The 136,520-nt window shown below is 50.4% G+C and overlaps 2 protein-coding genes across 5 annotated transcripts; one reads left to right on the top strand and one right to left on the bottom strand.

Annotated features, from left to right (window-relative positions):
• Positions 1-18,393: 18,393 nt before the first annotated feature.
• TFF3 (trefoil factor 3) lies at positions 18,394-23,249 on the top strand. Its single transcript, XM_003823887.7, has 3 exons — positions 18,394-19,627; positions 21,285-21,431; positions 22,647-23,249. Exons 1-3 carry the CDS (start codon positions 19,396-19,398, stop codon positions 22,658-22,660), a joined length of 393 nt encoding a protein of 130 aa, XP_003823935.1. The 5' UTR covers positions 18,394-19,395; the 3' UTR covers positions 22,661-23,249.
• Positions 23,250-37,594: 14,345 nt separating this feature from the next.
• ABCG1 (ATP binding cassette subfamily G member 1) lies at positions 37,595-115,751 on the bottom strand. Of its 4 annotated transcripts, XM_063601285.1 has the most exons (16): positions 115,587-115,679; positions 114,845-115,125; positions 108,979-109,222; positions 63,553-63,670; positions 61,312-61,444; positions 57,846-57,896; positions 52,371-52,516; positions 50,410-50,533; positions 49,051-49,165; positions 46,972-47,156; positions 46,733-46,834; positions 44,818-44,986; positions 43,843-43,943; positions 43,464-43,622; positions 40,165-40,283; positions 37,595-38,679 (listed from the first exon to the last, which is right to left on the bottom strand). In XM_063601285.1, exons 2-16 carry the CDS (start codon positions 114,917-114,919, stop codon positions 38,451-38,453), a joined length of 2,070 nt encoding a protein of 689 aa, XP_063457355.1. In that variant the 5' UTR covers positions 114,920-115,125; positions 115,587-115,679; the 3' UTR covers positions 37,595-38,450. The 4 variants fall into 4 exon arrangements, with proteins under 4 accessions (XP_063457355.1, XP_003823937.4, XP_003823936.4 ...); XM_003823889.7 differs by lacking the exon at positions 114,845-115,125 and having other exon boundaries at positions 115,587-115,751; XM_003823888.5 differs by lacking the exon at positions 114,845-115,125 and having other exon boundaries at positions 47,008-47,156; positions 115,587-115,751.
• Positions 115,752-136,520: the final 20,769 nt, after the last annotated feature.

Genomic DNA, 136,520 nt, shown 5'->3' with positions numbered 1-136,520 from the left:
GTGAGGCTTGGCGGGAGGGCCCAGTGGATGGCAGAGCCGGTGAGGCTTGGCGGGAGGGCCCAGTGGATGGCAGAGCCGGTGAGGCTTGGCGGGAGGGCCCAGTGGATGGCAGAGCCGGTGAGGCTTGGCGGGAGGGCCCAGTGGATGGCAGAGCCGGTGAGGCTTGGCGGGAGGGCCCAGTGGATGGCAGAGCCGGTGAGGCTTGGCGGGAGGGCCCAGTGGATGGCAGAGCCGGTGAGGCTTGGCGGGAGGGCCCAGTGGATGGCAGAGCCGGTGAGGCTTGGCGGGAGGGCCCAGTGGATGGCAGAGCCGGTGAGGCTTGGCGGGAGGGCCCAGTGGATGGCAGAGCCGGTGAGGCTTGGCGGGAGGGCCCAGTGGCCATCGACCTAACCAGGACAGCCGCTGCGGCCCTCGAGTCAACTGCCTGCCCTCCTGGCTCCCTGCGCCCCTCCAGGTCCCTGCCTGGCTGGTCCAGGTAACGGAGATGGCTTGAGAAGCAATTATAGGAGACGGGGTGGGTCAGCTCGCTGGGGGTGGGAACAGCAGGAGCCGTCACCATGTGTGCAGGTTGATGGCCCAGGTGGGTCACCGTGGGGAGGTTTTTAAAAATCTCTCAGATTCTCAGGCTTTCTGTTTGTAAAATATGAGTAATGATTACTTCCCTAGCAGGGTTCTGGTGAGAATTAAAAATAATGTTTGTGGCTGGGCATGGTGGCTCAGTCCTGTAATCCCAGCACTTTGGGAAGCCAAGAGAGGAGGATTGCTTGAGCCCAGGAGTTCAAGACCAGCCTAGGCAACATGCTGAGACCCCATCTCTACAAAAAATACAAAAAGTAGCTGGGCACACCTTTAGTCCCAGCTACTCAGGAGGCTGAGGTGGGAGGATTGCTTGAACCCGGGGAAGTGAAGGCTGCAGTGAGCCGTGATCACACCACTGCACTCCAGCCTGGGTGACAGAGTGAGATCCTGTCTCAAATAATAATAATAATAATAATAATAATAATAATAATAATAATAATGTTTGTGAGCTGCCTGGTGCACACAGCAGGCCCCCACTACATGGAGCTCCTGCCAGAGGCCGCTGGTGGCCTTGTGGTCTTGTCCTGTAGCCTCCTATAAAAAAGCCTCTTCCAAGGAGAATGGCTTGAACCTGGGAGGTGGAGGTTGCAGTGAGCTGAGATCACGCCACTGCGCTCCAGCCTGGTGACAGAGTGAGACTCTGTATCAAAAAAAAAAAAAAAAAACTTCTTCCAAGTACCATGTAGGACAGCCAGCTCTGCCTCCAGAATGTGGTAATCCTGGAGAACACGCACTTATTCTTTATATATTCACTATACCTAGCGCTCGCCGCATACACAGTCATGCACCACGCATGACAATGTTTTGGTCAACAGTGGGCCTCGTATATGACTGTGATCCCATAAGGTTATAATGAAGCTGAAAAATTTCCATCACCTGGTGACATCAGGGCCATTGTAATGTCACAGCATGACGCGTTACTAAGCTGTTTGTGGGAAGGCTGGAGTCAACACACCTACTGCACTGCCAGTTGTATGAAAGTACAGCACATAAAATCATGTACACCACCTAATACTGGCTATGATTATAAATGGCAGTGTGACTGGCTTATGTACATACTACACTTTTTATTGTTATTTTAGAGTGTACTCCTTCTACTTATATAAAAACAGTTAACTGTGAACAGCCTCAGGTGGGCCCTTCAGGAGGTCCCAGAGTCAGGCATCGTTATCATAGGAGATGACAGCTTCCTGCGTGTTACTGGCCCTGAAGACCTTCCAGTGGGACAAGATGTGGAGGTGGAAGACGGTGGCAGTGAGAATCCTAACCCTGCGAGGGCCTTGGCTAATGTGTGTGTGTTTTAGCTTTTAACAAAAAGTCTAAAAAAGTTAAAAAATATTAAAATTACTAAAAAGTTTATAGAATAAGGATATAAAGAAAGAAAATATTTTTGTACAGTTGCACAATGCATTTGTGTTTTAAGCAAGTATTATTAAAAAAAGTCAGAATTTTGGCCAGGTGTGGTGGCTCACGCCTGTAATCCCAGCACTTTGGGAGGCCGAGGCAGGCAGATCATGAGGTCAGGAGTTCAAGACCAGCCTGACCAACATGGTAAAACCCCATCTCTACTAAAAGTACAAAAATTAGCCAGGTGAGTTGGCAGGTGCCTGTAATTCCAGCTATTCAGGAGGCTGAGGCAGGAGAATTACTTGAACCCGGGAGAAAGAGGTTGCAGTGAGCTGAGATCACACCATTGCACTCCAGCCTGGGCCACAGAATGAAACTCCATCTCAAAAAAAAAAAGAAAAAGAAAAAAAAGAATTTTTAAAAATTAAAAAAAATATAAAGTAAAAATGTTACAGTAAGTTGAGGTTAATTTTATTATTGAAGAAAGAATAGTATTTTTTATAAATGTCATGTGTTTATGAAGTCTATGGTAGGACAGTCGTGTCCTGGGCCTTCGAATTCACTCCCCACTCCCTCCCTGTCTTGTCCGGTCCTGCAAGCTCCGTCCATGGTAAGTGCCTACATACCGTCCCATTCTTTATCTTTCACACCATGTTTTGACTATATCTTTTCTTTTTCTTTTTTTTTTGAAAAGGAGTCTCGCCCTGTTGCCCAGGCCAGAGTGCAATGGCACCAATCTCGGCTCACTGCAACCTCCGCCTCCTGGGTTCAAGTGATTCTCCTGCCTCAACTTCCCAAGTAGCTGGGATTACAGGCACTTGCCACAACACCCAGCTAATTTTTGTACTTTTAGTTGAGATGGGGTTTCACCGTGTTGGTCAGACTGGTCTCGAACTCCTGACCTCAGGATCTGCCCACCTCGGCCTCCCAAAGTGCTGGGGATACAGGCATAAGTCACCATGCCCGGCCTTGGCTGTACCTTTTCTGTGTTTAGATACACAAATGCTTACCACTGCGTTACGGTTGCTTCCAGTGTTCAGTCCAGTCACTCGCTGCACAGGTTTGCAGCCTGGGAGCCAACCGTGCAGCCTGGGTGTGCAGCAGGCGCTGCCCTCTGGCTGTGCATTAAGCACATTCTACGGTGTTCACACAACGACAAAACCCCTCATGACGCGTTTCTCGTAACATTTCCCTGTCGTTAAGTGCTGCACAGCTGTATGTGCACAGGCACTTTAGTGCTGATTTATAGTGGGTATCTATACACATATCTCTATGCACATAAAAATTAAAATATCAACATCAAGTTTGTTTTCTTTTTCTCCTGTTAATCTTCCTTTTTAACAAGTTTAATTTGCAGACAGCTGAAGAACCTAAAAGGGTAGAGGAAAGTGAAGAGCCCAGGTAATGGCCACTGCACCTTGGGTTCTTGAGCAGCTGCCATCTGGAAGTCAAGTACTCTTCTGCCCAAGGGCTGTCCAGGGCATCATCCACCATTTCTACTCTGAGTCTCAGGACTGTCTGGCCCTGCCCTGCTGCCCTGGAGAAAGGTATTTTCTTGTTGCATCTCCATTTACTATCCTCTTTCTCACCTCTCAAGTAACACATCTCCATTGACTCAGTCAGATCACCTCTGCCTGGCAGAGCCAATTCAGAGTCTTCTTTCCCTTTAAGACTTCCTCTGTTAGGAGTGTTGTGCTAACATTGAGGCTTAAAACCACATATTTTTCCTCCCTGTTGACTGTATGTGTATCTGTGAATTGATTTTTTAAATGACCATATTTACCTTCTCAACCCCTCTTAATATGTTGAGCTGCTAGAGGACACGACATATCGATATGAATGCTGCATGGATTTCATAATGCTGGGGGCTGAGTTGGAGTTTATGATGCCTCCATGACTGCAGCTTTCTTATCAACACTGACCATATCATCTTCTTCTTTTGTAACCTCCCACAGCACCTGGACTGAAGGCTGTGCACACAGTGGATGTTAAATAAATATTGACTGATATTCTTTGTTCAATATTTCTGTCCATAGGAACTCAACAAATCCTAACTCTGGTAAAACTCCTTAAGACATTGAAAAACAAGATATCATATGAGGGCCACGGAAGTATGAATAATGTATTAAGGAGAGTTGGTATTTAGCTTCTGGCCATTTGATATGTAAAACAGGGCTATTATAAGTCTTGAGAACATGGGCTGCCTCTATAATGAAGAGCCACCAGGAGGCATTGGCAATTAAGGTAGGCTCTTGCCTGAAGATGTTGCTGTATTTTGTGATCTCACACTTTGCTTTCAGTTCCTGGATGGAGTAAATAGTGAATAAGGTGCATACATTACAGCAGGGAAAAAGCATCCTTTGAAACATGGAGCTGATGGTGAGTAGGAAGATTCAAGTGAGAGGCATGCCTGCCTCAAACCTAAGAAATGTCCACAGGGCACCTTTAGCACAAATCACCCAGAGTCCTGTGGACACCAGCCCTGGAAAGGTAGCCGACTGTAAGGGGCTCCTCCTCCACACAGGGAAATCACCCTTTTCTCTGCACAAACAGGGAAGCCCCAGGGTGAGGCTCCAGAGGTCATGTGTGGTTTCCATCTGGGCCATCTCATACAGTCAATTTGCAGTTCTGATAGTCCCACCATGTTTTTGTTTTGGTAGACAACATATTTCTTAAGGGTGGGCCCTGCTTTCAATTTCTTTTGAATTCCCTAAAAACTACTCTCTAGTCATCTAGGCTAACAATTGCAGAGAATGTGGTGGGATTAGGCACCAGCTATGGTTGCATTTTATGAGATGTAAGGTACTTTCAATTCTGACCATTCTATTTCTAGATTCCCATGAAAAATCAAAGAGACCGTTTCTTCTCCTCTAGTGGTGAGCAGCCACCAATGACCCTTCTTCTCTTTGAACAAAGTAATGGTCATTTTCAAGAAGTCAGAAAAATAATCTTTAGTTTATGTTCTCTGACAGACTTCGAGGGGAGGGATGAGCTGGGGCACAGCATGGGTGACACACCCATGGTGCATTTGATCCAGAGATTACTTGTATTAAACATTGACTCTTTCTAGTGCTTCTCCACTGGGATGTTAATTCCCTCTCTAGTTCAAGCTCCTTGCTTGTCCAGAACACAGTCAGGCACTCATCTTCAGGTGGATCTGTCGACTCTGCTAATATAGAGAGAAAGTTGAGATTGCACTGCAGGGGCCCAAAGACCTGGGAATTAAAATTTTTAAATGTGAAAGGACTTAAGACTTTTATTTGCCATCAAGCTGGATGCTGCTGGGATTTAAAAGTGGTTGTAAGAGTTAAAGAAAGAGGAAAGAAATGCAAAAAGTGGCTCAACAGTCAAAGACAGGTTGATTTTGGAGAATAAACCTGAGAGGGGCTTCTGGTCACTTTGGTCAGGAGCACTCTCTCTTACAGACTAAGAGTATTTATTGGTTTTAGGGTGAGAGCTTATCACAAGCTTGGAATGTTTCCGTGTTGGGGAGAACTTTATGGTGGGGTTGGAATGTCTCTGGCTGGAGGGGAGGTTATCTTGGGCCTGGCATGCCTCTGGTCGGGGAGGAGTTTATTTCTTATGGTTGGAAAGTTTCTGGTCAGAGATGTCATTTGTGGTTTATGGTCCTGCTGACCTTAGCCATTAGGCTGATGCCCTTTGGATTTAGGCAGTTTTTGATCAAGGTGAACTTTAAAATGGCGGTGCTTGTCCAAGATGGCAATGCTCCTACTCTGTCAGTGGTCCCTTCCCCATCCCTCACCAGATAAACCCCTGGGGTATTGGCCAGGCAACTGGGATGAAGCATGAGAATGGCCCCCAAACCAGGACCCATGTGCCACTCCCAGCTTCAGGGCTGGCTTCTCCCAGCCTCTCTCACACCCAGCAGCTGGGACTTGCTGCCCACACCACCTGCGTTATTTGGATTTCTTTAAATAAAAATTTTAAATAGCCATATGTCAAATGCCTTTCCTTGAATGGTATCTAATGTAGTGTCATCTATATATGTGCTACCCAGATTCATCAACTTGTCAGTTACTTATGCCTTGATGCCTCTCACTTTAAAAATGCCTCTCATTTTAAAAAGAAATAAAATCATAAAAGTACTCCTTTAATCCATCCTTTTTCCTCCCTCCCCAGAATTAACCACTCTTCCTAAGTCAGTGGGCATTATTCCCATGATACCCGTAAACAATACATGGTATTATTTTGTTGTTTTTTAAAATAATCAGAAATGGTATCCTAGTATGCAGCCTTTTCAACTTATATCTTATTTTTAACTTTTGAAATGTATTTGCATTAATAAAAATATATTTGCTTCATTCATTTTAACACGTATATAATATTCCACAGGATTCAGTCCCCAATTGATAGGCAGCTAGGTATAATGTTTCCATTTTCTTTCTATCAGAACAATACGGACTTCTTCAATTTACTGGCTGTTGTCAAAATGCTTGCCAAAGAGGGTGTGTCAATTACCTTTTTGCCAGATTTGCATAAGAGTTTCTATTTCTCCACAACGTGTCGACATTTGGTAATCAGTGCAATCTGATGTTAAGTAAAGTGATATTTTAACATTGGTTTATTTGTAATTCCTTGACTTTTTGTGAGGTTGAGCTTCTTTCCATATCCTTATTGACTACCTAGCTTTTCTTTTCAGTGGCAATCCTATTTGTATATTTAAAAAATCATGTTATTTGTCTTTTTCTCACTGGTTTGAAGGAGTTCTTTACCTATCCTTTATAGCAATCCTTTGTCAGTTACATGGGTTTCAAATATCTTTTCCTAGTTCATGACTAGACTTTTTTTTTACTCCTCTATCATGTCTTGATGAATAGATATCCTTAATTGTAATTGAGTCAGATTTATCAACTGCACCTTCATGATTTGTGCTATTTTAGAGCATCCTTTAAAAAATCTATTTAAAAAATTCTTTAAAACAAGGTTACAGGAAACAAAGTTAATATACAAAAATCAATGGTGTTCATATATTAGCTACAGGCAATTGAAAATCAAATGATCTTCCTTGAATAAAGACAGTTTTCCTTCTTCCTTTGTGATCTTTATGCCTTTTATTCCTTGCTTTATACCATTGCTAGAAGCACCATTACAATGTTAAATAAAAGTAATGAGAGTGGGAATTCTTGCTTTGGCCTAGATTTTAGGAGGAGAATATTCAATATTTCACCATTTAGTATAATGTTGTATTTTTTGTAGATTTCCTTTATTAGCTTAAGAATGATCTCTTTATTCCGAGTTTTCTGAGAATTTTTATCATGTATCAGTGTTAATTTTGTTAAACGCTTTTTACACATTCATTGAAATGATTACATGTTTTAAATTTTTTTTCTGTTAAACTGCATTGATTATTTGATGTTAAACTCTACCTTGTTTTTCTTAGAAAAAAAAATCTACATCTTGACATATTGTTTTTATATCTTGCTGGATTGAATTTGCTAATATTTTTATAAGTATTTTTCAATCTGTGTTGATGTTGCTCTTTCATTATTCATAATATATTTGTCAAGTTTTCATATTAGACTTATGATGGCCTCATAAAGTGAGTTGGAAAATATGCCCAGCTCATCTTTTTCCTAGGTTTGTATAGATTAGAGGTCTTCATTTGTGTTTGGTAGAATGCAACAGTGAAACCACTCAAGCCTGCAATTTTCTTTGTAGGAAGGTTTTTGATAGCAACTTCAAAATTTTTAATAGACATAAGACTATTTAGGTTTCCTATTTTTTGTCTGTGTCCATTTTGGTAAATTGTGTTTTACAGAGAATTTGTTCATTTCATATTTAAGTTACCAAATTTGTTGGTATTAAGTTACTCTAAATATTATCTAGTTATCCTTTTAATGTCTGTACCATGATAGTAATAGCCTATCTTTCATTCCTGATGTTGGTAGCTTGTGTTTTCTTTATTTTTTCTCCTGACCAGTCTAGTTACAGGTTTATCTTTTAAAAAGAAATATCTTCTCAAAGATTCAGCATTCTTAATTTTTTCTCTGGCTTTTTTTTTTTCTTTCTTTTTTTGAAAGAGTTTCACTGTCACCCAGGCTGGAGTGCAGTGGCATAATCTCGGCTCACTGCAGTCTCCGCCTCCCAGGTTCAAGAGATTCTCGTGCCTCAGCCTCTTGACTAGCTGGGATTGTAGGTGTGCATCCCAATGTCCAGCTAATTTTTTTTTATTTTTAGTAGAGACAGGGTTTCGTTTTGTTGGCCAGGCTGGTCTCGAACTCCTGGCCTCAAGTGATCCTCCCACCTCAGCCTCCCAAAGTTCTGGGATTATAGTCATGAGCCACCATGTCTGGCCACTTTTTTTTTTTTTTTCTGATTTCACGCTGTCAGACTTTATGATATTGTCCCACAGGTAGTTGGGGCTTTGTTCATTTCTTCAACCTTTTTTTTCTTTCTATTCTTCAAACTGGATAATTTAAAGTGTGCTATCTTTTACGTTAATTGACTTTCCTCTGTCATCTTCATTTTACTCTAAGACTTCAATACGTTTTACTTTCATGTACATATTTACTATTCTTTCATTTACTTATTTATTTAGTTTATATTCACTGTAGATTTATTATTCACACATATACTTCTCAGTTCTTTTTGTTTTTTTCTTGAGACAGAGTCTTGCTCTGTTGCCCAGGCTGGAGTGCAGTGGTGTGATCTTGGCTTACTGCAACCTCCATCTCCTGGGTTCAAGTGATTCTCCTGCCTGAGCCTTCCAAGTAGCTCAGACTATAGGTGTGCACCACCACACCCAGCTAATTTTTTGTTTTTTGTATTTTTTAGTAGAGACGGGGTTTTGCCATGTTGGCCAGGCTGGTCTTGAACTCCTGACCTCCCGTAATCCACCCGCCTCAGCCTCCCAAAGTGCTGGGATTACAGGCATGAGCCACCACACCTGACTCCCCTCAGTTCTATACTTTCTACTTGGTTATTTTTACACAGTTTTTAAATTTTCTTTTTCTGGGATTTTCTATTTTTACATACATTATAAGCAATATTTCTTTATTTCCTCAAGCATACTTATACTAATTGTTTTAAAATCTTTATCTGGTCATTGCAATGTCTGGGTCATCTCAGGTTGATGGCTTTTTTTCTCTTCAGAACGCATGAGACATTCCTGTTGGTTGTGTGTTTAGTAATTTCCGACTGTGGCCAGGACATTGTGTTGTTACGTTGTGGGGAATGCAGATTCTGTTCTATTCCTCTGAAGATAGTTGTGTTTGCCTGTTTATTTATTTTGTATGTTTGTTTTGACAGGCAATCATCTCCATTGGATTCAAACGTCAAACTCTGCTTCTTGGGTGTCATTCAAACTTCAGTTTCTTCATCTTTAGCCAGAGTCTGTCCTGTATGTGGATGGTCCATGGGTCAGAGAGAGACTTGGGAAGGGTTTTCACACAGAATTTGGAGCTTCTCCTCTCTAGCTCTCTCCTTTCTGGGATTCCTCCTTCACTTTCCTGCAGCTGGGTTTGCCCTTTTCTCAGTACAGTGATTCTCCAGCCTGAAGGACCACAGGTTTCCACTAGTGTTTTAGCCGCAACTATACAACACCCACTGTGACCTACCCTCAGGCAAAATCCCATACAGAAGTAAATTCGCAGCATTCCCTCTCCTTCTTCCAGGGTCAGCTCCCCTCCAGGATCTCAGACAGCTGTGCTTGGTTTGTTTTTCTCACTTTCCAGTGCCATCCGGCCATTGCTTTGTGCTTTTTCCAGAATTTTCATTGTTATATCAAGAAGGGCAGGGTCTAGTATGAGCTAGTTGACTATTTCTACTTTTAGTGACTTAAAGTTTTACTTTTCACTTTGGGCCTGTAATTCACTTTGAACACTGTGGGACTTGGACAGAGGGAGGAACAGGCACTCCCCCAGTTTTGGGCACGGAGACACAGACAAGCAATCCCAACACAAATGTGGCATATTGTCATGCTCTGACATACATGGTCATGCACAGACGGGGAAGGTACATGGATGCATGTGTGTGCATCTGGCCCTGCAATGGGTCAGGAAGCTGAGGAGCCACACAGCATAAACGGGACCGACCGCAGTACTAAGTGTCCTGGCTCAGGGGCACTGAGCACCCAGGCAGAGCTCATCCAGCTCCCCAGGAAGCCAGCCAGGGCAGAGAGGAAAACTTGTTAGTGGGTTGTTAAATTGTGGTTCTAAATTTACCTTTTTCAATGTAGATAATTAAAAATAGCTTAGCGTCATTAGGTGGGGATCTGAATTTGCCTTTTTAAAATACAGATAACTGATTGTCATGGTACCATTTATTCAATTGTCCTGTTTCCCCATTGATATCAAATATATTATCCACATTTTCTTATGTGTATGGATCTATTTCTGACCTTTCTGTTCTGTTCCAGTTGTCTGATTTTATCCCCGCACCCATACTTCCCTGCTTTAAACACAGTAGTTTTGTAATCAGTCTTAATGTCTGATAGGATAGATATCTTCTGATTCTTCTTTTCCTCTTCCTAGGAACTGTTCTTTAAACTTTTACTAGGTATTTTTGGTGCCTTATCTTTTCATTTAAATCCTGAAGTCAGTTTGTGACATTTAATTAAAATCTTCCTTTGAGACTTTGATAGAAAATAAGTTGAATATATAGTTTATTTTGAGAAAATTACCACCTTTAGAATCCATGGTCTTCTTATCCTTGAATAGGCACGTCTCTGCTTCCTCAGTTTTTCTTTCAGGCCCTTCGGTAAAGTCCATAATTTGTCTGCACATCTAGTCTTCCCTTATACTCCAGAGTCTCTCATGGGAAGGAGCTACACATTTTTTGCCTTTGTTCTCTCTCACCAGAGTCTGTCACAGTTATCTGCCCAGTAGGAGCCCTCAAGAAACAAATTTAGACCTCTGTCTTTGGGTTTTATATCTAAATACAGAATCCAATTGTCAGAGGCATATGAACCAGAGCAACTCCATCTTAAATAGGAGCTGGGTAAATGAGGCTGAAACCTACAGAGCTGCATTCCCAGACGGTTAAGACATTCTAAGTCACAGGATAAGATAGGAGGTCAGCACAAAATACAGGTCATAAAGACCTTGCTGATAAAACAGGTTGCAGTGAAGGAGCCGGCCAAAACCCACTGAAACCAAAATGGCCACGAGAGTGACCTGTGGTCGTCCTCATTTTTACACTCCCACCCGCGCCATGACAGTTTACAAATCCCATGGCAACGTCAGAAAGTTACCTTAGATGATCTAAAAAGGGGAGGCATGAATAATCCACCCCTTGTTTGGCATATCGTCAAGAATAACCATAAAAATGGGCAACCAGCAGCCCTCAGGGCTGCTCTGTCTATGGAGTAGCCATTCTTTTATTCCTTTACTTTCTTAATAAACTTGCTTTCTCTTTGCACTGTGAACTTGCCCTGAATTCTTTCTTGCCCAAGATCCAAGAACCCTCTCTTGGGGTTTGGATCAGGACGCCTTTCCCGTAACACAATGAATAAATATAGTTAGAACTCTTGGTGTTGTGGGTGTTGGAGGGGAGATTTAGCTAAGACATCAAGAAACAGTAGATGTCATATTTCAAAGTGAGACAATAGACCATGAAACATCAAAAACAATTTGGCTGAGAATTGTTAGATAATTCTTCAGTATTTTGCCTCTACCGATGCTACAAAAGGTTTAAGGGAAGGGAATTTTGTAGAAAATGCTAAGTGTGAGAATTTTTAAGCAGTTGCTGATATGCTGTGAGTCTCTCTCACTGTCATCTTGTCCCAAGGGGTAAGGCTGGGGTGTGCCTGTCTCTAGTCTCAGGTCTTAGGAATGAGGTCTTAGTGGGTCCACCAAGAGAGCGTGGTGCATGTCCTCCATGGTTGGAGGCTACAGGACACCGGTTTCTGACTCTTGGGGACTCTAATATCTAGTGAGGAACAGGACGAACCGTTAGGATCTGCCTGCATCCCAGAGTGTGTTGGGGTGAAGGAGGCACAAATGTGTCCAGTGAACCACAGGTAAGCCATGGAGCTCAAGAGAGCTGTGTCCGTCATCCTAGACTTTGTACAAGAGAGACACCTGAGGTGGGAGCAGACATCATCTCAGAGAAACCAAAGACAACACCACATTCCTGGGGATGGGAGGAGAAATTGATGAGCTAGTGGAAAGTGCATCCCCAGCGTCCAAGGATCTGCAGATGAGGAACCCCTGAAGACCCCCCGGAAGCAGCACATGAGATAAGGCGTTTGTTTCAAGCACCTGATGGGCCCAGAGAGTGTGGAGCCAGCCTGGGAAACACCAGTCCAGTATAGGAAGAGCTTCCCTTCCCGGTTCCCTGTTCCTCTTACTCCCCACTACCCTGCCCTTGCCCCAACCACTGTTCCTACCCCTGGAGCAGCAGGCCAGGAGAGGGAGACGGTTCAATTTATTAATTATGGCAAATTGCAAACATATATTAAAGTAGAGATAATAGTATGATGAACCCCCATCAATGAGTTTCAACAAGTATCAACTTATGGCCAACCTTGTTTTATCTATACTTACTACCTCTAATTATCCTTCCTGAATTATTTTGAAGACAATTCCACAGATTATACGTAATATTTCAGTCTATACCTTGAAGAGATACTGATACATGTAAACGTTTACATCCATATGTGTGTCATATACGTAGAGCTACACACTCAAAGATCCACCCCATGCTAAAAATGTCCACTAATTCCTTTATGGCATCAAATGAAAACATCTAATTTTAAGTCAAGTTCAGAATTTTGATTGTCATATGGGACTGGACATGTCAACTCCTAAATGGCAACTATGCCTAAATGGCAACTATGTTTTGTGATTTTAGAGACCATAGGATTACCTGACTTTTCTTTCCAAAAGAGAAGGAACCAATCCCCACAGAATGGGAGACAAAGACAAAGACACCTAGTGCTGTCGTTGGCCCCGTGAGTGCTGTGTGGCTCCTCAGCTCCCCGACCCATTGCAGGGCCAGATGCACACACATGTATCCATGTACCTTCCCCATCTGTGCATGACCACATATGTCAGGGCATGACGCTATGCCACATGTGTGTTGGGATCACCTGACTGTGTCTCCATTTCCAAAGTTGGGGGGTTGCCTGTTCCTCCCTCTGTCCTAGTTCCACAGTGTTCAAGTCTCTGGAAATGACTGCAGCCCAGTGGGGGGCTTGTGGAATGTCCTCTTGGCAGGGGGTCCTGGTCCCAGTTTGCCAGGCACACTCCCTGGCCACACCTCTTGTCGTGGCATCATTATTCACAGCACCTCCACTCACCTGTCTGAAAAGTGTCCTGGCTTTGACAACCTCTCACAGGGCTGCCTCTCTGTCCCACTGTGCCCTGGGCATGAGCTGCCACGTGCCCTGCCCTCCATCGGGCAGAGCCCAGCCCAAGCCCCACCAGAACGCGAGAGTCCCGGAGCCCTCACCAGCCAGTGTTGTCTTAGCCTCCCCTGAGACAAGGAAATGGGAATGAAAGAGTCCACTGGGGATAATTCTGGTGACAGGGGAGTTTGGGAAGGGATCAAATACATATCTGGGGATTGATGATAGCCAGGGACTCGTGGAGACCAGCAATCGGATGGGTGCCGGGAAGGACAAAGGCCGAGGCCTGGCGATGTGTGGGGTCAAAGGCATCCAGGCGGCCGAGTGGACCCGTGGTCCTGGCTGGGGGGCACTGAGCACCCGGGCAGAGCTCATCCAGGGCCCCAGGGAGCCAGGCCAGGGCAGGAAGGGAGAGGTCACCATGAGACAAGCCATTGGGATCGTTCAATGTGTCCTTCGTTTCCCTCTTCCCTCACACCAGAAAGCACAGGCTGAACAGACCCTGCTGCCAGGTGCCCCTTGTGTGTGAGGGTCCTGGGCCATCATAACCAGCACCGCAAGCTGGGTGGTTTAAACAACAGATGTTTATTCTTGTTTATTCTCTCTCAGATCTGGAGGTCAGAAGTCCAAGGTCAAGGTGTCACAGGGCCTCCTCTCTCTGAGGGCTCCAGGGAAGGGTCCTGCCTGCCTCTTCCGGCTCCTGGGGGTGCTGAAGTCCCCGGCCTCCTTGGCTTGCAGGCATATCACTCGGTCTCTGCCCCGGTTGCCATCGCCATGTGGCCTCCCTGCCCCGTCTGTGCTCACATCTGCACTCCTGTGTGTGTCTCAGTGTTTCTTCTCTTCTTATAATGACACTAGTCATATTGGATTTAGGGCCCACCCTGCTCCATCTAGACCAGGCCAGATGGCGAGCGGATCCATCTAGACCGAGGGTGTCCAGTCTTCTGGCTTCCCTGGGTCACATCAGAAGAAGAAGAATTGTCTTGGGCCACACGTGAAATACACTAACACTAACGATAGTTGATGAGCCAAAAAAAAAATCGCAAAAAAAAATCTCATAACATTTTAAGAAAGTTTATGGATTTGTGTAGGGCCGTCTTCAAAGCCATCCTGGGTTGCATGCGGCAGACAGACCTCACATTGAACAAGCTTGATCTAGACCTTATCTTAGTTTAATTACAACCGCAAAAACTTTATTTCCAAATAAGGTTACATTCCGAGGTTTCAGGAGGGACGTGAATTTTGGGGAGGACACCCTTCAACTCAGTGTACTTGGGAATCACTTGGTGATAAAGGCTTGACTCACAGGTATGAGCCAAGTCCAAAGGCCGAGAGCGGCTGCGGATTCCCAGTCTGGTGGTGGGAGGACCTGGCTCCCCATGGGGTCCCCTGTGCTGTCTGGGGCTGTTGAACTTGGCTGCCTGCACCAATGCATTCAGGGACTGTCTGTGAGAACTGCATGCCATCAGCCCAGGTCTGGTACAAGAGGGGCTCCCAGCTGTCAGCCCAGGACTGGCTCACTGCAGGACTGCAGACTGGAGTGCGTCACACGGAAGGTGAGGTGACACCGTGCCTCCGGTGCCTGGGTGAGGGCCTTGCACCCTCCTCTCAGGCTCTGCTTCCTGGTAGAGCAGGTCTGGCTGCTGGGGAAGGGCCCATCTGGGTCCAGCAGGTGGGGCTGCGGGTGAGGTGCTCCTGTCCACGGCGGTCAGCTGCATTATTTCTGGCCGTCAGTCCATGCCTTTCTGGGAACCCTTCCTGTCCCTTGCACATGGGGCTGATGCAACGGTCCCAAACCCACAGACGCTCTGGGTTTAGAGGGCTCTGTGGCTGCTTCTCAAGACGAGTGGCTGAAACATCACCAAGTGCTCCTTGAGCTGCACAAGGGAACCCTGGAGCCCATGCCCCCTCCCGAGCCCACTGGGCCGCTCTGTGTTCTGACCTTCCTGTTCTACAGGTGGTGGTGGCATTTGCACTGCTCCTGCTCCCCCACCCCCATTTGTCCTCAGTGGACTATGTGTCAAGACAGAAGCATCCTTGAATGCGTCACTGCGTTTGCCTCCCCAAAGCACCTACATTCAGGTCGTGATGACTCAGGAAGGGTCTTCGAGCCTCTCTCAGGGAGGCAGGAGGAAGTTCTGTGCAGAGCGAGGGGCGGCACCCATGGCAGCTGCAGACCGAGAGACAGCTGGGCAGCAGGGTGCTCCTGGGAGGCGTGCGGCCCTGGGCCACCCACGGGTGCTGATTAGCACAACTTCCTACTTCCTTCCTCCATCGGACTGTCTGCTGCTTGAGTAATCGAGTGACAATACCAGAAAACTGAGCGGTGATGCAGACCCTATAACCTGCATGTGCCATATCAACTCTGAGTTTTCTGTGGGGCAGTGAGTTAGTGCAAAGTAGGCAGTGTTATGGCCTTACTTGCCCCTCTGCACTTTGGGAGGCTGAGGCAGGCAAATCACTTGAGGTTAGGAGTTTGAGACCAGCCTGGCCAACATGGTGAAACCCCAGCTCTACTAAAAATACAAAAATTAGCCGGGCGTGGTGGCGTGCACCTGTAATCCTAGCACTTTGGGAGGCCAAGAGAGATGGGTTGCCTGAAGTCAGGAGTTCGAGACCAGCTTGGCCAACATGGTGAAACCCTGTCTCTACTAAAAATACAAAAATTAGCCAAGTGTGGTGGCATGCACCTGTAATCCCAGCTACTCGGGAGGCTGAGGCAGGAGGATTGCTTAAGCCTGGGAGGTGTAGGCTGTAGTGAGCTGAGGTCGAACCACTGTACTCCAGCCTGGGTGATGGGAGAGAAGCCCTGTCTCAAAATAAAATAACATAACATAACATAAAATAAAATGAAATGTGCCCCTCTGACCTTCACCCCTCCCATCTGGTGAACTTGTACTCATCCCTCAAGACCTAGTCAGATTTCACCCCACTCTGCCAGCTCTAATCATACTGCACCACAATTCATGCTTGAAGGCTTGTTCCTCCTCACCAGCCTGTGAGGTCTGAGGGCTGGGGCTCTGCCTGATGTTTTGGGGCTCCCACATCTGCAGGCCGAGTGCCTGACCTGGGACCCATGCTCAGCTTGTGCTTGTTATATGCACATGACAATGACCATGCATCCGGGAGGTAAAAGGTTGCAGCCCCGGCATGGGGGACCAGACTGTCTTCTTCTTGGATCCGTCCAGGAGCCCCTGCACAAGGCCCAGGGTGGGAGGGATTTGCAGGGCTCCTGGGACGACCCACACCCCCACACCGCACACAGCTGAAGAGGCTGCTGCAGGGATGCGGGATGCGGCTCCCAAGGAGGAAGGGGAGAGGCTCCTTTAGAGCCAGTCCTGCTCACCCCCAGGTCTTGGGCTGCCCAGGGGAGCCACCTGTCTGGGTGGGGCCCGATGCCCACTACCGCATGGCCTACAGCTCTGACAACAGCTCTGCTTTTTCTCTGGAACTGGAACTCCCCCAAGGGAATAGGGTGGCTGGGGAAGGCTGTGGGAATGCAGGCTCTGGAAGGCAGGGTGGGCTCTCCCGTGCCATCCTCTGTTCCTGTACAGAGCCCAGGGCTCCTGGGGAGGGGGCTCCTAGAACAGAGAGGGGGGACACACACGGGCCTCCCCATCGTCCTCTCCAGAGGTGCAGCCCAAATCCCCCTTCTCTGAGAAGCCTGTGCGTCTCCACCTGGCGGGACCCAGCTCTGGCCCCCTTGCCACAGCCTTTGCTCCTACCAGAGCCGGGACCAGGAATCCTCTCCTCTGCCATCATGGTTGATCCAGCACACCCGGCAGGTGGTCAGTGTGTGTCCCAGGCGCCTGGCTGGGCTGTGCAGCACCACTTCATGCTGTCCTGTAGGGTGAGCACCCTGTGACAGGTAGGGAAACTGAGGTACAGATGGGACGTGACTTGCCCAAGGTCAGGCAGTACAGGACTTGGGACCCAGTCTTGGCTTCACCATCTTAACTCTGACATGATCCCGTCTCCCTTTGTGGGGGGACTCTTCAAGGACAAGAATGTGTCACCTTTGTTATTCCTTCCCCAGCCCTAAACCCTGGGTGTGGGCAGTAGGAGCTCAGTCAACATTCACTGAGTTAAACGGAAGCAAACCCCAGCAGGGTTCTCAGTGCTGGCTGCAGAGAAGAATCACAGACAGCAGAACCACCTGTCGGGGCGGGGCCCAGGCATTGATATTCTCCCCACTCCAGGCAATTTTGAGTGCAGCAGGTGGAGACCACAGCATCTGCAGAAGCCCCTTGCGGGGGTCCTTCCCCAGCAGGTCATGAGGGCCGGAGGGGCAGCAGTCTGTTCCTGGGGTGTTTGCACCCTCCTGGAACTCAGCCCTGCACCACGACCTGGCCTGGCCTCTGGGTACTAGGAGCAGTGGGAAGGCAGGGAGATCTCACCAGATCCCCCAGGGATTTCCCCTACAATGACCTTTTTAATAACATGAAAATCCTGCTGTCCATTGATGAACCTGGGTCCGCTGTCTCCCAGAAAAAGTGAGTGCCCCGAAAACAAGGCAGGCAACGCTCTTTCCTTCTTCTTCCTTCGCTGGCCTCAGCGGGAGTGGCACATCAGAGGCCAGGGGCCCTCAAATCCAACCACAAAGGGCGTGCTGAGCGCAAGGGCGGGGCCTGGGAGTCACAGGGCAGGACACATCCTGGTGCTCAGCACGTACACCATCGGGCTCCCATGGGTCACTCGGGGAAGGGCAGTTTGTGGATGCACCCTTGGAGGCTCAAGGCCGCCCTGCACACACCACCGGGGACCCCAGCTGCAGGCTAAATCCGAGCAGCCAGGCGCTCCCATTTCTCGGGGTGATAAACCACGTCCACCCTTCAGACAGAGGCTCCTGGAAGGGCCAGTGGGGGTCATCAAAATGCCTCCCTGGAAAAGAATCACGGAGAACACAAAATCTAGGGGCCCGTCTTCCTGGAATGAGATTAGTCTCTTGCCCACTACCAGCCAGTCCACTGCAGGAGGTTGGGGGGTTGGGGGATGCTGCGGATGCCGAGGGCGGAGGCTTAGGGTCCTGGGAGTGGGTTAAATACCAGCTATACCAGGGATACTGGAGTAACCTCTGATAGGCACCGGAAATGTTGAGTCTTAGTTTCTTCCTCTGGAAAATGGATAGAATCATTGCTGTCTCATCTGATATGTTGTTATAAAACAATTCCTGAGATGTAGTCTTTAGTTTTTAAAAGAGCAGGCTGGGCAAAGGTGGAGAGTCAGTTCCTGTTTGTGTTAAAAATGTGGCCGAGTGCAGTGGCTCATGCCTGTAATCCTGACACTTTGGGAGGTCAAGGAAGGCAGATCACTTGAGTCCAGGAGTCTGAGACCAGCCTGGCCAACATGGTGACACCTGGTCTCTAAAAAAATACAAAATATTAGCTGGACACATGCCTGTGGCCCAGCTACTTAGGAGGCTGAGGTGGGAGGATCACTTGAGCCCCGCGGGGGCGGGGGTCTCAGTGAGTTGAGATTGTGCCACTGCACTCCAGCCTGGGTAACACAGCAAAACCCTGTCTCCAAAAAAAAAAAACAAAAACAAAAAAAAAAACAAACAAAAAAACCGTGCTTAGATCCAGAGAGAAAGATTCTGAAAGGATACCTAAAAAAGTGTTCACAATAGATCAATAGATGCCTCTGGATAGGAAAGGCTCTTTTGTATTATTTGATTTTAAAAATCAATTATGTGTACTATGTTTTTACTAACATATTTTCAATCAATTCATTTCATCCACTTATTAAAATGTGGTTAATAATTTTTAGGGGAGAAAGCAGAAAGGAAAGACAAGGAATCTCTGTGTTTCAGGAGTTGTGAGAGAGCTGCAGGGTCCTGACTCACTCAGAGCTGCCTGTCTCCGAGGCTGATCTGCGATGAAGCAGCCTGGGGCTCTCTTGTCATGGGACCAGGGGTGTTCTGAGGGCTCCTGGCTGGGAGGCTGAGATGGAATGGACACCACACCCTGGTCCTGCCACCCCACATGGCTCCTGCACCCTACACCAGGCCAGGCTAGGAGGGCAATTGACACACGTCCGCTCCCCAGTAGAGGACCCGGAACCAGAACTGGAATCCGCCCTTACCGCTTGCTGCCAAAACAGTGGGGGCTGAACTGACCTCTCCCCCTTGGGAGAGAAAAACTGTCTGGGAGCTTGACAAAGGCATGCAGGAGAGAACAGGAGCAGCCACAGCCAGGAGGGAGAGCCTTCCCCAAGCAAACAATCCAGAGCAGCTGTGCAAACAACGGTGCATAAATGAGGCCTCCTGGACCATGAAGCGAGTCCTGAGCTGCGTCCCGGAGCCCACGGTGGTCATGGCTGCCAGAGCGCTCTGCATGCTGGGGCTGGTCCTGGCCTTGCTGTCCTCCAGCTCTGCTGAGGAGTACGTGGGCCTGTGTGAGTACTGCCCTGACTGCCCCGGTGGCAGGGTGGGCGTGAAGGGAAGGGATCCAGGATAAGGGGGGATTCTGCATTCATTTAATAATGGCCACCTGTCACATATACACTTTTTCCTGCACTAGCCCTTTGATGTGGGTCTTTATTGTCCCCATTTCACAGACAAGGAAACCGAGGCTCAGAGAAAGTTAACAACTTATCCAAGGCAGCCCTGCCCAGTCTGTGTTGAAATCAGGGTTTGAGCCTGAGCCCATCCCCTATGACCCCATAGCCATCTTTGCTGGAGATTTCTAAATTACAATATAGGTCTTTATGCATTGTTCCACATTTACAAAGAAAAAGGAAAGATGCAGGAGAAAAACCCTGACTTCAGAACACTGTCAATACCTGCAGGCACAAGGTTCATTTAGCCATTGCATAGCAACCCTGCCATGGGGTGTGGCTGCTCCATTAACCCGAGTTTGAAGGAATGAGGGTATGGCTTTTATCTGGGTGTCTTCTGAGCAGGGTCAAAGGCAGTGGTTCCCGAACTTGCAGCCCATTAGAATCACCTGGAGAGCTTTAAAAATCCTAATGCTTGGGGCACACCAGTTACATCAGGGCATCTCCAGGCAAGAGCCAGGCCTCAGCTGTTTTGTTTTGAGATAGCCTTGCTTTGTCACTCACTGCTGGAGTGCAGTGGCACAATCTCAGCTCACTGCAACCTCCGCCTCCTGGGTTCAAGCAATTCTTGTGCCTCGGCTTCAAGTAGCTGGGATTACAGGCATACACCACCATGCCCAGCTAATTTTTTGGATTTTTAGTAGAGATGGAGTTTCGCTATGTTGGCCAAGCTGGTCTCAAACTCCTGGCCTCAATTGATCCTCCTGCCTTGGCCTCCCAAAGTGCTGGAATTACAGGTGTAAGCCACCATGCCCAGCCAACATCAGTCATTTTTAAAGCTCTGCAGCTGATTCCAGTGTGAGCGAAGTTTGGATGCCAGGAGGATAAGCAATTACGGACTGGGAGCAAGAGAAGGGAATGTAAGACACTGCACGTGATTGCCATTTTCCTAAGGAAATAGTTCGTTAATGAAACGCAGTGAACTTCTGCTGCACATACAGACATAGAGGCTTGCCTGAAACATGAAAATATTGGGGACTGAAGGATGTCCCAGGAGGGTGGGACATGCTCAACAATTCAGGAAGGGGAGATGCAGAAAAAAGTGAAAAGCAAGCAGCATGGGTTGCAATGATCTCTATGGCGTGTGCGTCTCCCGTCACGGTTTTCATTTGAAACAAAGGGGCAAGGTTTTGTTGGTCCAACAATGAAGGGGAACTTTGTTTCTGGGTTCAAGGGACCCCAGATTCCCCAGGGGTTCCTGCCAGCTGGAAGGTACCCAGGTCCGTATGTGACTTCCCGAGAAGGTGATAAGAGCGTGCCAAGGCGAAAGACACTTAGGCAAATGGCCAGAGTCCCCGAGCTGAGCATTTAACAGACTGCCTCTCTTTAAATATTCACAGGGAAAGTGCATCTTCCTAAGGGCGAGGGTTTCAGCAGTGGTTGAACTCGGCGGGGTGGGGCGGAGCGGGAGGATGCAAACTTGCAAAGTGAAGCAAACACACTCACCGCAGCCCAGCAAGGGCTCTGGCAGCTGACGGGGCTTTGTCTGGGACAGCTGCAAACCAGTGTGCCGTGCCAGCCAAGGACAGGGTGGACTGCGGCTACCCCCAGGTCACCCCCAAGGAGTGCAACAACCGGGGCTGCTGCTTTGACTCCAGGATCCCTGGAGTGCCTTGGTGTTTCAAGCCCCTGCAGGAAGCAGGTAAGGCCCCAGTGGCATCGTGGTCTGGGCCTAGCCCCATAAGGCAGGGGGTCTCAGGGCCTCTCTGTCCTTTCTGGGCTGGAGATGGAGGCACAAGGACCCCAGGAAGCCACACACACACACCTGTTCCAAGGCCTCAGAGCAGAGGCTTCACACTTAGGGCAGCCATGGCCAGGGGCTGTCCTTTTCTGTCCCCTTTATGTAAAACATAAAAGCAATTGTTTCAAAAAGGTGTTCAAAATGATGGCATCGCATAGAGGGAACTAATTTAGTAACTATTCTTGAGAGAAGTGGAAACGCATAGGTGTGGGAATCCGGGCCGACTTTCGGGCTGTTTTTGCAAACCGGCCCCCCAGAGTCTTGTCATTTGTGGCATCCCCTCCACAGATGGCAGGAGGTGCCCGCCCTGGGCGTCAGGCCTCGGTGTCACACCCCACCTCCCCCACTCTGCCCCCCACAAGGGTCATCTCCTCTCCCTCTCTCTGCCGTGGTAGAGGGCAGGTGCAGGGCAACCACCCTGGGGGTTCCCTCCCCAGGGGCGGACAGCCTGTGTGCTGTGCGGGTAACAGATGGCCCTGCACACGGGTTTGCCACCCTGGCTCCACCAGGCTTAGCTGCCCCACATTGTGGGTGGGGCGATCGGCTATAAGCCATCTGCCATGTCCAAGTGCCAGCTCAGACCCCACGAAGGCCGCACCTGCGTGAGGTACCTTCCTGGAACCAGCATCCAGAGGAGCCTCTCTTGCCCTTTGTCCTAGGGTGAAATGCAGGAGGCTGAGTCCTGCTGGCCCTGGCTCCCTGATCAATGATGGGCCCCTGCCCAGGGCCTCCCTTCACCCTCCCCAGCAAGTCCAGCGTGGGGGTGGGGGTGGGGGTCCAGAGAAGGCCAGGAGAGAGAGGGGTCTGTCGACTGTCCACTGCCAGGTCTGTTCCTTCGGCTCCACTGGAACTACACTCTCCTCTGAGTGCCAGCCATGGCCCTGCCAAGGCCCATCTCGCTTGTTATCTGCCTGATCCCTGGGTCCCACTATCTTGCTTAGCAACCCGAGGTGGGAATCTTGGCTATTCCCCCATGTGGTGGGGACTCAACACTCCCCGGTGACTCTGGGGAGGAGGCAGCACTAGGTGCTGGCCTTGGAGCCTGCCCTGACCTTGGGAAGCTGGGCAGCGTGGGTGGAGAGAGACTGCTCACACAAGGCTTTGCTCTGTTTGCAGAATGCACCTTCTGAGGCACCTCCAGCTGCCCCCGGCTGGGGCATGCGAGGCTCAGAGCACCCTTGCCCGGCTGTGATTGCTGCCGGGCGCTGTTCATCTCAGCTTTTCTGTCCCTTTGCTCCCGGCAAGCGCTTCTGCTGAAAGTTCATGTCTGGAGCCTGATGTCTTAACGAATAAAGGTCCCATGCTCTGCCCGAGGACAGTTCTTCGTGCCTGAGACTTTCCGAGGTTGTGCTTTATTTCTGCTGCGTCGTGGGAGAGGGCGGGAGGGTGTCAGGGGAGGGTCTGCCCAGGCCTCAAGGGCAGGAAAAGACTCCATAAGGAGCTGCAGTGCATGCAAGGATATTTTGAATCCAGACTGGCACCCACGTCACAGGAAAGCCTAGGAACACTGTAAGTGCCGCTTCCTCGGGAAAGCAGAAAAAATACATTTCAGGTAGAAGTTTTCAAAAATCACAAGTCTTTCTTGGTGAAGACAGCAAGCCAATAAAACTATCTTCCAAAGTGTTCCTTTATTTCACAACCACTCTCGCTACTGTTCAATACTTGTACTATTCCTGGGTTTTGTTTCTTTGTACAGTAAACATTATGAACAAACTGGCACTTTTTTGTATTTGTTTGCTAATTAAGTTTAAACATCTGTGACACATTGGGTGGCCTTCTTTTCTCTTTTTTTTAAAAAATGGATGCAGCTATAGGAAATGAATGAGCTGGTGGCAGTGGGGATTCCATCTCACGTCCTCATGAAGCCTTATCCACTTCTGGACCTGAGTGTGGTTCTCTCCCCATCGCACTGTCTTGGGACACGGCAGCTCTCCGCTCCCACCAAGACGGTTTTAGATGTACGAAGGCCAGTGAGCGCTGCCTGCCTGGGCCTCCTGTGAGCGCTGCCAGCCTGGGCCTCCTCTGCTGCTCCCACTGCTGGGGCTCTCTTAGGGCCAGATCCACAATTCCACTGCAGTGCGGTCACAGCAGTGGGGTTCTTGCTCTGAGCTATCGCTTCCCTTTTGAAAAGAGACAACTGCTCCTTTAAAATAGCAGCTTTTGTTTTTGAGCTTGCACTCGGGGCCTGGTCCCTAGAGCTCACAACATCCCTAGAAGGGAGGTAGTATTGCCCTTGTCTTACAGATATGGAAAGAGGCTTTCTTGAAGTAGCTTGTCCAAAAGCCCCTACTGAGAGGGGACACTGTCAGGATGTCCTGGTCTCTGAATCTCAAGCCCTGGGTGTCCCGTCCAATGCCCCGAAGCATCAGCTGCCAGCCCTGGGAGTGAAACTTCCAGGGCTATCCCAGGCCTCAGAGCTCACGCCAAGTGTGGCCTCCCTGCTCCGGAGCTCTGCTACTGAGAGCTGCTCTGGCCTGGACATCCTCCTAGGTGGGGCTCTGCATCCCTCTCCCTCACAGACTATGTCCAGCCTTTGAGGGCTGGAGGGATGGAAAGCTTGGCCCCAGGCCCTGGCCTCAGCCTCAGGCCACCCTGCCGCCGGCTGGATGACCAGCTCCGTTTTCCTCCTACCCCACCTGGTGCCCTGTCCCCGGGGACAGGGCTCTGCTGCCTCCTTGCCTCATTCATGGGCACCGCCCACCTACATTTCCAAAGAATTTCTTGACTTGCTCCACCCCGCCGTTCCTGGCATTGCCTTCTGCAGTCACTGCAGACACCTCCTGCACTGTGGTCCCCCCGGCCCAGACTCCTTCTCGCTGTGCCCTGAGAGGGAGGGCTCCCCCAGAACTTGAGCCAGGTGGGACTCCTCCTTCACCCACCACAGAGCTGCTCCCTGTCTCCAGCCTGAGCCTGTGCCTTCCTCAGACAGGACAATGCTTCATGCACATTCTAGAAGCTTCACCATTGACTCCTGCTGCCCATGTGGGCTGGATCGAGGTTGCTTCCATCAAATTAAATAGCATCAGATGGAGAGATCTGCTGGCAACAGCCGGCAGGACAGAGACTCCCCATAATCCAGCTGTGCAGGGCAGACCCCAGTGAGGAAAGGAAAGGGGCTGAGGAGGGCTGGGATCCTGGAATGAGCTGGACTGGACCCCCGTCTTTCTCTGTCTCCCGTGTCCTGCCTCCGACCGTCTCTGCCTCTCCCTCGCTTCAACTTCGGTTGCTATGGGGACCTTGGAAGCTCCCTGCCTTCCTCGCGAGCCCCAGGCATGGTCGGGGGGCTCTCAGAACCCCGGGTAGAGTTTATGCTATGAGAAAGAGCGCAACGCCCCTGACAGCACCCACCTGGGGGCTGTGACTTTCTCATAAGAGATCACAGACACCAATGGGGGAGCAAGACCCAAAGCAGCCCACCCACCCCCCAGCCCGACGGCAGAACGGAAACCTGGTCCAAACCACAAAGTGACCAAACAGCGCCCTCTACTGACTGCTGGAGTCACTGCGGCTCGCCACCAATCACAGCTGTGCCCTGCCCCTTCTAGATACAAATTAAGATACCCAGCCCCAGAATGACCCTGGGCTTCCTGTTGGTGAGGAGGATCTGGGACCCAGGACACATGATCTAAGCCAAGGGTTCCCAGTGGAGGCTGCTGCCACGGGGATGTTCGAGAATCTGTGGGTGTGTTTATGAATCGTATGAAAGGGGGCGTTGAGTGGACACAGGCCAGACATGGCAGGACACTGTGGTGTCCCCAGGTGTCCTGAACAGACCACTGCCTCCACCCGATGGACGTCCTGGCGTCCTGCTGGACACGCATGGTGGCTGCAAACCTATTCATGACGATCGAAACCCAGAGACTACTTCTGTGTTACATTTTAACACAGTTGTTTTGGTTGTTGTTTGTTGTTTCAAATGGCTTGAACATACCTGAATTCTCCAGGAGTGTACGTCATGTAAATCAAGAAGACACTGCATTTGTTTGGTTTGCAGCGTTAGCTGAGTCGTTCATTTCAAGCATGTCAGTGCCAGGGCTGCCTGTGTTCGCAGGTGGCCCATCCAGGGGGATTCAAGCCCCGGACTCCTTCATCCCGTCCTCTGGTGTGGACATGGGGAGCACGGTGCACTGAATTGGAATGTACTGAACATTACTCTCCTTTTATTTCTTATATTTTCATCAGGCCTCATGCATATTTAATTTCCAGCACTGGGCATCAGTTGACAACAGCTGTCCAGAGCCCAGGTGGCCTCAACGCCACCTGCTGGGCCTTCCCACCTCCTGGTCTGGGCACATCTGAAACCAACATCCGTCAGCAGCTCATGGTGAATTCAAATAATGAATTGTGACCCATAGGACCCAGGAACCATTTTTATGTCAAATACCTTCATCACTAACTTGGAAATGGTCCATGTTTCCAGAACCTTCCAGAATGAACACTTTGATTGCCAGAAGAAGCCAGAACATGGCTGGGCTCCTTTGCTGCTGGCGTGTGCTGCTGGTGGAAAGGGGAGAGAAACACTAGGCGTCTCCCCACACTGCAGCCGTTACACCCCATGATGGTTTTCCGTGCCATGCCCATGCCTTCCCCCTCCTCTTGAGTTGGTGGTGAAGGGTGTGGCTGTGGCACTTCTCATTTTCCACAGTTCCTCTGGAGTCTGCTAGAAAGCTCTACATTGTTCCATAATACGTTGGATATTCACTTGTATTCATCACCGTATTCCAAGGATTCCTAAATTTCCAATGGCGGGAATTTTGGCTTCAAGCTGAGACACCCATGTGGGCTTCCATAAGTAGCAGATGTACTGGGGAGTTCTTGCCTCCGAAATGAGTGGGGGAAGGACTGGGGAGGAAGAGCCTCCCGCAGGCTGATGGGGAGTCCCCAAAGCAGAGTGCCCCTCGAGGGACCCTGTGTCTGGTGGGAATGCCCTGGTTGGGAGCAGCCTCAGGGAAGTTGGCCTGGCGTGGATGTCATGCTGGATGCGGGGCTGTCGGTGACCTGGGTCCCTGCAGCAGGTCGTCTCAGAGGGACAGCTGAGTGGTAGGTGCATCTCCAGTGGCCAAGAAGCCTCCCTGCTCACTAGGTTTTTGCTCTGAGGCCCTGCAGGGCCCTGGGCTGTGACACAGCTGTGGAGGCTGGAAATTCTCCCCTCAGTCCTCCTTCTTGGGGGCTCAAGAGGCACTGTCATGTATTGGAAAGAGTTAGAGAGCCCTGGGGCTTCAAAGTTCCTATCAGCAAAATGGGACAATTATAATGGCTGTATCAGAGGGTTGCCGACAGCTGCAGAAGCAAGGTGCAGGCTGAGAAAGCTCATTCCCCTGTGAGGTCAGAGCCGCATCCCCTTGGTCGGCCATAGTTTTCTACTGCATTTAGAGTTCATGCTCCCTTTCTTCCTTAGGTTTTATTTTGTTTTCAAAACTGAAGTGTGCTTTATGCTAAGTGAAAGAAGCCGATCACAAAAAGCCATGTGTTGTGTGATTCCATTTATATGAAATGTGCAGAATAGGGAAACCCACAGAGACAGACAGTGTTTCAGTGGTTGCTGGGTAGGGGGAAGGATGGGGAGTGGCTGTTCATGGGGAAGGGGTTTCCTTTTGGGGTGATGGAAATGTTCTGGAGTGGCATATGATACTGGCTGCACAATTCTGTGCAATATTAGATACTAAAAACCACCAAATCGTACATTTTACTAAAACAATACTAAAACCCCCTGAGACGAACACTTTAAAAAAGTGAATTCTATGGCATGGGAATAATATCTCGATTAAGCACACATCTGTACATGTGCTGATACCTCTGTTGATTTGCCCATTTAGACAAAGCCTTTTTGCCCTGAGAACTGAAAGTTTATTTCCAAGGGCATACCGAGCACCAAGGTGTGGCTGGCACATCTGATCTTCAATGCCATGGGTCCTGCCAGGTGGCTGCCAGGCGGCCTTGTTCCCTTCCAGGTGGCTCCCAGGCTCAAGGGTTCTCTCTGCCATTCCAAGACCACACTCAGGCATAGGAATCATTTGCTTCTTCTCGCTGTGAGGCTGTCTTTGCCCCCTGTTGGCCTGAACACTGCAGCCTTTCCCTCTTGGGTTTTGTGGGGCGCAACCGACTCCCTCTGCTCCCCCATCCCACTGACCTGTCTCCCTGGCCTCTGTCCTCCACAGGGGCAGGTGGGCAGGCCTCCTGGAGGAAGCATCCAACACCACATCCATTCATTCACTGCTCTGAGCCTCCCATCCTAGCCCCAGCCCTCACCAATCAGAGGAATTGTCTCAGTCCTGCAGTGTGGCGAGATCCCATTTCCCTCTGACACCTGCTCTCAACTATGGCAACCTGGCTATTTACAGATGGGGACATTAGGAAAAATGAGGTCCCAGAGCTCCCAGCGTCACAGAGATTATAGGTTGCCCAGCTGTGGTCCCTGCTGTGACCACCCGGCCCCCTGGTTGTGGCTTCGTTAGTATCTGCAGAGCAGAGCAGCAGGAAGCACAGACCAACAGCTGCTTGCACCGGGGAAAGGGCAGAGAAGGGAAATAAAGCAGCGGGGCGGGCCTGAGGGGATCTGTTGGTTCTTCAGGAAGAGTGCCCTGCCACAGGTTTACCTGCGTCTGACTTCACCATCTCTCTGTAGAATGAGGTTGTTAACAAGTGGCACCTACTGCGATGCCAGCCACAGTGGTGCTGTGGGGAAGATCAGCCCCCTCGTGCAGGGGTGCAGCCAATTTGGCTGGCAACAGCGCTGTGGACTCCTTGTCCAAGAGGCTGCAGCCTTGGGAGGGTTCATGGCACCCCACGCACCTGACATCTCCAAGAGTCACCTCTTTTGGGTATAACCCGGAGGCCCCAGGGCTGGAGGCAGAATGTCCGTGCTGAGTGGGACGACCTGGGCACCGTGAGAGTGGGGGGTGCTCCGTGGGATTGCAGGCCCCACCATTTTTACATTTTGGATATCCTTCTGCTTGGGGTTCCAGAAAGGCTTCTACAGCTTGAATGGTGGGTTGTAAGGATATAAGTAGAAGGATGTTTTCCAAATTTTCAGATTTATGAAGGCATGGCCTTTTGCAGAAACAATCTCAGGGTCCGTTGGAGGACTGTGGCTGCATGGACTCTGGAGCGCTCTGATAAAGATGTGCCAGGCGCTGCGTGGATTCTGGAGCGCTCCCGGTGTGGGGTACTGCTCGCTGCATGGATTCTAGAACGCTATGACGAGGAGATGCCACGTGCTGCGTGGATTCTGGAGCACTCCGGGTGTGGGGTGCTGCTGGCTTCATGGATTCTGGAGCGCTCCGGGTGTGGGGTGCTGCTCGCTGCACGGGTTCTAGAGCGCTCCGATTAAGGGGTGCTGCGCGCTTCATGGATTCTGGAGCACTCTGACGAGGGGGTGCCGCGTGCTTCATGGATTCTGGAGCGCTCTGGATGTGGGGTGCTGCGCTCTGCATGGATTCTGGAGTGCTCCGAAGACGGGGTGCCGCGCGGCTGCATGGATGCTGGAGTGCTGCGACAAGGGGATGCCGCGCGGCCGATAAGCAGGAGTGGGGAACAGTGCGCGTCTGGTCTGTGGCGCCTGCAGCGATTCCGAGCCAGGGAACGAGAGCTGCATGGAGTGTGGGCGGTGCCCAGCCTTTTCCCAGCAGTGGAGGGGATGGGTCATCAAATTGCTATTGGGCGCGGTGGCTCACGCCTGTAATCCCTGCACTTTGAGAGGCTGAGGTGGGCGGATCAAGAGGTCAGGAGTTCGAGACCAGCCTGGCCAATATAATGAAACCCTGTCTCTACTAAAAATACAAAAGTTAGCTGAGAATGGTGGCACGCGCCTGTAGTCCCAGCTACTCAGGCGGCTGAGGCAGAAGAATCTCTTGAACCCGGGAGGCGGAGGTTGTGGTGAGCCGAGATAACGTCACTGCACTCCAGCCTGGGCAACAGAGCGAGACCCCGTCTCAAAAACAAACAAAACAAAACAAAACAAAAACTGTTATCTGGTTGTCAACTCGAGTGACCTCATGGGGTGGGTGGGGGCGAGGTTATTGTGCTTGGCGGATGGTTTGGGGCATGGGATGGCATCTAGGGATGGAGAAACCAGGGCAGGAAGGAGGGGAGTGTGGGGGACCGTGAGTACAGAGGCAGCTGTTGTCTTCAGTGGATCACCGTGCAAGTGGGAGGGCCGAGTCTGCATGCCAGGTCACCAGGCAGCGGCTTTTTGCACTGTCTGGTTCCACACGTGCACACCTTCCTCCTCGCCTACAAGTAGGGCCCAGTAGGGCCATGTCCCAGGTGATGATCCCAGATGACATCTGGACCCAGGCCCCAGCGCTGACTCACAGGGGGTCTTGACAGCACAAGGACCTCCAGGCCGATCCCTGGAGATGTTGGCACATCATCTCACCCCTCAGCCAAGTGTCTGGGAGGAGAAGTTTCCACTGGTCATGAGGGTCAGACCTGCCACACCACTTCCTGCACAACGTGGATTCTCCTCCTGTGTGGTCTCAAATCCTAAATGCCTCTCCCGGAGGAAGGGAGAGCCATGGAGTGGCCAGGAGCCCTGGCTGGATGGCCAGGGTCTCACTTCTGCGTGCACCACCAACCAGCTCTGTGGCTTTGGCAAGTTGTGTAATATCCCTGAGCCTCGGTGTTTTTAACCTGAAAAATGGGGCCAGTTGCGGCTCTCCAGCTCTGATGACGACAGTTTGATGAGATTGCGCATGGAAAGGTAGGGTACTGTGCCACCACGCAGTGCTCCATGGAGTCTGGAGCTACAGGCATCCTTACCATCACTCTTATTTGTCTTCCTCACTGGAATCCATCCTGACACTGACGAGAGAAGTGCTCCATTGAGAGCAAGGGCAGGTAGGGAGAAAATACTAGATGCTCTACCAGACCCGACTCCCCCAGCAGGTCTGAGAGCTGGGGCTGTTGAAAGCAAAAGGAAAGAGAAGCAGAAATCTGAAAATAATGATGCTTTATTTGATTGACATCACATCATCATAAATGGCATCTAATTTCAGAAAACAAAGTTCAAGTCCGCAAAAAATGCATGTACAAATCTAAGGAGATAGGTCTACAGAAATAGACACGTGGCTCTGTGGTCTGTAAGGTGGAGTCAGGAACCTCACATCCTAGGGTCTGTCTGGGTTCAATGTTCCAGTGGCGTGAGACAACCAAGGAAACAGACACCCCAAAGAGCCGATGTTATTTTTGAATATATATATATGTATATACATGTACGTATGTAAATATGTTGCCTTCATCTGTAACAGTGCAAACCTCTCACAGCGTGCAAAGCAACAGTGTTTCCTACAGTCAAGTAACTAAATCAGTGAAAAGTTATCCACACAGCATTATAAAAAGATTATATAATTACATAGCAGATATACAGATATATGCACGCGTTTGCACGCTGATTAGAGTTACTTGCATTGACTTTTGCTTTAGAGGAAATAAAAAAGGAAAATCTTTAAATAGTTCTTCATCAAATAAAAGGTAACAATTTGTAACAGATTCAACTATGAACAGGTATTGCATCAATATGTCTACAATAGAAAAACATAAATATATAAAAACAAAGGCAAAGGGGTCAGCTACACATATTAACTTACCAAACATACATGTTCTGTTGAAAAACTGATCCCCATTCACACCCTCCAGGTGGGAGGATAAGACTATAAAAATGGGAAGCCAGTGTGTGGGTGTGGTGTTCTATTTTATTAGCAATTTGGATGATAGGATGTTTTGCTACTGTTTTTAGTTGGCCAATGACATAATAGTGAGATACTGATTATTAAGCCTGGGAAGCTGGTAGGTCATGGAAAAGAGACCCCAAGATGCATAATGACAGACATGTAAAAATGCCAACGTGTAAAAACGAAATCACTGCCGTGGTTACTACTATATTTTCAGACAAACCAAATTGTGGTACCATTCAGATTAGACGGCGTTCAGGGATCTCCAGGAGTCCATGGATATGGGGTTGTCAACCCTAAACCCACGTACTTCATAATTTCCTAACCTTCCCCTTCAAGGCCAGATGCATTTCAACCCGCCAGAAGGGGCACATTAGGGCCCCCTAAGAGGCACGATTGTTTGAGTAACTTCCCCAGAAACGGACATGTCTGCTGCTGCCTCAGCTGCAGCACTGTCACTGGGCAAGCTGTTTTCTAGAGGCTCATAGGCAGGTGCGGTGAGCAGTGAAGAGTCAAATTAATTCTGAGCGCCGGCACTCAGAGCTTCAGAAGCCTCCTTAAAGGGAGATTTGTCTGGGGGACTAGAGGACTGGCCCCCACACAGGTCACCAGGGAGGGTCCTGCCTCACTGCTCGGGGGCTCACCAGCCAGGCCTCAGCATCTCTGCCCCACTCACCGGCCCTCATGGTAGTGGACCACATGGGTCAGAGGTGACAGCAGGTGGCTTACACATTTCCAGAGATCTGATCTCGTAACCTCAGGGACCATAAAATAAAAAGCATTTCTTACTGTGTGCAGTATCAGGGCCACGTTTAAAGTCATGTGCAAAGTTTAGGCCAAAGGCACTCAAAGTGATCAGCCAGATTCTCTCGTATGTTTGTTCAGTGCAGACACACAGACGATGGTGGCGCGCTATTGAGAGAAAACAGCTGAAAGTAATAATTTTGAGTTTTGCTACTTTTTGGGTATGTGGCTTGAGCTCATGCCTTTCCCAAGATCTCGGGGGCTAGAAGACTGTCCCCAGAACCACGAACCCCAGTGAAACAAACACATATATGCCCGTGGCTGTGTCCTCAACCTGGACCTGAAAGGCAGGTGGCCATGGGGGTGGCTTTCTGGAAAAGGGGAGGGGCTTGGGCAAGCTTAGCCCACAGCTGCAGAGAAAACCCTCAGGGCGGGCTCTGCCACCGGGTCCAGCACGCCCTCAAAATGCAGCGCCCTCGTCCAGCCGGCAGCCCCTGCCTGTGTTTGCGAAGAATCAAGGTGCTTTTGTGCTTCTGTTCCTTTCTCTTCAGCTTTACAACGGCCATTCTACATGGAAAAGCCCCCAAACGGTGCCTCTATAAACAGTAACCCCTTGCCAGGCTGGAATGTGGTAGCCAGTGGCATGGACCGTTTTCTCCTTTTGATGCCAGGAGAGTATTTCTGAGAACAGGGAAGCCTCAGGGTCCTAACCCCAGCCTCTGCTCACATGTGTGTCATTCACATAAACCCCAGGCAAAGCAGGGTTCCTGGGTGGGCCTCAGGCACACTGGGGCAGGCCACACGTGTCTGTGTGAGGGGTGATTCCAGGTTGGCCTGTTCAGAGATAACATAAAAAACTAGGCTAAGGCTAAACCCTTCTGTTTCCTCAAATATGGAAAAAAGAAACGGGCAGGATGTAGGATAGCTATTAGGAACTTTAGGTCAGCACAGCAGAAGGATGTGCGTGTGTGCCTGTCCCCACATTTCCTTCCTGCCCAGGACACGTGGATTTTAAGGACAGCCTGAATTGAGCTTGTAAGTGAAAATTAGACTGTGCCATGGGGGTGCAGGGTCTCTTATTTCTTCCCTGCTTCTGGTCCCAGGGAGGTTCCCCAAAAAGGTCAGCCCCACAAGTGGACATCAGAAGCCCCTGTCTTTGCAGGGGGCGATTATCTTGGAGGAACCTCCCTGACGGGACAGCCCAAGCACAGTGGCTCGGAAAGGACCGTGACTTTAACGTTACTGGGACCCAGGGCGGCTGGGCCATCCAGAAAGGCTGGGGTTACTGAGGGGGGAAGCAAACTGTGCTTCGCGAGCTTGTCTGCACACCTGGGGCAGCCTCCGATTGTGCCTGCCCGCCATAGGAGGAGTGCAGGGGCCACTGCGGGCCGATTCTGTGACCTCACCCAGCCCGGCTCTCTGCTCTGTGTCCCAGAGGTGGGAGGGAAGCTGGATTTGAAAGCCCAGTTCTAAGCCACTGGTGTCCCGGAAAGTCTTCACTCTGAGGGTCACTGCCTGGCCGGAGCTTGGGGAACCATGGGCTAATGCAGCACACAACACCGAGCAACTGCTAGGCCCTGCTCACCTCAACTTTGGGACCAAAACCTCTAGAGGGGCTGCCTTCCCTACTAGCAGCTGCCTCTACAGAGCTCAGCCTGGGAGATGGGTTTCCAGCAAAGCAGAGTAAGGAAGAAGCGACGTCGCCCTGCCAGAGCTACCGCCCCAGAGCCCCGGTTGAGGGAGCCCCTGCAAGGGTGGAGAGGACCAAAGGGAAGGTGTGGCCCAGTGCCCTCCTGCTAGCCCTGCCGCGAGCCTCCTCCAGGCACATTTCGAGGTCATGGCCAACATCACGAGGCAGGAGGACATGGGTGAGGATTCTGGGAGAACAGAAAACACAAAACTTTAAGACAATTCAACATAATACATGAACATCATCGAGAAACGGCTCATCTACAGCCACGTCTTGGACCAGAACATGAGTGACAAATCAGTGCTCTTCCCAGAGGGACAACAAATGCATTCTAGATACAGCCTAAGAATCCATCGACTTAGGAGAATGCAAAGCCAATCACTTGAAGCATCTGATGCTGAACACAGGTAAAAAGTTTTATATAAAATATTTTATTAGAGTCTTTATTCTTTATAAGTATCTAACTTTATATTTATACACTCTGCGCCTCCCCCGCCTGGCCAGTTGGGTTGTTTTGTCTAACGTTCATTGCGTTCTAATTTGGCTGGCATTTGACTAAGGCCTTAATGGGTTTTGACTATACTCTTCCCATCTGTACCACAGACCTGGAATGGGAGAGGTTTTTCTTTTCTTCTTGCAGTAAAGGCTGATTGAGGATTCAGAAGCTGGTATTCTATGGAGATGAGGGAAATATCATAGAATAATACTATCAAACACATGCCTGGAGCCAAGTCTGCACACCTGCATGTATATGTGTGCATGTATGTGTGTGCATGTATGTGTGTGCATGTGTGTGCATGTATGTGTGTGTCCATGTGCGTGTGTGTGCAGGTATGTGTGTGCGCGTGTGCTTGCATGCATGTGTGTGCATGTGTGCACATGTGCTTGTGTGTAGGTAGACATACACACCATACACACACACACACACACCAGCCCCTGTAGAGCCTGAGCTAGTCCACAGGACTGATGCAATAGGAGGAGCAGGCAAGGGCAGAGGACAGCCCCTCTCCACGGAGAGGTACCTGTCACGAGTACTCTGATGCAAGGCCACTGAAGGGCGTTAGGCTTGGGTTGCCCTCTCATCTCAGCCACCTGTTTGGTAACAGAAGGAATCACTGAACGAACAGCCACTAAGCTAGTATTGCACTTTATGCCTTACAAAGCATCTCAGATACATTCATACGCCATGAACAGGAGGCAGTAAACAAAACAGGGACTTCAGGGTCCAACTGGGCTGGAATCCCAACTCCGCTCCTTCCTCATTCTGGGGCCCTGGGGACGTCACGGAGCCTCTCCCCGCCTCCGCGTTCCACGTCTGCACCATGAGCACGGCTAAGCCAAGTGGCCACGCGGTTCCCTCCCACCACACTGGAGGGCAAGCCCACGTTGGAGTCCCCTCCCCCTCGCCCCCAGGGCCTGGGACAGCACCAGGCGAGAGGGGTGGGTCAGTAAGGGTTTGAGGAGTGGGCAGGGGACAGGGGGTTCCGAGGACATCCAGCCCAGTGCCTGGAAACAGCCATGAGGAAAGGTGCTTGGTGCACCAGAGTCGTGCCTTCTCTTCCCACTGCAACAACCAAGCCCGGTTTCTGCCCCATGGGTGTGGTCTGTCCCTGATGTCAGGCTGGGGGAATGACTTTTTGTGGGTTTCTAAGATGAGTTTTCACCTCAAAGCTCCATGTACCATTTCCTGGTCCTGAAGGCGCCTCCCCCAGGTGATGTAATCCAATTCTGGCACTGACTGCATAAAACTTTGCACAGTTACTCCCCTTCCTGGGCACAGCTTCCCACTTCACCCACACAGGGAGTTTCGGAGAACTCAATCTCCAGTGGATATTCAGCCAGAGGAGAAGAAAGAGAGGCACAAAATGCTTTGGGTGAGGACAAGGGCAAAAGGCCCCAGCAGTTTCCCTGAAACCTCCATTTTCACCTCTACTAACCACTGGGGCATCTGCAAATCTTTTATCCAAGGTTTAATCCTTCCTTCTAATGGAAGAAACTCAATCAGAGATGAAAGGAATATCTTGGTCAATGCATTCAGAAATTACTGAAACAAACTAGATTTGGGGAGTTGGTCTGGGTTTAACGTCCAACATGTGAAAGATAGCACATTGCCGTGTGCGTCTTAACCACAGCTGGTTAGAAAAGTAAACCAGTGAGTTGTTTGATGTTATCTTAGGTCATTGGAATACGGCATTTTACCAAACTACCTTAACACAAAAAGCAGCGGGGAAATATCTGGGAAGCTAAACAATGGCATTTGAGCCAATGCTGCCAAAGGTTACGAGGAAAATGCCCAGCCAGGGACCCTTGCTGAACCTGGAAGAGGGAGGCCGGCTGCACCTAGGACAGATGCATCCTCTCTTCCCTTGGCGGTAGGCTTTCCTCCAGTCTACGGGGGATGGCTGAGCAAAGCCATCCTGGGGCGTCAACTGCAGAATCCTCACCTACTCCAGTTCACCCTTCAAAAAATAAACCCACGTGGTCTCACATATCCATTCCCTTCTTGCAGCCTAACAGCTCTCACGGTTCCCAAGCTCTTCCCCCTTAGAATTACCCCCGTCAAGCTCCTACGAGAGTCATTCCATCAGAGGGCTTAGGTGCTCTCCGAAACCAGATTTAAAATCTAGAGGCATCTCACTGTTTCCTCCTGAAATTGAGTAGGCACAGCAAGCGGTCTCAGCAAATGAGACCAAGCTGCTTCTGGGGCAGGGCTGTGGGCCCCATGCAGTGCAGTCCCTGGCAGACACACCCCTATTAGGGCCATGAAGCCACAACACTAATCCACAATGGGGAAGGCTCACCTGGAGGGAATGGGCATTTTCAACACTGACCTCACTGGATGTAGTTCTGAGTCATGAGCAAGGACTTTTGCCTTTTTCCAATTCTGCATTTCACCAGGCTATTCCTAGGTAGGTCTTCCCTATGTGCAATGTCTTACAAGAAGATCTATTTTGAAATTAAATGAGGACTTTTTATAAAGGCTAAGTTTGACTCTGGTTAAAAACTTAATCTGGAAGGCAATGCCATATTTGTGTAGAACAAGCACACTTAAAATTACACTTTAATATCTATCTCAATTGTGTTTACTAAAAAAGATCTAGCAGTAAAAAAGGAATCTCTAAGAATTAGCAAACTAAATCCATGTGTAAATAAAATTCAGACCCTTTTCGTTCTTTCGAAGTGGGAAATAAGACCTTCAGGGACATCGCCAAGGAATCCCACCACCTTTGACCTGGCATGGCCTTGGGCATGATGTACTGTAACTATTTACAGATGAGGAAAAATGTAGCTTAGAAAGGTTCACTGATTTTCCCGCAAAAACACAGCCTTTCCATCGGAAGCCCTGATTCTAGGAGAATGATATTCTAGAGGGAGTAAACAACGGCATTTTCCTAAAGATGGACTTCTTTGGCCAGAATCACCTTCTCTGCATGTAGTCAAACTGCCTCTGAGAGCTGACAAACTCACAGGCAGCCTTGTTGTGAATTCAAAGGCCACCTGACCTCCAGATAGGCACCTGTTCCTGCCCTAGCGGGATTTGACTTATGTGATTCAGTCATAGGAAAGAAGCGGTTTCCAATGTGCAAAGTTTACACAGGCCTAACACTGAGGCGGTGATGCGGTTGTGAGGTCACAAAACCCAGAGATGAAATCTCCCACCACTTGAAATGCGTTGTTTGATCAAGTTTCAAATGCCTCCACATGCTGAAGTCTACTGACTTCGTCCTAAGCCCTTGGATTCTGATGCCATCTCGTGGCCTCCTCCCCTCTTGCACAGTTAGCCCATCTTTCACTGCTGGCCGCTCCTGCTGAGCCAACCCTCAAAGGTCGTGCCTGAATTTCCCTAAGCCCCGTTCTTCCAGGTTCCGTGGAGGCAGCTGAGGTGATACAGGAGGAAAGGGAAGCTGTTTGTTTGTTTGTTTAAATCAACCTAGGCAAAATTAAAGGTAGTCAGAAAGTTAGGAAGAAACAAACAATATATTTCGCTTAAAATAAGAAGCACGTGGAAAAAGAAAGACTTTGAAAGAGTTGGCCAATGTCTTCTCACAATTTTTTGTATAGCTTTTAAAAATGTCTGCATGGCTCAGTGGAGATGGTGTCCACGTCTTCCCTCCACCTGGAACCTGCATTCAATCCTTCACAAGTGCTGTCTATGTATGAGACCAGCTGGGTGACTCGGTTAAACCCCTCGCCTCTCTAAACAAAGTACGTGATTTACCCTGAATCATTCTTCAGCAAGTACTAAAAAGGTATAATTTCTTAAAATGAATGCGATCGATCGACTTTTGGCTTGCAAAAATGACTTCTCATTGGAAAAGAGACACACCTTAGAAAGATGAAAATGTGAAAAACAACAGTCATAAAATGGAATCGCTCCATGCTCGGACTCTCTGCCACCAGACATCTGACTGCGCAGCCATCAGCTGAGAGGCTGCTTGCAGTTCCCCATCCAGGACCCACGGTGCCTGGTGCTAAGGAGCGACTGGACTGAGAAAGCCTCTCATCACCAGCTGTGTTGCAGCTTTAAATTCTGCCCCAGTTGTGGTATTTAAAATTCTGTATGTTAAAAAAAAAAAAAAAAACCACCAATCTGCCTACATCTTCCTAGTTAAAGCTAGAAAGGGGAATGGAGAGAAGATCCAACCCAGCTGGGCGGAGCGGCTGAGCACGAGACACCCACAAACCCAACGCGGTTCTAGGGGTTGGATCAGAAGAGTCTCTGTGTCGTCGGTCGGGCACAGGCTTGCCTCCTCGATTCTAGACGTGCCCTCGGCCACAGTGTCTAATCTTCCTGTTTCCTGGCATTCAGGTGTTTTACCTCTCTGCCCGGATTTTGTACCTGAGGACAAAATAGGCAATGAGGCGGAGGGAGATGAAGAAAATCCCGAGTACGATGAAGTCCAGGTACAGCTTGGCATTTTCCACGTCCAGCTCCCGCAGGATGGCCTCTGACTTCTGGAAGTGGCACGTCTCGTCAATGTCACAGTGCAGATCTTCCCGGTCTAAGCCATAGATGGAGAGGATGACCCCTTCGAACCCATACCTAGGAGGAAAGGCCAGGCATGAGGGAGGACGCTCTCCCAGCCAGCCACGCCGTTGGCTGAAGGTCAGTGTTGTTCACCCTCCCTGCGATTCCCAGCTTGGCTATCCTCCCTTCCCAAAGGGCCGCCTTCCCCAGAATACTTCCTCACCGCCCACCACCTTCTTAAGACAAACACGTGCAACAGCTCCACTATGTTTTTCTTCCAATTTTGTTTCCTCCAGGGCCCCCAGCAAAAAAACAAGTTGAATGAGCAGTACATATTCACTGGTGAAATGCACTGAGAAGTCTTGCGTTCACTTCCGAGGTTACATGCTTCCTAACGGTTGGAGGGAATCGTGGGCCGGCCAACTTGCAAGGACTTGAGAGCATTTATATGAAACATTCCTGCCCCCTCTCTCCCTCTGCTCCAGTCCTGCCCTGTCAGAACAAAAGCACTCATTTTGAGAAGAAAGACGTCGGTTTCTGATTTCATGGTGTTGGAGCACACGCAGATTGTCGAAACTCTGTACAAGTGCTTTGTTTTCTTGAACAATATACCTAAGTCTTAACTGACATTCTAGAGAAGAAGAGCTTGTTCCCAGCTTTGGATCTTAGTGTCACATGGAACTTCTGCAGCTCGGAAGATGGGCGCTGCCCCTGGTGGGGCCAGCGTGCCAACACCGCACTCCACAGAGGGCACGAAACGTTGTAGCTAAGGACCCGAGGCACTGGGCATTCTTGTTCCAAGATATTAGGATGTTTAAAAAGATGTTTAAAAATGACTTGTTTCCCACCAGATTTCTTTCTTTTTTTTTTTGTTTTTTGTTTTTTTTTTTGAGACGGAGTCTCACTCTGTCACCTAGGCTGGAGTGCAGTGGCGCGATCTCAGCTCACTGCAATCGCTGCCTCCCAGGTTCCAGGGATCCTCCCGCCCTCCCGCCTCAGCCTCCAGAGTAGCTAGAATTACAGTCGCGCGCCACCAAGCCCACCTAATTGTTTTGTGTTTTTAGTGGAGACGGGGTTTCGCCATGTTGGCCAGGCTGGTCTCGAACTCCTGACCTCAAGTGATCTGCCTGCCTCAGCCTCCCAAAGTGCTGGGATTACAGACATGAGCCACCACGCCCGACTCCCACCAGATTTCTTATAAAGGTTTTACAGTCAGCACTTGTTAGGAGCACTCGGCACTTCGGGGAGGAAGAACGTTCCAAAAAGATGGAAGCGCTTCCACCGAAGGCAGCTCTCGGCAACGCCCAGAACACTTGGGCCTGCCATGGCTCTCTGGGTGTGAAGCGCTGGTTTGTGTGGCCTCCTTGTTTAGTGTGTGTGTGTTGGTGAGGGTAGGAGGAGGTGGAACTAGCAGGAAGATGGAAGGCCTGGATCCTCAGATGTGTGATCTGCTCTTGGCCAGCAGCCCAGAGTGGCTTTTGTGAGCCCCTCACGCTGTTGGAGACGGTTCTTCCCCCGTCACCCTCGGTCCCCACGCCATGCGTGCCCCACACCCGCTACCTGACATAGGAGATGTAGGACATCCACTGTAGGTACGTGGGGATGGTGTCGAAGCTGACGAAGAACCCCGAGAACAGGAGCACCGGGATGGCTGTCACTGGGCCCACGAAAGTGGCCACCTGGAGTTGGGGGCACACGGGACAGATGTAGCAGAACCTGCAGCCTGGCCTCCTGCAGAGGAGGCTCGCCCACCCCAGCTTTCCCCCAGGCAGGGCCAGGGCACCTTCTGGGCAGGGTAATGAGGATGCTTAATGGGGCAGAAGGTGCAGCGTTCCCGAGGTGTGGGGTCACCATCTCTGAGGACCCCCCGGCTGTCCTGCTGTGACGTGGCAGCCCCAGAGCCTCCTGCAGCCCAGGATGAGCTGGGACCCAGTGGATTTCCCCAGGCCAGAGAGGTGGGGACACACCCTCCTCAACAGACTGCCATCTGCTCCTCCACAGCTGTCCCCGGGGGCTAAGTGCCTGGCCTGTGGCAGGTGTGTGGCGGGCACCCCTTCGGTCGGGGCACAGTGGAAGGACTGCAGCCTTCACAGGCGGGATGGACGCCTGCCTGTCAGCACCTCCGGGAGAGCAGCCCAGAGACGGAAGCAACCGCCGCGACTCAGGGTTCACAGTGAGCACAGGTCCAACAGGGGCACTGTGAGTGTGTCGGGGGTAGGAGGGTGTGTGGAGTGTGTGTGTGGAGTGTGTGTGTGGTGTGGGCGGTGTCTGCTGTGTGGTGTGTGTGGTGTCTGCAGTGTGTGGTGTGTGGTGTGGAGTGTGTGGTGTGTGGTGTGGTGTGTAGTGTGTGATGTTTCTAGTGTGTAGTCTGTGTGTGCAGTGAGTGGTGTGTGTGCATAGCATGTAGTGTGTAGTGTGTGTTTGTGTGTAGGGTGTGGTATGTGGTATGTACTGTGTGGTGTGTGTATGTAGTTGTGTGTAGTGTGTAGTGTGGTGTGTCTGCAGTGTGTAGTGTGGTGTATGTGTAGTGTGTGGTGTGTAGTGTGTAGTGTGGTGCGTGTGTAGTGTGTGGTGTGTGTGGTGTGTAGTGTGTGTGGTGTGTAGTGTGTGTGTGTAGTGTGTGGTGTGTACTGTGTAGTGTGGTATGTGTGTAGTGTGTGGTGTGTAGTGTGTAGTGTGGTATGTGTGTAGTGCGTGGTGTATAGTATGTGTGGTGTGTAGTGTGTAGTGTGGTGTGTGTGTAGTGTGTGGTGTGGTGTGTACTGTGTAGTGTGGTGTGTGTGTAGTGTGTGGTGTGTAGTGTGTAGTGTGGTATGTGTGTAGTGCGTGGTGTGTAATATGTGTGGTGTGTAGTGTGTAGTGTGGTGTGTGTGTAGTGTGTGGTGGGTAGTGTGTAGTGTGGTGTGTAGTGTGTACTGTGTGGTGTGTAGTGTGTGTGGTGTGTACTGTGTAGTGTGGTATGTGTGTAGTGTATGGTGTGTAGTGTGTGTGTGTGGTGTGTAGTGTGTAGTGTTGTGTGTATGCAGTGTGTGGTGTGTAGTGTGTAGTGTGGTGTGTGTGTAGTGTGTGGTGTGTACCGTGTGTGGTGTGTAGTGTGGTGTGTGTTTAGTGTGTGGTGTGTACCGTGTGTGGTGTGTAGTGTGTGTGGTGTGTAGTGTGGTATGTGTGTAGTGTGTGTGGTGTGTAGTGTGGTGTGTGTGTAGTGTGTGGTGTGTAGTGTGTAGTGTGGTGTGTGTGTAGTGTGTGGTGGGTAGTGTGTAGTGTGGTGTGTAGTGTGTACTGTGTGGTGTGTAGTGTGTGTGGTGTGTACTGTGTAGTGTGGTATGTGTGTAGTGTATGGTGTGTAGTGTGTGTGTGTGGTGTGTAGTGTGTAGTGTTGTGTGTATGCAGTGTGTGGTGTGTAGTGTGTAGTGTGGTGTGTGTGTAGTGTGTGGTGTGTACCGTGTGTGGTGTGTAGTGTGTAGTGTGGTGTGTGTGTAGTGTGTGGTGTGTACCGTGTGTGGTGTGTAGTGTGTGTGGTGTGTAGTGTGGTATGTGTGTAGTGTGTGTGGTGTGTAGTGTGGTGTGTGTGTAGTGTGTGGTGTGTAGTGTGTAGTGTGGTGTGTGTGTAGTGTGTGGTGGGTAGTGTGTAGTGTGGTGTGCAGTGTTTACTGTGTGGTGTGTAGTGTGTGTGGTGTGTACTGTGTAGTGTGGTATGTGTATAGTGTATGGTGTGTAGTGTGGTGTGTGTGTGGTGTGTAGTGTGTAGTGTGGTGTGTATGCAGTGTGTGGTGTGTAGTGTGTAGTGTGGTGTGTGTGTAGTGTGTGGTGTGCACCGTGTGTGGTGTGTAGTGTGTGTGGTGTGTAGTGTGGTGTGTGTGTAGTGTGGTATGTGTGTAGTGTGTGGTGTGTAGTGTGTGTGGTGTGTAGTGTGTAGTGTGGTCTGTGTGTAGTGTGTGTGTGCATGTGTGCCGTGTGCAACCGTGCAGACAGGGGCATCCCAGCCCTGGTCTGATTAGTGACCCCCGCGGAGCCTGAGTGCCCTAGGCAGGGGTCCTGGGGGTGGCTGAGCAGGTGCACTGGGGCTGGCCTTGGGGCACACGGGTTGCAGCACCTGGCATGGGCCTGGCACCTTCCTGCAGTGTCATCTTTGGTCCCATGGCAGCCTTGTGAGATGGGCTCCATGGCAGTCCTCATCTAAGGTGAGGGCACCTGGGCCCTGGAGGCCAGGGAGCTGGCTTATGGTGGACTGGAGGTGACTCAGGAATACACTGCACCCAGCATGGGACCCTGGGGCCCTCGGGTGTTCCCAATCCACCCAGGAACACTGCTTTTGTCCAGAAGGACAGGCTGAGGCCGAGCGTCCTAAAGCCACAGAGGTGGAGAACCTGCAGATGCATGTGGGTGGCAGGTCGGGGGGCAGGGTGGGCGATGGGAGGAGGAAGGGGCCCATGGAGAGGCCGAGGGAACCCTACAGAGGCAGTGATGCATAGGTGTTGAGAGCTTGGCTCCCGAGTCAGCTGTGTGACCCCCTGACAAATCACTTTGCCTCTCTGGGCCTCAGTGTTCCCCTATGTAAAATGGGGCCAGCACAGCACCTAAGCGTGGCTGTGCTTGGGGCTACAGGAGCTCAGATCTGGGAAGCGCTGGGAAGAGCGCCCAGCACGCGGTCAGCACACGTGAGGCTGCCCGCTGTGCGCACTGTGGAAGCCAGCTGATCCTGACCCTCGACAATGCGGGCCTTTCCCGTGGGAACGACCCCATCTAGGAGGGTCAGGGCAGAAGTAGGGGAAGGGGTGGCAGAGCCCCCTAGCTCAGGCCAAGGTAGCTCAGGGAAGCCCAGCCGTCATGCCCTCACTTAGCGCCTCCTGGGCTGGCACCTGCAGGGACGTGGAGGCGGCTCCGATCAGCAGGCCCAGGGACTGTGCCACCAGGGAGGTCATGGTGCCCAGCGCGGCAAACAGCACAAAGCGCACGGCGTCGGACGGCTGAGACGTCATCCAGTACACGATGCTGCAGTAGGCCACTGGGAACATGATCTGGAAACAAGGGCCCGTCAGCCGCGGGCTCAGCCGCTTCCCACCACAGCAGGCCAACAGCAAAGCTCCTGGGCAGCCAGCCCTTCCCCGCAGCTCCCACCAGAGCTCCCAAAGTCGGGCCATGTCACCCTGCATCCCTGGAAGGCCCTCTTACTCGATATAAAGGGTGTATAGGAGAACTCTTGCCCCCGTTTCAAATTCCAGCCCCTGGCTAACACACCTGAAAGGGCACGTCCGCCATGGTCTTGGCCAGGTAGTAGGCCTTCAGGCTGTACCAGTAGTTCAGGTGTTCCCGAAGAAAGACTCCCATCTCCAGGGGAACTAGGAGATAGAAAAGCAAAAAAGAAGGGTCAGTGACCATGCGCAGCGAGCCCGTTTAACATCCCAACAGGCAATCTTGAGCTGAGCGGCTGGTAACCCAGCTCTGGCCTAGGGCACTGAGAGATTGAACAAACAGAGGATGTGTTTTGCTAGCCTGAAAAACGCCACCCGTTTGCATAACCTGAAGAGTCATTGAGTGGAGAATCGGGATGGGGAGCATGTCTGTGAATACAAAGCATCATCTTAGTGATGAACGCAAGGATTCATGCCTGGCCTTACTCTTCCTGAGTCTGCCTCTTCTGAAACTCTGCATCAACGTGGTGCCTTCCTGTGAGCAAGGCTGCAAGCTGCTCTTGGAAATCAGGGGAAGCTTGGGGAGGAGGTACCTAGGGAGGAGCTGTTTACGCAGAGGTTCTGGAGAAGCAGCCGCTGTGTTCACTGTCAGCCCAAAGTGACCAAGGGCAGTCTCCTTGTGAACAAACTGGAATTGTGTGGAGATCCATCTAAGAGAGCTTATCTGCTCCCGAAGCGGGCTGTGCAGAGCTATCTTAAAAATTGAACTAGGTAATGCTTAAGTAGTAGAGTTGGGGGGCTCCTAATTAGTGAATCTTTGAGAAATCTCCCTCCCATCAGCCTTCCATCATGCTTAAAAGTCTTCCATTTGGGATTCATTCCTTTGGCTTAAGTATTGTATTTTCTTATCTAACAGCAAATACAATACAACTTGCATCTGTCAACAAAGAAGATGATATTTTAAAAAAACAAAAACATTGTGTTTAGAAAACTCATCTGTTGGTCAAGGCATGACTTCAGGCCCCCATGCTTGGGTAGGAATTGAAAATAAGGAAGAAGGGGTCAGCGGTCTGTCACTCACATGTCAGAACAGTGGGCATGAGGGCCGCGAACATGAGGAACAGCATGGAGAAGAAGAGGAAGCCGGAGTTGCTCAAGACCTTCTTGGCTTCGTTCCCGATCCCCAAGTACAGCAGGCCAATGAGGAGGCCGATCCCAATGTGCGAGGTGATGCGCAGGTGTGTCAGGACCTGGGGGCAGACCCGCGTCTTACCCAGTGCGTTCGCAAAGCCGTCCTCGGCTCAGAGAACAACCCGGATGCGGCCTTTGGAAGCATGGGACCCTGAACTCTGTGACAGCACGTCTTAGACTTTATCCTGTCTTCTCCTCCAGAGAAACAAGCCAAACCCTAAAGCAACTCACATACACACACACACTCACACACACACACACATACACGCCTGCTCACACACATATATGCACACATGTCAGGCTTTTGTTGTGTTAAAACTGACATAATTACTATCCTTTGTAAAAGATTTAAAAATGGAGAACAAAGGAAGTCTACCGTCAGAAGAGAGGAAAGGTAAAAACAATGGTGAGGGAAAAGTGGCTATATCAGAGGCTCTAAGAACTCTGCTGTGGACGGCGGCGAGCCCCTCTGTCTTTCAAATTAGGTCCCAGAAGCCATGCCAGGCATTCAGCCGCTCCTAAGTAGGTGGCCAGATTGTCCACTTCTCTGGTGGAATTATGGTTCCCCCGTATTCACCACCTCCTTCCCTATAAGGAATTGTCCAACCCCCCATCCCAATCCTCATGATTCACAGTGCTTTCCTGAAGGAGAAAGGGACTCGCCTACAGCCCTGGTTTCAGGCTCGGCCATGTGACTTGTTTAGGCCAATGGCATGTGAGTGCAAGTGATGACTTGCCACTTCCAACTGGAAGTTTTAAGGGCTGTCATTTGGTTTCTCTCTTGCACTTTTCCTTTGACATGGTGAAGAAAGGCATGTCCAGATAGGAGCTGTCCCAGGATGAGAAGACTTATGGGACAGAGCCATGATACAACCCACCGTTGCCACCCCTAACACAAGCAGGACACAAATATTGATGGAGGGAGACATGTACATTATGGGAGTGTTTGTTACTGCAGCATTACAGTGAACACTGACTATTGCAAATGGAAGAAAAGTAATTTGAAAGTTTGGTGATATGGTTTGGGTCTGTGTCCCCACCCAAATCTCATGTCAAATTGTAATCCCCAATGTTGGAGATGGGGCCTGATTGGATCATGGGGGTGGACTTCTCCTTTGGTTCTGTGCTCATGACAATGGGTGAGTTATTGTGAGATCTGAATGTTTAAAAGTGTGTAGCGCTCCATCCCACTTTGCCTTCCACCATGATTGAAAGTTTCCTGAGGGCTCCCCGGCCATGCTTCTTACACAGCCTGCAGAACAACGAGCCAATTAAACCTCTTTTCTTTATAAATTCCCCAGGCTCAGGCATTTCTTTCTTTCTTTCTTTTTTCCTTTCCTTTCCTTCCCTTCCCTCCCTTTCTCCCTTTCCCTTTCCCTTCCTTTCTTTCCTTTCTTTCTTTCTTTTTCAGATGGGAGTCTCTCTCTGTCACCCAGGCTGGAGTGCAGTGGTGCAATCTCGGCTCACTGCAATCTCCACCCCCCTGGGTTCAAGCAGTTCTCCTGCCCCAGCCTCCTGAGTAGCTGGGATTACAGGCATGTGCTACCAGGCCTGGCTAATTTTTGTATTTTTAGCAGAGATGGGGTTTCCCCACGTTGGCCAGGCTGGTCTGAACTCCTGGCCTCAAGTGATCTGCCTGCCTTGGCCTCCCAAAGTGCTGGGGTTACAGACATGAGTCACCATGCCTGGCCTCAGGAATTTCTTTATAGCAATGTGAGAATGAACGAACACATTCCGTCAGGACGAGTCTGAGAAAATGACCCACGGGTTCCCCAGCCACAGGAGAAGATGCGGGGCAGCCTTACCGAGTCCCTCATGATGCTGAGGAAGGTCCTCTTGAAGAGGATGCAGAACTGCGTGAGGCAGCTGGCAGAGAAGCTGTGGCAGCCTTCCATGGACGAGGAGTCCTGAGGACACAGGCAAGAGGGGAGCGGGTGAAAGCCAGTCCGGAGCCACGGCTCCTTCTTGCTCGGAAAGAGCTCTCATGCAGCAGTGCACAGTGCCACGTGCAGCCTCCCCCAGGGGGCTTCGGGATTTGCATTACCTTTCTCAACCCCTTTAATCGTTTTGTCTGCTTTACCTCTTCAGAGGGCCGGTGCCAAAGAAAAGGGTTCACCTCGGCATCACCCCCGAGGTCTCTCTTGTGGTCTGAGTCACACATGCCCTCCCGAACTGCTCTCACCAGCCGACTGTTCTGATCACCGTACTCGCCGGATGCAACCTCCATGACTGCAGGAGACACAGACGGGGGTCAGCCCGGGCTCCAGGAAGGACGCCCCAACCACCCAAATGCGAAAGTCGTTATCCAACTGGGAATGTTTTAAAGCGATTACATAGACGCTGCGTGGCGGTGCTAACGGCATGACGTCAAAATCATTTATCAACCAGCGTGCGGCTCTCAAACCCCCCAGCAAGGCCCTTTATCATGTCAGGAGACGGGAAACGCAAACACACACTGGGCTGTCAGTGGTCTGAGAAGTAATGAGCTCCTGCATCTACCGACTGCGCATCCAGCCAGTACTTACTGAATGCCTGCTCTGGGCCAGCCTCCAAGGTGGAGCTGGGAAGGGAGCAGAACGAAGGACTCCTCCCTGAGGGACTCCTCCTTGAGGAGCTTGTGGTTTGGCAGGGTGTGACGAGAGCCACGGCAGTTCTACAAGATGGCAGAGAAGGACGTGCCCATCGCCACATGAGTGGCTGGCACCCTGGGGACTTGGAGGTCCTGGGACCCTCGACCTGCACCTCTCAGATCCCAGTGAGAGTCTCCTGCACCGGCCCTGCCCGCTGCTCCTGCCTCTCGCATCCCAATCGTCACCTCCCCACTCCACCTGCAGACTCGCTCCCCTAAGGTCTCCCTCCACCTCGACTTCCTCTGCAGCCTGCAACTCCTTCCACACTCCCGTGGTGACTGACCTCCTTCCCTCTGCCTACGTCTGCTTTCTCCCAACCCCTCTGCCCTCTCCTGCCTCTGTGTCCTCCCTGTGCGATGCCTTGCCTCCCACTCCAGTAACGTTCTTGCTAAGGCCCAAAGCTCCCCAACACCCTTGCCTTTTCCGCACTTCCCTCTGGCAGAGCCAGCTACCCGCTTCCTCCCAGCTGGTACGGAGGCCACCACACCTCCTAGATCAAGCCACAAACCAGGACACATTGGCCCCACCGGAAAGTCATCCTCAAGGGCTCCAAACGAGCCTACAGCACTGCCAGGCAATGTTTCCAGGCCCCTCTGGTCACCCACACCCTCAACAGTGGGCCACACTCCCCTCACCTCCCGCTCTCTGGTCAGACGACATTGAGGAAATGGAATCCCCAGAAGGGAATGCCCTCATCTCTCCAGGACCTCTCTGCATCCCCACGCACCGTGTTTCCTCTCCTTCCTGCCCGCCCTTCCCTCCAGGTTCTCACCTCCATGCAGGCTTCAGACCTCACCTCCCCTGCCCCACTCAGCAGCATCCGTTAGTGACCCGTTACTGATCTGTTACTCTTCCTTGTGAGCGAGCACGAAACCAGAACCACAACCCTCCTGGGGCTCCCATCCCCCCTTAAACCACACTCCCTGCACCCCTCGCCCTGTCTCCTCTCCATCACAGCCTACTCCTTGTGGGTGAGAGGCACTTCCGTGAACAGTGTCTCATGGAACACAATTTGGGAAATAGTGTGGTAGAAAATACGGAGTCCTGGGAATTGCATGAATCAAATATTTTAAAGAAAAATGACAGATTAAGGCTGATGGCTGGAAGGCGAAGGAGGAGGGAAGTCCACCTGGACTGTCACTATGCACCCTTATTTGAAAAAGCATCTTTGCAGAGGTAATTAGGATCTTGAGATGAATCATCCTGGACTTAGGGTGGGCCCTGAATCCAATGGCTGCTGTCCTCAGGAGAGGAGGTGATTAGGACATGGAGACAGGAGAGAGGCAGAGACAGGCTGGCCAGATGATTTTACCTAGAGTCTAGAGGAAATGAAACCTAATTTTTTTGTTCTTTAAACGTTTTATAACTGGATGACACTTGAGCTATTTGTGGTAGTCAAGTGGTTTCTGAGTTGGGGACATCAGCTAAAAGTGAGACCCACAGAGGAGGAAAATCCCCTTTCTGTCCCCCGAGCTGCTCAGGACTCCGCTTACCAAAATCTGCTGGGTTGTGGTAGGTTGGGCAGTTCAGACCCAAATCCCTCAAATATGGCACAAGATTGCAGACTTTTCCCCGGTACACACATTGTCCTTGACTCAGGACGTAAAGCTGGAAAAAAGGAAGGAGAAAAAGGGATCAAGCCCTGCCTTCCTCGGAAGGCAACCGGAGCCCTCAATCAATCAATCAACCAATCAATCAACCAATCAATCAGTCAGCCCAGCGATCAGCCACTTCCTCTCCTGAGAGCTTTACATCACCCCCAAGGGCCCTATTAAGATCTGAAGGGAAAGCCACGATAAGCCAGGGAAGAATATCGCACGGCCAGGATGATTTGACTATATTGCTTGCTGTTTATTTTTCATGCTAACCCCCTGCTCAGAAAAAATTTTGGAGCTATACACATTTTATCCCTTTGTGACTATTTTTGCTTAGACTAATATCAAAACCTAAGTTTTTTTGTTTGTTCATCTTTTTTTTTTTTTGATACAGGGTCTTGCTCTGTTGCCCAGGCTGGAGTGCAGTGACGATCTTGGCTCAGTGCAGCCTCCACCTCCTGGGCTCAGGTGATCCTCCCACATCAGCCTCCCCAGTAGCTGGGACTATAGGAGTGTGCCACCACACCGGGATAATTTTTGTATTTTTTTTTCTTTTGTAGAGACAGGGTTTTACCATGTTGCTCAGGTTGTTCTTCAACTCCTGAGCTTAAGTGATCTGCCCACCTCAGCCTCCCAAAGTGCTGGGATTACAGGGGACAGCCACTGTGCCTGGCCAAAACCTAAGATTTATAAACCAAATGATACTGTGCAAATGCTGTAACCTGTTATTAATTCTGGAAAACAAGTGTCCCCCCCCCATTTTAACAGGGGAGGTGATGAAGTTCTACAATGCTGGTGACACCCAGGATCCCATGACCGACCACCAGGACAGAGAGAGGACTCTGCTCACCAGCTTCCACTCCCCAGCCCCCTTCGCTGCCTGTGGTTCCACAAGTCTCACAAAACCTGGCACTTAAACGCTCTCAAAAATGAAGACACGCCATGAGCTAAAAGAAGGCCATGGGTACCCAGGGTTTGGTGTCATGAAGACATCCCACGAGGTAACAGAAGGCTGTGGGTACCCAGGGTTTGATGTCATGAAGACATCCCACGAGGTAACAGAAGGCTGTGGGTACCCAGGGTTTGGTGTCATGAAGATGCCCCACGAGGTAACAGAAGGCAGTGGGTACCCAGGGTTTGGTGTCATAAAGACACCCCACGAGCTAACAGAAGGCAGTGGGTACCCAGGGTTTGGTGTCATTCAGGCTGACCTGAGTGCAGCGGTAATCTGGCGGGGAGGGCCCGGGGCCCGCGTACCTGGTCGAACAGCTCGAAGAGTTTGGCGCTGGGCTGGTGGATGGTGCAAATGATGGAGCGACCCCCTTGAGCGAGCCCTTTCATCAGCGAGACCACCTGGAAGCAGGAGGCGCTGTCCAGGCCGCTGCAAGTCAAGAGGCACCGTGAGACGCCTGCGGGCGGCAGGAACTAGCCACTGCCCCAGGTTCCAGGGATCCAGGGAGTTCCTGTCCCAGAGGGCTTGGCATCAGGGGCTGCAGCTGCAGCTGCCCCGTCCCAGGCCGGGCTCTGCTCTTGCTGTTTGTTTTGCTGCTCAGTGGCGGGGCACACAGCAGGGCTTTGCATGTTGCATTTTATTCCTGGTAAGAACGGAGGGACCCCAGCGAGCCTTGCTGCCAGAGTCCAGGACTGGGGGGTGGTCCCCACTCATCTGGGCAGGGAGGGACTTCACAACTATCCAGGCGGGACAGAGGTGGGGGGGGGTCCCCACTCATCTGGGCGGGGGGGACTTCGCAACTGTCCAGGCGGGACAGTGGTGGGGGGGTCCCCACTCATCTGGGCGGGGGGGACTTTGCAACTGTCCAGGCGGGACAGAGGTGGGGGGGTCCCCACTCATCTGGGTGGGGGGGTACTTCACAACTGTCCAGGCAGGACAGAGGTGGGGGATCCCCACTCATCTGGGTGGGGGGGGTACTTCACAACTGTCCAGGTGGGAAAGAGGTGGGGGTTCCCCACTCATTTGGGTGGGGGGGGACTTCACAACTGTCCAGGCAGGCAGCTGTGCCTCAGGTGGTCTAGTGCCCCGCAGTCACCACCCCCACTCCCCACCTCCCATCTATGGGGCTGGCGATGGGGGCATCACCCCATAGAAGGTGGCCTTGCTGCAGCCCAGGTGGGCTTTACTCCAGCAGGTGTTTCACTGTCCAGCAGGGTCCTGGGGGGACCTCTCTTCTCCTTTCCTAGCCCCTCAGATCTACTGCTCTCATCCCCTCAACTCTGAAGTGACAGGCCCGGGGGACAGTGTGTGTTGGGCAGTCCCCCGGAGCCCACCCATCTCAGGGCATTCAGCCTGCAAGATGCTATTCAAGGGTTCATTGTGGTCTCTTTTCCTGAAGTATCTTATAGACACTGTGGGCTGGTACTGTGCAGGCCCAAGAGAAGAAAACAGGTGAGCCCCGCCATCCCCCCCTCAGAAGGCTGCTGTCACACTGCTGTCAAATCTCGCTGGACTTTGGAGAGGTGAGTGAGTGGCAGAAATGAGACAACGTAAAGTCTGGCTGAAGTCATTTCAGGAGAAGCCTGGTTCCTGGCCACCCATCCTGCCTGGGACAACTGGACAGGACACATGCAGGAGTCAGGCGAGCTCAACCTGCGGCTGGGGGCACCAGAGCCAGGACTCCAGGGTAGTGATTCCGCAGGGAGCCCCAAACATAAAGGGCATCACCCAGGAAAGGGGTCAGAGCGCCCGTGGGCATAGAGAGCTGGTGAGCAACCGAGGCAGGATCCTGTCCTGCAGGCGGGGTCAGAGCGCCCGTGGGTATAGAGAGCTGGTGAGCAACCGAGGCAGGATCCTGTCCTGCAGGCATCTCTGAGCCTCTGCTGTGCTAAACTGCAGGGCGTTTCCAGAACACACCTGAAGACACACCATTTCCCAGGGCATCCCGTGACCTTGGCCTTCAGAGTGGCTGAGCCACGGGGAACTTGGTGTCATGGAAGAGATATGCATCATGAAAGGACGTTTCCCCCAAAGCCATACCCCCAGGGTCAACACAAGCCTTGCAGGTCTGAGCACAGAGTGAGTGAGAGAGGTGGCATAAGTCAGCTCTTCTGCCCAGTGGTCCCAGATGGAAGGAGGAACCGCCGGGTGAGCTCAACTCACCCCCTCTGAGGCTACATCAGGATGTCAGGGTCACCTGGAAGAACCGCTGAATACAGGGGGTTCTTCCTGCCCCTGGACACCAGCCCAGATGCTCCTGACTTACCTGGTGGGCTCATCGAAGAACATGACTGGAGGGTTGTTCACCAGCTCCAGCGCGATGGCCAGGCGCTTGCGCTGACCACCTGACAGGCTCCCGGTCCGCGTGTTGGCGCAAGACAGCAAGCCCAGCGCTGTCAGTATCTCCTTGACCTGGGGGCAACAGAACGAGAGACATTGGGAGCTGCCTGCCAAAGCTCACCACCTCCCATGGCCCATGCAGGAAGACCTGCCGGCCGCCCTCAGCCTGCTGGATGCACCGTGCCTGGCCCACGTGGAGGCCACGCAAGTCGAACCCACTCCAGGCTGCCCAGTGCCAAGTGGGGCAGGTGCCATTTCCACATCAGCCGTCCTGATGAGGGACAGAGACTGCCCAGAGGCTCTGCACTGCCCAGAGGCTGTGCAACAGTGCTGGGGTCAGATACAAGGGCCTGCATCCTCATCAGTCATATGGCCTCTGGCAGGTGCCCAGGGCACGTTCCTCACTGCTAAGCCTAGCCCAGTGTCCCATAGGGAGAAGGTGTCCAGTCAATACTTGATGAATGGACACATGAGAGGATGCACAATTTCTGGTGGTTTCTGCCCAGAACGAAGGGGAGGGTCGCTGTGATGGTTACTTGAAAGAGTGGATGCAGAGTGCACAGAGCAGCATGGAGTCCGTGGGGGCTGTTCCCAGCACTCTTGTCATCGCTGAGGTAGGCATTAAGGGCAGGAACACGGTCACACACACCAGGGCTCTCGGGGAGGGGGACAGAGTCACTTTTGTTCTTGTAAATAGGTTTGACTTGAAAGCAAGGTCTCTGAGGTGCCAGGAAGGCAACGAAACAGATCTGCAGTACCCCTCAAAGCAGTCATGACCCACGGTAGCCACACCACGGCACAGGCTCTGGGAAGCAGGCTGCACGCCAGGAACAAGCAGGGCACGCGCACGGAGCCCTCCCTGTCTGCTCCGGATTATTGATCCTGTATTGACTCAGGGAACACGAAGGTCAGCAGATTTCTGTGCTGGCTTGGTGCTGCTTTCAGCCCCAGCATCATCTCAGAAGCAGGCCCTGGGTCAGCCACTGCCATCCCTGCCTCCCTACCCTGGGGACAGCCCACCTGGAGCTCCCTCCAGCATTCACCCAGCTATTGTCCCCACCCTGCCAGGGCAGCCCTGTGGTGGCCGGCCCCTGGGAGCCATAGCAAGCGGACCCTACTCCAGCGGCTCCTCTAGGGAGATGAAGTCATCTGAAGGGTGGAAGAACTCACGAGGAAGAAAATTTCCACCCTGAGCTTCTCAATTATTTATGCACGGTCGGTACAAAGTGCAGCTTCGGTGACAGAAAGAACCGGGGCACGGCTGCTGGACAGGCTGGGGCAGGTGGCAGTACAGGGTCAGCCGACCTGGGCTCCAGCCCTGTCCTGAACCTCCTTGCTGATGCCCTCACCCCAGCCCTGGTGCCTCTGCTGGATGCCTGGCTCTGAGGGCCGCCAACCCAGAAACAGCTTCTGGAAGGCTGTCTGGAAAAGGCTGGTGAGTAGGGGGCGTGCAAGGTGGGCAGAGCCCTCCTCCCAGCCGGCATCGACTGCTGGTCTTCCCAGGACGAGGCCTCCAGATCTTCTGGAACCACTGGGCGACGCTCTCGGCCGACTGAGTGGCTCTGGTGCTTCCAGGCTCACTGTGGGGGCCCCACACATGCGGCACATCTTCTTCTCTCCCTCCACCCTCACGGAGGGATGCTGGAAGCGGAGGCCGCTGTGGGTGCCTTTCCCTCCCCACCCCTGCCCATGAGATGGGCCCACCCCACTTTCTCCAGCGTCCGCTCAGGAGTGATGCCACCCAGATGGGTTCTGTTTTAAAGACTAGTCAGAAAGAACAAACAATGATCTCAGTTATTTATACATTTTCCCTAAACAAACAAACAAAAAACCTGCAAGGCCACTTGTAGCTCCAGCCCCCCTGGGGCTTCCCGGCGGGCACTCCAGGGAGGGTCTCGGCAGCCCAGGCTGCCCCTGGAGATCTCACTCCTGAGGAAGTGGCCTTGCTGGAGGGCTCTGGAGGGCTGAGGCTGCTTTGCTGGGAATTAAGGAAGGCCGTGAACAACACAGCAAAAATTCCACGATCTTCTAGAACATTCCATTCCATTGTGTTTCCATGAGACAGAGAGAGAACTTTGACCTAGGTGCACATCGGGGGTTGGAGGGAAGTGAGTGAAGGCACGAAGTTGCTGCCATGTTCTCCTGAAGCAATCCTGATGGTGGGCCCGATGGCGAGGCATGCACCTGTGCCATGGCTGAGGAACAGCTGGGTCTGCTGGTGAGGAGCATGTGCAGGACGCAGCGTGGCCTCCAGGTCCTGTGGGGAGGGCTCTCTGCATTGTTCAATCCAGCCGAAGAGGAATCTGAGGACGACGCCAGGGGCTCACCCCTCAGGGATGATTCAGCCACATGAGCTGATATTTTTGCCCTTGTAAACCCAGTTGAAAATAGCTGGAGGCTCTCATCCAGGCCGTGTCTTAGGCAGGGCCCAGGCACCACGAGGACACACACCTATGGGTGCCATCTGCCTTCGGGTCCCGTGTAGCTACTCCTGGGAGGCGCCTCCATTCTCCACCAAGATGCCAGCTTGTTCTGGGTCTTCCAGCTCCGGCAGGCCAAGGGACTGGCTTGCTGTGGCTTCAGCACGGAGCCTGCTGAGCAGCACTCACTGTGCACCCAGCCCATGGGGAGAGCGACTTTCACCAGCTATCCTGGAAAAGGCTGGTGGCTGTCGCCTTATGCTGCAGGGAAGCAATCCCACAGCCCCTCCCATATGGATCACATGGGCTCCATCGAGCTCAGAGACCTTAAAGAAACCATCCAGTTCAGGTTGCACTGCCCCAAAAGGCAGGTGGGGCCTGGCTTCCTGTCCCCACGTTACAGGTGAAGCTCGGCTCGGGGCACAGCAGGCAGTGGCCCAAGGCCATCCGGTGGGTTCCAGGAGGCCAGGATGGAGGGCTCCCCCGTGTGCTCAGCTCCACTTCACCACAGGGCCTCTCCGTGTTAGCAAGTCTCTCCGCCCTCCGCCTCCTGCGTCTGCTCCCCCCGCCTCCGGTGATCCCCGAGACCCTCTCCACCATTTGCTCTGTCCTTGGGCCTTATTTTGGGTCAGAGAGACAGAATTCCCTCTCTCCAGCGCCTCCCCCTCCAGAGCTCTTGGCTCCTCCTCCACGCCGAGCATCAGTGACCACTTCCACCGTCTCTCCTTGGAGCCCCCACAGCCGCCCCTCAGCTTGCAGGCCAGCATCTGGAGGGGTCTTTGGGACCTCGATGGAGGGCTATCCGAGACAAAGAGATTGGATTGTGCTTCCGACACCCCATGAAAGCAGGGAGGCCGGGGGATGGGAAGGAGGGCCCTGAAAGGCGGATCCAGGGGCACTGCATCCAGGCTTCGGGAGGAGCAGCTTCTTGAGTCTCCGGGTGGAAAAACCTCTGCTTCGTGGGGGCCCTGCACACTCTTGCTGGCCTCTCCTCTTGTCCTGTAGCTGATGGCAAGGAGGGCCCAGGACTGGGGGGTGGCAAAACTGACCTCAGACAGGGAGAGTGGAGGTCGCCCTGGCTCAATCCCAGGGCCCCGTTCTGTTGATTTGGGTTCATCTCCCATGGGAGACTTCGCCGAGACTCAGCTCTGACACCTGCTTTTCTCCATGTTCTTCTGTGTGCCTGGAACTAAGGCTCTCGTTTGTTACGTTCACTGCCGTAACGAAGCCCCCCACACCGGCTGGTTTCCACAACAGAAACTCCCGCCTCAATTCTGGAGGCCAAAGTCTGAGATCGAGGGCAGCAGGGTTGGTTCCTGAGGCCCCTCTCCTGGGCTGGCAGATGCCACCTCCTCCCTGTGTCCTCACGGGGCCATCCCTCGGTGTGTCTGGGTCCTTCTCTCCTCTTCTTACAGGGACACAGTTAGACTGGACTGAGGCCCACCCATATGACCCCATTTTAACTTCATTACTTCTGTAAAGACCCAATCTTCAAATACAGCCAATTCTGGGTTTCTGGGGCGTAGGCTTTAACATATCATCTTTTGGGGGGAATTCAGGCCATAACACTCATCTTCCATAACTTGGTATAAGTAACATTCTCGGGCTTGGGAGGTGGTGTGTGTGTGGGGGGGGCGTGTCTACGTTACATTGTTTAGAAAACACTATCCAGAGGGGGCTCTCGCCTTTCAGCCTAGACAATAAACTCACAAGGCTGGGTCTTCTGCCCCCACGAAGGGCCAGGAACACATGTGATTTCCACATTTTCTCTCTTTTGGGTTCCATTCATCCATTTTCTTTTCAATCTCAGAATAAAAGAATTCCACACAGAACATTTTCTGTAGCAACAAAGAATCATTTTCCTTCTCTCAGACGTTAGGCTCTTTCCACCTGCACTGGGCATTTCACCCCCAGCCCCGGTGACACGGGCTGAATCCTGAGTTTCGAAGGGCACAGTTGCTGGGGGAGGAGGAGCATTAAGGTTGTCCAACTCTTTTTTTCCATACCAAAGTGGTTTATATTTACTTAATATTAGCTATTACAGATGACCGGAGAGGGGGAAATGCCGGAAATAGAATTGCTATGACTGTTCCTCAGTATGTTTGACTCTGTCCCATCAATCACTTCATTTTATACCAGAACACAAAGGGCCATGTCGAGCCATTGGCACTAACCCGGCAAACCCCACTCTCAGCTGCCGCCAGACTGTGAGCCTTTAAGGGTGTTAGGAGAGAAAGATAATCTTATAGAAGGGGGGTTTCCCCAAATTCCATCTCACACTGAAAATCCCACCAGCACTAGCCGCAGTGGAGAGGAGGACAGTGGGTTTCCCGTGGAGGGTGTGTGAGTCCAGGCTGGTGGCCTCCTTCCTCTGTGTGGCTTTCTGCTGCTCCCCCTGGCTCTGCCCACCTGCATCTGTCCCTGCTCCCTGGGTTTAGGAAGCCAAAAAAAAAAAAAATGGCTAAAGGGATTAGAAAGTCTTCATCATCCTGGAAACGTATTTATTTTCTTTTTTAAGAGGCTGGTTAATAACATGTAAGAACTAAATTTCTTCTTGCAAGTGTAGGTGGGTGGATGGTGGTTATTTTTAAACGAATGACTAACCATCTTCATTGTTATTGTCTTATAAAAAATTTAATATCGATCATATTAAACACTAAAAGGGCAGCACTCTTGGTCTAACCCTGAAGCTGGCATCTTCTGGCCCCATGAGTGCCAAGTCTGTTGTCCCTCACGTTACATTCCAACTCCTGAATCTGAGAATCAAAGCCATGAGCGTGTGCACCAGATCTGCCTTTCTTGGCCTCTGGCTGCTGCAGGCCACAGCACTCCCTGAAATGTCGCCTGTCCCACACACAGAAGGCAAGGCAAAAACAAATCAACAAACAAAAGCCAATGCCAAAATGCCCCGGCAGGCACACCTTCCACATGCACGTCATGCACTTTCTGGACCACTTATGGGCACCAAACAACCCACTTACCATTTCCCTTCTGCCTTCATCCTTCTCCTGAAGCTTCAGATGTGCCGACACCTGCAGGGGACAAGGACAACAGTGTGGAAGCAGAACATACGGCCATTGGCAGTGTGAGCCTCATGCCCGCACTGTAGGCCACGGTGCAGCTAGCCAAGATGCAGCTAGCCACGGTGCCACTAGCCACGGTGCAGCTACCCACAGTGCAGCTAGCCACGGTGCCACTAGTCACGGTACAGCTATCCACAGTGCAGCTAGGCATAAGGCCACTAGCCACGGTGCAACTAGCCACCATGCAGCTAGCCACGGTGCCACTAGCCACCGTGCAGCTAGCTGATCATCATGGAAAACCCAAGGAGTTCTTGGCTTCTGATGCCCCTGCTTTAACAATGGTAGGATGGCAGGAGAGCAGTCCATGTGCGATGCTTCCTGCTATCTCAGTTGAATTTTCTGCTGTATCCAGGAGAGAAGTCAGATGTGGGCCATTTAGAGGTAAGAAAGCCCCAGGCATCAGGGGCTTGGCAACCAGCCTGGGCGGAACCAGTGGTGCGAGTTAGGAATTCCACAAACCGCCTGTTAAACTGCTGAGGCTTGAACTTATCCACAGGGAGAATCTTTACAGCACAGGAATTTACGAGGGCGACACACCAGGATGCCGCATTTTGTTGTTGTTGTGTTTTTTGAGATCCCGTTTGCTAACACAGCACTGGGCTCCTGGCCCTGCTTGGGAAAACCCAGAGTAGATCACCAAGCACAGGACGGGCCTTGCTTCCACCCTCCTGCCTCCTGTGGCCTTGGGCAAACATGCAACCTCCATTTCCTCACTGGAACAACAGTGAGGTTAAGCTCTGTCCACCTCATTAGCTAGAGAAGTTGCTGTGAGGATCAGAGGAGACGGTGAGATGCAGGGCGGTGGCAGGGAGGGGGGCGGGGTGTGGGGTAAAGAGGTCTCAGGCCCCAGAGTTGGACAGGGTCAGGCCCACGCTCCTGCCATGTGACACTGCCTGCCATTTCTCAGTCTGCCTGGCTGCAAGGGTGAAAAGCATAAAAATGCACAACTGTGTCTGATATGGGATCGGGACTCCGCAACGGGCGGCCAATATCTCCTCCGTGTGAGACAGGACCTTGAGTGGTAACATGTACCATAGCCTCAAAGTATTTCTCCAGGGCCTCATGAAATTCTCAGAATCAAAATCGAACTGAATTTGATTGTGAAAATAGATCATTTCACAGCAGGTTCGGTGGCGAGGTTGGGAGAGGACAGCAGGAGTCCCTAGTCGCATCTGTGGAGAATGCAGCCATTAAGCTGGGGTCCCAGTGAAGGGTCTCGAGCATGTGGCCATGGGGTTCACTCAAGAACTTACTGAGAAGTCAAACTCGGGCTACCCAAGACGCAGGAGCTGTTCAGGAATCAAGAGGGTGTGCATGGAGTTTGCACTTAGGGCATACATGGAACAGTGAACATTAGGGTCAAGAAAAACTTCACGACTGCTTTGCAGCATCTGTTCGCCAACTCCTCAGAGGTCCTCTGTGCCCCATCTGAACATCCATTTGGAGGCCAGATCAGCAGTCAGGGCTCCATGGGGCACACACCGCCCAGGGATGCTGGGCCCAGGGGAATGGCGTCTGCTTACCCACAGAACACGCAGGACCAGGGAACACGAATGGGAACAGCCCCACAGGTTCCTGCTTCTGTTTCCCCACAAAGAAGTTTAGGGAGCAGATCATGCGTCTGCAAACATAACCTGCTTCTCTTTGCTGAGCTAAGAACCCCTTGGCACTGCCCTTCACGTGCCACTCTCAGACACCATGGGGAAGAAGCTTTGCCCAACCCAAGTCAGGGTCTCTCCAGGTGGAAAACCAAGGCGAACCCCCATCTACTGACCAAAGCACAGAGCAGATCAAGCTGAGGATGTCCCCTAGGGTGCCAGGAGAGACATGAAGCCTGGGGACTCTTCTTTTGCAGCGAACAAGGAGGAAGCAGAAATATAAACAGTCCCCCACATAAAGCCAGCCATGACTGGCAACTGAAGCTGCACACTGATTTTCAATCTCCTCTTAATGGAAGGATTCTGGTGGTTGCCTCTGCTCACAGTTAGGTCTGTGTGGTTTCAGTCACCATGAGTTGGGCCTTTAAAAAAAAAAAGGCCCCTGCCGGGTGCGGTGGCTCACACCTGTAATCCCAGCACTTTGGGAGGCTGAGGTGGGCAGATCACGAGGTCAGGAGTTCAAGACCAGCCTGGCCAACATAGTGAAACCCCATCTCTACCAAAAATACACAAATCAGCCGGGCATGGTGGTGGGCGCCTGTAGTCCCAGCTACTTGGGAGGCTGAGGCAGAAGAATTGCTTGAACCTGGGAGGCGGAGGTTGCAGTGAGCCGAGATCGTGCCACTGCATTCCAGCCTCGGTGACAGAGCGAGACTCTGTCCCCCACCCCCAAAAAAAAAGGCCCTGGAAACCCAGACACATGGCACTTGGCTAGGTCGCAGTCTGTTCAAGGAGCACAACCAGCTATTCCAGAAATCCAGGCAGAGGATACCCCCTGGACCCTTCTGTGGCCCCAAGAGGGGAAGATATTTTTAAACTTCCCCAAATACTGGATTTATCCACAGAGGACATAAGTGAAGACACTGTGGTGAGGCTTTCTAGGAGTGAAAAGAAACAGTGACCAAGTTGAATTGATTAGGCACCAACTGTATGCCAGAATTCTACCCCACCTTCCCTGTATTTTCCCTTTCAATATTTACACCAACCCCGTACAGTCTTGCAGATGAGGACACTGAGGCTGTGAGGATAAAGCAGGTGCACGGCAGGGAAGCCGAGCTGGCAGTTAAAGGTGCGCCTTTGGAGACAGACAGCCCTGGCCACGTGTGGCCATCAGCAGCCGTGTGACCCTGGGCTCCTGGCTTCACTGGGGGAAGCGCCATTTCCCACCCACTTTTTTGGGATGACATATCTGGTGTGTGTAGAGCTATGTGCTCAGGGCCTGGGACCCAGGAGATGCTTGGCCACTGCTGGTTTCATTTTCCCACCTGGGAGGCAGGTGAGTCAGAGGAATAGACCCTTGGTATCCTGACCAAGGCACCAGGCGAATGGGTGCTTGGGCCAAAGACACAGAAAGACTCAAGGATGACTGACAGGAAGGAGAATCCCAAGCACTGGCCTGCAGGGGAAATAGGATGGTGGCTGCCCTGGAGAGGATCACCCAAGCCAGCCGGGTTAATAACCTTCTCAGAAACTTGACCCCAACCCTGCCAAACAAAGTCCATTAAACTCACAGTCTTGGGGGGTTTTGGGATGACGCTGCCTGTCCCAACAGCAAGTCTGGTGTTAGAACTCCACTAGAGGGAGGTTGCTGACCCTGTGCAGGCCGCGTGGCAGAGCCCTTGAGTCCCTCGCAGCTGGGCACTCGGCCAGTGCTGTGTCTAATGTGGGGGCTGGGGGCAGATGGGGCGGGGCAGGGTGGAGCTCACCATCATGGCCTCCTGCACAGTGAGATGCGGCAGCAGCATGTCATCCTGCATGATGTAGCAGGACACCTTCCGGAAGCAGCGCAGGTCCCGGGGCAGGCCGTTGATGAGGACGGCCCCCTTCATGCCCGTCTCCCTGCAGAGCCAAGGACAGGAGAAGCCATCAGCCGGGCTCCTGCTCCTTCTCCACCTCCCAGGGCAGGAGAGGGGAGCCAGAGAGGGGGGCTTGCCTCCCAGCATCTTCCCAGCTGAACCACTGGCCACGGGGACCCCGAGGGGCAGAAAGGGACCGGACCTCGCTAGCACTGCAGCGATCGGGAGGAAGACATTCCACAGAGAAAGCGCCCGCTGGGAAGAGGAAGCCGCACACAGGCCTCCGTGGGATGGTGTGTTTATACTAAGGGTAACGGCAGCACTTTCTTGACCTGCCAAACAAAGATTCGCAGGGATGGTCCTATACGCAGCCGCGAGGTCGGGATGTACAGCCCCTGGATTTGTGGGGGTTTGTAACGTTGGCTTCTGAACAATTCTGTGTGTAGCTCAGGCTACACCCAACTGCCCAAAGGCCGGACCTCTGCAGACTTCAGGCCTGGGAAGGAGCAGAGAGGGGCCTGGGGCCCGGACCAGCTCAGCCGAGTGGATGGCCCTTCTCCACCAGGGAGAATTCTCTCTGCTGAGCAGGCTGAGAGCCTCCCAGGTGCTCATGCGAGGCGGGCACGGCCTCACCAGGCACACTCATTCACTGGCTGGTTCATCGGCTCCCTGCAGACCTACTGTGCGCCTCTGCTGCCTGCCGTTCTGGGAGCATCAGTGCAGCCCGGGAGCTGGTGCATGCCACAGGCAGTCTACACACTGTGCTTCTAAGGATCCAGTCTTTCTAGCCCTACCTCCTAGACGTTATGGGGAATAAAACAGAGGCGAATCTACAGAGACTAATGAAAGCATGTCTAGCTTCCAACTTTACTCAGCTTGTTACTATGACTGTGGGCCTGCGGCCGGGTCTCTTCTCTTCTCCAGGCACAGGCTGGGGTCAACTGGCTTCCCCTGGATCCCCAGGTTGAAGGCCCCATCCTGAGTGGCCTCTGCAGCTCCGGGATGCCAAGCACCCACACAGGCTGCCAGGAGCTGTGGGTGCATTGATGATCTGAGAAACAGCCACCCCTGCAAGAATACTCCACTCCTCTCTGGCCCTGCCTCACTCTGAGGATTCAACTTCAACCTTTAGATGTGACTGTCACAGGCAGGAATTTGCCATAAGTGAGGTTTTTTCAAACCCCAATTTCTGGCATTAAGGTGTAATTCAGAAGCTCTAAGGAAAAGGGTGATATTTGCCATTTTTTCAGTAAATGAAATTATTACTATTATTACTATTTGCCAAAGTTAGTAAATAAAACCAATCAGACATGAAAATAACTGACTTTAACAGAGCATTTTCTAAACACTTCTAAAGATTCTAAGTTTTCTAATCATTCCCAAATGGATGACATTGGACACAATGGTCGCCAAACTTCTTTGTTTGTTGTTGTTGTTGTTGTTTGTGTGTTTTTGAGATGGAGTCTCGCTCTTGTCACCCAGGCTGGAGTGCAGTGGCGCGATCTCGGCTCACTGCAACCTCTGCCTCCTGGGTTCAAATGATTCTCCTGCCTCAGCCTCCTAAGTAGCTGGGATTATAGCACCTGCCACCACGCCCAGCTAATTTTTTCTGTATCTTCAGTAGAGATGGGGTTTCATCATGTTGGCCAGGCTGGTCTAGAACTCCTGACCTCAGGTAATCCGCCCACCTCGGCCTCCCAAAGTGCTGCGATTGCAGGTGCCAGCCACCACACCCGGCTCAAACTTCTAAACAACTAAGACCATCACAAGCCCCAGCCAAACAGTTCTCATTCTCTTCTGAAAATGCCTTGTCTCTCTTCAACTTGCATTCACTCCTGTTCTCTCCAAGTTCTCTGGCCACCCCTCTCCCTGAACTTGACCTTCCTACTTCCTCCTGTCCCTTTAGCCAGGCTGAGCTCATCCAGGGTGCTGATGTGGCCACTGTGCCCAGGGACCCCTCTCTGAGCATGGCTCTCCACCCATCATATGGCCCTTGGCAAGTGCAGCCTCTCAATGTCACTCTCTCCCCTGGACTACTGCTGTAGACCACAACCTGCTCCAGGTGATGGGGCTGATGGAAGGAGCTCCACTCTTCCCACTGCTGGCCTGACACCCGGGTGAGAACTTTGCACCCCGGGCAGGGCTGCTTACCTGTATCCAGCCAGGATGTTCATCAGCGTGGACTTCCCAGCCCCGGAAGGACCCATAATGGCCACCAGCTCACCACTATTGAACTTCCCGGAAATTCCTTTCAGAAGGGTCTTGTATCCTGCAAAAAAGCGGATCATATTCATATTCATTTCATTTTATCTCTAATGCAGTAAATATGCAAATGTTCAAGTACACATGACCAAGGCCAAAGGCAACCTTTGACATGCATCGTAGAAAAGGCTGCATTCCAGGGAAGAACATGAACTTCGTGTCTTTCGAATTCCCTGGTCTACGTCTTCAATTGCATTTCACGGGTTATAATAATGATAATAATTACCAGCACGTGTGTAATGCTTTAGAGCTCACAAAGCACTTTCCCACTCATTGTCTAGTCTATGGGGAATCCACCATTCCCGTCTCAGAGTGAGGAAGCGATGTCTGGTGGGCCCAGGTGACCTGCCCAGGCCCTCGGCCAGTATGGGCAGAACCCAGCTCTGAGCTGCAGCACTACCAGCTTGCTCCTGCCCCGATATGCCATGCATGTGTCTGTATTAATTAATAATTCACTTAACTGCATCTACAAATTATTTATTTATGCTTTATATATTTATGTAAGTATAAATTATGTATATATGATTTATTTATAACTAATCAACATATGATTAAATAATCAATATATTATTAATCCCTTAATTAATAATTAAGAAAGTTTGTCATTTTGGAGCCACACCAAACTGCTTTGGAATTTCTGCCAAGTCTCCATCTGAGAGCTTTATAAAAGGGGAAAAGCTGCACATCCCAAGCAAAGCCGCATTAATTTTTTTTTCAAATAGACTGTTTAAAAGTGCTGTAAATAATAAAACAGAAGCAACTGGATGCATAGATAATGTCTCCCAATCCAGGGGCACTTTTTTTTTTTTTTTTTTTTTTTTTTTTTTGAGACTGAGTCTTGCTCTGTCGCCCATGCTGGAGTGCAGTGGCACAATCTTGGCTCACTGCAAGTTCCGCCTCCCGGGTTCACGCCATTCTCCTGCCTCAGCCTCCCAAGTAGCTAGTACTAGAGGCGCCTGCCACCATGCCTGGCTAATTTTTTGTATTTTTAGTAGAGACGGGGTTTCACCGTGTTAGCCAGGATGGTCTCAATCTCCTTGTGATCCGCCCGCCTTGGCCTCCCAAAGTGCTGGGATTACAGGCGTGAGCCACCGCGCCCGGCCCGGGGGCACTTCTCAGTGTAGTATCAGATCAGAATCCACTGTTAAATGATCAAGAATCACGTGAATGCCATTTTAGCTTCCACACGTTTCAGGGGACCTAATGAGACAGGGACCTGTGGGGTCCTTGGCCCAGTCCCGTGTTTTAGACTTTCTCCCGGTCCCCAGCTGGGCACCCAAGCCTTTATGTTTCCAAGAGTCTGGCCCAGGGGAGTTTGCTCCCAGCTGTCTTCCTGTCTTTCATAGATAGGACACTGGAAAATGCCAACCTGCCACCAGGTGCTGCCTTAATTTGGATGTGGAGTCCCTGAGGCCTTGTTTAGGGGAGTCAGAGAGCTGCGGAAGCCAGTCAGGAAGCTTGGGACTGCCACTCATTACAGACAGGGCGGTTGTCGCCCCAGGGAGGGTGAGGAGAGTCATCCCAGTGGGGGTAGGGGCACAGGAAGAAAGGGCTGGGGCTGGAGAGCAGCTCAGAGCTGCAGGTGAACCAGCTCGTACAATAGGACTGTGGATGACAATGCTTACAAACACACAGCACTTGAGGCCTACACAGATTAGCGGGGCTGGAGGAGGACCGAGAACCCCAAGAATAGCCCTTCTGCTGAGCCACGGGTGCCCCTCAGTGGACAGGCAGACAGAGGAGCTGGGTGGGGACCACATAGACCCTTCCTCCACAGGAGCAAGCTCTCTGCACCATGGAGTACTGCGGCACTTCAGGGACCCAGGCCCCCGGGGACCCACGCGATATCCCCAAGAAAGCACTAAATGCTGGGTACCTGCTAATTACCATCTCTTGTCTATTCAGGGTGGAAGTGGGGCTGCTCCCCAGCAAACCTCCCTTAGGCTGTGTCCTCTCAAACTTATGAGCTGCCTGAAGACGCCTGGTCACTGAGCTCACCAGCAGCCATCATCTGACTATGGCCACGACCCACCTGAGGGTTCATGCCTCGGGCTCTCAGAAGCCTCTCTCCCTCCGTCCAGGGCAGGCAGGGCCCACCTCTCTTTCTGGGCACAGCCTCTGAGCTCTCACCTTTGACAGTGCCTGGGGCTGACCCTCAGTTCTGGGGCTCACTGGGGCACCCGATGATCACCCTGGCTGGAGGAAGCACATACAGGCTGCAGTGACCCCCAGGACCCCAGGAACAGGACATGGCATGGAGGCTGGGAGCATTCGGCCCTGTCATGGGAAGAGCAGGACAGGTGGTCTCAGGCTGGTCTTGCTATTGAGAACCAGCAAACTGGAATTTGCACCAAACAGAGAGTGCACACAACTGGGGCTGCAGGGGTCCACTCCACCTGGCCCTCATGGGGTCCAGCAGTGGACACAAAACCCAATTCAGGGCTGTACTTCTCTGATATTAGAAACTTATTTTTCTTTCTTTCTTTTTTTTTAAAAAAGACATGCATTTGGAATTGAAGAATCTTAAAAGTGGCTCTGGAAACAAAGTCCAGTAAACATTAGTCTGCCCTGCTGTGGGACAGCCCGGGTACAACAGTGACCTTGTGCAGATCTAAAAGTGAGTCCTGGGCTGAGGGGCCCAGGAAACACCAGTCAGAGGCTTCCTGTGGTAGTCGGGTTTCCTGAGTATCCAGCGCGCGCACACACACACACACACACACACCTACCTCTATTTATGTAAGGAAATCACCCTCCCCGCAGAGCCCTGCACTTGGTTCCCATTACAGAAATATAAAGCGAAGATGCGACCATCCCACCCCGCCTGCCCTACTTTCCCACCCCTGAGCTCTGCTCAGCCCACTTCTTGGCATAATGGACATGCACCTGCCTCCCTGTCCTTGTGGGCTCTCGTTCACAGGGCACACTGTCTTCCACTGTTCCTCTGGCTGGGATAGTGAGTGCCCAGGATAACAAGTGCAGAGACTGCCAGAGCCAGGCCCAGTGAAGGCCCATCAGCCCCGTGCAGGATGCCCAGGTTCAGTATTTGAAACAGCCAGATGGTAGCCCAGACCAGAGCTTAGACACAACCCAGGCCAGACCAGAGCCGCAGACTAGAACAGCCAGACCAGAACTTAGACAGAACCCAGACCACACCCAGACAGAACCCAGACCACACCCAGACAGAACCCAGACCACACCCAGACAGAACCCAGACCAGACCCAGATCAGACCCAGACAGAACCCAGACCAGACCCAGACAGAACCCAGACCACACCCAGACAGAACCCAGACCACACCCAGACAGAACCCAGACCAGACCCAGACCACACCCAGACAGAACCCAGACCACACCCAGACAGAACCCAGACCACACCCAGACAGAACCCAGACCACACCCAGGCAGAACCCAGACCACACCGAGACAGAACCCAGACCAGACCCAGATAGAACTCAGACCAGACCCAGGCAGAATCCAGACCAGACCCAGACAGAACTCAGACCAGACCCAGACAGAACCCAGACCACACCCAGACAGAACCCAGATCAGACCCAGAAGGAACCCAGACCACACCCAGACAGAACCCGGAGCAGACCCAGACAGAACCCAGACCACACCCAGACAGAACTCAGACCACACCCAGACAGAACCCAGATCAGACCCAGACAGAACCCAGACCAGACCCAGACAGAACTCAGACCACACCCAGACAGAACCCAGATCAGACCCAGAAAGAACCCAGACCAGACCCAGACAGAACCCAGACCACACCCAGACCACACCCAGACCAGGTCTAGAGAGAACCCAGATTAGACCTAGACAGAACCCAGACAGAACCCAAACCAGACCAGAGCCTCAGACCAGACACTAAACGGAACTCAGATAAAAACTGCAGACCAGAACCCGCGAGAGTGCTAGGCGGGCAGGGCCGGCCTCTGTGAGCCTGGGTGGGAGGAAGGCTCCAATCCCCATTTATCTTTAATCAGTGTCTGTTTCCCCCTTTCCCTGCACCAACCCTAAAGTCTTTATCAATTGCTGGGTTGTCTCTGAGCACTGCATGCTAAGAAGAAATGATGCAACTTAATCCTTTTTTAGGGGACATAAATTCATAGTCAATTAATCAAGGCAAAAAAAGCCATAAGTTCAACCAGACTCCTCTGGGAAATGGAAAGAAATGGGAGGTGAGGGCCATCGAGAACCAGAGGAGAGAATGGGGTCTGAGCAGGGCCCCAGGCGCCAGACACCTGCTCAGGAATTAATTCCCTAAGTGACACCAGCAGGCTACGTATCTTCTTGGGGCCCTAATGTCAACATCTGTAAAAGAGAACCGGACAAGATGGTTTCTAGTGTAGTCTTAATTACCCTAGAAAGGAAGCAAATGCTCTATGAGCCTGTGAAAATCCTTGCTCCTTAACACAAAATATGGGAGCTTAGCAAGGGGCACAACCAGCAGTGCCCGGGGCTGTGGTCATCGCCAGAGGACAGAGATGGGAGGAGGATAGAAGAGTGCTCCAGATAGGGTGGCGACGGACTGCCCTTGAAGCTGCAGACCTACATGATCAGAGAGGAGCAAATCCCTTGGGATATTCCAAAGACAACCCACAGAGTCTATCTCTGCCCCTTTTACGGTTTGTTCCCTAAGATGATGCCTACTTGGGAGAGACAGGAACAGAGCATGCTGGTCCTTCAGAGCTACTCACTATAAAAGGAGCAGTGGAAGCACCTTGATCCCAAACCCTCCTAATCAGACTCACCTTGGCTGAATTTCATATTGCAATTCTTTTATTTTATTTTATTTTATTTATTTATTTTGAGACAGAGTCTCGCTCTGTCACCCAGGCTGGAGTGCAGTGGCGCAATCTCGGCTCACTGCAAACTCTGCCTCTTGGGTTCAAGCGATTCTCCTGCCTCAGCCTCCTGAGTAGCTGGGATTACAGGTGCGCACCACCATGCCAGGCTAATTTTTTGTATTTTTAGTAGAGACGCGGTTTCACTGTGTTAGCCAGGATGGTCTCAATCTCCTGACCTCGTGATCCGCCCACCTGGGCCTCCCAAAGTGCTGGGATTACAGATGTGAGCCACCACACCCAGCTTCATATTGCAATTCACAAGTCCACTGTCAAAGCAAAACCAAGAGCAAGCCCACTCATCCAGGCTTAAGAGAGAAGAACCCTGCCCAGGAAGGGGAGGCCTGCAGATTAATCCCTCAAGCCACGAGGGGCAAGCTATGGCAGTGCGCGAGGGGGCTGCCTCACTAAGGGGGAGGCCAGGGCCGGCAGGACACCACTGACTGTAGAGGTGGAGAAAAATGTCTCCAGGCCATCCCAGCCTGCAGTCCTGAGCCAGCTCGCAGTCCGGTGTAGTGGACCAGAGGTGCACATCTGGAAAGCCTGAGAAGTCAACAGTGGTCAGGCTGCCCTGCGGTGTGTTAGAGCTGACCCCTTTCCAGGGCTCATCCTTTCACAGCCCCGGAGGCTGGAAGTCCTCACTGGAAGTGTCCTCAGGGCCGTGCTCCCCCTGAACGTGCTAGGGGAGGACCTCCCCTGCCTCTGCCAGCCGCTGGTGCTCCAGGTGTTCCTTGACTCGTGGCTGCCTCCCTTTGATCTTTCCTCTGTCTGCGCATGGGCCTCTCCCCTGTGTATCTGTGACTCTGTGTCCAAATTCCCATCTTCTTATCCAGACAGCTGTCATATGGGATCAGGGGCCCACCCTACTTCAGCATGACCTCATCTTAACTAATGCCATCTGCAGTGACTCTGTTTCAAGTAAGGCCACATTCTTAGGGAGCAGGGGTTAGAACTTCAACATATCTATTTGGGGGATGCAACTCAACCCACAGCAGAGCACAATGCTAGGGAGAAAGCGTCACCCGGGGCTGCTGCACTGGATGCAGCCTCCAGGAGGAAACTGACCTGTGGGTGCAGGAATGAGGGACGTGAGGGCCTCAGCACTCTGGACTCTGTTATCGGGGTGCAGCCCTGCCCGAGCACAGCTGCAGCTCCTATGAACCCCTGTGTGCACTCGGAAAGATGGTGTGAAGCTGTCCTGCATGGGGATGGGGGGCCAGCACAAGCGAGCACCAACAAGCTGGCTCTGATCCCGAGGAGCTCAGCCAAAGGGCCCAAGAGGTGGCACCCTCCCACCCACTGTCTGCCACCATGGGCAGAAACCATGAGAGCTAGTGGCCTCAAGGCCAGAGATGGAGTCCTGGTGTTGTCAAGGCTTCCCAAGACCCAACCCTCCCCATGCACGTGCCCCCAGTCAAGACCCTGGAGAGCTCCCCAGAGCACACCAGCCAGCACCCCAAACAGCACTCCTCTATCTCTTCTCTCCTGGTCCTCCCCCTTTCCCCATGTGGCCATCTCTCCCCCACCTCCTTCCCTCTCTCCTCTGTCTCCCTCTCTCTCCTCTCTGTCTCTCCTTCTCTCTCTCTTTCTCTCCACCTTCTCTCTCTCGCCCTTCACCTTTCCTTTGCCAGCATCCTCTGAGAAGTAGGAACCTCACCTTTCCATCTCTAAACATTCGGCCCTGGCCCAGTGTAGATACTCAAGTGTCGCTGAATGGATGGATGAATGGATGAATGGATGAACAGATGGATGAATGGATGAATGGATGAATGGATGGATGGATGGACAGACGGATGAATAGATGAATGAATGGATGGATAGATTGACAGATGGATGGATGGATGGACAGATGGATGGAAGGATGGATGGATGGACGGACAGAGGGACGGACAGATGGATGGATGAACAGATGTTTAAAAACCACGCAGATGAAGCATTTAGTAATGTTTAAAATTAAGTGAATACTAAAGAGTTTCCTGAGTTATCCCCTCCTTCAGAATGAGCCACTTTTAGAACATTAGAGATTCAGAGACAGCCTGTGCAGACATCCCGAATTCCGGTGATCATGAGTATAAGGAGACAACGCTGGAATGAAGCTGCCCCTCCTAAAGGCCAGCTGGCCAACCCCAAACCAGGCACCCCAGATGAGCAAGGCATCCGACAGCCGCCATGTGACGCACGTCTTCTTCTGCTTCCAGCTCTGTCACTGCCCTGGAGGCCCTGAGAATGTCAGCTCCATGAGGACGTGAGCAAGACCAGCTTCTTGATTATCATGCCCCGCGAACCCGGAATGGAGCCTGCACAATGGTTACTGGAAGGAAATGTTCGTGGCACTCACAAGACAGGAAGGGCTCTTGGCACAAATGAACCTTGAGCAACATCCCGTCTCAGGCAACGCCGTGGCCTTGTCGTCTCTTCCCACACCTCCCTTCTGACAGGACAGACCCCTTTGGGACCAGAGCCATCAGGCAATGCCCAGAGGCCACTGCAGGCCCAGCCACCTGGCCCCTCCCCACAGTCTAACGGCAGAATCAACCTACTTCAGGCATTTTTACGGGGTTGCTGGCTCTGTCTGTCTTGTGTTACATAAGCACAAACCCCTCCCCAAGTGGGCGAGACAGAAGTCATCAGGAAACCCGCAGACAATGGCCATGGAAATGTGCCTGTTGTGTTCACTTCTGAGTAATTATGTTTTGCTGTAAATGTCGCTGAGGTGTAGAAAACACAGAGAAGTGCGCAGACATTAATACACAGCTTCACACGCTTTTCCAGATCGAACACACCAGGGTCCCAGCCCCCAGATCAGAACTGGGACATGGCCCACTCCTAGGAGCTCCCTCACATCCCCTTCCTGTCGCTTCAGGGGTAACTACTTTTAAATCTAAAGTAAACCCCCAAAGGTGTTGATTTTTAAACGAAGAAATACAACTTTTCCAAAACAAACAATAAAAAAGAGTTTCCTGCCTTGGAAATGAAGGCAACATTCCTTTGCCCATGGAAAAGTCAAGGCACCTTTCTGAGATGGAGATTACCCCCCAGTAATCCCATGAGCCCTGTTAGCTGCTGTGGCTAGGCTATACCACTTGCCAGACAGCTCCTGGAACAAGGGGGTTCGGGTCTAGAAGGAATTTCAGGACGGCACTGAATGTTTACATTTCCTCATTAGCTAACAGTGCTTTGCAAAGAGAACCGATACCTGTCAACTGTCAACACCTAGGAAGAGTCGGTGGACACGGCAGCATCGCTCGGGGCTAGGAGAGTTTTCCTCACTCTGTAGAAATGTGCCCTTGAAGGAGGCACAGGCAGGGCCAGCCCAGTCCCCGGGCAGAGGCCATGAGTCACAGAACGGGCCTCGCCAGGCCAGAGCTCACTGGGGTGGGCACGGCGCCAGCCTGGCTCCTGTCACTCCGCTTAGGCCTCACAGCAAGCGAGTACTGCGTCCTTCTCCATCTTTTACAGGTGACATACAAGAGCTTGGAGAGGGTTAATGACCTGCTCAAGGTCACACGGTAGGTCAGCAGAGGATCCAAGATTCCAACCCCTTCTGCCAAACCCGGAGGCGGCTCTTGCACCCGGGGCCAAGAGTGCCTTTGCCAGGCCCCGCAGAGCGGTTCCCAGCCGTTCCCCTCCTCCCTCCCTCCTCCTCCGAGTGGGCATATTCTCATTGAATCAATACAGTCAGCTCAATCCAGAATTGTGCATTTAGTCTGATATCGCATGAAATATTGAACAGAGGATCAGAAGGAATTTCAAGCCTTTCCCCTCATAAAGAAGAAACCCCGTAGGTCACCTAAGGCTAAGAATACCACCCAGGTGTGGGCAGGGTAGCTGGCAGCACTGATGCAGTGAGATGCTCTGAAAGCTATGGCCGTAAGAATTCCTATGCCCATTCAAAGAGATCTTCACTTGTGCAACTGACCTTTATCTTTCTATTTATTTTTCATTCCACAAAACATCCTCAGAAAAAAGAAGAATTCTTGCCAGGATGTGGGAAGGTCTCCTGTCCCTTACGGAGGACTCAAGCCCTGTTTACATGAAGGACTCCTTGCAGCCTCTGCTAGGAAGTATGCTTCCCCAAGCCAAATGCATGCTCCCTAAGGCTTCGTGTGAGAAAAACCTCTCCTACTACCTGCCCAGCAACCAAGGGATCTGAGCCCCTTGGGAACCATTAGCCCCCCAGTCCTGGTTACCTGCAGAACATAATAAGCAAGTGACTAGCTCACTCAGGTTTCATTGAACGAGTTGCAGTTTGGAAAGGGGCCGGCTGCTTCTCGAGAGACCCTGGGGAAGATCGGTCATTGGGTTTTGTTTCCCAGCAGCACCAACAAAGGCGTGTTGTCCACCTGCACTGGGCTGGGCTGGGACCAGGTGAAGTGGGCACCCACAGAGAATCAGGGCCTTGTTTTGTGGTTGTCCAAATGTCAAATGTTACTCTGATAGCTCAGCGTTCTGACCTCTCCGTGAGTTAAGTACGCCATAAACATAAATGTGGATAAACAGCAGGGACAAGAGGCCATCCTGTGTTTATGGAGCTCCGCGGCCGAGGTCGCAGCGTGTTTCGCCATCCTTGTCTTGTTCACTCACCCGCCAGCTTCCCGAGGAGGCCGGGCCAGGCAGGACATTCCTCTTCCAAGCCAGAGCGAGGCAATGCGTCTCCTCACAAGCGGGCAGTCCCCGATACACAGAGGGACTCTCGCTCGGGGTTTCAGTGGAGAGAGGGGGTGGGGAGCTGCCCAAGCTTCCCCCAGGCCCCTGCGGATTCTGTGCCCCTTCGACCAGGCCAGGGAGTCTGCGATGGAGTTTCCTATCCTGCTTGTCTGTTTTCTCAGGAGTCATCCTTTCTCATGGGAGAAGATGCCATGCAGACAGTACTGTTCCCACCGGCCGCTCCCGTCACCCCACATCCAGGAGGTCAGCTTTCCAACCGCAAACATCAAAACACTGTCACCCTGGCCTGAGCACAGCAGGGTATCTGAAATCCCCTCACAAATGCCTCCGTTTAGTAAACATGCAGCCAGCAGGACTCCAGAGCTGACTGGGTGGGGCGGGAGAGGGGGGGTGGTGGAGAGGGGGAAGGGGGACAAGAGCACCCGCCCCCACCTCACCGTACTAGAAGAAGAAAGAGGGTAGAAAACGGGAGAGAGGGGCCGGGCGCGGTGACTCATGCCTGTAATCCCAGCACTTTGGGAGGCCGAGGCGGGTGGATCACAAGGTCAGGAGATCGAGACCATCCTGGCTAACATGGTGAAACCCTGTCTCTACTAAAAATACAAAAAATTAGCCGGGTGTGGTGGCTGGCGCCTGTAGTCCCAGCTACTCAGGAGGCTGAGGCAGGAGAATCGCTTGAACGAGGGAGGCGGAGGAGGTTGCAGTGAGCTGAGATGGTGCCACTGCACTCCAGCCTGGCAGAGCGAGACTCCGTCTCAAAAAAAAAAAAGAAAATGGGAGAGAGGGAGGCACACAGCTGTGGGGCTGTGGGGAAAAGTGGGTAGCTCATGGGGGAACAGAGGTGGGGTTTGCTTTCTGGGTCCTTGTTCAGTTTCTGGGATGCCTCTATTTTCCTTCCTTCCTGCTAAGGGATATTTTCCTCTCCTTGGCTCCTTGGCAGGAGCTGCGTGGGGCTGAGTGCAAAGACTGAGAGGGGAAGTAAGAAGTCCATCCTGCTGCACTGTCACCTCTAATGCCACCAGTTGGTGTGCGTTTGGTGGAGGGGGTCACTGGGGAGTTGGGGCCCTCCCATGCGGCTCCTCTCCTCCCTAAATAACATGGTTTTAGATATTCTGGTGAGCTCTTTTGAAAATCTTTTCAACTTCAAAAGAACCCAAACAAAATCCTGCAGAGGGAACCCTGGGGAGGGAGACTCTGCCACACTCAGGCTCCCCGGCTTGTGTTTCTCAGGTGATGAGCCCCTGGCAGGAGCAGCAGCGTCATGGGTCTCAGCATCTCAGGCCCCCTCGAGAGGGGCCCTGGCCCCGGCCGGGCTACCATTCAGCTCCGTGGTGGAAGCTGGGTCCTAGAAATGCTTGCCGCCCAATGCCACCTGCAGGGTTGAAGTGAGCATCTACTCTGAATGCCTTTAGGGCCACGTGACCAGCTTCACTCGAGAAGCAACACAACTCATCCTCACCTTCCTCCACGGGATCGCCAGGAAACCCCCAACCATAGGCCCTTCCTGCCCCATGAGCTGCTGACAAGACTTTGCCACGATAGCAACCACCCCCAGGTGATGGGGCCCTCCCTGGACTTGGACTGACCACGTGCAGGATGCCGCACTGGCCTGAAGAAACCAGGAGGGAAGGGGAAGACCAAGCCAAAACCACCGTCCAACCCACAGCTGCTGAGCTTCAGGGCCGCTCACGCCTGGGGGCCTTCTTTCTCCCGCTGTGCCCCTTTGCCATTGGCCTCTCTCTCCCCTGCTCTTTTCCTTTCTTCCATCCAAAGGGAGGAGGGAATGGGCTAATGAGAAAACACCCCACCTCTGCCTCTTCCTAAACCGTGACCTGTGGCAAGTGGCAAATCTGTGAGCTGCTTGCCCTCAAGTATACTCCCATCACCGAGTAACTGTGTGGATTACATGCACGTGCGAATGCCCACTGGTTTGCAAACACGTGGCTCTAGCAACCCTGTCAGTTTTTATCAAATGAGTGACAGTTAGGAAACAAGGTAATGGCCAGCTCCGCAGAGGCAATGCCACTCGATTTGCCTCCATAGCCTGAGGGCCCACATGATGACTCCAGCCAGCCAGCCTCAGTCAATGCACCTTGAGTGGACGGTTGGATGGGGGCATGATGACAATGCTTGAGCCCTGTAGGCCAGACATTGGCACCCTTTTTCCCTGAAGAGCTGAATCACAGACATTTTCGATTTTGCAGGACACGCAGTCTGTCACAAACACTGAGCTCTCCAGTTTAGCAGAAGCTAAAGCTGCCACCTGTACATGCATGGCTGTGGCTACTGCAACAAAACTTCACTTACAAACTCAGGCAGAGCACAGATCTGGTCTCCAGGCTGTGCTTTGCTGACTCTGCTCCAGAACTTTGGAGCTGAGCCCAGCACCAGCGACATCTGGGAACGCAATGTCGTCTCTCTCACACCAAGACATGTCTCCCAGGCAGGGGCCTTTGCAAGGTGGAAGAAAATCCAGCTAAGGCTGGGGATGCACCCTGTGTTCTTGGGGGAAAACAGGGTATGAGAACAGGACAACTGAGGCAGGTCTGAGAGAAAGGCAAGCTTGGATCACCACCAGGAACAAGGGAAAGCACTGGCTATGCCCTCAAGGAGCTCCGAATCCTACGGTTCTCCAGAATTCTGGAGTGAACGACTCAAACTCCCCTCACATGAGAAGGTTGATTTGTCAGCTGATAAAGAAAGTTCTGGAGCAGCTCCCTCCCGGGTGCTTCTAGACAGCCACTGTGCCCTCCTAATTAGGGAACAAAGCTGCTGCTGGGGGCACCACCCAGAGCTGCAGCTTTCAGAGCCACCTGCAGGGGGCAGCCCTCATCCCGAGTCTTACAGCAGCTGCCAGCAGGCGCCCCGCTCCCCTGAGAGGCAGAGGAAGGCTGACCTCGGCTGTTCTCTAGTAGAATGCTCTAGAGGAGGATTAATGGAGGGATGGATGGAGGGATGGATGGAGAGGCTGATAGAGTGGATGGAGATATGGGTGTTTCCAAAATTCAACCGGATACACAGGGAACATGTTCAAGGCAACCCCCAGTTGCAAATCCCAGAGTGAGTTTCAGGAGTGCAGCACTGGGGACTCAGGGTGTGGTGAACTCTGGATGGAGAGAGGGATGCATTGAGGGATGGAGGAAGGGATGGAGGAAGATATGGAGGGAGGGATGGGGGGGATATGGAAGGTGGGATGGAGGGAAGGATGGAGGGAGAGATGGAAAGAGGGATGGAGGGAGGAATAGAGGGAGGGATGGAGGAGGGATAGAGGAAGACATGAAGGGAGGGATGGAGAGAGAAATAGATGGAGAGATAAAGGGAGGGATGGGTGGAGGGAAGAATTAATGGAGGAACAGATGGAGGGATGGTTGGAGAGGCTTATGGAGTGGATGGGGAAATGGGAGGAAGGATGGATGGAGTAAATGAAGGGATGAGTGGAGGGGAGGATTAATGGAGGGATGGATGGAGAGGCTGATGGAGTGGATGGGGAAATGTGTGGAAGGATGGATGGAGTGGATGAAGAGGTGAGTGGAGGGATGAGTGGAGGGATGGATGGAGAGGCCGATGGAGTGGATGGGGAAATGGGAAGAAGAATGGATGGAGTAAATGAAGGGATGAGTGGAGGGATGGATGGAGAGGCTGATGGAGTGGATGGGGAAATGGGAGGAAGGATGGATGGAGTAAATGAAGGGATGAGTGGAGGGATGAGTGGAGGGGAGGATTAATGGAGCGATGGATGGAGGGAAGGATCTTCATGAAGCCTCAGTCTGTTCCTGAAGAACGCCTTTTCTAGCATGGGCCTCGCGGTGCAGGGAGACCTCTTGGGACTGTGTATGCAGTTCAGTGGCCAGTGTAAGCACATATTCAAGTATGACATTCTTCTTTGCCACACATTTCAACACATTCTGATTTCTGGAATATTTCATCCACTGTGGAAGGCAGTAAGCATTGTGGGAATGTGGCCAAAGTGAGGAGGCTGGCTGGAGTCTGGAGCTCTCAGTACGGTCCTTCCCCAGGGTCACTGCCACGCCCTATACAGCTGTCTCAGCAACATGCTTTAGGACAAGAACGCTTCAGGTGGAGGGTGGATGGCCCCCAGCATGTCCACTCCCACTGCCAAATGAGCTCCAAGTACATCCTGCTAACACTGTTTGTAGTCACCAGTCCCGTATCTGTATGATAGCACCAGGCAATGGAAGAATAACTCAGGCCAGATGCTGCAGAGGCTGCGGGTGCCATGGATATTCTACATAGACTCCAGCCCAGCTGGGTTCCCAAAAAGTTGCCTGCAAATTGATTGACTGGAATCTCCTGGGGAGTTTGAGAAACGCTTCTGAAGGAATTGGCCTGGGGCATGACCCAGGAGATTCCAGTGGGCCCTGAAATTTCCAAATCGGCTCTAGATTCAGCCTCTAATTAGCCGTGTGACCTTGGGCAAGTTCCTTGAGTTTTTAAAATTTGTTTTCTTCATCTGGTAATGGGCATGAAATGAGTACTTCACCTTAAGGGTGTCTGTGAAGACCAAAGAAGAGAATGTGTTCAAAATGCCTCATATTGAGCCCGGCATGTAGAAAATGGTTAATAAACACTGGCTGCTGCTGGAGTTGCAATTAGAGACAAAACATCACAACAAAATGCATGCTGGAAAATGCAAGCAATGTGAGAAGGACGGCAAGAGGGGCCTGTCTTCATTTCCGGGAGTGACAGCTGCGCTGACATAGCCACGTGAATTAAGAATCCTGACTGGGTCCTGGAGCCTGGGGAGGGCATGAGCTCCCACCAAGGAGAGCGGACCTAAGGCTTAACATTGCAGACCCGGTTCCTTAAGCTCGTGATCATTTCTGAAGAGCCAGAGCCTATTCCTGCAATGCTCCCAGATCCCTCTGAATGCAAAGAAGCCATCAGTCTCTGGGAGGAGCAGAAAGGGCTGCCTGGTGGGAACCCTGTCCCCAGCACTCTGAGAGCTGACCTGTGCCTGTAAAAACTGTGAGAACTGCTTTCTCTTCATGGGTCAGTGTCCCAGAGAATGCAGACGGGATATTTGTTGTGACATTATTTCTCATCACCCAGGCACGCAGGTGACCTGGAGCCACAGCCATCTGTAGCCAGTACACCCAGCCAGGGTGTGGATACTCTGCGGCCTCTGGATACTCTGATAGGAACATGTGAGTAGGGACCAGACACCACAGTCTGGCCAAGAGAATGGCGGTACAGACAGACCAACCTCTCCTGACCATGTCCCGGAGCCCCAGCAGAGAGGGCCCACCCTCTGTAGACTCCGGGCAAAAGTTGGAAGACCACCTCCTGGCGGGAGGGCAGGCAGGTAAGTGTTCTGTCTGTTGCACTGCTAGCATCTTTCTTGTATGGGAAACCACTTACGAGGTTTAATCTGCCTAAATGATCGCAGCAGCCCTAAAAGGGAGGTATATCACGCCCAGGTTTCACAAGACAGGGAGAGGCTTGGGAAGGTCACGGGCCTCACCCAGAGACCCTTGGAAAGAAAGGGTGCACACCTGGATCCAAGTCAAGGCACCTAACTCCCAGTGGCTCCCCCTAATGGCTGCTACTGCTCTAGGGGCTCCCTGGCTCCAGCTGGTTCACTTTGGGGGACACAAAGAGATGTCCTAGAAAACAAAGTGGACATTTGTCCAATAACAAAAGTTCCCAAAGACTACACTATCAACCATAGCCCCATTCTCTGCAGAACTCACCAGTTAAGAAGGAGAAGGCTCAGGGTGCTGTTCCCCGGGAGCCCGAGAGGCCACAGCAGGAGAACTGGAGAGATTTTCATTGACAGTCGGGCCACATCCCCTCTAAACAGGTGAGGGGCTTGAGCATGGATTAAAGGGAAAGTCAACACAAAAAAAACCAGGAGAAACAATGAGTTTGGGCTCTGAGAGCTGCTCTGTGATTTCTGTGAAAACATCCCAGCCCTAAGTGGGGAAGAGAAGAGCTCACAGCTGAAATTCTAACTGGCGTTTCAGCCTCCTCGTGCGCTCCTCCTGCCTATTACAACAGAAGGGGCCCTCAGTGAGTGCGTCTGCCCTGTACACACAGTGTGCACACACACGCCATGATACACACCCACACCATGCACACACCATGTGCACACAGGCACACGTGCATGCACACACACCCACACACGGACATGTGTGCACTCACACCATGCACTCAGACACACATCACATACACGTCCACCCATACACACGTGTGCATCATGTGCACACACACCATGTACGCACAATCATGCGTGCACAGACACACCATGTACACACTATCATATGTAGGCACAGACACACCATGTACATACATCCTGTGTGCACACACACGCCCCCTGCACACCGCGCCCCACTGGCTGACTAGTTCATCAGATCACTAGCAACGGGGCCCTGCCCCTGCGCAGGTACTGAAATATAACTGGAAATCATTTACATCTGCCTGTCAGGCATGAAGCATTTTCCATCCCTGCGGTATTTTTATACTTCTAAAAGCAGAACTGGTCTTTTTCCAGGCTTCTAAACCTGGCTGGAACAATTAAGAATAAAATCCTTCCCATTATTTAAATTATGCCAATAGCACCAATAAGGTTGCCAAATGATCTCCAAGTCTCACATCAACCTCAATCTGAAAACTACACAGCAGGACCCAGTTTCCCCACCCAAAGCCGTGATTTTTCTTTGGATGCCAACATTGATGGGATGAGCCCAGCTGCGCTACACTCCCTCCCCTCCCCCTCGCTCCCCATTCATCTCAGCCCAGAGCTGAAAGGGGCTTCTGCTCAGAACGGGCTGTCTTGTTCTCCCAGACCCCTCTTCCTCCCTCCCCAAGAGAAAGCTCAAGGCAGAAAGGACAGAAATCCATATTCTATGACATCCAGTGACATTTCCTTTTTACTCTACTTGTTTCTTCCCCCTATTGCCTAAGGGCCTTCTCATCGACCGCCTCCATTTTCATGATCATGTGGCAAAGCCACGCGCTGATCAATCCTCTTGCTTTTTGCACCTTCTGAAACAGGAAGGGGGCTTTTGTGCCAACAAGAAGAACAGGAAGAAGGTCTGGGAAGTTTGGCTTAATAACATCAAAATGGATCTCAAAACACACGTGAGGGATTCTAAGTCACAGGGGGCAAGAACTGCTCATAAAATGAAGACAGTATCATTTGCCCACTAGTGTGCAAAGAACAGGCCACCCCTCCCTACCACCCCTCAGTGAGTGTGGGGCAGGAAGCCCACTCTGGCGCCAAGAGAACAGCTGATTTAATTTGTCAGACTATGAAAATCTGCCACTGGATTTCGAATGGATGCTGTGCTCTGAAGTCCACTGGATGACAGGCAAAGCTGCGAGCATCTATGTGGTTTCTCCAAGCATGACTTTAATGGCCTTAACATGGTCACCCGGCCACAGCCAAGGATTGTTTTCTTGTGTCATCCTGGTTCTGGGGTCTCCCTCACATTCAGCATTCCCCATCCATACTTCTGTCCATTTCTCCATCCCTCCACTGCCCCCAGTCCCTTTCCTTCACCAGCCTCCTCATCTCGTGGGTTTCATCCCTGCCCCTAACTCTAAGCAGCAGCAGCAGCAGCTGTCTCCTTCCTGCCTGCTTAGATCAGATATTTTGAACTGTGCTACGCACAGCTCAGCATCTCACAAGTGATGGGGAATAGTCACATCAATAAATATCATGCAAAGGGAGTAGTTACATCAATAAATATCAACAAAATGATGTTCAGTCTCCCTTAGGCACCCCAAGGAGGCACTCAGACCCCAAGGAGGCACACATGACCTCCTCACTTCCCTATAATCCCAACAATAACAGCTGGCAGGTCCATTGATCTCACCCCCAGTCCTACAGAGGGTCCCCTGATGCTCCTTCAAAGCCAAGTTACCCTGCAGACAAGGGGCACAGTGGCACAGTGACGTCAGGGTTATCTCAGTGGAGTCCCTCACGTGCGGTTTCCCTTTAGGGCTCCCTAGGAAACAGAGTGGCATGGGGGTCATACCAGGCCTTCCAAGACCCTCGCTCTCTAGGAGGGGCTGCTTGCCTGGGGGTCCAATGGCATCGTGACTGCCTCTGCCAGATGGGTCTGGCCAAATGAAGGCATTTCTCCATACCAAGACCCAAAGCGGCTCTTGACAGAGGCTTCAGGGGAGAAGCAGAACCCACATGATGGAATGCACATTCTTCTGTACCTTCCTGAATTGTACCAAGTGGGGTCCCGGCTTTCCCCCAAACCACATGATGGCTGGGATGATCCTCCCCCCACACCGGTGCCGGCTCATCTCTGGTCTGGTTCTCTGATCTGCTCTGGGCATCTGCCTTAGCTGGAGGTGCTGCTGCTGACCTGGTCTTTATGTTTCTGCCCTTTACCCCAGCTCTGCCAACTTCCGGCATCTCCAGCTGAAAGGATCCTCCCTGGATGCAGGGCCAGGCAGGTGCAATCCCTGGGAACAGCCTTTGTCCCACCAGCTCCTCCAAGGCTAGCATCTGGATCTTAGACACCTCGCCCACTGCATCCTGAAGCTCTGACCATGTCCCTCCCTGTGTGCTAATGCGGCATCCAGGCGTGCCGGGACTGGGAAGGCGAGTCTCTCCTGCCAGGTGCTCTGCAGAACACATAGGTGGCAGCTGCTGCCATGAAACTTCTTCCCACTGCTATCCTCAAGCAGCAGCTTCCCCAGCACCAGAACCTCACTCACCCCAACACTACCTGGGCGGGGATGATGTCAGGGAGGAGGGCTTCCCTCTGATGGCTTTCCTAAACCTGCTGCCAATGGGGGTTAAAATCCAAGTGGGGAAACCTTAAAACGCCAAACCCAAGAGGTGGTTGCTCGGAAAGTAGGAGGGAAAGCCCAGCAATGGGAGGGTGATCCCCAAGCTGCAGTCACCGGGCCAGGAAGGTGCCCCTTGTCCTTCCAAGCACCTTTTCTGTGATTAAAGGTTTATTTGGGACACATCTCCAAGCTGAATGACATCAGAGTCACCCCCGCTAAAGAAAAATCATAGTCCAACACCAACCAGAGACCATCCAAAGCAGCCATGGCTGAGTCTCAAACAGGACAATGAAAGAAGTGTCCCTAACCTGCCCCAGCTGCCCGGCGGCCCTGGCTTTGTGTTTCTCTGTGCTCTCAGGCATCCCAGCCCCACACACTGGCTCGCACTTGGCCCGTCCACACACAGACATTAAGGAGCTGGGTTCTGCTTAATGACAGCGATTATCGCTGCTCTAATATATCAAATTACTATCCTCCCAAACCCAAATTCAAACTCTGAAAGAAAAAGGAAAAACAAGCAGAAATCCAGCACAGGCACAATGGTAGGTACAGGGAGATTTGGAAAGCTTCCAGAAGCAGGAGTTGGCTGGCAACCACGAGGTCTTATCGCTCTCCCTGAACATTTACATTGCTGAGATTTCTGGAAAGAATGACAGCCAACAGCTCCTTCGTGTCCGGGCAATGGCACAGATGCTCTCATCAAACCCTTGCCCCCGTGCATGGCCACATCCAAGAAGCATTGCGGGGAGAGCTTCAGAATCAGCGGTTCTGTTTCCACAGCTGGGGTTTCCAGCAACCCAATGGCATGGTCAGGGTGGCTGCCAAGCAGAGGGATGCCTCTGAACTCAGCTTCCTGAGCTTCCCTGGTCCTTTCAGATTCGACGGACACGGAGATGATGCCACATGCAAGCCTTGGGCCTCGGCTCTGTGCTTGTCTTGTAAAGTAAAGCAAGGACTTTGGGCCTGCACATGACTTGGGAGGCCCTCCCATGCCCAAGGCCAGTGTTGGCGTGGACTGCCTGGGAAGAGTAGGGGCTCCAGTGGGATTCTGAGTCTCCTAGCTCTCTCTGGGTGGGCCCCCACTGTCTCCCTCTAGGACCGACTGTGCCTAGGCCTGGGGTTCAAGGCCTTCTTTCCACAATTGGGCCCTTCCAGACACGTTTCCCATTCCCCCCACCTCGCCTCCACTTCCCCCACACCAGGCTGGTCTGGTCAGGGTCTCCCAAACATGCATTGGCCGCTGCCATTCATCCCATTGAAAAGGACCACCCTATCCTCATCCCAACCTTGTCCTGCCCGCTCATCGAGCCAGTTTTGTGGCCCCAAGAAGCAAGTAAACTTCACACGGTGGCTGGCCACAGCTCTAATCCTACATCGAGTCCTAATTCATCTTCAGACTTAAGACAACTTAGTGTATCTCGCTGAGCCTCTGTTATCTCATTTGTAAACTGGGGTAACAACATGTACCTCCTTCCACCTGGCGCTGCTGGGGAGACAAAATGAGATCAGGACTGTGAAGCATTTGCCACCTGGTTGGGCCTCCATGAATACAGGTCCTCCCTTTCCTGCCCAAACCTAAAGCAAACCTCCTTCCTCCAAGCACTAGGGCCATTCACATCTATTTGTTCAATTTGCAGACTCATCATTTTACCATCAGGAGAGTCAAAACAGTAGGGCCTGGAGGCAAACTAGTCAGGTCTGAATCCCACTTCCCTCCTGGGTAGGTCACCGACCGACCGACCATGGGCCTCTGTATTCCAGAGGAGATAGTGACAGCCCTAGCTCCTCACAGGGCTATGGTTGGGCAAGTTCATGTCTGCTGGGCACTGAGCTGTCCCTGTGTTCGTTTCTGTTGTTGCCTTTGTGTTGTGATCCCTGCCGTTCCTGCCAGCAATACCACTTAGCGCTGCTGTTGCTTCCCTTCATGTGTCTGGTGGGTCTCTCCCAAGCTGATCCCTGCGGGGTCTGGGGGCCACCTTCCTATACCCCGCACACACCCCTTGTTGGGCTCCTGACCCAGCCTCCATGCCAGCAGCACAGCATGCCAGGGAGGAAAGGGGTAAGTGCAAGAGAGACAAAGCACGTTTGTGTTATGTTCCGATCAGTGAAAATGAGACTCAGGAAGGCCCACATGGAGGGTACCGCGGGAGAGACCCTGACCTCACACAGGCAAGTTCTGTCCACTGGCGCTCACTGTGTGTGTGACCCAAAGAATTAAAATCTCAATGACCATGAGCGGCCACCAGAGGAGGCCTGCAGGGAGGCTCATGGGTGGCCCCTGACTCATTCCCTGGGAGGCCCCAGCCCTGTTTTCAGGGCTTTCCTCCAACAGGCTAGCTGGACTGTGCTCCTCCACATTTGGGCACCACTGCATGCGGCTGCCTATCTCTGGGAGCCTGGAGTCCCCCTCCATGCAGGATGCACACAGCACCCACGGGAAACCAAAGACCACTGAGGCACGGGGCAGGGAGTGGGAAGTGAACTGGGTTTGGATCTGGCTTCCACCCCCTCTATAATGCCTTCAAAATAAGACTGGAAGCACCAAAGTCCCCAAAGAGCTGGGTCCACTCTGCTTGTCCCCTGGGAACATGGCTTCAATGGGGTGTGCCACCCCAGGAGAAGGTCAACACGCACAGCTAGAAACCCTCAGTTCCTCCTCCAGTCTTCATCTCTCCTCCTGTCCCCAAGAGTCCTCAGTGGTTTAGACTTAGAATCCTTTAAACGCCCCCTCCCCCTGCACCCCCATATGTGTTCACACGTGACCCAAGACACACAACACACGGGCACCTTCCTCACCCAGTGAGGACTCTTCATCCCCCTCTCACTTTTTTTTTTTTTTGAGATGGAATCTCACTCTGTCACCCAGGCTGGAGTGCAGTGGCGCCATCTCGGCTGACTGCAACCTCTGCCTCCTGGGTTCAAGTGATTCTCCTGCCTCAGCCTCCCAAGTAGCTGGGACTATAGGCGTGCACCACCATGCCTGGCTAATTTTTGTATTTTTAGTAGAGATGGGGTTTCATCATGCTGGCCAGGCTGGTCTCAAACTCCTGACCCTGGTGATCTGCCTGCCTCAGCCTCCCAAAGTGCCGGGATTACAGGCGTGAGCCACTGCGCCTGGCCCTCCCTCTCACTTCTTTACAGCTCCATACCGTCTTTTTACTTTTTTGGTTTCAAACTGCCTTACATTTACAAAATGATGATGCTGATGATGACAATCGCTGATGCTTATATAGATCTACTATGCCTCACGGCACCATTCTAAGCTTTCGCATACATTAACTCACTTAATTCTCAACACAGAACTCATTTAATTCTCACCAGAACCCTGCAAGGTCCATATTTCAATACACCCAGATGAGAAAACTGAGGCACCAGAGACCTAAAATAACCTTCCCCAAGAACCATAGCTAGTAAGCAGAAGTGAAACCGACCAGAAACAGAACTTAAACTGAGTGGTCTGGCTCCGGAGTCCACACACAATATGACACTTACTTTCTGTGCAGATCACTTGCTTGTGAGATGTGAGGAAGAAAAATAAATGAATAAATCAATGAAAAATAAATGTGCCCACGAGCCAGCCAGGCGGTAATCTCAGCAACACACCCCAGGCCCGGCGCCCCTCCCTCATCCCAGTCCCCTGCCTTCACCAGATGTCCCCACTCTCTTGAATGGTATTACATCCTTGTTTTTCTCTATCTTGCACCACGTTCGTATTTATCCTTTAACAATTTTGGTGACTTTTGAATGTTTTGAAGTTTTTAGAAAAGGCATCACATTGCATGTGTTCCAGGAATTGCTTTTTCTCCCTCTCCATTATCTTGTCCATGAGATCTGTTCTTGTTGATGCCTGTAACTGTGCTTCATTTCTTTTCTGGGCTGTATAATATTCCACTGTGGACCCATCACAGTTTGTTTATTCGCTCTTTTTTTTTTTTTTTTTTGAGAGAGGTCTTGCTCTGTCACTCAGGCCAGAGTGCAGTGGCACAATCATGGCTCACCGCAACCTCAATCTCCCTGGCTCAAAAAGTCCTCCCTCAGCCCCCCAAGTAACTGGGACTACAGGTGTGCACCACCATGCCCAGGTGTTTTTTTTTTTAATTTTTTAAATTTTTTTATTTTGCAGAGGCAGGGTTTCGCCATGTTGCCCAGGCTGCTCTCGAACTCCTGGGCTCAAACAATTCACCCGCCTCGGCCTCCTAAAGTTCTGAGATTACAGGCGTGAGCCACCGCACCTGCCTGGTTTATTCACTCTTCTTTCAATGAGCATTTGGGTCATATCCAGTCTTGTTGTTGTTATGAACAGTGCTGCTGAGAGCGCTGTATTCAGGTCGAAGTGAAAATGCTGGGCCACAGAGGGTTCGTATCTTCAACTCAGCTTCATGAAGCCAAACGATGTCTGTGGCAGCTGCCCTGCACCCCCCACGGGTGGTGTCTCACAGTCTTCCTTGCTCCAGGGTTCTCTAGTTTAGACAGAACTGCACTTCGCTTCGCTTGCCTCCACCACTGCTGTCTGGACAGGGCCCCAGGAGTCCTGCAACAGACACATCTCCGCTCTCACGCCAATCCTCTAATGCGGCCCCTCAGCAACTACTATCTTTCCAGATTTTACAGAGGAACTGGCTGGGGGATAAATCACATGACGACAGAGATCATGACAATCTTACTGCAGCTTGAACAGGTTTAACAAATAAGCAGAAAGAAACCTAATCTTCTTTATCCTCTTCTCTATGCTTCCTACCACTTTTCTTTTTCAAAATGTTGCTCTCTCATGACCATCTTTGCTTCCTTTTCTTTTGTATAATATTAGTGACCTCAGGCTGCCCCAAGAAAATGCCACAAAATGTGCCGTCTCACCGTTCTGGGGGCAGAAGTTCAAAATTGAGGTGTCCGCAGGGCCACACTCCCTCCGGAGGCTCCAGGGGAGGGTCCTTCCTTGCGTCTCCCAGCTCTTGCTGGCCCCAGGCATCCGTGGGCTGTGGCTGTGTTACTCCAACGGCTGCCTCCATCTTCATGGGGCTGTCTCCTCCACATGTCTCTGTCTCTTCTCCCCTGCATCTCTGTGACTTTTTCTCCTCTTCTTCTCTTGTAAGAACATGTCCTTGGATTTTGAATCCATCCTAATCCGGGGTGGCCCCATCTGGACATCCTTAACTTAATCACATCTGTCTGCAAATTGACCTTTTTCTGAATAAGGTCACATTTACAGGTTCTGAGAGTTGGGACATGTATGTACCATTTTGGAGGGTCACCATCAACCCACTACACCATAGTCACCAGTCTAGTCCAAGATCTCCACCCAAATGCTTCCCAGAAAGTCCATTTCCAAGACTGCCCATCACCATACTCTCTCGTTACCTAAATTCTAAACACCACACCCGCTCAGTTCTCCACCGGGTGCCCCCGGGTTCTGCCCCTCCTTGTGGCCTTTTCCAAAGGCTGTGATTTCTCCAGAGATTCTCATCCTCCTCCAATTCCTAGAACCCTTCTCTGGGCATTATTCACTGTCTTAGATAACCCCTGCCTGATAGTGAGAGCTCCTTGTGTCCCTATCAATTATAAACTCATGAGGGACATGCTATCTTTACTTTTTCCTCCCCAAGACTGAGCAAAAATACTTTGCTTATAACAGATAATAAAAGTTTGTTGAATGAAGAAAAGATGCTTTTTCCCCATAATGAAAATAGAAAAAAGAATTTCAAATATTTTTATCCTGAAAATTACTCAGAGAAAGACACAAACTCACCAAGAAACAGAAAGAGGACCAGCTAGAAATTGTTTCTGGGAAGTTTATAATAGTTCATATACCTTACCTTAGACAGTCACGTCTAACTTGAAGTAAAACAAAGTTTCTTTAGAATAGTTTTAAAATCACGGTCAAATTCTAAGTCTTGTGGCTTCATTTTAATTGTAGGATTTTTTTTTCTTTTAAAAACTTATCCCAGTCTGGTTGCCTGAGACTTTTTAATTGATGATGGAATCAAATCTTCTTGCTCAGAACAAATAAATACAGGCATATAAGATTCAAATTTAGATGTGGCAGTACCAGAATTTCATCTCAAAAACTGGTTATTTTAAACTAAAAATCTCAGCCTGCGCCTTGGGTTTCTAATCTATGAAATGTGGAGCGTGGACTATATGAATCTTTAAGGTCTTTTCCTGACTTAAAAAAAGTGCTCTCATTAAAATATAATCATACATGTATGTCTTTATGTATAGAAGCATCAATACATACATATTCATATATATACACATACGCCATTGTATCTTGAAATTACATGTTACTTTCTGAAAGAAAAAATGATGAAGAAACTTAAAAGCTCATGAAATGATATCCCATCCCTTTACGTCAGTGAGGAAAAGCTGGAACTGAGAATCTCTTTCTTTTAGCCATCAGAGCAAAGCAGCATTGTTTATTATTTTTGCACATGGACTGAGATTATTTTACGAAAATATTTATTAACAGGTAAATTATTAGAACAGCTTTATTGTTTTGCCAGTATCTTAAAGAGGTGACAAATATCTCCATAATCTTTCCTTTTCAAAGCTATCCTATATCCAGTGACAACTATCATTCCTCTTGAGAAATGGCTTTATATCTACAGCCTCTGTAGAAACTGGTGCATTTATTCTTCTAAGTGTTTGGATGGCGAATTCAGTCACTGCCCCGTTCTGCAAATCCAAAAGCTGGCATCTGTAGCTTAAATGAGTTCCCCAGATGTCAGTGTGGATGGGTGGAGAAGGGACCACTCTCCCTGTACTCATCAGCTGGCTCTTGCCACCTGCCCGGAGTTGCCACTCCCTCCCTCGCCGTGTCCTCCGCCTGCCCCCACCTCTCTAGGATGCTCCGGGGGCTGCTATTCTTGATCGAATTCCAGGCCATTCCGAGGGAGAAGGGAAGCCGGCCATGTGGTCTTGTGCTGCTGAGTCAGCACTTTCTGCTGCCTGGTGCCCTGTCTCCTCCTCATCAGAGTCTGCTGCCTGGTGCCCCCTCCCCTCCTCATCAGAGTCTGCTGCCTGGTGCCCCCTCCCCTCCTCATCAGAGTCTGCTGCCTGGTGCCCCATCCCCTCCTCATCGGAGTTGCGCCAAGATGCTTAGATGTGCAGATGATTTTCAGAAAGCATGGATCTCAGGAATAGATAAGGAAATACAGCCCCAGTTCTCCTGGTCTTATCTCAGCCATGAGCTGTGCTCTCTTCTCTGTCTCTGATGCGACTCCTGTTTGCAGATCCAGCCTTCTGGGCCATTCCCTGCCTCCCTCACACCACATGGGAACCCAGCTCAGTCCTGTCTCTCCTGTGTCCTCTGTCCTTCTTCTTCCTGTCCCCGTGGTTGGCCAGGGAGGCCATCTGGTCTGCACTGGATTGCAGGATGTGTGGCCGCACCCACCCTTCAAGAACACTTCACTGGGGTTAAGATGTTGTTTGGGGTTAAGCCGGGCTTAACATGCTGCTTTTTAAGTTTCATAATCCTTGTATCTGGACTGAATGCCTAAAACCAATTGGAGAAGAATGCAATTTTCTGGTTCCTTAATAATTTTTATAACTACAAAAACCACAACCCAACAGGTTCCTTGTAAGTTAGACCTATATGCGAGCCAGTGGAGAGGCTCAACCTTCTAAGTAAATCCTGTTTTCTTTGGTTCTTCCGTCTGTGGCTTTTCAGAAGTCCTCGGATGCAGAAGTTCACATCACCCTTTCCACTCCCTGGTACAAAGTGTGGGGTGTCTAGATTCACTGGAGGAGGCCCTCCAGGCAGCCCAGGGAACACAAGGTCTGGCAAACACCACTCTTCACTCCAGACGCTCAGCTCCCACTGCAGGCCTGAGCTCGTGGAGCGCGTGGGGGCAGAGCTGGGACATGACTGGGGAAGGAGATCCTCTTCCTGAGGGTCGTTCTCAGAGGGTGGTGGATTCCCACATGGAGTTCTCACCTGTGGTTTCAACGCACCCCTTCCACATGGAGTTCTCACCTGTGGTTTCAACGCACCCCTTCCACATGGAGTTCTCACCTGTGGTTTCAACGCACCCCTTCCACGGATGGCTCCAGCCAAGTTAACAGCCCTCTCTGAAGCTCGGGTTCCAACAGCAAGCTGGGGACTTCACCTGCCTACGGTCGTTCCCTTTGTAAGTGTGCCTCTCCCATAGGGAAGGTCACTCTCAGCTCTCAGTGGGTGTTCCTAAGCTTTTTGTGGCTCGGAAATGGATGTCATGTAAACAGCCCTGTCCTTGAGTGTCAGTAGCAAGAAGGTTTCACACCTCCCAGCTCATTCTCAGACCACCACTGCCATGTGCCTGTTCCAGGTATAATTTTTAAAATTCACGAATTGTGATCCTTGCAACTCAAAATCTGCCATCATTTTAGATGAGGAAAAGCTCAATTTCTTCACCAAAAAAAAGAGTGGGAATTGCAAAGTAAGACAAGACTGTAAATTAGACTTTAGGAAATGCAGTGCAGAAGAGAAGCTTTTGAAGTCTTTTAGCTTTATCAATTTATTGGCAAGGCAATGGCTGTGTTAACTGTGTTTCTAATCTGGTCCTGAGAGCTGGCACAGAGGACGGTGGAAATGGCCGACCTTCTTCTGTTAGGATCGAGTGTTACTAAATACTGAGAGAAGGGCTCAGGCAGGCTCTTGTCAGAACCTTGCACTGGGAGGGGACGAAGGAAGTTCAGGGTCTGGATGCCCTTCTGAATCCCTGTGAGCCCCCATGTCCACTCCTAGGATGCCCTCTCCACCCCCAGCTAACCTCATGTTCCAGCCTCTGCAAATAATTTTATCACTTACAGTGATGTTTTAGCAAGAAAAGAGCAATTTAAAACATTTTTTTAAAGCCAAAGATAGGCCAGGCGTGGGGGCTCACGCCTGTAATCCCAGCACTTTGGGAGGCCGAGGTGGGTGGATCACGAGGTCAGGAGATTGAGACCATCCTGGCTAATATGGTGAAACCCCGTCTCTACTAAAAAATACAAAAAATTAGCCAGGTGTGGTGGCGGGCGCCTGTAGTCCCAGCTATTTGGGAGGCTGAGGCAGGAGAATGGCGTGAACCCGGGAGGCAGAGCTTGCAGTGAGCCGAGATCACGCCACTGCACTCCAGCCTGGGTGACAGAGTGAGACTCCGTCTCAAAAAAAAAAAAAAAAAAAGCCAAAGATAAAGAGGGCTTACAAAAGAGGAAAGAAAATTACTAGTTTAGATAGAAACTGCACTTCTCTTTGCTTCTCTCCACCACCGCTGTCTGGACAGGGCCCCAGGAATCCTGCAACAACCTCTCCACTCTCACGCCAATCCTCTGTTGCAGCCCCTTAGCAACTACTGTCTTTCCAGATGTTACAGAGGAACTGGCTGGGGGATAAATCAGATGATGATGGAGATCATGACAATCTTACTGCAGCTTGAACAGGTTTTACAAATAAGCAGAAAGGAACCTAATCTTCTTTATCCCGCCCAGGTGATATTATAAACCAGCACACACACACACACACACACACACACACGCACACACACGGTATTAAAATATGGTTCTGTGAAACAGATTAAGATAAAAATAAAATCTGCACTCTCTTAAATAATAATATAAATTGCTGAATCCAGGCACTTCTGCCCTGTTCCCTGGCGTGCAGCAGTCCACCACCCCCGAGGAGGTACCCTGGAGGACATGAGCTTTAACTCCCCTCCCTGCAGAGGGAGGGGCCGACGGGCTCCCCACATTCATAGTGCGACTCGTGAGACACCAACTGGCCCTGCTGTCTGCATCTCTGACCACCCAGGTTCACAAGGAAAGCTGACTTTGAAGGCCTGGGAGTGGTGAGATGCTGAGGCTGCCTGACCATGGGAGAGCAGGGCACTCACTCCTGCCTGTGGTGCAAGTGTGGGTGATGCCACCTCCTGCTCCAGTTTTCCCAGGGCTCAGGGTGGCTCCCACATGGCCATCAACTCCTCTTTACTCTAATTCAGCAGTTCTCAAAGTGGGGTCCCTGGACCAGCAACAGCAGCATCGCCCCATATTTATCAGACACGGAACCCTGCCTGCCCCAAACCTGCTCACTCAGACCCCCGGGGGTGCAGCCCAGCCACCTGCATTTTCACAAGCCCTCAGGGCCATGGTGGAGCTCGCTTGATTGCCTCATTGCACTTCAGCCTCTGAAGTCACAAAAACCAAAAAACACAACAAACAACGATATGGTTCACTGCCCCGGTTCATGGTCGGCTCTAAAGGACTGGGATGTGGAAAGTGTGAAATAACACAAGAGCCGGAACAGAATGAATGTGCCCTAATGGCCAGCGTTCTCCAGCAGCCAAGTCACCCAGCCACCTCTCATCATGCTCCTTCCGCCCTCCTCAGCGTCACCGCTTGGTTCCAGGTACCACACATCTATAATACAGCTCCCTCCTCCTCTCTCATTGTGCAGTTTGAGTTTTTCTTTTGTTTTGTTTTTAGGGACAGGGTCTCTGCCGTCACCCAGGTTGGAGTATGCAGCAGTGCTATCATAGCTTACTGCAGCCTTGAACTCATAGCCTCAAGCAACCCTCCCCGCTCAGCCTCCTCGGTAGCTGGGACTACAGGTGCACACTACTATGCTCTGCTCATCTTATTTTCTGTAGAGACAGCGTCTCGCTATGTTGCTGAGGCTGGCCTTGGACTCCTGGGCACAAGCAGTCCTCCTGCCTTGGCCTCCCAAAGCACTGGGGTTATAGGCCTGAGCCACTGTGCCAGGCCCATTGTATAGTCTTTTTAAAAAGCCAATATTTCCTAAAGGAAACTCAGAAAATCAAAATACAGTAGTAAGAACTGCATGTGCTTTGTAACTTTGCTTAAAATAAAATGTACTGGAGTCTACTTTGTGGCTGGCCCCATATGCTTTAGAAAGGGATTTCACTGTTTTGTGCTTTCAATGGCAGGCATATTTGTAAAACAAGTAACCAAAAACACCATGGGGAGTTCTTTTTTTTTTTTTTTTTTTGAGACAGGGTCTCGCTCTGTTGTCCAGGCTGGAGTGCAGTGGTGTGATAATGATTCACTGCAGCCTCAACCTCCTGGCCTCAAGTGATCCTCCCACCTCAGCCTCCCAAGTAACTGGGGCCATAGGCATGCCCCATGCCTGGCTTTTTTTTTTTTTTTTTAATAGAGATAGGGTCTCTGATGCCCAGGCTGGTCTCGACCTCCTGCTCTCAAGCAATCCTCCCACCTCAGCCCCACAAAGTGCTGGAATTACAGGTGTGAGCTACTGCACCCAGCAGGGCATTTTTAATGCAAGAGAATCCCTTAGGAAACAGTATAAAATTATAAACACCTTAGGGATTTTGGGTTTTGTTTTTTTTTTGTTATTTTTTTTTTTGAGACAGGGTCTCACTCTGTCACTCAGGCTGGAGTGCAGTGGTGCGATCTCAGCTCACTGCAACCTCTGCCTCTCGGGTTCAAGCGATTCTCGTGCCTCGGCCTCCTGAGTAGCTGGGACTACAGGCGTGCACCATCATGCCCAGCTAATTTTTGTATTTTTAGTAGAGATGGGGTTTCACCATGTTGGCCAGGCTAGTCTCGAACTCCTGACCTCAAGTAATTCACCCGCCTCAGTCTCCCAAAGTGCTGGGATTACTGCCCTGTGGATTTTTTAACTCCTCACAGAAACACACTCTGATGAATTTCCCCGTTTCTGTTTATGATGAGCTCATGGATGTCGTGGGGAAAAAAGCATCTCCACTGTGCACTTGGTTTTTACGATAAATGGATGCTGAAAGCTGGTGGCCCAGCCAGGGTCATCTCCGTCAGAATCCTGACAGGCAGTCACGTCTGAGCGTGGCCAGTGCTCTCACTACCTGTCTGTGAAAGTCAGAAGGATAAGATTCCCAGAGACCAACATGCTATTCACCAGGACTGCTGACTGTCAGGCCAGAGTGTCCATTCCAGATCCCAAGCCTCCTGGATTCCTTCAGAGGGTCTGCCCATGCCCTGAATTCCCTCCTAACTCCCCACCTGTGCCCTTGGTCCCCTGGGTGGTGCGGGAATGCACATCTGGTGGGTGTGAGCAAGCGTGGCCCATGCTGGTCACGCCGTTTACTCTCCCAGAAGATGGACAGTAGGGCTTAATCTGGTCCAGGTCATGAGACCTGGCTGGCAGCCTCCACCATTAGACAACCTCCCAAGCTCATCAGACTTTTCAATGATGCGGCTTCATTCTCATTAAAATTAACTTTCTGGCTGGGTGCGGTGGCTCACGCCTGTAATCCCAGCATTTTGGGAGGCCAAGGCGGGTGGATCACCTGAGGTCAGCAGTTCGAGACCGGCCTGGCCAACATGGCGAAACCCCATCTCTATTAAAAACACAAAAATTAGCTGGGTGTGATGGGCGCCTGTAATCCCAGCTACGTGGGAGGCTGAGGCAGAAGAATCACTTGAATCTGTGAGGCGGAGGTCGCAGTGAGCTGAGATTGCGCCACTGCACTTCAGACTGGGTGACAAAGCGAGACTCCGTCTCAAAGAAAACACAAACCAGACAACTTTTTAAGCCATAAGTGTGAAGGCAGTAAACATTTTAATGTTTCAAGTTCACTGAAAAGGGCCATGGCCCTAGGCAGTCACTGGCTGTTTCATATGATCTCAAAGAGCAAACAGCAGGAGCCGGGGTCAGCTGGGCTAGGCTTGGTCCTGGGGTCCACCTGTTGGCAGCAGGAACTTGAAGTCATCGCCCACCTGTCTCCAGGCCACAGTTTCCTCACTGATAACATGGAAGCAGTGCCTTGTGTGGCCGCTGGAGACCCAGCGTGGCAGGCACCGTGGTCTGGCATAACACTGTGTGACCTGCAGGCTGCAGCCGCCCTCATCCTGCCACCTGCCCTCCTCTCCTGCCTGTCCCAAGATGAGCACACACAGCATTCTCCAGTGCCCTGCAGAAGGCACCATGGGCTCCCACAACCACGGCCCAGGGGATGAAATGACACCATGCTCCCTTTCTAGGGCTCTAATTTGAGTGGTGAGATACTGGAAGCCTGGCAATCACCAGACACCCAAAAATGACCAAAGGGGAACCTTCCGGAGCTTAGGCCCCTTGCCCAGCTCGCTGATTCTGCAGAGGCCACGTGACAAAGGCTCATCACCCAAGTGGTGTGAGCATCTACAACACAGAGTAGATGAGCAGTAGCTATCGTATTAGCCAGGGGCCAGGCCCTGGACGGTCTTCTGCCCCAACCGGAAGCTGGCTTTAGGAGCATGGGTCACCAAAGACACACAAAGGCAAGATGTAGCCCAGCCAGGGGACCAGTGTGGGGCTCTGGAAGCAGCTACCTGGGTCACCTCTTGTCTCTGCTACTTACAGCCCTGTGACCCCGGACGAGGCCCCTACACCTCCCCTTGCCCTTCCACTCTCAAAGGGCAGCAATGAGGCTCATGGGAGCACGTAGGTGTGAGGCTCTGAGCACACTGCCTGGCGCCTAGGAAACACTAAATCACCAGTGGCCACCAACTATACCCTTGCTCTTTCCCTTTCATTTCTAAAGCCTAAGGTATCAAGCCACACTTCACATTTAGAATGAGAACTAAAAGGCTTTGATCCATCTTAGTGATTCTAAGCTATTATGATTTTATTACATCACATATAAGAAGGGTAGCCATGGTTTATTAAGTGCCACATGCTGGTCACAGTGCTTCACAGGTATCAAGCTATTTGATCTAATAAGATGGATATTTTTATTATTAATATTTCCTTTTCACAGGAGGGGTAAGTCACCCAGTTGCCCTGCTAGTAGGCGGTGGAGCCAATTCTGAACCCAGACTCTCTTACTGTGGAGCCCACATTCCTGAGCTCTATCCTATACTGCCTCCTCCTTTACTGAGGGCATTTTGCTAAAAAGTACTACACCTGGAATCATTTTATTGAAAGAAATAGCAGGAGAAAGAAAATTTTAACTAAGCTTCACATATAGTTCAATTCATGTTAACCTCCTTGTTACATATTAATTTAGAATTACCACAAAGGAGAGTAAGTGCATTTTCTATAAAGCTACAACATTAATGGATTTACATTAAATATTTGCAAATCCAAGAACAACATTCATGACCTGCCAATAGGTGTGAGACCATGGCTCCCACCAACCCCAGAGCTGCTGCCACCTCTCCCTGCCACGAGCTGCCAACCAGAGCAGTGGGCACAACATCCTCAATTTTCAGTCATGACCATCTAGCCACAAGACTAAAACATGCAGGAGCTGATAACATCTCACATCCTCCTAAGATAACCTGCATCAACCTCGCCCGTGAGCCAAATTCTGAAGTGTAATGTTGCTTGCCAAGCTTTGTTTGAATGGTGGAAATTTCCATCCAGTAACTCACAAATGTAGATACTGAAATATAAATAGTTCAAAGATGCAAAGCTTGTCATCCAGCGATCTGAAAGTACTTGAGAGATCTCTCAGAAATAATAAGACTGTTACCTGTCTTGTACACGCAAGTACACAAGTCTCAAGATAGAGGGATTTAACGTGTCTGAAATTAGTCATAATATGAGCCATGAGGAAGAAACCAGAAGTCTCAGAAAAGGAACCATACAAAAATTCTCTTGGAGGACAACTCCAGGGAGCATGTAGCCTGTCTTGGGGGAAAGCAGAGAGCTCAGGGTGTTGAGATTCGAAATCCCCATTTTGTGTAAGAGACGGCACTCTCTGTGATGCCCAGGCAAAGGCCCTGACTGCTCCCGGCCACAGCATCTTCCTCCCTCAAAGAGAATGGGTAGAAAACCTGACCGCAGGGTTGCTGTGAAGACAGAGTAAGTTACTGCTCACAGACTAATAAATACCAAGCTAATACTATGATTATTAGAAAGAGGACTATTTGGCTTCATGAAACCAGGAACACGAAAATCAATTTTTAGCAAAATTTGACCTGTAACATTAAAATACCTTGAGCACTATTGTGTGCCAGCCCTGGCTGTAGTGATGACCTCTGCTATTCCTCACTCCAATCCTGAGTTTGGCACTCGGATCAGCCCTGTTCTGCAGATGCAAAAACTGAGGCCCAGGGTCACATGGTTAAGAAGAGGTGGAGCTGGCATTCAAGAGTAGGCTGCTTGACCCAGAATCCAGGCTCTTACCATTCCCCAACCACCCCTCTGTCCATCCACGGTGCTGTGAGGCCAAAGAAACAGCCCTCAGAAACCACCTGCGTGAAGCTTAGTCAGAGGTGGCTCATGGGTTTGACACAGCAAGGGAAGATCAAAACAGCCCAGCATCTCAAGGCTCTTGGTTTTCCTCTCTACTTCTCCTCTCTACCAAGCTGTCTTTGAGGGTAAAAGTATAGGCTCTTCTACTGTGATTTAGCTTTTTGTGATTCCATTCATTCATTTGCATGCCAGCTATGAGCCAGGCACTGGCTGGGCAGCCAGGGTAACTTTGGAAGCTCAGAAGAGAAGCACAAAATCCCATGCTGAGTGCCATAATCCCATGATCGTAGGGGCAGAGGAGTATGAAGGGTAACCAAGAAAGACTCTCCTGGCCACAGGGTTAAGGGTGAATGAAGGAAGGCTTCCCCTAGCCTGGGGAGATGAGGTGGGTTCTTGGTAGAGAGAGTGGCCCAAAGAAAGCACAAATGCTAGAATGACAGGCAGTTCAGCCTGGCTAGCCCATGGGGAGTGGCTGCGGAGACACAGGGCTGGGAGAGAAAAAGGGCTCCAAGAGAGCCCTGCTGGCCAGGCTAAGCTCTTTGAAATTCATATTCTAGAGACTTAGCCAACTCAGATATTGAGGTATAGTTCTCAAGAAGCACAGAACGCCCCTGGGAAGAGAGAAGGTGACAAAATGATGCTGCCCATTTTCCTCTCTAAACCAGATGAAATTCAGAGAAAGGCTGCTGGGTTTGGGCCGGGGCACATGGCACATTTATGACAACTGAAGGGGAGGAGGCCTAGAGGCACAAGGCTGGATGGCCTCCTGCTCATACCATTCAGGACACGGCCATTTTCTGGACAAACTCTTTCGCAGGTCTTCAGAAACAGGAAACCTGCAGCTTCTGCTGTGATTCTTAACGTGAGCGCCGATAAATATGAAACTTAGTGAAAGGGCTCCTCCCTTTTTCACCAGACTTTTGTGTAGAGTACATTCTCATGTTAGTGACACTCATCCTTACTGTTTTTAGTAATGTAACACCATAGTTATCATAGATGTACCCTTCCTTCTTGTTGCAAAGGTTTTCATCCACCACCATCTCTGGTTTCCTGTGTCCCCCTGTTGGCTTAGTGGGTTTAGGCTTGGAAACTGTAATTTCTATATGGGCTTACAGAAATGCCAGCTCCACAGTCACAAAATCAAATAAGCAAGCAGGCAATGAAAACCCAAGAGTGCAAGGAAAAGCAAGCCCTTGGGTCTCTTTGCATTTGGTCAGGAGCCCAAAAGGTTGAGCAAAGCGTCTGAAAGACAATGTTTAACATTTCACAAAACACCTAAATTATGCCCAAAGGAACTAGTCCCGCCGGGTGTCTAGAGAAGGCCCTGGTCTCCAGAGACAGCAAAGCGTGGCACCTCCGACTCCACCGAGGTGGCCCCAGGCCTTGCAGATACTCAAACACAGTACAGCTGATGGAAATGATGTTTGTTATCACACTTCTGGGTTCACACACACAAAACTGTAATAGATGCCCTGGAAAACACTCCGTAAAGTTCAGCTGTCATCTGTCCTTGCCTCTAACCTGCCTAGGGTAGAAGTGACTCGGCAGGCAGCCGGGAAGCGTGACCTTGCCGCATGATCTCCGGATTCCAGCCGGCTTAGCGGAGCCAACGCTGCAGATTCCCAAGGGCAATTCCAAGGTTCCAAACCCCACCCTGGCCACTTTTCAGTGCTGACCCCAGAGAAGGCTCAGACATGCTTGGATCAACCCCAGGAGGCCCTGGCTCCCTTACAGCTTCACCCCACACTGTCAGCTAAAAACAAAACCAGCACGTTTCATAAGGAATCAAAAATCAACTGTCTCCTAGGAAAATTGTGCCACCTGAAGTAAAGACCTGTAAATCAAAAATAAAATTCAAAGGCCCCCTGAACCATGGGGATGGACTCCCTCCTTGGCCAGGGCACTCTAAAATTTCCCCTGAAAGACTGGTTCAGGCCATGACGGGAAGTGGCGGTCCGTCTGACATGCCTTATCGTAGCCTGTAACATTAACATCAACACAGACCTTAAGTCTGATACGAAGCATTTACAGTCTGTTCTCTCTCAAGCCTGCTGCCTGGAGGCTTCATCCGCATGATACAACCTAGGTCCCCACAGCCCCGTATCGTAACCCAGACATCCCTTTCTATCGATAATAACTTAACCAATTAGAAAAAAATTTAAATTTACCTATAACCTGGAAGTCCCCCTTTGGGCTGTCCCACCTTTCTAGATGGAACCAATGTACATCTTAAATATTGATCACTGTCTTACGTCTCCCTAAAAGTACGAAACCAAGCTGTTCCCGACCCCTTTGGGCACGTGTTCTCCGGGTCTCCTGAGGCTGTGTCACGGGCCATGGTCACTCAGGATAAATCTCTTTAAATGTTTTAGTTTGACTCTTTTCGTGGACACACCTCTCTGATTTAAACTGGAGTCTGGAAGATTCCCGCAGTCCCCCGACGCAGCTGAAGCCACAGGGGCGCAGACTCCACACACCCGCGGGCAGTTCCCCTGCGGACGCCACACCAGCATTTGCGCGCCATTTCCATTCCCGGGGTCTCCCAGTCACCGCTCAAGCCTGAATGGAGCGCAGGCCGCCCCGGGTGGCAACACCTCCACCCTCAGGTCCACACTGGCGACCCTTCCTACTGCCAGCGCTCTCAGGCTTCCTGGACCGGTGTTCCTGGACCTGGGGAGGAGAACACCAGCACGCGCGGGGCGCCGGGATTTGCATGGCCCGGGTGATCCCCTATGCATAGGGCCGCCCCTGTCCCAGGGAGGCTGCGACCCCCGCTCGGGGCTGCAGCTGCCTCCTCGCGCTTGGCAACAGCGCGGGGCGCCCGCAGCCAATCGCGCCGCTCCCCGCGCCGCCGCGCCGCCGCGGAGGTTACTAGCGAGCGTTGACCGGTAGTAACCCCGGCGCGGGCGGTGGCGGCGGATGGGCGGGCGCTGCACACGCGCGGCAGCGCGCACCCGCCCCGCCCGCACCTGCGCGCGCGAGGGGCTCCGGCAGCGCTGTTTTCTCCCGGGCGTTGAGCTCGGGCAAAGGCGCTAACGTCACCCTGCGTCCACAGGCCTGCAGAGTCAGCACCTGCACCAGCCAGAGAAAGGACGGGCTTTTTTACTCAGTATGGAGAGCCTGCGTTAGAGCTGACACTTAGTGGGCAGAGCCCGGCCTTCCGGGAGCCTGCACATCACCACGGGCCAGGATGAATCCCGCCCTGGGAGGGAACGTCTGGGTGGAGGCCAGGTGGCCTGATAACCCCAGGGCCAGGGTGGGCAGAGGTGTCCAGTGCAGCCCCAGCCAGGTGCGGGGAGCTCCAGACAAAGGACAGAGGCCAAAGATGCCCCCATACCTGCATCCATGAAAGAATTCCCGGAACACGTGCCCCAGGAGGAGGAGAGGCCTTTTGTAGCTCCTCATTGTCAGCAGGGTTTGGGGTTTATGTCTTGGGTAAGGAAAACTCAACCCAGCTTATTTTATTATCTGGGTCTGAGCGATTGCGAAGAGATGAGTTCTCAGTGGCGCTTATAGAGGCAGGGAGTTGGGACTCCAGGTGTTAAGTCCGGTCCTGGACCTGCCCCCTACCTGCCAGCGGTCCTGGGCAGGCCCTCGTTCCCCCTCCACCCTCCTTCCCTTCTGGAGAAGATGCCCATACTGATGTGTGTCCCATGCTGCTCCCCAAAGGCTTAATGAGGCAAAGCGCCAAATAAAGCAAACACGATTTGCTCAGTAAACACCAGTTATTTTTAATTAAAACAACAACAACAAAAAACACTTCTCCCAAAACAGTGGGAGGAGAGAAATAACAACTGAGAAATCCCATAAAAACTCCTGCCAAAAGGTTCACTTTCAAGATAGGCAGTTGAGATATCAGAGAGGGGGACTTTTTTGGTTGGAAGGCACCAAGTTGCCTTATAACAGTAAAAGAAACAGAAAGAACGTGACTCAGGTTCTGCCCTTCCAGCGGGTTCCACCCTTATCAGTTTACAGACAGCAAGAACCTTCCAGCAGGGGCGCCTGCCCACTGACCTGCACCCTGCGGATGCCGCTGTGATGCCCACCTCCCAAAGCAGGACTCTGACCTCATTTCCTGCAAGGGCCATGTGCTTCTTATTTCCTCCTCTCGAGGTAGCTCTGGATTGTAATGTATTTGGTTATTGTTCTGTACTTGGCTGGGCTTTTCCCCTTGATTTGTGAGCTTATTTCAAGACCAAGATTAACTTGGTCTACGGAGTTTCAAAAAACAGAACCTGGATCCACAAATGAACATTGCTGAAATACAGATTGCAGCTCAACAGACAGAAGCATTTTCTAAGAATGAGAGTTGTGCAAACATAGCCCGGCTGCCTGGGAGGTGTCAGTTCCTGGTTGCTGGAAGTGCTCAGACAGAAGCTGGCTGTCCCTTGTCAGGAATGGTGCAAGAAGGCTCCCTCCACGGGGCAGGAGGGCGGGCTACGGCAGCACGACTCCTTTTGGCTCCAAGATTTGGACTCTAAATATAGGTCTCAGCTGGATGTAATCACAGCCCTGAAGTCACCCTGGTGTGTCTTACTTTTGACACCAAATGCCATTTACCCCACAGAGCATGGAGGTGACAAACAGCACACAGCTGACAAAGTGGGAAGTGAAACTCTTGGCTGCAGGTCAGACTGGATCCCTGCAGGCCCGCCTGCCACCACTCATGACTGAAAACCCATCTTTTTGCCTTTTTTCACAATGTGAGCAAAAACAGTCGGCACTGGGTACATTTTATTTGAGAGTAAGTTTCCTATGCAGGTGTTGGAACTTCATCAACTGAGTTTGATGAATGCACCTCCATGACAAATCCCTAGTTTTACGGTTTAGTCCTTCAAGATATATTTAATCTGACTCACATGGTTTTCTTTGTTCATAGCTAATCTGTTGATTCTAGAACTGAACTCAGAAAGAGCAGGTGTATGGTTACTAAACATTTTTTTTTCCTGCCAATTTATAAACAAAAGAAACGGTGTCATGTTCAGCAAAATGTCACCTTTGGTGATTTCTTGGACTGGTGGATTAGGTTCTGGTTTATAGGGAGGGCCTCCATTTGAGAATGTGAACTTTTCAAGATACAAGCCTATTCAAGGCAGTGGAGGAAGGCAGGGGGGCACCCACCATGCAGGTGAAAACGATTGTGGTAAGAACATCCTCCAGCAGTTTAACAGTGACACCAACCCCCACGGAGCAGAGCACAGTCCTACAGAGTTGCACTGAAGGGGCCAGATGGTTCAAGAACAGGAGCACTCTCTGGGAAAATGACAAAGTATTAACATGTCCAAATAAAGAACCTGCCAATCTGAGGGTGGCAAAGAGAAAAGCAGACCCCAAGGCCAATGTTGGCAGAGCCATCTGAGCCTTGTCCAGGGAGGCTGCCACCGCTAACAACGCCACACTTAGGAGTCACACACCCAGATCCCAGGCCCAAGCTGGTGAGGGTTTGGTTTCCCTTGCAACGTGCTCACAGGGAGAGAATGTGCTGGCTGGAGGGGAGCATCTAGACCCCTTGGATATGAAGCCTGTCCAAGAAAGTAGCAAACCCCTTTGGTCTTGCACATGGCGGCTAAACATTCATCTCTCATGAATCTGCTGTGAGAGTTGGTCCATTCTCAAAATTTTTTCAAAGCCTCTTTGGGGCCCTGTAAGGCAGAGGGGTCAGAACGGTGCCAGAAGACCTCATCACCAAAGGAGTGCTACCCCTCAGGGCCTGAGTGGTAGCCCACCCACCTGGGGGCCACTGAGAGCCTAGGAACTGGCCCCAGCAGGGAAGAGAAGGGTTCTCCAGTCCTCTGAATTCTCCAAGGCAGACTCTTTGTCAATGCCCCAGCCTCAAGCAAGCCATCCCTGCAAGTGGCCTGGGGCCACGACACTGCACCAGGGGTCAGCTGTCACCTCCATTAAAGGCAAAGGACTAAAAGAAATGTCCTGTGGGCCCACAAGAAAGCCCACTTTAGCATAACAGCCTCAAAGAAGCACAAAAGTAACTCACTTATGCTAGGGAACTATCCATCCCCCTTCAGCCTGAGCATCTGCCCCTCTCAAAACCCCTAGCGACAGGATCTCCACACTCTGCCTTTAACCGGGCTGCCTCCCCTCCCTGTTCTAGCAGGTTGGATCAAGTCACCAGCACTTGGTTGGAATCCAGTCTTCCCTTAATGGAATTCCTGAAAGGATTTATTCATGGTGCCTTCCATGCACTTTGGCCTGTCATTACAGGCCTTGTGAAATGGCTATAGAAATTAAGAGAAAGCAACCCCGAATTTGAGAAAGGTGTCCAAATGCATTTTTATAGCGTAGAAGCAAACCAGTACAGATAATCTGACTTGGCGCTGCCCGGAATATTTAACCCCTTCCTGGTTTTTGGCAAGGATGAGGCTGGAGGGTTGGGTTTCAAAGCAGGAGGCGACGTTGCATTCCATCAGAGAGTCACCATGTGGAGGCCACGGCCTGACTGCAGATAGGAAAGAAAACGCTCTAAAGCCCCAGATATGACTACATTTGTTCTCAACCTGAACTTCGCCTCAAGGTAATCTTGGGAGGTGAATTTGATTTCTGAGAATCACTTCACCTGTTGGAGAGAAAGCACGCCATGCACATCAGCCTCCCCTTTCTGGTGAGGAGAGGGAAGCTGGAGCCTCTCCAGAGGGACAGGAAATCCCTATAAATGGCCAATGGCCGCTGACATCCAAGCAGGCCAATTAAAAGGAAAATACATCAGTTTACAGCCAAGGCAACCCCAAACCATTTCATAATATGGGGCTAGGCACAGCTGTGCCTTGGTGGTCCAGTCTTGTGCCCACGTCAGAGCTAAGCACTTGCTACACTCCTTTTTGGCCTGAAATCCCACAGACCTGGTTCTGAGTTCCTTCCTCCTCACTCCTATGACCTTGGTCACGTCTCTGAGCCTCATGTCACAGGTTTCCACAGGAAGAATGTGCAGATCCTTCCTGAATCGGTCCCATGAGCCAAATGGATTGAAGAACAGCTATCATTCAGTCAACTACGCGTGGGAACCGCCGGGATCCCCTGGGGGATGGGCAGTGTACGAGTACCCAAGCATTCCGTTTGATCACTGTGGCCAATCACACCCTAATAAAATGAGACCCTTGCGTGAATGGGCTCTGAAAGCAGCTTACGATAAAATCTGCTCATCCCCATCATCTTTACCTAAGAAGAATTTTATTCTGTGAATTTACTCTTAACCACATTCCTAAATGTTCTTAACATAGTGTCTACTCTGTAGGAAGCAAAGGCTGCTTTCAAAAGAGTCACACCTAAGGGTGAGGAGGAACAAATAAACCAGATCACTCTGATCTGTCCCCAGCGCAGTTTGTGTGACAGCACCAAAGCTGATATTGTTCCGAGCCATTTGTCCCATCAACACAAGCTGCATGAGTGAATTCCTTGAGGGAAAGTAATTACTGCATCCGAGGCCGGGGAAATTATCCTTGGGGTGTACTCCTCTCTCCTGAGAATAGTTCCTCTCACAATTATGTTCTCTGCTAGGAATCTATTATATGATCTAGTTTTCCCTCCAAAGACATCATTAGTCATATGGTGAAAATGTAACTACAATTGAAAATACAAGATGTTTTGTTAAAATGCCATATTCAACACTTAGTAACTGTCAAGCTCAAAAGTTTTACAGAATCAGTGCCTGGCATCTCTTCTTAAAAATACCGCTACTGTTTCCCGCATCGCCTTTCTTGTAAGGATTGTGAAGTTCTCCTTCTTTAAAATAATTACGTAGGACTTCATAAAGTTATTCTGGTGACAATGCTCAGCTTTGCTAGGGCGTTGTATGTTGAGTTTGTATCGCAGCACCATGTTTTGGGGGAAATCGTGTGAGAAAAAGTCTTTCCTGGAAACAACCGGAGTGGTCCAGTGTCTTTGTAATGGGAAGGAACTTGGAGTCAGAATAGCTGGGTCCTAGCCCTGGCTCTGCCTTTGAGTGAATCAGCTCTGTGCCTGAGTTCCTGTTTCCTTTGCCCTACTGTGAAGCATGGAACCAGGCACTTTCTTTCTTTCTTTTGTTTTTGTGTGTGTGTGTGTGTTTTTTTTTTTTTTTTTTTTTTTTTTTTTGGAGACAGCGTCTCACACTGTCACCTGGGCTGGAGTACAATGGTACGATACCGGCTCACTGCAACCTCTGCCTCCTGGATTCAAGCAATTATCCTGCCTCAGCCTCCCGAGTAGCTGGGATTACAGGCACTCGCCACCACGCTTGGCTATTTTTTTTGTATTTCTACTAGAGACAGGGTTTCACTATGTTGACCAGGCTGGTCTCGAACTCCTGACCTCGTGATCCACCCGCCTCAGCCTCCCAAAGTGCTGGGATTACAGGCGTGAGCCACCGCGCCCGGCCAGAACCAGGCACTTTCAAAACTGCTTCACTTCTTACCTTCGGAGACACCTCCCCAGCAATGCCAGGACATCCAGCCTCAGCGTGATCATTACAATTAGCTCAATGCATCAAACTGAATTTTTAAAAGTTGAAAACAATGGACTTGATACAGACAGCAAAATGAATACACTGAGAGCAGTCAGAGAAGTAGCCCCTGACCCAACGTCACACTTGGAGTCGCACAGAGATGATGCCAAATACAAACTCCGCCACTGGGAGAAGAGAGACATGCAGAGCGAGGCTGGGCTCTGACTTCTCGGCCTAACCTAATCGTGGCTGGGGACTGAGACCACCGCCAGCAATTGGAGGGACAAAAGCAGGAGCAGGAGGAACCCATGCATGGGAGGGGCAAAAGAGGCCAACTTGGAGGACCAGCAGGCGCCAAGGCGGACCAGGAGGGTGGTGACCCGTGTGGGTGAGGTCCAGTGGGATGCAGCTCCTACTGCAGCCCCAACACAAGATCCGCATTTAATGCACACTGTTATTGATTGTCCTGGCTTTTAGTTGGGGAAATATGGTACCCAAGTTTGGAGCCAACTGGACGCAGCACCCAAGAACAGGCTGGTGTTGGGAGAACAGTGGGCACAGAGAGGGCTTCTGCAGCTAGCACCCTTTGGCAGGAAAAACTCTTCAGCAGTGGCAACCGAACCACCAACAGCAGGAAATCCTGTGGGCACCAGAGCCTCCAGAAGAGCTCTGCTTCCCTGCTAGCTACATGGACCCTGGCACCCCATAAGGCCCTGTGCTAGACAAGGCATGGCCACCGTGTCGGAGTGCACAGAGCTAGAAATTGCTGCCCTCATCCCAGCCCTGCCCCTCTCGAGCTCAGGAGCATGGGCAAGTCCCTTAACCACCTTTGCCTCAGTTTCCTTTCTATTCTGTGTGCTGGAGTGATAAACCATCTAGACTCTGAATTGTAGGCACCAGGAACAAAGGAAAGGATGGGGCACGCAGGGGAGGAGGAGCAGGGAGAGGGAAGACAGACGCAGGTGCTGCTGTGGCTGGGGAGGGCAGTGGGTAGGAAGCCAGACAGCAAAACTACCCTTGGCCCCTGCAGAAACCAGCAGCTGGAACACACCAGACACATCCTGTCTGTCAACCCCTCTGGCTCCACCCATTTCTGACTCATGGGCAGGTCCCTCGGGGGCCCATTTCGGGCTCTTCCCCTGCCTGAGCACACAAGGTTACTGTAGGGCAAATTTCTATCTGGTGGCCGCCCCACCCTGGATGCGCTCCTAAGAATGGACAGTTGGGGCTCCTCCCTCACTACGAGCCATTACCAGCTGGCTAACTGTGATGATTCATGTGATCAGTTTAAACACTTAGAGAATATAGGGGTGACAAGTCACATACTGGGTGATGTGGTTTGGCTCTGTGTCCCCACCCAAATCTCATCTTGAATTGTAATCCCCACGTGTCAAGGGAGGGACTGGGCGAGAGGTGATTGGATCCTGGGGGCAGTTCCCCCATGCTGTTCTCATGATAGTGAGGGAGTTCTCATGAGATCTAATGTTCTAAATGTGTGTGGGTTCTTTTGCGTGCTCTCTCTCTCTCTCCCCCAACCCCATGCCACCATGTAAGACATGCCTTGCTTCCCCTTCAACTTCTGCCATGATTGTAAGTTTCCTGAGCCCTCCCCAACCATGCCAAACTGTGAGCCAATTAAACCTCTTTCCTTTAAAAATGACCCAGTCTCAGGTAGTTCTTTATAGCAGTGTGAAAATGGACAAACACACTGGGTAGGGGAGCGATACTCTTTGCTTGCAAACACTGGCTACACCTGTGTGCCAGGCTTATGCCAAGACATTTCAAACCCAGATGCCACCAGGTTTCAGATGTCTTCATTTCTGCATTACAACCCATCTTCATTTTACAAGACACCTTTCCCAGCATTTTCTACCGTCATGACAACATTTCCAAGGCCACACATAACGGACAGGAATTGCTCTATGTTGCTCACTGCTTTGCCATAATTTGTCTATATAGACAAACGATGCCAAAACATGACGCAGTGTCCTGGTTTCTTGATACATTTTTCTATAAAATATTTCTTTAAGTTGAGAAGGAGAATTCTAGAACCCTATGTTGAAATTTCAACATGATCAAAGGAGTGGGCCCACATCTGAGCCTGCCACAGAGCTGCTTTCTTAACAGAACAGGGTGGTATGCTCTGAAAATGCAAGTATCGCATCACAGTGCTATACTGTTGTCTGTTGAGAAGGTATTGAATCTGTTTCTGCTTGTGCAAACACAGACATACAGTTACCCAGCCACCAACTGGGCTTGCAGGTCCCAGGGACCAGTCTGTCAAAGCTCTAAAATTGTGATTACAATGAAGATGGGACTGCCCATGCTAAGGGTCTCAAAGACTTAGCTTCAAGAGGGTAGAAAAACAAAAAGAAGATAATAGGGAAAAGAAGAAAGACAACTGAAAATTTAAAACGTGAGTCTTGATTGGTCTTCTTCAAAATGAAAGAAGGGCTGAATCCAGTTTTAAGTTCAAAGTCCTAAAATATTAGCATATTCCAGGGGTACCTGAGTCATTTGTATTGTTCCAAAGTCCTCCCAGATTTTCAAATTGCTTTCCATGATTCAGTAGAAACTAGGGACCATGGTTTCTTGATGAAGTCTGACACGTCCTCTGCCTATCAGCTCCCCCAACCCACCTGTCTGATCCACTTAGGAGCAGACAATGAGTGCTTGGAGCAGAAGGAGATGAAGGATAAATTCCACAGGAAGAAACAGATCAGGCTCGAAAAAAACACACCAACCCAGGGCGGCATTAACTCCACAAACTGTGAAACTCTAGAGCTAGGGAAGGTTGCTGAGAAAACTCAAACTACCACTCATCAATTCCCTGTAACATGCAACAAGCTAGTGGCAAACTCCTGCACTGTGTGGCGTTCCAGACACCTCCTGAGCTCTATCCTCTCTGTTTTTTCTATTTTTATGTATACAGCTCTTTTCAACAGTTTAGTTTTCTTTCTAGCCTACCACAACCACCCACAAAAGAATCCTTTCAAGATGGGTCTCTGGAGAGGTCAGTCTAGGTCACTGGCCACTTTTTAACACTTCACGCTTGGGAGGGGGCACCTGTCTCCCATTTTGCTCTGGGCAGTTGAAAAACAGTTCCATCTTGAAAGATGGACATGAACAGCATCCACAAAAGAGGACTCTCTCAGCACATGCCAAAAACAGGCACACTTTGACATCCGTCAATCTTTGTGAAATTCTCCATAATGACATCGCAGAATTTCAGAGCAACCATGAACTTTGAGATCACCAAATCTAACCTGTTCATTTTATAGGAGAGGAAAATTCAGGCAGAAAGCAATAGAATAAATTGACCACAGCAGTGATGGCGTTGGGAAGAGAAGCTCAGCCTCTCAACCTCCAGACCCCGATTTTGCCCAAACAACCTGTTGCCTCCTTCAGAGGCTCCTCCCAGCTTGATACACAAAGCAGCCGCCCTCCCTACCTTTCTTCCTCCACCAGGGTCCTTCAGGAACCGAATAGGAAAGGTCCCTGAATTCAATGTTCACAGCTGCCCTCCGAGGCAAGGAGGAGAAGCGCTGGGCTTCTGTGAGGTTATTATCTACTTTTTTCAGATGTCCATTCAGCAGGTCCGTCTCAGTGGCCTCCATGTTGCTGGACACCACCTCATCCACTGAGACACACACCGACTTGGGCTCCGTCATCTCTGCAGAGTAACTGCTGGCATTCTAGAAAAACCAGAGGAAGCAACAAGACCTGTTATAAGCTGCATCAAGAAAAAGAACATGAAGAGATTCACCATGAGGCTCAGGGTCATTGGTTATTAATAGCAACACTTCTTCCACTGCAGGAGCACCTTTGGCCCCAGGAGAAACGTGCCTACCTACAGTAATTTGTCATCTCCGTCACATTTTCTTCTATTAAAAAATGCTTAAGGTAAAGTGTTACGCTGATCTACAAGTCTTACTTTGGAATCATAAAATCTAATCATAAAACTATAATCCATGAATCATCACTTGCCTCAAAGAAGAAAACACTGGCCACCATAGGCATCGATCTATTTACAGTCCCCTCAATTTAAAAACCTCAATAAAGACACACCAGGTGCCTAAGAAATAAAAAACCGAGAAACTTATATTTACACTGAGCTGTTTTGTGCCTTTCTCACGTAATCTCATAAAAATGTCTCAGGAGCAATGACATCACCTGAGCTGCTGAGTTTTGTGGGGATTGGCCTTTGTATTTTGCATTTAAAATTTCCAAACCACTTACAATTCTACTCTCTTGCTACCTCTTCATAATAGTGCTGAAAAGTTGGAATGGTTAACATTTTTTAATATGTTAGACAAACAAGGAAACTGAGATATAGACAATTTAAGGACCGTGTTCCAGGCCTCACAATCAAGTGAGTAGCAGAAGTTATCCCAGAATTTGAGTCATAAAAAAAAAAAGATAGGTGTTCATTTCACTGCATCATAAGAGTACCTAATCTTTTGTAGCTACCATTGGCTTTTAAAGCTTCCATTGGGAGTCAAACGAACTGTAACCAATTGCCAAGAACCCAGAAGTATCTATGCAAAGAAAGAAATATCCTTTTTCAATGGCCTGGCAACCGTGAGCAAATCAATAAGCTTCAGGTACCTTCAAAACACAGAAGAACCCTGGGGGAGCAAATTGCTGTGCTTTTTCTTGCTGTCTTCCAAATCGAGAGAGAACATCTCACAGTGCCAAAAGCACACACACACCCCTCCCAGGCATCTTCTACCTCTGAAGTCCTTCATGAAATCAAAACTTAGCTCCTGGGCTATAATATTGTGTGGCTAAAACTAAAGGTGCCAAGTGAAACTCTGACAAAGCTGAGCTTGGTCTGCTGGTCCCGGGCATGTGGGGTGTCTTGGATGCCAGCGTAAGTGGGTTCCCCACATTCCCGAACAGAGCTGGGAGGGTTTATGTGTGTCTGACAAGGGATCCGCCCTCCTTAGGGGTCTGGTGTGATGATAAGATGCAGACTCCAAGGGAGCGACCCCGAAGCCTCCTCCCAGCTGGTCCCAATGCCCCTGTGGCAGGGCCTCTTGGTGGAGCTGCTGCGCCATGCCCCTCAGCCTGCCCTCTGGGGTCCCATGCTGCTGCCCCAGGTGTTTAGAGCTCACTTTGATTCCAAAAGAGCCCCCAAAGCACCAAATCTGGGCTTTGGAGGGGGGATGTCAACAAAGCTGTGGGACAAGACAATGCGCTCTAGGCCTGGTTCCGTGTGTCCATTTCCATCCCCACCTTGCCACACAAGTAAAGACACAGAACATGCTGGGTTCTTCCCAATCCTGCTGGCAGACGTGGGCTCTGCCACGTGACCCCCGATGGCTGTGTGTGCAGTTGAGGGTAAGTCCTAGGGGGCTCGAGCAACTTCTCTCCCATTGTGGGTCCTCTCCACCTCCACCCCAGGAGGCCAGCTGCCACACAACATCTGCACCCTCTCCCCAGGCACCCATTGCAGGTGTGGGGCCCGTGCTGAAGCCCAGGGACAGATGCTTCTTTCTTGTGGCTGAAGCCCACACTAATACAGTGTGAATGGCCACCACACCACCCATCTACATTATCATGAGACCCTGACTTTCTCTGCTGGACTCAATATCTGCTCACTCACTCACTGTCTCACTCACTCATTCACTGGACAAACTGAGCACCAGATAAAGCCCTGGGGTCAGCAATTAGCCAGGCAGACATGGCCCCTGACCTGGCAAGCTCAAGTTCAAGATCTGGCCCCAGGCAAGAAAACAGGCAACTCATTACAATAGGTTAAGGCAAGAGCCAGGAGGAAAGCATAAGTGCCTCCAGATTGTTGAGAAGCTCAGCTGTGCTTCTTGATGCTTTGGTTATTTTCCTCTGGGCCATCGCCTTGAGGACTCTTGGTGGGTGCATTTTCCCCATGTGTGCCTATGATCTGCTTCTTTCATTTTGAGGAAGACCAACTAATTACAATAGGTCAAGCCAAGAGCCAGGCGGAGCGCGTACTATGGGTAACTCAGAAGGGATATCTAACGCAACACAGACCCTGAGATGGGGAGACGCAGGATGAAATCTTTCTGCAGAAATAGAATCTTAGCTGAGTTTAGCAAGGTGACATGGAGGGGTGCTGGCTCCTGGTGGCCTCTGCTAGGGAACAGCATAGACAAAGTCCCACCAGCATGAGACAGTGAAGCGTTCAGAGACCTGTAAGAAACGCGGGGGCTGGAGCGTGGATTTGGGCTGGTAGGGTCGGGGCAGGAGAGTAGGGGGCTTTAGAATAAGATGAGACTAGAGGGGCAAACAAGGTCCCCATGGGGAAGGGCTTGCCAACTTGGTTAAGGGTTTTGCATTTTATCTAGAGATCTTTGGGGAGCCCCGAGGGAATAACAGAACCAGAACTGCAGAAGAGTCTCCTGCTGTGAGCCAGGTGGGGTGATGGTGGCCTGGATCCGCTGGTGGTAGTGGGGGTGAAGGAAAGGGGACAGGCCAGGAGGATAAAACTGGGTGACTAAACTGATTTGGGAGTAAGAAAGAGAGAAGCCAGAATCAAGTACTTGCAATGTAAAGTATTAAATAATAATGGCTTTTGCATGCCAGGTAAGTGATTATAAACAATAGTGTTTATTGATCCAGCAATTACCATGTGACTATTAAACTCTAACCTATATAGTTTATGCCTCTTATTACCTCCACAACTCTAACAGGGACAGGGGTGCTGGGAGGTGGGATGACCATCTCCATTTCGGAGGAGGTATCGGAAGCACAGAGACATGGTCTGAATTGCTTAAGATCCCATGATTAGGGCGTGGCCAGGCTGGGGCCCTGCTCTGAGACGCTTCCAGGTCTGAGACCACAAGCCTCTGTAACGGCCCTTGACTATTGCTTAGCCTTCCACGGGTGAGTTGTGGGTGTTTCGGCATCTTTCAACCCTTGTCCATTATAGGAAAATTCACACCAAGGAAATCATACAGCCCCATCCCCAAATAAACCAACAGCAAAGCAATGCATACAGTTGACCAGCTTTCCTCCACAGCGTCTAACAGCCTCACCCAATTAATAAGATCATGAAAACTGCGTGATGCGAGGCAGTGGCCTGTCAGTCTGAAATAGACCAGCTCTCTGGAAACACATCCTCCGATGAGAGCTGCCGGCAATGTAGGTTACAGTGAGTTTCTCCTTAGCCTCCTGAGCTCATTAAAATTAAAACACATGCATCTTCTCTCTTCATTTTTTCCTTTCACTCTTCTGTTTCCCTATCCTACTGAAGCATTGTCTTTGACCTTCCCCCACCCCCGCACCGGGCCACATACGATTTGTGCTGCACAATACATTGTACGTCATAGTAAGTTCATTCATAGATGTGGAATGCCAAAGAGACCCTGTTTGAATTGTTCCTGGCTGCTGTTCATGGGAATATTTTCCTGGGCGCTGAGCAGAGTGGCCTGTGATTGCAGTTTGAATCCTGGGCAGATAGAGATGCCTGTTTAGCTGGGGAGGGTCTGTAGCAGTCAGTAAGCCACCCACGGGCCATGGTGAGCCGCATTCACTCCATTTCCACCAGGAACACAGAGATAGAAACTTTTTCTCCTAGCATTAGGAAGAAGTCAGGAAACAGGAAGAGGAGCCAGTCAGCAGCACAGTTAGCACGCAGCTCTCTGTCTTCTCTCTTTGGTTCACTGCTGCCAGCCTTGGTACCCGCCTAAGCATCCTAAGCACATAAGAGGAAAATGCACTGACCAAGAGCCCTCAAGGCGACTGCCCAGAAGAAAATACCAAAGGCATCATACCCTGAACTGAGCCAGAGACCAGATCACACTTGAGGGGTCACTCGGAATCCCAGAACACCTCCAAATACCACCCTCCCACTGGACGCATTTGCCACCCCTTGTATGCCCACCGAACTCAGGGGCTCCAGCATGTTCCCCCGAGTGCCTGGCTCACCCCCAAGTACCTCCTTTGACTCACAGTTCAGAGGGTCCACACCAGGATGGACCCCAGGGCAGGGAGGTGAAGGAAAAGCAAAGCTTAAGATCCTGGTATCTCTGAAGGGCTCTTTGTTTATGACTTGGCCAGAATTTATTTTATTTTTAATTTATTTTTCTTTTAACCCTACAGCCCCCAGAATTCCCAGGTGGTCTCTCATTCAAGGACTAGCCGGGGCCTAACTCTGCTTAGCTTCTACCATCAGATTATTGCTTTCAGGGTGGGACAGCTGTGCATGAATAGAAATGTTTAAACTTTTTTAAAGTACCAAGTTTTCAGAGAGGAAAATAATTTTCAAAATAAAATAATGTTCTCCAAAACAATGAGCCCAGCCGTTACTGTCTCCACGTGATAACAAGACAGTTGAGCTCCGGGGGCATATTATCAAATGATAATATAACATTTTAAAAAAACTTGGTATTAAAAATCTGTACCTTAAAACATCGGATTCATTATTTTTCCACATGTCCATTATAGGAAAACCCACACCAAGCCACCTTTGCAGCTCTAGAAGGAATTCAAGAGTTAACTAGCATCTAATACAAGATCTATAACTTTCTCTACCTGCAACTAACATCAATAACCTCCTTAATTTTCCATGGTCAACCTCATTTAGAAATCCTAATAGATGAACAAGTGCAAAAGGCAGAATTCCCAAGTGTTGCCCAAAGATTCAACCAGAGAAAAGCAAGTGTCACCGGGAGGGAAACGGCTTTTCCGTTTTGTTCACCGCCTCTTCTACGTAGAAGCCACGCAGGGAAGGCAGGGCAGCCCAGAGAGGGGAGTCAGCCTGCGGGTCTCCCGCTCGGGCTCTCCCCTCCTCCACCCACCGCCTGGCCATGTCTGCGGCCCCATTCTATCGTTTACACAAAATCATTATATAATGAGCTGGCGAGGCTCCGTATGTTCTACAGTAACCTGTTTGGAATCATAGGATGCAGTTGTCACAGCGGAGCATGCGCAGAAACCTGGCCTTTTTTTTTTTTTTTCTCTTGAGCGCAAGGCAAGAGGTAACTATCGGTCAAATCCTGCTGAGCCCTGCTGACTTCAAATACAGGATGCTAAAAATGAAATACAGGGGAGGGGCGGGGTGAGCCCCGGAGCGTGCCATGCACTGTGGGCTTACAGCCTCGGGGAAGTAATATCAGGGTAGTAACTACACAGATACACGGCGTGGAATACGGAAGACTTTCCATTTGTACTTTAGCTACCTATACGATGTTGGTGTGCTGGGCGTAGACATGAAGGGCGCTAGGATAAGGTGAGGTGGGTGGCTGGAGGCCTGATGATTGGTTTGTTGTTTGTTCCTAATGCCAGAAAACCAGAAGGGGAGATTCCTGACCACCCCTGGGAACAGCACTTACAGTAACTGTGTCCAGCAGTGAACTCGCCGACACCCCGCCATCCCTCTCCGGAGCTCGGGGAAGTGAAATGCGCATCCCTGTCCCCACCGCGTCTCTCTCTCCGGCGCGCGCAGAAAGGCGGCCGGCAGGAATCCGGGCTTGCCCCTCGCGGGTCTCCCCGGGCCTTCGCCGCCGCCTCCCCGAGTGGGTCCGGGAGAGGGTGTCCCCGGGAGTGCAGTCGCAGGCTCCGGCTCTCTGGGGGCAGCTTCCTCTTTTGTTCCCCCAGACCTTGCCTGGCGTTCCTGGGGATGGCGCGAGAAGTCCCCGGTCCCCAAGCCCACAGCCGCACGCGCGGGGCTCCCCTTCTTCAAGTCCCCTCTTCCCTCCGGCCCAAGCTGCGGCCCCTCCCCAATCCCCAGTGCGCTCCGGGTCCCCAGCTCCCCACGCCCCCCGCCCAGAAGCCATCAGGTCAAGGCCATCGGTCCAACTTGTAGGGCAACTCGCTGCCCCCGCCCCACTCCCGGCCCCTCCACCTAGTCCGTGCTCTCTGCCGGTGCAAGGGGCATCCCGAGGCTCCAGGTGGCCCGGGCGGAGGGGCAGGGGCAGCGATCGGAGCCGGGCGCCACTCTAGGGTGCCCTGGGTCAGCGCCCAGAGGACGCGCTCCAGGGAGGGGTGTCAGGTCGAGCTTGCGAGTCTTTGTGTGTTTCCTGCTCTCCTTGAAAATAAAACCGTTCCCGGCGGACGAAGGATTCGCTCACTCACCATGGCGGTGCCGACCGAGAAAGCGGCCATCAGACAGGCCATGCCCCGGGGGCGGCTGCGGCGGCTGCGGCGGCGGCGGCGGCGGCGGGGACGAGGCTTGAGCTGCGGGGCCGAGGCTGCGCGGGGTGCGGGCTGCGCTTGGGCTCCGGCTGGGATCCGGCTCCGGCTCTGGTTCCAGCGCGCCCGACCCCGCCCCGCGCGCGCGATTGGCCGGCACCAAGGGGGCGGGCGGGCCGGCAGGTGCGCGTGCTCTTGTTTTGCTCCTGCTGGGGGCGGCGGACCAGGACCCCTGAAGCGCAGGTTCCGGGAGCGGCCCCAGCAGAGGCCTCGCAGGCGGCATGGGAGCCCCCTGCCACCCCGGAAACCCCGGGTCCCGAACTCGCGGGGGCTGGGCCAGCACGGGTGAGGCTGCGGGGACACCGGACAGACGCCGGGGTTCCCAGGCTCGGAAATCCACTGCCTCCAAGCCTCAAGCGGCTGTGTGATGGGGTCGAAGAGGGGGCGTCCAGGGAGGGAGAGTGAGGGCCAGGGGGCTTCTTTCTTGCTGCTGCTTCTTCCCTCCCCCCCCCCCACCCCGACGGTGTTGGGCAGCTCTCTGCCAGGTAGGAGCTTGAGAACTAAAGAAGAGATAACCACTCCAACGCCCCCAACAGCACCGGTGTGGGGTGACCCCTGGCAGTGAGGCAGCGGGTGCACTCACACATATGACATTGCTGTGCGCCAGCCATGGTGCTAAGTGCTGGGTTACAAAGGGGTGCTGAGTGAAGATGCCTAGGCCTCTGCCCTCTGTTCACCCCCGAACAAAAACAGAAAAGCCTCATTTTCCGCAGACAGAGGTGTTTCCAGAGCCGTGTTCAGAACCCGGCCATAGCCGTGTTCATGGAACTGTATAAGGAATAACACCAGGGCACACTCGCATGTGGCCCCAGGCTGGAATATCAGATGGTCCAGCATCTCTAAAGCCCTTATTATATATAAGTGGGGCCATTTCCTGGTATCCATGGTGACAAGGAATTCTTTACTCCCAGTCTCAGGCCCTAATGCTTTTGTTCAGTTGTTTGCATGTTGGGACGAAAAACAGGAATGCATTTCTTTTCATTTCCAGCACACCTGGGTCCCCCCTCCCAACCACACCTCAGATGAGCCAGGTCTCTGTCTTTCTCCTCACCTAGAAAGGAGGCACAGCTTTTTATGCCAGGCAGGTGGACTTCACACCCACAGGTCAGATGACTGTAACCAAATTCTGCCGCTCAAATCGAAGGAGAGAAAGGAGACACGGTTATGAGTTTAAGTGGGAGGCCTTGCCTTTGTCTGAATGGTGTTGTCTCAAGAGTCATCCAGCCGGGCGCGGTGGCTCACACCTGTAATCCCACCACTTTGGGAGGTCAGGAGATCGAGACCATCCTGGCTAACATGATGAAACCCCGTCTCTACTAAAAATACAAAAAATTAGCTAGGTGTGGTGGCAGGCACCTGTAGTCCCAGCTACTATGTAGGCTGAGGCAGGAGAATGGCATGAACTTGGGAGGCGGAGCTTGCAGTGAGCCGAGATTGAGCCACTGCACTCCAGCCTGGGTGACAGAGTGAGACTCTGTCTCAAAAAAAAAAAAAAAAAAAAAAAAGAGTAGATCCATTACCTTGATTTTACACTTGGCTGAAATGAGGAAATCTGACTGCTGTGTTTACCAGGTGCCACTGCCCGGGTGCCAGGCCTCGGAGGCCGTGTGGTGCCTTAAACATACACTGCAGAGAGGCCAGCAAAGCTTGAGTGTGTTGGGAAGAGGATTCAGATCCACAAACCTAGGGAGCGTTTACGCCAAAACACAGAGAGGAAAGTGCCTGATGGCTGGAGATGGGGACTGGTGCCCAGCCCTGGGACCCACCTTGCTCCAGGAACAGACGGGCCCTGGAGCACGAGAGGAGGCACGGAACACAGCCGGGGAGGAACTGTCCATGTGGCCAGGGCAAGTGAGGGTGCCTGCAACGACATAATTTCTGTCCAATATCCATCCTCCTCACTTCCAGGAATGTGCCCAGAATTTCCTTCTAGACATTCCCCCTCTTCTACCTCCCCCCAGTTCTCTGCCCGAAGATTTATGCAGGATTGATCGACCTTCAGCTCGAGAATAGGCAATTGGCTTCAGCTGGTGGATGGCCCCCATCCAGCCTGGCCATCCTGGCTGGTCTGGAACTGGAAGTGTGAGGCAGTGCTTACTGGGTTGCTGGGAATGGCCGGGGGATGGTGTGTGGAGCGTGAGGATGAAGTCAGAGAGGGAAGATGCTATGCTGGGCCCTTGTTGGCTTTGGCTGCTGGATTTTCTGTTGCAGGATAAGTGAAAGGGTCCTCACTTATCTGTCTGTACAGTGGGGTCAAAATCCCCACCAAGTGAGAAATAAGGCAAGGCAAGCACTTTCTAGCATGCCCAGCACCGAGCAAGCATCCCACTCTAGTCACTGCTGTGTTCCCCTCCAGCGCCCGATTGGGGAAGAAGCCAACAGTAGCGTAGCACAGGTCTGTGCCGTTCCTATCAAGGCTCTTGGTTGTAAAGGACAGAAACTCCAACTGGCTTAAGCTAAGTACAGAAAGGTTCGGAGTGCAGTGGTTTCAGGACTACTGGGACCAAAGACCTTTACTACTCTGTCCTCAGCCCCTGGTCTCTTGCTGTCTCCACAGCTCTGGCCTCCCCAGGTGGTCTCCCCTCTGGCAGACTGTCTCCGCATGGCCCCCCAGCAGCTGCAGGCTTGCTCCTGTCACCTGGCAGCAACCAGTGCATCAGGGGGTTGCCAAACCCTGATGGGCCTGGCCTGGTTCACATGGGATGAAATGAGAAGGTTAACCCCAATGGGACCCTGCAGAAAGACTGGGCATGGGTGCCCAGCCAAGACCTTTCGAGGCATTCTAAGTAGAACCCTGAGGATCAACCAGGCAAGGGGAGCTCTCGACAGGACCAGCTTAGTCCCAACCCCAACAGAAATTTCTGCTAAGGCATTGCTGACAGCTGATAATTTCCAGTGGGGAGCCACTTCCTGTCTGTATTAGTCCATTTTCACACTGCCGATAAAGACATACCTGAGACTGGGCAATTTACAAAGGAAAGAGATTTAACGGACTCACAGTTCCATGTGGCTGGGGAAGCCTCGTGATCATGGCGGAAGGTGAAAGGCATGTCTCACATGGTGGCAGACAAGAGAGAGAGCTTGTGCAGGGAAACTCTGCTTTATAAAGCCATCAGATCTCATGAGACTTATTCACTATCATGAGAATAGCATGGGAAAGACCTGCCCCTATGATTCAGTGATCTCTGACCAGGTCCTTCCTACAACATGTGGGAATTACGGGAGCTACAATTCAAGATGAGATTTGGGTGGGGACACAGCCAAACTATATCACTACCTCAACTGGCAACCCACTCCATTATTAAGTGTTGTCACCATTAGCATACTGAACCTGTGTCCGATTGGACTCCCTGTCACCCCGACTGCTCTGCGCACCACAGCAACATGGAGTCACTCCCCAGAGTAGGCCCTGGCCAGCCAATAATGGCACCAATGTTCTTTCCAGACCCTTGTTCTCTGGACCAGATGCCCTCAGTCTCTCCAGTGTGGCTTCCTAGAAGATGCCCTTTTGTCCCACTTTCCCCTTCTCGGGATGGGTGCCAGTTCCTTGTGTCCCTCATGAAATTCAGGGCCACCAAAGAACACCTATTCAGTGTGATCAGGACAGAACAGGCCAGGGTGATGTGCTCCTTCCCTCTAGAGGGTCTGCATCTATTAGCACAGCCCATGTTGGCCTTGACTTGCAGCCAACAGCATCACCCAGTTGACTTCAAGTGGAGTCAATGGAAGTCTAGGTCTGTGGGAAGAGAACTCTTATTCCATCTGGACTTCCCTATGGTGTCCCATTTTAGAAGTGTCTGATTTATTTCTGTGGACTTCCAGCTGCTGAGGCTGAACATGAAGGGGAGAAAGGGGCACCCTGAGGACTTGGCCTCTGGCGTGAGGATCCTGCCCTTGGTGCTTGTGAGGGTGAATGCAGGGGAGTCACATGTCCAGGTGGGCCTGTGGTGGGGTGACCCCTTGTCCCTGGTGAGTTTCTGTAACCAGCTGGGCCATTGGGGTGAGACTGGCTTGGTGACTTGAATTGCCCCATCTTCTGCAGGACCCCAACAACAGGTCTCTGAATCCCAGGTTCCCCTGCAGATCCCTCTGCTTCTCCACCTGGGCCGAGGCTGGTCTGCACGCAGCCTGCCAATGTGCACACAGACCTGACCTGCCTGCTGTGTCTTCGGCTGCCTTGTGCTTCACTGTGTGGCCATGGACATCTTGCTCACTTGACACCTCCCCATTTCATGGAGGAAAACAAAAAAACAAAGAAAGCTGTCCCTCTGCCCCTCTGCCCAGCTCCTCTCTGCACCATTCCCACTGCTGCTTGATGGCAATATGAAGTACGACAGTTTATGGGATTTTTTCCCCCAAATTCTGGAAACTGGGTAGGAGAATGGGGAGGAGGCTGCAGAGAGATGTTTGTCTGCTTGCCTGCTTTTCACAACCCAGATCTCTGACTCTGAAGATAAAAGTTCCCAGCCAGTTAAGAACAGAAGATGCTGCCCCAAGTGTAAGTAGGAAAGAGGGCTTATGGCTGTCCTGTCTAACAGTGGTGAGTGATGTGAGGGAGGGAGAGACAGGGATGAACACCTTGCCCTTGGCATCCCAGGCCGGGACAACACAGCAGGTGCTCATGCTCGAGACGCATCCCTGTGGCAAGCTTGCCTTGGGCTGGGCCTGGAGATCTCCCTTCTGGTCAGCCTGGCCCCGGGCCTGTTGGCTTCTCTGACCAAGGGAGGGAGAGAGTGTACGTGTGTCTTAGTCTATTCTGGCTGCTGTAACAAATATCGTAGACTGGGAAATCTGTAAACTACAGAAATGTATTGATCATAGCACTGGAAGCTGGGAAGTCCAAGGTCAAACTCCAGCATCTCTGGTGTCAGGTGAGGGCCTGTTCCTCATAGATGGCGCCTCTGTGTCCTCACATGATGGAAGAGGAAGAGATGGGCCCTTCAACCTGTCTTATGAGAGCTCCACCCTATTCATGAGGCAAAGTCTTCATGAACTAATCACCTTCCAAAGGCCACACCTCTTAGTACTATCAGAGTATTAATCACACTGAGCATTAAGTCCCAACAAATAAATTTAGGGGGAACCCCAACATTGAGACCATAGCATTCCACCCCTGGCCCTCCAAAATTCAGTCTTCTCACATGCCAAATATGTTCATTCCATCTCAATAGGGCCCAAAGTCTTAAATTGTTCCCGGCACCACATAAAAAGTCTAAAGCCCAGAGTCCCAGCTACACATCATTTAAGTCAGATGTGAGTGGGACTCAAGGTAAATGTCCTCTTGGGGCAAATTCCTTCAGTGGTGAACTTGTGAAGTCACACAAGTTATGTGCTTCCAAAATGCAAGGATGGGGCAGGCACAGGACAGACACTTCCATCCAGAAAGAGAAAAACAGAAAAGAAGAAAGGGATAACAGGTCTCGAGTAAGTCCAAAACCCAACAGGGCAAAAAGCATTATATCTTCTTTGACTCCATGGTCCCACCTTCTGAACACTCTAAGGAGGGACTTAGGCCCCCAGGGCTCTGGGTGGCACCTCCTACATGGGTTTGCTGGGCACAGCCCACACTGCAGCTCTCATGGGCTGGAGTCTCCTGCCTGTGGCTCTCTCAGGCTGGAGGTGCACGTCAGTGGCTCTGCTAGTCTGCAGTCTTCAGGTGGCCCTGCCCCCACACCTCCACTGGGCATTGTCCTGGTGGGGGCTCTCTGCAGTGGCTCTGCCCCTGTGGCAGTTCTCTGCCTGGACCCCAAGGCTCTCCAAAGCATCCTCTGAAATCCAGATGGAGTTAGCCATGCCTCCATAGCTCCTACCCTCTACACACCCATGGAGATGGCCCTGCCCAGAAGCCCAAGATTTATTGATTGTGCCCTCTGAGGGAGACACACTGCAGCAGGTGCTAAGGTCCTGCAGGCACTCCAGGCACCTCTGTGGGCATAGTTCTGTCCCCCAGACTTCGGCACCCTGGGCCTGTGATGGGAAGGCAGCACTAATAACCTCTGAAACGCCTTCAGGGTTATGCCGTCACTGTCTTCATGCGCAGCACCTGGCTTCTGCCTGTCCATGCTAATCTCTGCCCAAAACACCAGTTTGGATACACCCTCGATCTCCCAAACATGCTTTTTTATTCTTTACAGTATGGTCAGGCTGAGAATATTCTGCAAGTTCTGCCTCCCTTTTGACTATAAATTCTGTCTTTAGGCCGGGCGCAGTGGCTCATGCATGTAATCCCAGCACTTTGGGAGGCCAAGGCGGGCGGATCACGAGGTCAGGAGATCGAGACCATCCTGGCTAACATGGTGAAACTCTGTCTCTACTAAAAATACAAAAAATTAGCCGGGCATGGTAGCGGGCACCTGTAGTCCCAGCTAGTCGGGAGGCTGAGGCAGGAGAATGGTGTGAACCCAGGAGGCGGAGCTTGCAGTGAGCCGAGATTGTGCCATTGCACTCCAGCCTGGGCAACAGAGCAAGAGTCCGTCTCAAAAAAAAAAAAAAAAATTCTGTCTTTAATTGATTTCTTGCCTTCTCACATTTTACCATAAGCAGTGGAGAGAAGGTAAGCAGTGTCCTCAAGACATGGTTTAGAGTGTTTCTTCCACCAAATATTCAAGTTCATCCCTTGCCACTCTGACTTTCACAGAACATGAGGACACAAACAGTTCAGCCAAGTCCTCTGCCGTCTGTCACAAGAATGGCCTTTCCTCCCGTTTCCAGTAACACGTTCCTCATTTCTGTCTGACACCTCAACAGAGTGGCCTTTACCATCCATACTTCTATCAGCATTCTGATCACAGCCACTTACATAATCTCGGAGGCTCTGTGTCTTCTTCTCAGCCCTCACTAGGATCACCCTTTATGTCCACTCTTGGCAGTCCAGGCCTTTTGAGCCTGTTCCTCTAAACTCTTCCAGCCTCTGCCCATTACCCAGTTCCAGAGCCTCTTCCACATCTGCAGGTCTTTGTCTCTGCAACACTCTGCTTCTTGGTACCAATTTCTGTCTCAGTCCATTTGGACTCCTATAACAAAATACCTTAGACTGGGTAACTTAAAAACAACAGAAATTTATTGTTCACAGTTCTAGAGGCTGGGAAGTCCAAATTCAAGATGCCAGAAAATGCAGTGTCTGGAGGCCTGTTCCTCATAGGTGTGCCTTCTGTGCCCTCCCGTGGTAGAAAGGAAAGGGGCTCCTTTCAACCTGTTTCAAACCATTTAATAAGTTCATCAATCCCATTCCTCATGGCCTAATCACTTCCCAAGGACCGCATCTCTTTTTTTGTTATTGTTTTGTTTTGTTTTGTTTTTTGATTTTTGTTTTTAAGAAAGAGTCTTGCTCTGTCACCCAGGCTGGAGTGCAGTGGCACAATCTCAGCCCACTGCAGCCTCTGCCCCCCAGATTCCAGCGATTCTCCTGCCTCAGCCTCCTGGGTAGCTGGAATTACCGGCACATGCCACCATGCCCAGCTAATTTTTTTTTTTTTTTTTTTTTTTGCATTTTTAGTAGAGACAGGATTTCGCCATGTTGGCCAGGCTGGTCTTGAATTCCTGACCTCAGGTGATCCACCTGCCTCGGCCTCCCAAAGTGCTGGGATTACAGGCATGAGCCACCAGGCCAGGCCCAGGATCGCATCTCTTAATGCTGTCACTATGGGTATTAGGTTCTAACATATGAATTTGGGGAGGATACCAACATTTGGATCATAGTAGGGAGAAAGAAAGGAAGGAAAGAAGAGAGGTAGAGACAGAGAGAGGAAGGAAGGAGGAAGGGAAAGGTGAGTGGAGAAAGCAAGAAGAACAGGAGCGGAGGAAAACCATGCCTTAGCCCTTCAAGCGGAAGCCTGGGAAAGTGGGTCAGACACAGAGACCATGTCATCAGGGAGGGCAGCAGCATAAGGCTGGTTGGATACACCAAATAGCAACTCTGTGTGTTGGTTCATTTGAAAGAAATGGGAATGCTGAGGCCAGGTGCAGTGGCTCACACCTGTAATGCCAGCACTTTGGGAGCCTGAGGCAGGCGGATCAGGAGGTCAAGAGATTGAGACCATCCTGGACAACGCGGTGAAACCCTGTCTCTACTAAAAATACAAAAATTAGCTAGATGTGGTGGTGCATGCCTGTAGTCCCAGCTACTCCAGAGGCTGAGGCAGGAGAATGGCATGAACCCGGGAGGAGGAGGTTGCAGTGAGCTGAGATCACGCCACTGCACTCCAGCCTGGGCGACAGAGGGAGACTTGGTCTCAAAAAAAAAAAAAGAGAGAGAAAGAAAGAAATGAGAATGCTTAATCTCCACTGTTTGTTTCCTATTTTGCTGGCACTCTTGACTTCAATGGTATTCTGCCTCCAGCATCCAGATACGCTCCTTCGCTTCCTCTGGTGAGCCAGCCCAGCTATAGAGAGGACCCCTTCTTCACCAAGCACACACAGCCTGTGGGAGGTCAGTGCAAAGGAGGGCCCATGAGATGAGGGAAATCAAGGAGGCGAGGGAAGTGCAGGGTGGAGGGAGGGGGGCGGCAGATGCCTGGAAGCTATGGTGGCAAGACAGATGATGAGAGATGGTTTCAGGGGAAAAACTGCAAGTAGATATTTCATAGATTCAGTTAAGACAAGACAAGTTAAGTATTACAGACAAATTCCTTTTGTTTTCTTCCATTAGCATGGAATCAAGAGTGGCTGGGAAAGATCTAGGAAACCATTTCTTCAAATGAAGAAAGAGTAAATAACATCTAGCCACAAGATGACCTTCAAAGTTGAAGATTAAGACAGAAGTCTCAGAGACAGACACCGGAAAATTACTGGAGGCCTCCTTCCCACAAATAATTAAAAGCTTCCCATCACACCCATAACGGATACCTGCTAGGAAGTAACTGGAACCACTGTGTACCCCACGTTTCCTCCAAGGAACCTCCCACCCCTGACTCCGTGTGGTCAACCATAAAACTCAACCCCCACCTGGAGCCTCCCAGAACATTCCATCCCTCTGGCCACTACTGATGTTCTGGAAAAGACACACAACCCAGCAGGGCCATCAGAGTTCTTGCAGGGACTTCCTGGACCCTAAGAGGGAGAGGGTTTCTTTCCCTGTTCCCTTTTGGCATTGATGTAAGGAGAGTGTTTGTCTGGCTAGGAATTAAGTAAACACCCCCAGGGAAGTAGAGCCGGAGATGAAGGAAGTGACAAAGCCCTTTCATCAGCCCTTTCATCGCTGGAGCCCCTACATCCTGCCCTCCCGAGTTCACACCCATTGTCCATCATTGGCCCTTCCCAAGTGGCTGGGCAACCATTTTTAACTTTTGATAAGTGCTGGGCCCCAGAGCCAGATGGCGGCTCTTTAAACAAACTCGTTCTTCTCCGTGCCTCTGTGACCTCAGCTATTAAGCGGGCTGATGATCCATCCTGTTCACCTCAGAAGACTGTTTCAAGGATGAGAGGTGTCAGCGTTTGAAAGCCATGGCCGGCACATAGTGTGCATCTTATAAATGCTGGTGCTCACTATTATTATTCTTTGTTACGGATCCTCTACTCTCCCTTCTGACCTTGAACTAGTATGAATTAGATTTCAGTCACTTGCAGCTAAGCAGTCTTGATTACGATCATCAGTTTGACAAGGAAGTTAAAAGTCAGAGGCCCAAAGCCACTCTATGAGAAAATCCTTACAAGTAGTTTCTAGATTGACCCTCTAACCCTTAGCTTTTTCTTCACCCAGTATATGCATTATCTCTCCAAAGAGATGATAAATTCCAGCATCTCACTAATATTGCTTTGCTCTAACATCATTCCCAGCACGGAGCCTAGCTGGAGTAGGTGCTTAATAAAAACCATGAGTTATGTTTGGACAACCTCGAATGCTTTAGAAAGTGTTGTAATGTGCGTGATTGCATTTTGCCTCAGAATGCCCTGTGGGGTAGGAGGGCAGGTGCCATCGCTGGACCCTCATGGGTTTTACACTTTCACACCAGGCACCAGGCAGCCCACATTTTGCTATTTCTATTAGTCAGATGATCTGTGCCTGGTCCCTCAGAGGCAGCTCCTCCATGCCAAGCCCAGGTCAGGTCCAGATCAACTCTCCATGGCTCCAAAGGCCACAGCTCAAGTGTTCAGTGGACTCAGCCCCCTGATCACCTGAGCAGAAGTCCTCTTGCCTCCCTGAGACCTCTGAGCTCTCCTGGTGCCTGCAGACTCCACAGCTCCCCTTTCCAGGCTCCGAGACATTTCTCCTGACCCTCCTGCCTCCCTCCCCCAGAACCCCAGCTCTGCATTCCTCCTCTCCAGGAGGGCCTGGGGCAGTCACCTTGTGGAGCCTAAGCTTTCAAAAGCAAAAGTTTGATTAGAGAGATTATCTTCTGCATGCCTGGAAACTTCTGCCTCAGGTCCTGCAACTCCCTAAAGGCTTTAGGAGAAAAACAACTCATTTTAAAAAAGAAAAAAAGACATGACTACTTTTTAAAGGGAGGGGAAAATTGCTAGAACAGGGAAAATTAACATCATAAATTATCTCAGTAAATTATCCTGCTACATGAAAAAAAGAAAATGGAGGCTCCCTGAGGTTTGTAACCTCCTTAGGGCCATAAAGCCCAGAAAAAGGATCCAGGTCTCCTAGCACCTGGCTAAGTATCTTTTCCACACGTTCACTGCTATCAGGTATTTATTGGGTGAAGACGGCAAACCTATTCCAAATGGGCAGATTTCTATAAGGAGCACAAGTTCAATCTGTTCAAGGTCATAGGACAGGCTTGTGGGAAGATGGAATAGACATATTTTTCCCTACTTCTCCCTCTAAGCACAATTCAAAACCTTGGATATTACACAAAACCAACATAAGGAGACTCTAGAAGATAGGAAAAGGAAGGCAAACCATCCAGGGTTCTTGGGACCCAAAGAGCCACACTGTGGTGAGGTCCCTAGATTTTTGTTTTGCATCATATGTCCCAGATTTTGAGTTGAAGAAGCTGAAAACCTGGAAATGCAAATGAGCACAGACCAAAAAAAAAAAAAAAAAGTCCCAACAAAAGCCTGCTCTCTCTAGCCAAAAGAATAGGAAAAGGGGAACCTAGAGGACAGAAAATTTTTAGACAATAACTTCTCTGCTTCAACCAAACATTCCAGAATAAACTGTGGTCAAATGTCTGCCCATGCCAGCAAAGAAAGAGTGGGGAGTTCAGATTTCCACCCTCCTCAGGCTGTAATTAGGCACATAAACCAACTCCTACTCTTCTAGCCATAATATATGTGTCAGAGAAGGCCAATTAGGAAGTCTGGACTTCTGCTCCCACTGGGCACTAATGAGAAGCTCCTCGTCCACCTTGCTGGGGTGGTGACAGGAGACCCAGTAGAGTCAGGACTTTCACCACCACCCAGGGTAACAAGGATACTCATCACCCTGTGATGTCATGAAGACCATGTGGGGAACAGTAGTTAAGGTCTTCTACCTCCCCCAGCTAGGGAGGTATCAGTAGAGGCCAAATGGAAAGCCAGAACTTCAACCCTATCCAGTGGTAATGAGGAGCCCCTCTTTTGGGTGTCAACAAAGGCTGAGCAGGGAACCTGGACTTCTACCCTTGCCTGGTAGTAAGGTGGCAGTGCCGTGCCCCCGTCCCCTCCCACAGTGATGTCAGAGAAGCCAATTAATGGATGGATGCCAATCAATGCATGCCAATGCAAAGATGACAGCAGTGTTAGAATTATCCAACAAATGTTAACAAGCAGCCATCATAAAAATGCTTCAGTGAGCAATTATGAGCAGACTTGAAAAAATAAAATAGAAAGTAGAAAGTCTTAGCAAACAAATAGAAGATAAAAAGAACAAAATAGAAAGTTTAGAATGGATTACCAATATTAAAAACTCAGCAGATGGGCTTAATAGCAGAATGGAGGGGACAGAGGAAAAAATCAATAAACTGGGAAATGGAACAATAGAAATCATCAAATCTGAACAACAGAGAAAAACAAGCTGAACAAAAAATGAACACAACTTGAGGGGCCTGTAGGACTGTATATACAGATCTAACAGAAGCCCAGAAGTGGGGCTGAGGGGTTAAAAAGTAATCAAAGAAATAACAGCTGAAAACCTCTCAAACTTACCAAAAGATATAAACCTACAGATTCAAGAACCTTAGCAAACTCCACACAGAATAAACCCAAATAAAACTATACCAAGACATTACAGTCAAATTTCTGAAAACGGAAGACAAAGAAGAAATCTTAAAGGGAATGAGAGAGAAACAATACCTTACCTATAGGGGAAAAAGCAATTTACATGACAGCATATTTCTCACTGAAAACAATAGAAGAAGACAGAAAGAATTAGCACAACATTTTTTATTTCCTGAAAGAAAAAAAAAAAAAACTGGCCACCCAGAAATCAAGATATTCTCAGATAAAGAAAAACTAAGAAAATGTGTCATTCATAGACATAACCTAAAATAATGATGAAATGAAGTTATTTAAACATAAATAAAATGGTAAAAGAATGAAACTTTGAACATCAAGAAGGACAGCACTTTGAGAGGCTGAGGCAGGAGGATTGCTTCAGCACAGGAGTTTGAGATCAGCCTGGGCAACATAGTGAGGTCCCATGTCTACAAAAAATTTTAAAATTATCCAGATGTGGTGGCACCATGCCTGTAGTACCAGGATATAGAAGAACTCAATAACACTATTCAACAGTAGGATCTAATCAATATTTATATAACACTCCACCCAACAACAGAAGAATGCACATTCAAGTATCCATAAAACAGATACCAAGTTAGACCATATTCTGGGCCACAGAGCAAACCTCAACAAACTCAAAAGAATTGAAATTGTACAGATTGTGTTTATTTATTTATTTATTTATTTTTGAGACAGAGTCTCCCTCTGTCACCCAGGCTGGAATGCAGGGGCATGATCTCAGCTCACTGCAACCTCCACCTCCCGGGCTCAAGTGATTCTCATGTCTCAGCCTCCTCAGTAGCTGGGATTACAGGTGTGTGCCACCATGTCTGGCTAATTCTTGTATTTTTAGTAGAGATGGGGTTTCACCATGCTGGTCTCTAACTCCTGGCCTCAAGTGATCCTCCCACCTCAGCCTCCCAAAGTGCTGGGATTACATGCATGAGTCACCATGGCTGGCACCAGACTGTGTTTTCTGGTCAAAGTGAAATCAAATTAGGAATCAATAACAGGAAGATATAAGAAAAACTTCTGAACAGTTAGAATCCAAACAACATACTTTAAAATAATTTATGAGGCAAAGAGGGAGTCTGAAGGGCAATAAAAATACATTTACCTGAATGAAAATGAAAATAAAAATACATGAAAAATGAAAATAAAAATATCAAAATTTGTGGGACACAACTAAAACAGTCGGGAAAGGGAAATTTATAGCACTGAATTCATATACACTGGAAATGAGGAAAACTCTCAAAATGATAATTGAAACTCTTACCTCAAGAATGTAGAAAAAGGAGAGAAAAATCAGAAAAGAAAGCAAATAATCACAGAAATCAATGTAATTGAAAAGAGAAAGCCAGTAGAGAAAATCAATGAAACACAAAGCTGGTTCTTAGAAATAATCAATAAATTGTTTTTCTTTCTTTCTTTTTTTTTTTTTTTTTGAGATGGAGTCTTGCTCTGTCACCCAGGCTGGAGCGCAGTGTCATGATCTTGGCTCACCATAACCTCCGCCTCCCAGGTTCAAGCAATTCTCCTGCTTCAGCCTCCAAGTAGCTGGGATTACAGGTGCCCACAACCACCCCCAGCTAATTTTTGTATTTTTAGTAGAGACGGGTTTTTACCATGTTAGCCAGGTTGGTCTTGAATTCCTGACCTCAGGTGATCTGCCCTTCTCAGCCTCCCAAAGTGCTGGGATTGCAGGCATGAGCCACCATGTCTGGCCACAATCAATAAAATTGACAAACCTCTAGCAAGATGAGCAAAGGAAAAACAGAGAAGATACAAATTACTGATATTAGGGATGGAGCAAGTGACATCACTACAGATCCCACAAGCATCCAAAGGACAATGTGGGAACACTACAAACAACTCTGCAATCATGCATTTGACAACTCAGATGAAATGAACCACTTCCTCACAAGATGCAAACTACAACTCACTGAATATAAACAGACTATTTGAATAGTCTCATAACTATTAAGAACATTGAATTTAGTTTTGAAAACTCAAAAAAACAACAACAACAACAACAAAAACAACACCTAATCCTCCTGGCCCAGATGATATCACTGGAGAATTCTAGCAAACATTTTAAAAAATTAACACTAATTCTAGGCAATCTCCTCCAGAAAACAGAAGAGGAAGAAATACTTCTCAATTCATTTTATTTAGTTAGCATACCCAGGTATCAAAATCAGACAAATATAATATTTTTAAAAAATACTATAGTTGATCATTGGCTGAGGCAAGAGGGTTTCTTGAGCCCAGGAGTTCGAGGCCTTAGTACACAATTGTCATGCCTGTGAATAGCCACTGCACTCCAGCCTGGGCAACACAGCAAGACTACTACACTGCAGACCAATGGCCCTCATGAATATAAATACAGAAAACCCAAACAAAATACTAGCAGACAGAGTCAGGAATATATTTTTAAAATTATATACCACATTCAAGTTGGGTTTATTCCAGAGACGTAAGGCTGGTTCAATAGTTGAAAGTCAATCAATGTAATATACTATATTAATAGATAAAAGAGGAAAAAAATCACATGATCATGCCAGTTGATGCAGAAAAAGCACTTGACAAAATTCTTTACCCATTCATGGTTAAAACACTCAGAAAAATCGGAATAGAGAAGTTCCACTTGATAAACAGCATCAAGAAATCTACAGTTAATAATATAATTAATAGTGAGCAACTCAATGCTTCCTCCTTAATATCAAAAATAATGCAAGGATGTTTGCTTTCACCACTCTTATTCAACATGATGCTGGAATTTCCAGCCAGTGTGGTAAAGCAAGAAAAGGAAATAAATGGCAGACAGATTGGAAAGGAAAAAAAAAGCAAAACTGTTTCTATTTTCAAATGACATGATTGTCTACCTAGGAAATCCCAATCTATCCACAAAAGCACTCCTGAAACAATAAGTGAGTTCAAGCAAGGTTGCAGGATACAAGATAAACATACATAAATTTTATTTCTATGCTCTGTCAATGAACACATGGACACTGGAATTAAAAACGTGACACCATTCACAACTGCTCAAACAAAATTCAATACTTAGTAGTAAATGTAACAAAACAGGTACAGGACTTGTATGCTAAAACCTACAAAATCCTGATAAAAGAAGTAAAAAAAGAACTAAAGAAAAAAGGAGAGAAATACTGTTTATAGATTGGAAGACAACGTAGTAAAGATATCAATGATCAACAAAATATGCATGTTTAATGCAATTGCTATTAAAATCCCAGCAAAATTTTCTGTATATATAAACAAGAGTAGTCTAAAATTTAAAGAAAGGCCAAGGAGTTAGAATAGTTGAAACGATTTTGAAAACGAAGAATAAAGGAGGAGAAACCAGTTTACCTGGTATCAAGACTTATTTTATAGCTACAATAATCCAGACTGTTTGCTATTGGCAAAAGGACAGACGCAAAGACCAATGGAACAGAATGGAAAACCCAGAATCACACCCACTCAAAGATACAAAGCAAATCACTGGAGGAAGGACGGCTTTTCCAGCAAGCACTGCTGACACATTTGGGTATCCACGGGCAGAAAAAAAGAACCTGGACTTAAATTTTCTTATATAAAAGTTAACTCAAAATGCATCATAGATGTGAAATAACCTTTCAGGGAAAAAATATTAGGAGGAAATCTTTAGGATACGGAGCCAAAGAGTTCCAAAAGCATGACCCATAAAATGAAAAATTGATAAACGGGACTACATCAAAATGAAAAATGTTGACTCTGAGAAAGACCCTGTTAAGAAGACGAAAAGTGTTAATAACAGACCAGGAGAAAATATCTGCAAATGTCATCTCCAACAAAGGATTAGGATTCATAATGCCTGAAGAACTCTCAAAATTCTCAAATGTTCTACATCTATGATGCATTTTGAGTTAACTTTTGTATAAGAAAATTTAAGTCCAGTTTCTTCTTTTTTTCTGCCCGTGGATACCCAAATGCGTCAGCAGCGCTTGCTGGAAAAGCTGTCCTTCCTGCACTGATTTGCTTTGTATCTTTGAGTGGGTGTGATTCTGGGTTTTCTATTCTGTTCCATTGGTCTTTGTGTCTGTCCTTTTGCCAATAGCGAACAGTCTACACCAAGAGATAGCTGTGACTGTTGAAATCTGGGCATTGTGGCTCACACCTGTAATCCCAGCACTTTGGGAGGCTGAGGACAGAGGATCGCTTGAGCCCAGGAGTTCAAGACCAGCCTGAGCAACAGGGTGCGACCTCATCTCTATAAAAAATTTTAAAAATTAGCCAGGCGTGGTGGGTGGGCACCTGTAGTCTCAACGACTCAGGTGGCTGAGGTGGGAGGATCGCTTGAGCCTGGGAGGCAGAGGTTGCAGTGAGCTGTGATCGCGCCCCTGTACTTCAGCCTGGGTGACAGAGCGAGACCTTGTCTCAAACGAAAAAAAAAAAGGGAGAGAGACTGTTGTGACTGTTGAGTAAGATTAAGATGGGGGTGACTAAGTTGCCTGGGAGCTGCCGAGAGAGGGATGGGGGGAGGGAAGTGTGCATGCATTCAACAGCGTTGCACCCTGAGATCACACCCCTCCTGTAACCTGCCGGCCCCCGGTTTTCACTGCTCATCTCTCCCCAGATGGCTTTACTCCTCCATGCTTCCTGTGCTGAATTGTGTAGAAAGTTATGCAAGGAAAAGTGGGTGGATACATGCACAAAGGCACTCCCACCAGCCTGAGATCTTCAACCCTAGGTTTGTAATATTTCAATATTCAGGTTTTCACTAACATGAAACCCATCTGAATTTACATATTTATTGTCAACTTCCCTCACAAGTCTCTGGGAACAGCCTGGTGAGGGGAGTCAGAGGGGTCTGGAGTGGAACCCTGGCCTCCATACTCAATAGCAGACCAACCCGAACAAAACCTGTCCCCAGGCATGGTCCAGGGGTGGGGATCCATCCGTGGGTAAACGCTGCTGCTGCATGGAGATGACATTGCAGAGGGCAGGGACAGGCACCTGCACACTCAGCAGGACACTGCGCCCTGCATGGACCAGGAGAACCACAGCATTAGGGTAAGGTGGTTTGGGGGACAAGGGCAGAGTTCAAGTCCCCAGGGTGGGGCACCTGGAGGGATGACCCTGAAGGGCAGAAGTGCCGAAGGCTGGAGACGCAGGTCCCCAGTTTGCCTCGGGCTGGCCCCTCACCAAACTACACTGCAGGAGCTCCCACAGCCCACACCAAGAATCATCTCTAGACTACATCAGGCCCACGGAACGAGTTGAAACAAGCCCAGTCTGGATCTGAGCTTTAGCTTCAAATCCTTCCCTGTCTCTTCTGACCACACTTGAGGGCAGGGCTTTCTCTGTTTTGTCCACCCCTGCGTTCCCAGCATCAAGAACAGCTCCTGGCACAGAGTCGGTGATCCCTGATGTCTGCTGAGCACGGGGCTGAATCTTAGGTCTCAGGAAGTGAAGTTCAGGTTGGTGTAGCGCTGTGGTGGAGTGGAAGAAGGTCGACAGAATGCAGCTTACTCAGATTAACTCAGGGTAGTTCACCCTGTCATGTAAGACAAGTCCCCAACCCCTGGGCTGCAGACCAGTCCGTGGCCCGTTAGGAATGGGGCCACACAGCAGGAGGTGAGCGGCAAGCGAGGGAGCTTTATGGCTTGAGCTCTCCTTCCTGTCAGATCAGTGGCAGCATTAGAGTCTCATAGGAGTGAAAACCCTATTGTGAACTGAGCACTCAAGGGATCTAGGTTGCACGCTTCTTATGAGAATCTAACTAATGCCTGATGATCTAAGGTGGAGCTGAGGTGCTGGTGCTCGTGCTGGGGAGTGGCTGCAAATACAGATTAACATTGGCAGAGGTTTGACTGCACAGAGACCATAATAAATCAACTGCTTGCAGACACGTATCAAAACCCTATCAGTGAGTGGCAAGTGACAGTTAAGCTACATCTGGTGGCAGGCTTTATAGTGGCAAGTGAGGTGAAAAAAAAAAAGCACAATATGCTGGGCTTAACACCTAGGTGGTGGGTTGATAGGTGCAGCAAACCACCATGGCACACGTTTACCTATGTAACAAACCTGCACATCCTGCACATGTACCTCAGGACGTAAGAAAAATGAAAAACAATAAAATAAGAACAAAACAAAATACAAAAAACACAGTAGGCCGGGCGTGGTGGCTCATGCCTGTAATCCTAGCACTTTGGGAGGTCGAGGCAGGTGGATCACTTGAAGTCAGGAGTTCGAGACCAGCCTGGCCAACATGGTGAAGTCTCATCTCTACTAAAAATACAAAAGATAGCTGGGTGTCATGGTGCATGCCTGTTGTCCCAGCTACTCAGGAGGCTGAGGCAGGAGAATCACTTGAACCCAGGAAGCAGAGGTTGCAGTGAGCCGAGACCATGCCACTGCACTCCAGTGCAACAGAGGGAGACTCCGTCTAAAAAAATTTTTTTAAAAAGTGCAACGTAAAAGTATTGCATTTGAATCATCCCGAAAGCATCCCTCCACCCCACCCCCAAACCATGGAAAAATTGTCTTCTGTGAAACCAGTCCTTGGTGCCAAAAAGTTTGGGGACCCCTGATATATGAAGACTGCACGTAAAAAGGTTGAAAATCAAAGCCCCACACTTCCAGGAAGACTGTATTCATGCCCAACACTTGGTCAGAATTCTTCTTCACTGGCTGAGACAGGGAGGCTGGGAAGCCATGGGATGTACCCAAAGGCTTCTCTGGAGGGATCTAGAAACCCGTTGGGACCCTGCAGAGGAGTAGGCAATCCAAGCCACCAAGCCGGCCTCACCCCCATGGCCCGGCTGGCCGCACATGCTCACCAGGGGCCATGGGCAGCCCTGCCGCAGGCCCACCTGAACTTGTGACTCCCCTGCACTCACCATCACAGAAACCGAGTGCAGGATCCTCACACCGGACCCCAAATCCTCAGGGTCCCCCTTTCTCCCCCTCATGTCCTGGGCTCTGACTCATTCTCACTGCATCTCCCAAATCCAGGCAGCTCACCAATATTTGGTGTCTAACTGGTATAGGTCACAGATACTTTACATCACAGTTTAAGTCACAAATGATTGCTGCCTGAACTAGGAGATGTGGCTTACATTTTTCTTAATCTACATCTAGTTAATTACACTTATTCCATACATTTATATTTAAAAATATTTTCTTATTAGAAAGCATTTTGTCAGTGACTTACCCACAAACATAGGTAGTCCAGCTGCTGCCCTCTGAAGTGACATATATTTATTTTGCAATTAATAAAGGGAAGAAGAAACTCCCTTAAGTGGGACAAAATTTCAGTTTTCACCACTGCAGGCATGTAAAGCCCCCCAAACTACAAATGATGATTCAGTGTCTGTGTGATGCTACAGGGAGGATTGTTTTAAAATCAGCATGATGCAATTCCATGTGTAATAATATTGCCTAATGTAATTGTTACTGCAGAAAACAGGAAGTGAGCAGGGTTACTAAAGGGCAGTTCTGTTTCCTCCCAAGTCGCTGGGCGTAAAGCAGCACCTAGTACCTGTCCACAGAAGGACCCAAGTAGGAAAATCTACCCATCTCTCACTTTTGGTCAGATTATAAGTTTTACATTCGTGAACATAGTGGAATTTATTTTTTATAACACACATTGAAAACAATTACAGCAAAAACTGAAATTCCTCCAGGTCTACAGTGTAATAGTTTTAGGTAAATCAAATTTTCGTCTAGATTAACTTTAATGACACCATATCACAATACCTCTAGCCAATGATTATTGCAGCAAAGTGGGGGAAAGTGAGCTGGTGAAGCCTCTGAGATCTCAGCCCTGGAAGGCAGGTTAGCAGAAACCTGGTAACAAGGATGAATGGGATGAGGGCTGTATTAGGTGCTCTGTGCTCAGAAGTCTATCCATTAACTCACTTAATCCCCATCACAGCTCCATGAGCCAGACACTGTTATTATTCACAGTGGGGAAGTAAGGCACAGATTATTTTACTTGCTCAAGGTCACAGCAAGAAAGTACCCAATTCCAGAGTCAAAACAGGTGGGTGTGGCTCCAGAAGCTGCCCTTTTTTTCCTTCCTGTAAGGACTGCTTTTTAAGTAAAGTGCACAAATCTTTCTGTAAAGTCTGATGAATATTACATGTCTATGCACCTGTACATTCACCATCCAGATCCTGATATAGACCATTTGCATTGTGTAAAAATGTTCCTCTTCCATTTCCTAACCAATTACTGTCTCTACAGGTAAACATTATTCTGGCTTCAATTACCATAGATTAGCTTTGTTTATTCTTGATCTTTATATAATTGGAATACAGTATTACTACTTTGTGTCTGGCTTCTTTCATTCATATGTTTTTGTGATTCATGCACATTAGTGCTTGAGTCCATAGTTTACTCTTTTATGTGACAGAGTATCTTTTCATTCTCCTATTGGTGGACATTTGGGTTGTTCTCAGTTTGGGGCTATTATAAATAAAGTTGCCACTAGCATTCTTGTATCTATCTCTTGGTGGATACAAACATTCGTTTTTGTTGAGTGAAATCAACCAGAGAAATTGCCGGGTTATGGGACAAGAATGTGCTTAATGCTAGTGGATGCTATCAACCAGTTTTCCAAATTTTTACCGACTTATATTCTTGCCTGCAATGTGAGAGTTCCAGTGGCTCCACGTGCTTGCCCTCACT

This window comes from Pan paniscus, chromosome 22 (assembly GCF_029289425.2).
Source record: "Pan paniscus chromosome 22, NHGRI_mPanPan1-v2.0_pri, whole genome shotgun sequence".
Lineage (NCBI taxonomy): Eukaryota > Metazoa > Chordata > Mammalia > Primates > Hominidae > Pan > Pan paniscus.
This window is presented reverse-complemented; position numbering and strand designations above follow the sequence as displayed.

Excerpts from the sequence above, each read along its gene's own strand:
- TFF3 (XM_003823887.7), top strand. The coding sequence starts at position 19,396 with ATGCAGGAGAGAACAGGAGCAGCCACAGCCAGGAGGGAGAGCCTTCCC. Across the intron at positions 19,628-21,284 it reads TGAGGAGTACGTGGGCCTGT|CTGCAAACCAGTGTGCCGTG; the intron begins GTGAGTACTGCC and ends TGTCTGGGACAG.
- ABCG1 (XM_063601285.1), bottom strand. The coding sequence starts at position 114,919 with ATGCGCATTTCACTTCCCCGAGCTCCGGAGAGGGATGGCGGGGTGTCG. Across the intron at positions 44,987-46,732 it reads TCAGCATCATGAGGGACTCG|GTCCTGACACACCTGCGCAT; the intron begins GTAAGGCTGCCC and ends GTCTGCCCCCAG. Across the intron at positions 40,284-43,463 it reads CCGCCTCCACGTCCCTGCAG|GTGGCCACTTTCGTGGGCCC; the intron begins GTGCCAGCCCAG and ends CCCCAACTCCAG.